The sequence below is a fragment of the Miscanthus floridulus genome, chromosome 8, assembly GCF_019320115.1.
Source record: "Miscanthus floridulus cultivar M001 chromosome 8, ASM1932011v1, whole genome shotgun sequence".
NCBI classification, from domain to species: domain Eukaryota; kingdom Viridiplantae; phylum Streptophyta; class Magnoliopsida; order Poales; family Poaceae; genus Miscanthus; species Miscanthus floridulus.
This window is the reverse complement of record NC_089587.1, coordinates 102,693,590-102,836,762: the sequence shown is the minus strand read 5'-3', so window position 1 is coordinate 102,836,762 and position 143,173 is coordinate 102,693,590. Positions and strand designations below refer to the sequence as shown.

Genomic DNA, 143,173 nt, shown 5'->3' with positions numbered 1-143,173 from the left:
TTGGCGTGCTAAGCAATTACTCTGCAAATTCGATGGGGTACTGGGAGGAAGTGTACAATGGGTGCACCGCATCTTATGTGCAATGCATTATTACAACCCTGGCTTGAAATGGTTTGGGACCCCAGAGGGATGTTTTTCTAGGACCCATTGAGGCATGTCCTCTATCGTGTGTTCTAGTCGTTCGCGCAAATGGAACATGCATTCTAGTTTTGTTGGCCAGTCGTACTTGCTGATGCACTTTCCTGATAGGAAAGTACAGGGGCACCTTGATGATGGGCTGCTGTTGATCCTGAGGACCAGATTGTACCCATGGCTTTTGCTTTGGTAGAGGGAGAGAACAATGAATCGTGGTCATGGTTCATGCGGCTTCTACATGTGCAAGTGCTTAGTTAAAACTCGCACTATATGTTTGATCTCCGACCGTCACACAGGGATTCTTAATGCTATAGCTAAGCATATAGATGGGTTCCCGCCTCTAGTACATGATGGTGCATGAGACACTTTGCCACTAATTTCTGGCGATGTTAGCGAAAGCAGGAGGTATGTGACAAGGTAAAGGCTCTATGTTGTGTACATACGAGCACCAATTCAAGAAGACAAAGAGAGAACTAGACAAGATGATAATACAATGGGAAATGCCTGGTTAGAGTCCCAGATGGAACAAAAGGCTCAGTGGGCGTTAGATATGACGAGGGGGGTTTCAGGTATGGCATCATAACCACTAACTCCTCGGAGTCCTTCAACCATGTATTCACCGGAGTTCGATCGTTGCCTGTGTCTGGAATTATTGAGTTCTCCTTTCATAAGTGCAACAAATTTTATGAAGAGGTGGGAACTTACGTAGAGAAATATAGCTGAGTAGGGGGCGTTTTGGAAAGGTTAGAGCTGAACATTTAAAGGAGGCCAAGGAATGGCCAAGCAGCACACACGCCGAGCCGTATGGACCCCGTTGCCATATCTTTGGTGTACGAGGCAAGGGTGGCACAAGCTTGGGCGTGCGAACGTTATGGTGGACAAAACTACCGAGTTGATCTTGAAAAGGTAGAGAGTATAGTTACAACGTCCTCAGATCATGCATGCCCCATGCTCTCATATGATCATGACCTGCAGGGTTCGAGGTTATAACTATGAGGATCTGCCATATATGTCACCCTTGTATCTCTGTTCGAACACCGTTAGTATTTGGGAGATGAGCTTCGAGCCATACCTTGACCCAACACAGTGGCCACCTTATAATGGTTATGACTACGTGCTGCATCTAGATCTAATGAAGGTAGGGAAGGGTAGGAGGAAGAAGAAGCGACTAAAGGGGGACATGGACGCTATGAGAGGGTACGACGAAGACATGTACGACGGGAGAGACTTCAACGAGACCCGTGGCAGAAATCTTTGCTCCGTTTGCAAACAATCTAGCCACAAGGCTAGCCAGCATAGAAGACAATAGGTGATTCATATTGTGTTCGTATTGCATAACAAGTAGTTCAAATTTTGCAATGCTACATAATGTTAATCTGAAAATTGTTAATTTAAATACCCTAACCCTTTGTTTATCATTTTATAACAGGATGGCCCCTCCCACGTCGCACTAGCTGTACCCCCTTCTGATGTGGAGTACGACGACCCCCTTATTCTACCGGATGATGAGGTTTCCAAGAGGCGTTCAAGGGATCCTTACATTCGTGGGACTTAGTTCATTACGTCGAACTTATGTCGAACGAATATTATCGTCGAAAACTTGTAGACTCATAAACCAATCAAAATGTTATGTGACAACTTGTAGTTTTGTCCATTTATTTTTGTCCATTTATTTGCTTCATGTTCGTTTTGTACAGCACTTGTAGTTTTGTATAGCACCGACAACAACTCAATTGTAGCTGGCCGTTGTCTGTCCACGTCACTACCGCGCCATGGTCTATGGCGCGTCACTGACGCGCCATGTACTATGGCGTGGCACAGACGCGCCGTGGGCTCTGGCGTGGCACAACCATGCCTATGGAGCACCAGAACCTAGGCTATGGCGCAGCAAATGATTATGTTCATTTTAGAAATTTTGAACGCGTGATACAAACAGATGTGATCACTTAAGATCGATCATGGGTAATTTGAGTACATGATACATTGGTACAATACATCAGTAGTTCAAATAGAATATAAGACAATACAATAGAATTTCTACTACATAGCTACATTGATCATTAATAAAGCATGAAACTAACAGACGGCGCAATCAAAAAACCCTCAGTCAGAAACATACTGAGTAAGCAACTCGTTGTTCGAGTACCAATCCTCAACCACAACCCTGTTGTTGTGGCTAGGGTCACCTGCATTGCCCTGATCTGCCTTTCGCCTGTAGTAAGCGGCTTTCGCTTCATCTGCGGCCTCTGCGGCCTGAGTGAAGAACACGTCGTCATTCTCCTCCACCTGCAAGCCCGCCTCTACTAGAGCGATGAGCTCGCTTAGTCTGGTAGTGTCGTCCTTAGCCTTCTCCGCTTGCAAGCCTGCCTCTGCTAGAGCGATGAGCTTGCTCAGTCTAATAGTGTCGTCTTTAGCCTCATCAGCCTGCAAGCCCGCCTCTGCTAGAGCGATGAGCTCGCTGAGTCTGGCAGTGTCATCCTCATCCTCATCCCCCTCATCAGACAACACAATTAGTGATTCAACGGTGCGAACAGCTCGCTTTCTGTGCTCATCTAGCTTCTTTTCCTCATACATTGCACGGGCCACCTCTGCAGCATGGTCCTCGCTACATCCAATCCCTTTATGTATAAAATGCAATCAGTTAGCAACGCGATTATATTATATTTAAAATCAGGCAACGAAAAAAGTCTTTCAAGCACTCACTGGCACATAATGAAACAACATGCTCGTTCAAGACCTGCATCTGTACTGTTGTCTCCTCCCTTGCCTCCTTCCTTGCCCTCTCCTCCTCTAACGCCACCTGTCTCTCCAATCCCTATTTGACAAGCCCAACGTCGACCGAGTTACAAATACCGTGCTGTCTAGCAAACTCATGCATCTTGTCTTTATGATGTTTAACGAAAAGGTTGACGTAGTCAGGTCCATATCCCCTCTTCCGTGCAATTACTTGCCTCCCCTTCCAGTTCATCCAAGAACCTTAGCTTGACCATCATAACATTCCCACCTGCATTTCCTTGTGCTCTGTTCAAACGATATATTATATCATATATGCCTTAGCAAATAAACAAAATACGATTTCATGGTTTACCACAAAAATAATCAACCCTCATCATAGTCAATCATATGGCCGCAATAATGGTCTATTCCAAGCTTTGAAGGGACACTAGACCATAGTTAGATTTAACACCACATTCGTACTTGACTGGTGGTGCTTTGTAAATTAACCTTCTTCTTTATTTGCTTTTGGAAGGTTCTTCGGGCCATTTGTTCTTAGGACCATACAACCCTCCTTGAAACGACATTTCGCCATTGAATATACCTAAAATAACGTGACATTAGTACATGACACATATAGCTCAATATTTCAACAAATACACTTTGCAATTACTTTATGCTTGTTTGGATACACAAATTCCAACGTATTTTTCAGGGTTTATCACGGCTCGGTCTCCACAATGGCACAGAGGAGGTTCCTCGAGTCGTCTAGCTGCGGCTAAGGGTTTCTCCTTAGCTGTCATTGGAGAGGGTTAGGGGGGAGGTTGGAACCACCGATCGAAAGTGCTCTCATAGATGTCGCCCTCTCCACCATCATCGAAAAGGAGGTACCTGGTCAAACTTGTCTACACCTCGATCCACTGAAAGAAAAAGCACCTTCCTGGTCGTACACAACAAAAATTCACAAAATATTAGTAATCTAGTAATACAAATGAAAAAGAAAAAGATAGTGAAAACAATTACTTACATTAAAACGACTACAAGTGTAGAAGCAACGAGCCGCTGTGTCCGGATGTCTCGATTGAAACACGTCGGGTGAAGGGTCGAGATGGCGACTAGAGGGGGGGAATAGTCTTTTCTAAAACTTAATCGCGTCGGCTAACCGATACAAATGCGGAATTTACACTACGGTCTAGCCAAGACTACACCCCACTATATATGTTCACTAGCACCTTGCAAAGTTAACAATTATGCAACAAAGGTGCTAGTGAACATATATAGTGGGGTGTAGTCTTGGCTAGACCGTTAGTTTAAATTCCGCATTTGTATCGGTTAGCCGACGCGATATAAGTTTTAGAAAAGACTATTCACCCCCCCTCTAGTCGCCATCTCGACCCTTCAAGTGGTATCAGAGCCCGGTCTCTCATTTGTGGTCTTCACCGACCCGAGAGGATGGCGTCTAATGGGCTAGATGACTGTCCATACATTTTGATGGCACACACTTTGCACGATGGAAAAATTGGATGATATGTAATTTTAAGTATGTATGCCCTCAAATGTGGTGGATGGTAGACGTAGGCTTTTCTCATGTGTTAGATGAAGATAATCTAACTCAAGCACAAGAGAAATGCCTAGATCTCAACATCCATGCTACTAACATCATGTATAGATCTTTGCATGATTGCATATTTGGAGAGATCATGGACATGAAGACCGCCATGAGATTTGGAGTTATCTCAATGAGAAGTATGGGACGGTCTCCCGATGATGATGCCACAAGTGTTGCAAGTGATGATGCTACCCCATGCACACTTGATGGTGATGATGGTTCATGCTCAAACCATGATGATGCTACTACAAGCCCATCCACTACACCACATTGTCTCATGTCATAAGGTGACACCAAGGTATCAAATGATAATGTGGTTGATCATGTTGATTCATATGATGAGCTTGTTAGTAGACTTGCTAGCATGACCATGTCTTAGAAAATGAGAAAGCTAAAACATTGAAATTAGAAAATGAAAACTCATTTCTAAAGAACTCTTGTGAAGAACATAAGAAATTAAATAATGCTTATAAATCTTCACTTGATGAGCTTAATTGAATCATGAGACACTACTTGCATCTCATGATGAATTATTAGAAAAACAAGCTTCTCTCATTAAAATATTTACAAAGAAACTTAAAAATAATGAGAGCTCATCACATGGGTCAAATGATCAATCACATGTTTTTGCTAAACCCTTGTGATGTAGGCAAGAAGCATGTATCCACCTCTTGTGATGATTTATTAGATATGCCTGCTCTTCACATATAGATGCTTGTTCTACTTCTATGTCTTGTGAGACTAACATTTTGAAGAAGAACAATGAGCTCAAAAATGAAGTGAAGAAATTGAGCAACAAGTTAGAGAGGTACTACAACTCAAAAGTCACCTTTGAGTATATGTTGAAAAACTCAAAGAAACTATGGTGACAAGTGTGGCCTTGGCTTCGAAAAGAAGATGACAAAGGGGCGAAAGAAAGAGAGAAAGAAAGATAAAGAAGCTACATCAAAGAAAGCTCTCTCACACCATGTGCTACCAGGTGTCATGAAGCGGGACACTTTGCAATGGTTGCCCTAACATCGAGAAGCTTCAAGTTGAAGAAAGAGGAAGAGAGGCTAAAGCATGTCAAGTGCTTCAAGTGCGGCACTTGGGGTCATCTTACCTCGATGTGCCCAACCAAGGAAATGGTGAAGCAACAAGTGAAAGCCTCAACCAAAGCCACAAGTTGAGCAAGAGAAGACACCCAAGAGTAAATCAAGATCAACCATGAAGATGGTGATGATTTGATGATCAAGAAGAAGAAAACAAGAAGGGGTGGAAAGGCAAGGCAATCCAATGAGAATTCAAGATGCCAAGATAATGAGCAAGAATGACAATGAGAAGAAAGTCTATGCTCACATCAAGTGCTTCAAGTGTGGAAGTACGGGACACTTTGCCTCTAAGTGTCCTAACAAGCTTGAGAAGAAGGCTCAAGCAATCCATGAGAGGCAAGGCAATGAGAAGCACCACATGAGCAAAGAAGAGAAGGCTCAAGCAAAGAGAAAGTGCTACTCATGCCGGGGAAGGGGACACATGGCACATTCATGTCCCCTAGGTAAAATTTCTAAGCCTATTTCAATTGATGATCATGATATGCTTAGAAAGGATGGCAATGGTACCTCATTGGTTGCAATTGCAAAACATCCCGCTATTCATACTAAGGCATTGCCTAAGTATGTTGCTCCTAACTGAGAGGATCCAAACTTGTTTGGGTACCATCAAAAAGTGGATGAATGTGTGTAGGTACCATTGGCATTGGAGGCTTGATTCAATTATCTTCATAGTAATCATCATATGTTTAATCAAGATATGAAGCTTAGTGCACATCCAATCCCAATGCCATGACAATTAAGTGAAGTCCAAATGTGCTACAACATACAAGTGTAAATTTCAAGTTGTGGTGATTTATTGGAATATTTGATGACTTGCAAATAATTGAGTTGAAGCTTGCTAGTTGGATGATCATGAGCTAACCAAGGTATATCTCTTGTTGATCATTTCATTTGGGTGCATATGAGTGATTGAATTGGATAAATATGCAATGTTGCTTGCTATGAGATGTTTGAATGGATAATTGCTTAGTAATCAAGTTTGGATTGATTTGTGTTGGATAAGTTCATAAAATGACATTTAGTAAGTGGTTGGAATGGATATATGTCTTATGGAAGTATTCAAACAAGTAGTATCAAGTTTGATTCATATGTGATGAAGAATAGCTCAATTGCTTGAAATCTGTCCTATATTCAAAAATCTGAGCTAGCTGTGATCATAGCCATGTTTGAGTATTGAAACTTATTGGATTGCATGAAAATTGGTGTACATGCTCTAGATTTATGGTATGAGATGCTGTAGAAATTTCATGGAAATTGGATAAGAAATGCTTCGGTTTTGGAGTGGTTCTTGTCAGCTATAGTGCAGCAGTTTTCAGCATGTAGCAGTGGTGGAAGAATTAAAAATTTAGCAGTCCATATGAGATCAAATGAAGCTAAAATTTTTATGGCTGCTAGATAACTTAGTGAAGCTCATCTCCACCAAATTTTATAGTATTTGGATTTGTACTTTGAGAAATATGCTTAGTTCTTTGGAGAGTACAGAATCTGCCATAAAAGTGACAAGTATTGGATTGATCTAGAGTCACTTTGATTAAAAGGTCCTCAAGTTGGAAACATGTTTACAAGTGATTGAGGTACCTAAGTTTGGTTTTAAGATGATCTAGTAACATGTTAAACAAAGAGTACAAGGTCATTTGATTGAGAAGTGTACTTTGCACACTTTTGGTACTCAAATTAGAAGGACAAGATCAAATTCAAGATGAAGATAAAGCTTAAGTTCTAGTTATGATTGGAGATCATTTGGTAGAAAGAAAAGAACTTAACAAGAAGAAAGAAAAGGACTTAAAGAAGGAACCAAGGTTACTCATCAAGTTAAGTCCATCACTTGGATCAATCAATCAAGTCATTTCAAGTGAGTATCAAGAATGGTTCTTGGAGAGAGGTCACTTCTCCCTAGTGTAGGGGCTTGCCGCCTATGTGTAGGTGAACCAAGTGTGGTACTTGGAAGGCTAACATGGAAGTGGTGATCCGAGGAACATTTGAGATGCTTAGTTGAAGCAATCAAAAGGATTGATCAAGAAAAGCAAGCAACACCCAAAAGAGAGATAGTTATTTCAAGTGGTATTCTCATATTGATGCTCTCATGCAAGCTAAGATCAAAAGATGAAGCAAGTCAACCACAACAAGAAAGTGCACTTGATCATAAGTGGTATTCATCTCATATGGGTGAAGAATGTAATTCAAATTGGTATCTATTGGTCTTCACTAAGCTTTTAATTGGACTTCACATTGCTATTGGAGTAATGAATTGGAATCTATGTGACTATCCTCTACTCCAACATAGCAAAGGTATCATTGTAATGTGCATGATCATTTCATCCCTTACTAGTATGTGGTTAGTGCATATAGTACATGCTTCATAGGATCATGCATTACAAATGAAATGTTTGAAATTCATAGCCTACCACTATTGCTTGAATGATTACTTGATCTAGTGGTTAGTATATGAATTGGTTCATGAGCTAGTAAACCCAAGTACTTGACTTAAATTGAATTGCTAACAAGTGACAAGTACAACATTGGCAAGATAACCCTTGCAAGAGGTGTGAAGAAGCTTGTCATTGGTTCAAACCGAACTTGGAAGCTTAGGCAAAACAATTTAGTTCAAGTCAATCATAGAAGCTCATGATAGTAATAAGAGTACAAGCATAAGACAACAATGCAAATGGATATCTAGTTTATATGTATCAACTCACAAGTGATATCCTATAAGTGGTACTCATGAAGATAGCAAATGTTCAAGAAATGGTCTTTATTGATAAATCAAATAAGTGGTTCCATACTAGAAGACTCTTTCAAATGGTATTCACTTCCTACAAGTGGTATCTATACATAATAGACGATGGTTCCACAAGTGATCCTCAACTTTAAGTGATCATCAAATGAAGAATGCATCCCTCACCTACAAGAGCTTAAGTGAAATAAAATGGATGACCCATGCATAAGAATAATAAGATACTAGTAGTACAAGTTGCAAATTCTAAATGGTATCTACTTGTGGTGTCATTCCAACAATCAAGTAATGTCCATCAAAAATGCAAGTCTCAACCATCTACCCCAAAGAGCATACCTTTGCATCAATAAGAAGCACACCTTTTATGGAATTTGATGACAAAGGGGGGAGAAGTTGTACAAAGATATAAAGCTTGATTGAATGGAGGAGAGATTGTACAATGGGGGAGAAATAAGATATGAAAGCTTAGGAGGTTGGACATGGACATGGACAAAGAGGGAGCAACATTGGAGAAAAGAGATTGATCAAAATTCTTGGACAAGAGAAGCACACAGTAGGGGGAGCAAGCTCATGAATTTTGATTGATTGCATTTGATATGTGCATAATCATGTGCTTGCTTGCATTACATAAGCTTTTAAAATTCAATATGCATGCTTGTGTGGTGTATGCTAGTTGTAGAACTTGGATGATGATTTGATAACTAGCATGCATAGGATGATAGCTAGACACTTGGTATGCTTTTCTAGTAATGCTAGTACCTTGCTTTTAATGTCGATCTCACAAGGTATCTAGTGTTTTATTATCAAGTGATATCTAGCTAACCATGGTGCTAAGGATGAACTTAAAGATACAACTCCGATTGGTACACGCTTCAAAGGTTTATTCTATACACCTTAGCATCATTTTGTAGTATTTACTCTCCCACAATTTCAATCTATGCATATGTGCAAGCTTCAAATTAAATACTCTAGCACATATGTAGGGGGAGCTAATACTACCATTTCGGGTTTGTGGTACTTGTCCAAAATCATTTTCACATGGTAAAATTGCTTGGGCAAGCAACATGAATCCAAAAGAGCTTAATTTCCATATCTTTGTAGAGTTGTCATCAATTACCAAAAGAGGGAGATTGAAAGGTCCTTGTTTGGTTTTGGTAATTGAGTGACAACTTAGGTGGACTAATTGTGTTTATGTGAGATACACAGGTGATTAGTCCACAGGTACATGTGTGTGAGCAACATATGCCATGAAGGTGAAAATGGCTTGGAGATGTTGCAAAGCTCACACATTTGATGATGAAGGAGCTTAAATGCACATGAGACATGACATTGAGTCATGTGATCAAGGTGGAGAAGATCAAGACAAGACTTGGCTTGATGGACCGGTTGTAAGCGTGAAGGGCAAGTCGAAGGCTTTGGAGTGATGGACCGCGTGGCGGTGAAGCTTGAGCAAGACTTGGCGCCGATGGACGATGGCAACGGTGAAGAGCAAGTAAAGTCAAGATCGATGAACCAATATGATCATGTGATGATATGAAGTGGATCATATCATTGTTGATCGTGTTGGTGCATGTGTTGCATCAACATTGAAGGAGATGGAATGGAATGTGCAAGGCAAAGGTATAACCTAGGGCATTTCATTTCACCGGTCATAGGTGTGTAGAGAAGTTTATGACCGGGTTTAGGATAGATGGCCGTACTATCAAGAGGGGCAAACTTGTTTGCATATCGGTCATCTAGTGCCACTCGAGTGATCTAACTTTGCATTGTCGCTAGGATCGAGTGGCGTGGCAAGTTGAGTGGCCAACATCCTTTGGGAAATGATTGTGAAAAGCTAACACACATACACATGGTGGTGTACACTTGGTGGTGTTGGCACATTTACAAAGGAGGTGGTGTTTGCAGGGGTGAGATGGGTTTTGGGTCCCTCTCTCCCTCCCGCCTCGCAAGCTCAGCGGGATTCGACGCTTTCAAAAAAATGGAATGCCTATTTTCTATTGCGCTGGATGCAAATTCTTGTGGTTGGCACATTGGAGCAAGGGTGAAGAAGTTAGAAGTGAAAACGAGTTGATCGCGAAGACGCTGGCGTCGGTCAACTGACCGGACGCTGGGTCTGAAAGCACCGGACCCTGGCAGTGTGTGTTCGGTCAAACTGACGGGTCTACACAGTACCGAGGGTATTGCACCGGACGCTGGTCTGTGTCCGGTCAAGGTGGACCGGACGCATCCGGTTGAAGAAATACGCCTCAGGGAGCTTACTGGAAATGACCGGACGCTGAGGTCCAGCGTCCGATCAGTTGAAGCTGTTGCGTCCGGTCAGGTCAAGTGACCGTTGGAATCGGGACACGTGGCCATCTACGGGCGACCGGACGCTGAGGTCCAGCGTCTGGTCAACACGACCAGAACATCCGGTCGGCCTGATTTTTGCCCAGTGAAGGGGTAACGGCTAGTTTAACCCTTGGGGCTATAAATAGAAGTGGCCTTCGGCCATGGCTGGCAGCTGAGCACCTAAGGGGACTTAGTGTCCACGCTTGTGAGTGCTTGGGAGCCCTCCATCACACATATACATGATAGTGATCATTCGATTGTGTGAGTGAGCGATTCTAGTGTGATTGCATCATGAGGTTGCATCGAGTGGCACTAGGTGATCGAGTTGCAAGCCGGTGGTGCTTGTTACTCTTGGAGGTTGCCACCTCCTAGACGGCTTGGTGGTGGTCTCCGTCGAAGCGCGCAAGAAGCTTGTGCGGCGCTCCGGAGAAGTGCTTGTGAGGGGCACTTGTGCTCGCCCCGCGGGAGTCGCGAAGAGCAACTTTAGTAAAGCGTGTCATTGAGCTACCCTCACTCAAGGGGTAGGTTCTTGTGGCGCCCGACATGCGTGCTTAGCGGGTGATGCTAATTAGCCGCCGAACCACCAAGTGAGCGGTCGACACAACGGGGACTAGCGTGTTGGCAAACACGTGAACCTCGGGAGAAAAATCATCGTGTCAACCTTATTCTTCCCGTTGGTTTGCATCCCTATTACACAAGCTTGCAATTACTTTTATACATATTAAGCTTGTGTAGTTGCTCTTGTAATTAGATAGCTTGTGTAGCTTACTAGTTACCTTCTTGCTTGTGTAGCATAGAAGTCGCTCCCATACGTGGCTAATTTGGTTTGTGTAACCTTGTTAGTCATATTGCTTAGTTTGTGTAGCTAAGTATTTGCGCTCTCTAGTTAGGCATTGGTTGCCTTGTTATTGAGCATTGCTAGTGAGGTTAGTTAGCTTTGTGCTTTTGCTTACTAGCATGTGAAGGAGCTCCCTCATTGCTTAAAGTACTAGTGGCATAGGTTTGTGTGACATTGCTCCTAGAATTGATTAAGAGAGCTCTAGCTAGTCCGGCACCTTTGTTGCATAATTGTTATCTTTGAAAGGTGCTAGTGAACATAGATAGAGGGATGTAGTCTTGGCTAGACCGATAGTTTTAATTTCGCACTTGTTTCGGTTAGCCAACGTGATTAAGTTTTAAAAAGGACTATTCACTCCCCCTCTAGTCGCCATCTCAACCCTTCAGGGCCCTACCCCCTTCCTTCTCTCCACGGCCCACTTGCCGCCCTCTAGGATCTCCCCGACTACACTAGTCCACAACCCCCTTCCTTACATCCTCTGCAGTGGCACGCTTGGCGTTGAGGTGCATCTGGTCAGCGCCGAGGCAAAGCACCCCCCCTCCTCAGCGACCCCCTTCTTCTTCTCCGCCGGTGCCCGCCCTCCTCACCTCCTCTACCGGAGCTACGCCCGTTCCCACCCCTCCGCGGTCGGGGTCTGGATCTAGAGTCGTTGGATGCAGTCAGGACAGGACATCAACTGGCGAGTGGGTGGGTGGTGCCTCCCTGGTCGGCGCTTTCGGGAAAATGGAATGCCTATTTTCTATTGCGCCGGATGCAAGTTCTTGGTGGTTAGCACATTGGAGCAAGGGTGAAGAAGTTAGAAGTGAAAGCGAGTTGGTCGCGAAGATGCCGGCGTCGGTCAACTGATCGGACGCTGGATCTGCATGCACCGGACGCTGGAAGGCTACGTCCGGTCAGGCTGACGTACGGTGATGCAGTAGCTGGAGAGTGACCGGACGCTGGCTGCGTCCGATCGCGTTCGACCAGACGCGTCCGGTCATGCTCAGGAGCTTACTGGAAACGACCGGACGCTAGGGGTTCAGCGTCCGGTCAGTTGAAGCTGGAGCGTCCGGTCAGGTCAAGTGACCGTTGGAACCGGGACACGTGGTCGTCTGTGGGCGACCGGACGCTGAGGTCCAGCGTCCGGTCAACTTGACCAGAGCGTCCGGTCGGCCCGACCGTTGCCCAGTGAAGGGGTAACGGCTAGTTTAGCCCTTGGGGCTATAAATAGAAGTGGCCTTCGGCCATGGCTGGTGTGGAGCACCTCAAGGGACTTAGTGTCCATGCTTGTGAGTGCTTGGGAGCCCTCCATCACACATATACTTGATAGTGATCATTCGATTGTGTGAGTGAGCGATTCTAGTGCGATTGCATCGTGAGGTTGCATCGAGTGGCACTAGGTGATCGAGTTGCAAGCCGGTGGTGCTTGTTACTCTTGGAGGTTGCCACCTCCTAGACGGCTTGGTGGTGGTCTCCGTCGAAGCGCGCAAGAAGCTTGTGCGGCGCTCCGGAGAAGTGCTTGTGAGGGGCATTGTGCTCGCCCCACGGGAGTCGCGAAGAGCAACTCTAGTAAAGCGTGTCATTGAGCTACCCTCACTCAAGGGGTAGGTTCTTGCGGCGCCCGACGTGCGGGCTTAGCGGGTGATGCTAATTAGCCACCGAACCACCAAGTGAGCGGTCGACACAATGGGGACTAGCGTGTTGGCAAACACGTGAACCTCGGGAGAAAAATCATCGTGTCAACCTAGTTCTTCCCATTGGTTTGCATCCCCATTACACAAGCTTGCAATTACTTTTATACATATTAAGCTTGTGTAGTTGCTCTTGTAATTAGATAGCTTGTGTAGCTTGCTAATTACCTTCTTGCTTGTGTAGCATAGAAGTAGCTCCCTTGCGTGGCTAATTTGGTTTTAGTAACCTTGTTAGTCACATTGCTTAGTTTGTGTAACTAAGTATTTGCGCTCTCTAATTAGGCATTGGTTGCCTTGTTATTGAGCATTGCTAGTGAGCTTAGTTAGCTTTGTGCTTTTGCTTACTAGCATGTGTAGGAGCTCCCTTGTTGTTTAAAGTACTAGTAGCATAGGTTTGTGTGACCTTGCTCCTAGAATTGTTTAGGAGAGCTCTAGCTAGCCCGGCACCTTTGTTGCATAATTGTTATCTTTGCAAGGTGCTAGTGAACATATAGTGGGGTGTAGTCTTGGATAGACCGTTAGTTTAAATTCCGCATTTGTATCGGTTAGCCGACGCAATTAAGTTTTAGAAAAGACTATTCACCCCCCCTCTAGTCGCCATCTCGACCCTTCAGTCGGCCGGACGACCACAATCACAATTAGGGATTGGGAGTTCAGGAGGGACGGGAGCATCTTTGCTAGACTCGTCAGGGTACATTTCTCGTGGACAACCCCGTTTTCGCCATAACTGCTCCCGAAACATGTCTTCCATCTAATAAAACGGTTCAAATTAAACATCAATCAAAACAAGATAAATTAATGTAAAATGTAATCATTTGCAATGCAACTAAAATTTTATAAACAACAATTATAGCAACAAAAATATACATGGCAAACATACTTCTAACTAAATCAAACTAATATCTTCACCATAGTTCTCAAACATAATTTTCCTACTAACCTTAACTCCCATTCATAATATCATATCCACCATTCAAACGAAATTAAAATGTGCGTCATTACCTTGAACTAGGACGAGGAGGGAGGGAGGCGGCCGGAGAATGGAAGGGAAGGGAGGGAGGCGACAATGGAGGGTCGGGCTGCCGCCGTTCGTGGCGTGACGGCCGGCGTGCTTGGCGACGGGCGAGCGCGGGAGCGACGCCTAGACGGCCTTGCTGCTCGGGCAGCGGCACTGGCCACGGGGTTATACCCGGCTCTGCCGCGCCACGGATCAGGGCGTGGCACTACCGCGCCAAGATCGGTGGCGCGGCAGAGCCCTGCCACGTTAGCGGTCAGCGCTTCTGCTCGCCGCCACGTCAGCCCTCTGCTGCGCCACCATGCATGGCATGACACAGACATTTGACCGCGCTAGGGCAATAGGCGCGGCCAAAAGTATTAGTTAAAAAAAACCGACAGTGTAAGATTTAAAATTAGCTTCGAAAAAGTGTTAAAATTAAAAAAAAATCACGGTAAGCGGTCGGCTCACCCGTGCTGGAGATCTGGGGACCGACGGATATTTCCTGTAACGTATAAAGTTTCCCTGCTGCTTGAATCGGTCCCATGCCTGAGGTTGTTGTTGCTGTATAGGTGGACATCGCCATTGATAGCTTGATAATTTTAACAGCAAAAAATGACAGCTTGTATGATTATGTTACAGATAGTGTAGACATATACTCAGCTACAGAGGAAGGATTACTACTGACCTGATTTGGTACTTTTTAACTTCATCTATATAAAAGTTAATGTATACTTTGGTTGCAGAGGTCGATGTTGCATGTGTAATACCTATATGTATGGCCGCGTGAAACTGAATGGGCACCACGATTGCTCAAAAAAATTTCAGCTTGACGGGGGCGTCCACGGCCGCGTGAGACTGAATCGGTTCCAGGATGTCTCGGAAAATTTTCAGCGTCATCCATCTTCGGGGAAAATCTACTTTAAAAAGCATAAATGTGTACATTGTATTCTTTGGTTAATCTGTAGTTAACATGCATGGAAACAAATAGACGTTGCTGTTGGTCATCTAATGTAAAAAAAAAAAAAAAAACAGGCATGGGCGTACAAAAATTCAGGCATGGGACCGGGAATGGAGCAGCAGAATTAACAGGGGGAAAAAAATACACTCATCCAACGTAAATGAGATGAGAGTCTACCTGTGGGAGCTGGGAGGTGGAAGAGACCAATGAAGCACAAACTCTGCAGATATTCCCTTTTTGGCAAATCGTCGAGTACCTTCGGAGCAATAGAGCAAAAGTGCATTCACGAAATCATGGCAAGCATCTCTGGAATCACGAAATCATGAAATCTGACAAATTGTAAACATTAACTTTTGGGAGATTAACCTTTGGGATAGGAGAAAGTAGGATACGACCACTTGCCTGGGCACTTGCTTAGGCGGAGGGTGATGGCCGAGATGAGAGCGGGATGATTTTAACGCGAAAGGTAGCGGTGGTAGATGAAGCAGTCTGTGGAGCATGTAGCGACTGGATCGAATAAATGCGATGGAGCAGTTTCTTGATGGAGCAGAAGGATGACGTGGCTTCCTGATAATGCAGAAAAATATGCTAATGGGTTCTTTTTTTTTTGTTCTCCTATCTAGGAGATAACAGACACTGCTGTTGTTCCTAAAGACAGAAAGGAAGCTCCAGCTGATGATGGTCCTCGCAGGTCGGGCCGCCGTGATCGGCCCAGCACACGCTACGGTGGTCCAGTCCAGAATGGAATAGTTAGCAGCTACGCATGAATAAGTTGCCGCTCTGATTCAGCACCCACGTGCTTCGGCCCAGGGCCCAAGGCCCAACGAGGATGACAGGTGGGCCTGGGTGGCAGCGAGCCTGAGGATTACAAATCTGGACGCGGTGAGTCTGTACTGGACAGCTCAAGCATGTTTCTTGGAGCAAATAAATCATTTTGCGACAGCCCTTGCTTTCATTAAAAGAGTTTTGCTTCTCTATTTCCTTTTTGCGAGGAAGTAAAAGAGTTTTTCTAGTAACATGAAAATCACAAACTATTTCTTGCATTGAAAAGCCATCGATAATGTGGTTTTGAGGGGGGAAAAGGGCATGAGCGTTGAATATAAGCAAAGTTATCGAGTATCGATGTTTGGGATAACCAAAGCAAGGGAGTTAATGTCCACGCTGATTTCCGCGGACAGAGCAAGACGTATTAACATGTCTCGTCCGATCCCTCGGGTACGGGCTTCGTCTCGCCCGACCCCAAGGACACAATTTCCGTCTCGCCCGACCCCGAGGCTGCGGGGGTCTCGCCCAAGGCTGCGGGCTCCATCTCGCCCGACCGTTGGGTGCGTGCTCCGTCTCGTCCGACCCCCCAAGGGTCGCGGGCTCCGTCTCGCCCAACGGGGACCCATATCGCCGCCAACCACTCCAGGTCCAGGCGTATGGGCCTGGGTCAAAACTGTGACACTAGGGAAGAGACATGCACGACTCGATGTAACCCGAGGCCATGACGGGCCATACTTGAGGATTCACATCAAGAACAGTGTCGGACGTACAGGTGTTATTCTGCCTAACCCTCGTACGAACGCCGACAGGCGTGTCAGTTCACCACGACGTCCGTCGGGACGGGATGGAACACCCGGCAGATGACGCCTGCGCATGGCATTAGTGACAGACAGTACCGCGACGTGGAGCCGTCCCTGTTGACATCTATAGGATCAGCGGGATCCGCATGAAGGAGAAAAAGGACCCAGCGATCCTAAAAGCCTTCCTCTCTCTCGTTCTTCTCCTTTTTCTCCACTGTAACCCGCGCTTTCCCGTTGTCCTATAAAAGGGAAAGCAGGGCGCCCCACGAAGAAGATCGATCCATATCGGCACAAGACCGAACCACGAGATAAAAACACAAGAGCACGACATGAGCACATGGCTGAGTAGCGATCGAGCTCTCAGCACCCGTTCATTCCTTTCACCAGAGACTTGGGATCATTTTCTTCTCTTGCCTGTTTATAACCCTACTACAAACCAAGTGCCGGTAACACGAGTAGCAGTAAATTGGACGTAGGGACGTTCCGCTCGAACCAGTATAAACTCTTGTATCCTCCGAGCACACCATCCGAGCCAGACGCCCAAATACAAATTTACTCATCGTTGTTCCGAAAACACCGATAGTTGACGCACCAGGTAGGGGCTTTTTGCGCGTCTCGACGTCCACATCAGGCCTCGGATGGCTAGTCACGGCGTTAGCTAGGTCCCGAGCGCGCACGTGCGCTTCGGGAACCTAGACTTCATTGTCACGATGGGGGAGAGTTAGTGCAGGCTCCTGTCGCCATCCAACCTCTCCACTCCACCGGCCTCGACGCAATTGTCAAGGCACTTAAGGAGCTGCGGCTGCACGCACTAGAGGCCCACACCCCCGGGAGCGACCAGCTCCTCGACTTCAATTATGGGAGGCTAGAATGCTAGCTCAGCGCCTTCCTAGGACCCCGACCATCCTGGGAGGACCTAGGCCGCCTCACCTTCTCATTCGCCAATGTCATGATGTAGCTTACCGGAGGAGAGCAGTTTTTCCTAGAATACCTCATCCAGAGCACCCCGATAGCGCTCCCGTTCATTCTACGCAATGCCACTGAGAGCGTTGGCTACCTTGTGGTGCAACGCACGCCCCCATCCCCCACGAATGACGAGTTCGTGGGGATGACCGAATATATCATAGAATCTTTCCACGACCTCTGTAACACCCCGGTGTTAAGCCTACATTTAGGCACTGCAAATCATGCATAGCATGCATCATAAAGCATATTAATCATACATGCCTAATCATGTAAATAACAACTGAAACACTGTTTCGAAACATATGAGACACGCTCGTGAAACATGAATGTTGCATATACTTGTTTAGAATTGTGTTTGCCCGAATTTCTTGCTAGATTAGTAAAACATGTTTGGCTACTATTGTAAATCATCTAGCAATGTTTAGTTCAATGTTTGGAGCAATGTTTGTATTCAAATTAATTCAAAATTTGACTTCAAAAATAAATTCCCAAAAATTAGGGTTTTGAGCTAAACATGGACTTTGATGTTATAATTCAAAATCTAGAAAGAATTTGGCTTTGGTCATAAAAGCAAAGTTGTAGAGAATTAAATTCTAAGCAACTTTCATTTTTGGTACATTTTCAAAAGAGGTCATTTTCTTGCTCAAAATAATATTTGAAAAATGGCATTTAAAAATTCCTTGAAAAATTTTATTTGGAAAAGGATTTTTCTTCTTCGCGGGCCGCCGCCTCGCTTCTGGCCCGTCTGCTGAAGCCGGCCCAGCGCGCCAGCAAAGCCGCCGCAGCAGCGCGCCTCCCGCGCCAGCCCATCGTGCCTCGGCCCAGCCCAGCCCCTCGCGCTGGCTCCTTCTCCCGCGCGCCGCGTCAGTCACCGCGCCACGCCACGACCGCGGCAGAGAACTTCTGCCGCGTGGCGACCATGTGCCGGCGTTGCCCGCCGCGCGGCAGCCGCGGCCTGGCCCCGCGCCCACACGCCCGCCTTCAACTGTCGGTGCTCGTGCGCTCGCTCACTCCCGCCCGCGCTGCCTTCCCTCTTCTCCCGAGCTGGGAGCCCCAAGCTCCGCCCTCGCCGCGCCCGCAGCTCCGCCGGCGTCGAGCTCCCGCACCACTGCGCCATTCTCCGATTCCTCACGCCAGCAACTCCGCCTCGTCTTCCTTCAAGTCGCGCTCGAGCTTGCGCCGCCTTCCAAGCACAGGTCGAGCCTCCCCGCGTCTCGCCACCGACGGCCATGGCGCCGCCGTGCTCGGCCGCCATAGAAGCCGTCTTCCTCCTCCCCTCCAGCCTCGCCTAGCTACCCTACCGTGCTCGCCTTCACCTCGCACATCCCGTGCGCTCGCCAGCTCGCACTGCCATGGCCGGAGATGGCCGCCGGCCGCTGGCCGAGCCGCGCCGCCGCGCCAACGCGCACACCGGTGAGGCACTCTGCCTCCGCCAGCCAGCCGGGCCGGCCAGGCAAAGCGGCCGTGGGCCGAAGCCCTGCCAGGCCGCCGCGCTCCCCCTTTCGCTCGGGCCGCGTAGGCCAAAAACGGCCGTGGGCCAGCTGATTCCAGTGGGCCGGCCCAGCATTGTTTAAGTGATTTGTTTTCATTTATTCTTTATTATTTGAAATCTGAAATGGTTTGAAAAATGTTTGGGTGCCCAAATTTGATCCAAATTTGTTGAAACAAATTTTGCCAGGTTCCTTATCATCAGATCTACTTGGGAAAATTATTGCATGTCATTTTTGGGATACTTTTCTGTAGGATTTTATTTAATCATGTATATTGCTGATAACTTGAAAAATGTGTAGAAAAATCTATAGGCTTCAGAAAAATATGATTCCAAGTTTGTTAATCTTTTTATGTCATGTACTTCCTAGGAAAAATATGTTTCATGCATGTGCTGTGGGAAAAATTTTAGGTGCAGTTCAAGTACCTTTAATGGCTGATTTTTGTTATTTTTGCTAGAGAGCAAACTTTGTATAAAACATGCATGTGATAATTTTTGGACAGTCATTATATGCTATGAAGAACCTAGGAAAAATATTAATTCTGTTGTTTGACACTTTTCATAGTACAAAGTAATTTCATGCTCATTTTTATGCTATAGCTTGTCATTTTTGTGTAGGATAGTTTACTTATCCAAATGCCATGAAATTTTTATGGTAGTTTGTTTAGGATAGTATTATGCTACTGTAATTTTCTCAGATTTTTAGAAGCATCAGAAATATATGTTGCTATTCAAACCTATTATTAATTAGGGTTTAAGCAAGTGTTGCTTTAAGTGTGATTAAGAAATTAGTAAAGCTTTGGTGTATCTTTGAAGCATTTCATAAGATATGTTGACTTAACATATTAGTAGTAGAAGAGAATACAGTAGATGACATGTGCTTGTAGTATAGTTTCTTGGATGATGTTGACTACCTTGCATTTAAACATATCCATTGCATTCATCTCCTTCGATGCACCGTGTGCATAATCACTTACGCGCATTGCATCATACAGGATCGCAAACCGAGAATCCAGTCGTCATACCCGAGGAGCCCGAGGAGCAGCTCGAGGTGCAGCAGCAGGAAGTGCCAGAAGCCGACGAGGAGGACGTTGAGGAACTCCCGGAGTGCCCCGATCACCGTCCAAGCTCTTTCGAGAGAGGCAAGCCCCGGAGCATTTTTCTCCTAGTTTGCGATTATTTAATTAAATGCTTTACTTTAATTGATGCATTATGTTCAGGAGTTGTTTGCAACCGTTGCTGCATTATACCTTGTTTACCTTTGTTATACTATATCCTTGTTACCCTGGTATCCGTAGTCGAGTCAATGCTTAGCTGGCTTAGACCGGTAGAAGTCGGGTGATTTCCTGTCACCTGCGAGCTATAGGTGGTTACCTGGATCTGCTTGGATGACTATAAAGTCATGGTATAACTAAGTGTTAAATGAAGTTGAGACCAGACGGAGACTTGCAGAGTTTTGGACTGTAGTGTTTTCCGTCTGTGTCGATTAAGGACCGACCGTTGTTGGGCCTCAAGTCATGTTGAACGCATGCCTTACATTTAGCTGGCCGGATAAAGTACCTTCCGACCGCGAAGCTGGGAGATTTTTCGGGCCGAGTAGATTGCCCGCAACGCACTGTGCCGGAGCAGGTGTGGTAGGACACGGGGGCGGGATGATAAGACCAAAGTGCAGTCGGTCGGCCCCCGGGTACATGTTCTTCCTGGCAAACTCGAGATTCCTGGAAAGTTGACTCGGTGATCAATATCTCACTTTAGCGGGTGAGTGAGGTTTGTGTAAGGAATAAATCACCAGCTGGTTAGGAATCGATTCGAATTGCCATCGCTCCTGGATAGTGAGCACTTGACTTGAGTTACTTCATCGTAGTAAATGTTTATGGAACACTTGGACAGTTATAATGAAAATGACAGTATGGAAGTTATTTAATGATCGTTGGTTATCATTATCTGCTTAATCACATGTTTACTCTAGTATAGGTGCAAATCTAGTCGACAGGTTAATAATAATTAACTTGGCAAAAATGCTTTTCTAAAGGTTCTCGAAATGCTAAAAATGCTTCTTTTTGCAAATGAGTCAGCTACCCTACTATAAAGCCCTTCATAATCCTTGGTGTCATTTATTTTTGGTTATGTCGGGTAAGTCTAGCTGAGTACCTTCTCGTACTCAGGGTTTCATTCCCACTTGTTGCAGATGGGCAGATGTATTACGGCTACTGTATCAACTACCTTTATCCTGCGATGGGTGATGCTTAGAACCATGGGCATGGTCATTCCTTATGTCTCATCTGATGCTTTTGTTGGAGATGATCATTCGCTGGCACTATATTTAAACTCCGCGTGAGTGTGTGTGTGGTTTGAACAAATGACTTCCGCTACTTTTATTCGAACTAGTTTGTAATAACTATGTTTAAACTCTGATGTATCTGTGATGCGAACTTTTATGTAAGTTGTGATGGTGACCGCTAAACTTATTACGATCATGGCTGGGACACGAGTTGGTTTGAAATCCTTCGTGATTTCACGGACTACCGGGTTATACGGGCTTAAGTTTGTTCAATCGTCTGCTCTGGTGGATGATTTTCTTACTTAATTTTGTATAATTGGTCGGTTCTGTCACAGCTGGTATCAGAGCATGGTTTAGCGTGTTACTGTTCACAAGTGTATTTAAAACAAAAAGGCATTTAGAAAATGTGATTTTAAAACTATAAAGTGTGCTAGTGATCATATCCTTTATGCCCAGTTAAGGACCTTAGGTGGCTTAATTAAGTACTGACTGGGGTTCTTGCATCATATTTCTCTTTCGTCGCTCATACGGCGTGCTATTGTATGAGTGCCACTTGTTTGAGTGGTAATGTGTGGATCATTTGCCTCTACGCCTCGGTAAGTGTGAGTTGTGAGAGCATGATCGGATACACCACCGATCTAGGGTGAATGCTTATATGATGCTGGAGTAATTACATGTTCTACGCATGTTCTACAAAGGTATCTCATGAATGGGTCTTCCGTCTACTGAGGCGATGCCGTCAGTAGGACGATGGTTCGGGTAGTTACTACCGTTGTACATGTATCTAGAGATTCATGTAGAGCGTGTAGATAAAACTTTACTGCTTTTATGCATTCATTGGGAATTGGGCTGAAATGAATCTTCTGCAGGTACATAACAACGCTATCGTGTAGAACGTATTAGCTACGTATTGAGAGATCGTTGTATGCCACCGAATTCGTCGTTAGAAATTATTTATTTCCTAAGTTTGTGAGAACGTACGACACGTGCATACATCATGTTACTTGTGCATCTCATTCATCTCATGCATTCCTCCCCTTATAAATTGATTATCTCATTTTGATAAAAGATGTATCACCAAAAATATGTTTCCCCGAGGTAATAAGAGAACTTTTGCTACAGATGGCCCACACGAAGCAGACCGCCCGTAAGTCCACCGGAGGAAGAGCACCCCGACGTCCGTTGGCCCTGAGGGAGCACCGCACCACGGACACCTTCTTGAGCGAGTTTGGCATGCCAACTTTGCTTTGGAGAGTGCTCCATGATGTGGGGTACCCAGAGGGTCAAGAGCCGGTGTACTCATGGAATGAGAGCGAGTTAGCAGAGGATGGACTTGCAGTGGTGGAGATCATGGTTCCTGCTCTTGGTGATGCTCTAGATTGGGATGGTTGGCATTTGGAGTTTGAGGGTTGCACTCCAGCCGAGGGTGCAGAGGGAGCAGCCTTCCGTGTCATCAGGGACATTATGAGCTGATTTCCTAGTGAGCTTGCAGCAGCTCTGGCTGGTACTTTTCCTAGGGATGATCCTCGTGATGCCATTTGGGTTCAGCCTCAAGGAAGTGCGTTAGTCAGAGGTCCAGCTGAAGGATGAGCTAGCGACAATCAGGCAATGAGTGCTATGTTCGCCGCCATCAGAGCGTATGAGGGTCTCGAGAGTACCTACTGGACTTTGACTGGCTTGCGTAGTGAGGATAAGCTCAAAAGGAAGAAGCAGAAGAAGAGACAGGCACGAGCTATAGCTAGCTTACAGGAGCAGTTGGCTGATATGAACTTACAGCGAGATCAAGCGGTTGAGAGAGGTGATAGAGCTATGCAGCGAGTGCATACGTTGACTCAAGCCAACAACAATGCAGACCGCATGATTGGACAGCTGGTTCAGGAAAGGAATGAAGCCTGGAACGCAAGAAACCTTCTGCTGCAGAGGGTCGATGAGCTAGAGGAATACAACGGCTACTTGCACGAGGAGTTTCACGCGCTCTATAATGGGGTTGGCCCATATGCTCCACCAAACGCCGCTGGCATGGACATCGACGACGACAACCAGGATGAGCCTGCAGTTTCACCTAGAGGCGATGGTGATGTCTCCGATCCTGATGATGGCCCCAAAGAGTAGGCTAGTTGCCTTGCGCTAGTATCTAGGTCTTGTCGCGATGACCTTTCTTTTGTTGGCATGTAATCTATCGTATGTTGCTTCGAACGGATGAGACTTGGCATGTGGTTGGAACTTGATTTTCAAATGCGATATCTGAACGCATAAAAAGTCCAGTGTATGTATGCTGGCAATGTGATTGTATGGACGTGATGTTTGCCGTTGAAGTAATTCGGTTAAGTGCTGTTGTTTTAATTGGGATACGATTGTTGTGCCTCTGTTTTATTGTATGAATTTATTCTCTCCAGTAAATTCAGTACGGCATAATTTTTCCTTCACTCGCAATTATTACAGCTTCACTCAATTGTTACTTGTTGCGGAAATATACAGATGACAAACACTCGCCAAACCACGTATGAGGCCACTGAGCCCGGTGCTAACGGTGCGAGGACCGGTGGTGGTGGTGGTGGTGGTGGTGGAAACCACGGCAATGACAATGAACCTCCCCACGAACTGCATTTGCCACCTCCTCCCCCGTTTACCCCCGAGATGTTCCTCGCACAGCTGCTCGGGAGTCAGCGCAACGCGGAACAATCCTAGAAGAACATGGAGGATCTTCTTCGAACCATCGCCAACAACGTTCAATGTGGTAACAATCAAGGTGGTGGCATGGGAGTGAACCAATATAGCAGCTTCAAAGATTTCATGGACACCAGGCCGCCAGTATTCAAGGAAGCAACAAAGCCACTCGATGCTGAGGAATGGATCAACACGATGGAAGATAAATTCCGTGTGTTGAGGATGACTGAGGTTCTAAAAACGGAGTATGCTGCACTTCAATTGCAAGGACCGGCGGGAATATGGTGGAAGCACCATCGCACCACCTTCCCTCCAAATGCTCAGATTTCTTGGAGAGAGTTTGCTGAGGCCTTCCATGGAGCCTATATTCCACCAGGGCTGACCGAGATGAAGTTGGGAGAGTTTCTGGCGTTGAACCAGGGCACCAAGACCGTGACGCAATACCTGCATGCCTTCAACAACTTGTGTCACTATGCTCCCGACATGGTTGACACAGATGCTAAAAGAATAGCCAGTTTTAAGAGGGGTCTCAATCCAAAAATGATGAAGCATGTTGGTACCAACAACCGCGTCAGATTCAATGACTTCATCAGCGACTGTCTGAAGCAGGAGAAGAATAACAACGCCAGCACAGCAACCAAGACACGCAAGAGAGCCTTTGAAGGTGGGCTGTCTCAAGCTAGAGCCCCTATGGGAGGTCGTCCTCCATATCGCCCATCGGCACCTGGCGCTAGGTTTCGGCCACCTCAGCCAAGAAGTCAGAATTTCCGTGGACCTCAAAAGCCGTACAAGATGGCAGTACAGCCCAACAAAGCAGCCGCAACTACGGTACAAGGCAGTTCCAAAGGAGCTATGGGATCTGCCGAGACAGTGAGAGGACCCTGTTATAACTGTGATCAGCCCGGTCATTTCTCGAGGTTTTGTCCATACTCGCCCAAAAAGAAGCAGCAGACTTATAATGCTAGAGTGCATAGTACGATAGTGGATGAAATTCCAGAGGGAGAGCCCGTCACTGCTGGTAAGTTTCCTATCAACGAAAACCCTACAGTTGTTCTATTTGATTCTGGATCATCGCATTCTTTTATGAGTCAAGCATTTGCACAGAAACATGGACAACGATGCACAGAATTGGGTTATGGGTACCGTATAAGCTCAGCAGGGGCTGATGTTTTGACCAACCAGATGGTTCGAGGGGCAACCCTTGAACTAGGTAGCAGGAAGTTCCGAGTGAACTTGATAGTTATGCCTGGGTTAGTCTTGGATGTCATTATAGGGATGAATTGGATGAAGGATTGGGGAGCAGTCATAGATACTAGAAGTCGAGTACTTACCCTTAAGGATCCCCTGGGTGAGGGTACCTTTCAAGTACCATTGCCTTAGAGAACAGATCTGATAAGTGTTACATGTGCTACGGCAGTCATTCCTATTCATCAGATTCTGGTAGTGTGTGAATTTCCGGATGTATTCTCGGATGAGCTACCTGGTCTTCCGCCAGATAGGGAGATTGAGTTTGGAATTGAGCTAGTCCCCGGAACAGCTCCGATTTCAAGGAAACCCTATCGGATGCCTCCAGATGAGTTAGCTGAGCTGAAGAAGCAATTAGAAGATTTGTCAAAAAGGGGTTTATTCGGCCAAGCAAGTCTAAATGGGGATGTCCCGCTTTGTTTGTGAAAAAGAAGAAAGAGGGCATGTTGAGAATGTGCGTAGATTACAGGCCACTCAATGCTGTGACCGTCAAGAATAAATATCCCTTGCCACATATTGATGTTCTGTTTGACCAATTATCCAAGGCCAAGGTGTTCTCAAAAATAGATTTGAGATCCGGTTATTATCAGATTAAGATTAGGCCACAGGATATACCGAAAACTGCATTTTCCACCAGATACGGGTTGTATGAGTATCTTGTCATGACTTTTGGCTTGACAAATGCTCCTGCATACTTTATGTTTTTGATGAATATATTTTTTATGCCAGAATTAGATAAGTTTGTGGTAGTATTCATCGATGACATTCTGGTATACTCCGAGAATGAGAAAGATCATGAAGAGCATCTGAGAACTGTCTTGACCAGACTTAGAGATCATCAATTGTATGCTAAGTTTGGCAAATGCGAATTCTGGTTGAAGGAAGTTCCCTTCCTTGGTCACATTCTATCAGAGAATGGAGTTTCAGTCGATCCAAGTAAGGTGCAAGAAGTTATGAATTGGAAAGCACCAACCACAGTTCTTGAGATTAGAAGTTTCTTAGGACTAGCCGGTTATTACCGTCGCTTTATACCAGATTTCTTGAAGATCGCTAAACCGATGACGAGTCTCCTACAGAAGGATCACAAGTTTGTGTGGACAGAGGAGTGTGAAGCAGCTTTGCACACTTTGCGGAAACTGTTGACCACTGCTCCTGTTCTAGCACAACTAGATATCGAGAAACCATTTGATGTGTTTTGCGCCGCATCGAAGTTTGGATTGGGTTGTGTTCTTATGTAAGAAAGGAGAGTCATAGCTTATGCATCACGTCAATTGAGAAAGCACGAGGTCAACTATCCAACACATGATCTTGAACTTGCTGCAGTTGTGCACGCCCTAAAAATTTGGAGACATTATCTACTTGGTAATGTGTGCAATATTTTCATGGATCACAAGAGTCTTAAGTATATCTTTACCCAACTAGAGCTAAACATGAGACAACGCAGATGGTTGGAATTGATAAAGGATTACAACTTGAATGTGCAATATCATCCTGGTAAAGCCAATGTAGTGGCAAATGCTTTGAGCAGAAAGTCACATTATTTAAATGTGCAGCCATTACTTGAAGATGGGTTCGATCTAATGCATCCTGCTGTGTTACATAGTATTCAGATTAGTTGCTCTTTGGAGGGTAAGATAATAGTAGGCCAGAAAACCGACAAGGGAATATTCCATATCAAAGAGAAAATAAAAGAAAAGTTGTCTCAACACTTTAAAGTGGATGAACAGGGCGTGTTGTGGTTTGACAATCGTCTTGTGGTTCCCAAGGATCGAGAGCTTAGGAATAAACTCATGGATGAAGCTCACCTTTCTAAGCTATCTATCCATCCCGGAAGTAGTAAGATGTATCAAGAACTAAGATCTCGCTATTGGTGGACCAAAATGAAGAAAGAAATTACAGCATATGTTGTCAGATGTGACACATGTTGTCGAGTGAAAGCGATTCACATGAAACCTGCCGGTATGTTGCAACCCTTATCAGTCTCTAGTTGGAAGTGGGACGATATAAGTATGGATTTTATCACGGGTTTGCCCACTACTCAAAAAGGACATGATTCGATTTGAGTAATTGTGGACCGTCTTACCAAGACCGCTCATTTCTTGCCTGTCAAAATAGATTATCGACCACCTCAATATGCCGAGAAGTATATCGCAGAAATTGTGAGGTTGCATGGTATACCAAAGACCATAGTATCTGATAGAGGCTCACAGTTCACGGCCCACTTTTGGGAACATTTACACAAAGGCTTGGGAACTAGTTTGATTCGTAGTACCGCTTATCATCCTCAGACAGATGGTCAGACTGAACGAGTAAATGCTGTTTTGGAGGATATGTTAAGAGCCTGTGTATTGTCTTCCAAGGGATCATGGGAGTCATGGTTACCGTTAGCTGAGTTCTCTTATAATAATAGTTATCAAGAAAGCATCAAGATGGCCCCATTCGAAGCTTTATATGGCAAAAAATGTAGAACACCATTGAATTGGATCGAGCCTGGTGATAGAAGGTATTATGGCATTGACTTTGTAGAAGAAGCCGAGAAGAAAGTTCATATTATTCAGCAGAATATGAAAGCTACTCAATCACGTCAGAAAAGCTATACAGACAAAAGAAGGAGACATCTTATGTTTGAAGTTGGTGACTATGTTTATCTGAAAGTCACGCCAATGAAGAAGAAAAGGTTTGGAATCTGAAGAAAGCTTGCCGCGAGATTCATAGGACCATACAAGATCTTAGAACGAAGAGGTCCGGTAGCCTACAAGTTAGAGTTACCTGAAACAATGAGTACCGTTTTCCCAGTTTTCCATGTATCACATCTCAAGAAATGTTTGCGTGTTCCGGAGGAAAGAATAGAACCTCGAGGTATTCGACTCAAATCAGATTTGGTGTATCGTGAACAACCAGTCCGAGTGTTAGACACGAAGGAACGTGCTACTCGGAATAGTGTGGTGAAAACATACAAGATATAGTGGGATCATCATGATGAGGGAGACGCAACTTGGGAAACAGGAGAGTATCTACAAAAAGCTTATGAAGAATTTTATAACAAATGGTTCGTAACCTAAATCTCGGGACGAGATTTTTATAAGGGGGGAGGGCTGTAACACCCCGATGTTGAGCCTACATTTAGGCACTGCAAATCATGCATAGCATGCATCATAAAGCATATTAATCATACATGCCTAATCATGTAAATAACAACTGAAACACTGTTTCGAAACATATGAGACACGCTCGTGAAACATGAATGTTGCATATACTTGTTTAGAATTGTGTTTGCCCGAATTTCTTGCTAGATTAGTAAAACATGTTTGGCTACTATTGTAAATCATCTAGCAATGTTTAGTTTAATTTTTGGAGCAATGTTTGTATTCAAATTAATTCAAAATTTGGCTTCAAAAATAAATTCCCAAAAATTAGGGTTTTGAGCTAAACATGGACTTTGATGTTATAATTCAAAATCTAGAAAGAATTTGGCTTTGGTCATAAAAGCAAAGTCGTAGAGAATTAAATTCTAAGCAACTTTCATTTTTGGTACATTTTCAAAAGAGGTCATTTTCTTGCTCAAAATAATATTTGAAAAATGGCATTTAAAAATTCCTTGAAAAATTTTATTTGGAAAAGGATTTTTCTTCTTCGCGGGCCGCCGCCTCGCTTCTGGCCCGTCTGCTGAAGCCGGCCCAGCGCACCAGCAAAGCCGCCGCAGCAGCGCGCCTCCCGCACCAGCCCATCACGCCTTGGCCCAACCCAGCCCCGCGCGTTGGCTCCTTCTCCCGCGCGCCGCGTCAGTCGCCGCGCCACGCCACGACCGCGGCAGAGAACTTCCGCCGCGTGGCGACCATGTGCCGGCGTTGCCCGCCGCGCGGTAGCCGCAGCCTGGCCCCGCGCCCACGCGCCCGCCTTCAACTGTCGGTGCCCGTGCGCTCGCTCACTCCCGCCCACGCTGCCTTCCCTCTTCTCCCGAGCCGGGAGCCCCAAGCTCCGCCCTCGCCGCGCCCGCAGCTCCGCCGGCGTCGAGCTCCCGCACCACTGCGCCATTCTCTGATTCCTCACGCCAGCAACTCCACCTCGCCTTCCTTCAAGTCACGCTCGAGCTTGCGCCGCCTTCCGAGCACAGGTCGGGCCTCCCCGCGTCTCGCCACCGACGGCCATGGCGCCGCCGTGCTCGGCCGCCATAGAAGCCGTCTTCCTCCTCCCCTCCAGCCTCGCCTAGCTACCCTACCGTGCTTGCCTTCACCTCGCACATCCCGTGCGCTCGCCAGCTCGCACTGCCATGGCCGGAGATGGCCGCCGGCCGCTGGCCGAGCCGCGTCGCCGCGCCAGCGCGCACACCGGTGAGGCACTCTGCCTCCGCCAGCCAGCCGGGCCGGCCAGGCAAAGCGGCCGTGGGCCGAAGCCCTGCCAGGCCGCCACGCTCCCCCTTTCGCTCGGGCCGCGCAGGCCGAAAACGGTCATGGGCCAGCTGATTCCAGCGGGCCGGCCCAGCATTGTTTAAGTGATTTGTTTTCATTTATTCTTTATTATTTGAAATCTGAAATGGTTTGAAAAATGTTTGGGTGCCCAAATTTGATCCAAATTTGTTGAAACAAATTTTGCCAGGTTCTTTATCATCAGATCTACTTGGGAAAATTATTGCATGTCATTTTTGGGATACTTTTCCGTAGGATTTTATTTAATCATGTATATTGCTGATAACTTGAAAAATATGTAGAAAAATCTATAGGCTTCAGAAAAATATGATTCCAAGTTTGTTAATCTTTTTATGTCATGTACTTCCTAGGAAAAATATGTTTCATGCATGTGCTGTGGGAAAATTTTTAGGTGTAGTTCAAGTACCTTTAATGGCTGATTTTTGTTATTTTCGCTAGAGAGCAAACTTTGTATAAAACATGCATGTGATAATTTTTGGACAGTCATTATATGCTATGAAGAACCTAGGAAAAATATTAATTCTATTGTTTGACACTTTTCATAGCACAAAGTAATTTCATGCTCATTTTTATGCTATAGCTTGTCATTTTTGTGTAGGATAGTTTACTTATCCAAATGCCATGAAATTTTTATGTTAGTTTGTTTAGGATAGTATTATGCTACTGTAATTTTCTCAGATTTTTAGGAGCATCAAAAATATATGTTGCTATTCAAACCTATTATTAATTAGGGTTTAAGCAAGTGTTGCTTTAAGTGTGATTAAGAAATTAGTAAAGCTTTGGTGTATCTTTGAAGCATTTCATAAGATATGTTGACTTAACATATTAGTAGTAGAAGAGAATGCAGTAGATGACATGTGCTTATAGTATAGTTTCTTGGATGATGTTGACTACCTTGCATTTAAACATATCCATTGCATTCATCTCCTTCGATGCACCGTGTGCATAATCACTTACGCGCATTGCATCATACAGGATCGCAAACCGAGAATCCAGTCGTCATACCCGAGGAGCCCGAGGAGCAGCTCGAGGTGCAGCAGCAGGAAGTGCCAGAAGCCAACGAGGAGGACGTTGAGGAACTCCCGAAGTGCCCCGATCACCGTCCAAGCTCTTTCGAGAGAGGCAAGCCCCAGAGCATTTTTCTCCCGGTTTGCAATTATTTAATTAAATGCTTTACTTTAATTGATGCATTACTAGAGCGATGAGCTCGCTTAGTCTGGTAGTGTCGTCCTTAGCCTTCTCCGCTTGCAAGCCCGCCTCTGCTAGAGCGATGAGCTCGCTTGGTCTGGTAGTGTCGTCCTTAGCCTTCTCCGCTTGCAAGCCTACCTCTGCTAGAGCGATGAGCTCGCTCAGTCTAATAGTGTCGTCTTTAGCCTCATCAGCCTGCAAGCCCGCCTCTGCTAGAGCGATGAGCTCGCTGAGTCTGGCAGTGTCATCCTCATCCCCCTCATCAGACAACACAATTAGTGATTCAACGGTGCGAACAGCTCGCTTTCTGTGCTCATCTAGCTTCTTTTCCTCGTACATTGCACGGGCCACCTCTGCAGCATGGTCCTCGCTACATCCAATCCCTTTATGTATAAAATACAATCAGTTAGCAACACGATTATATTATATTTAAAATCAGGCAACGAAAAAAGTCTTTCAAGCACTCACTGACACATAATGAAATAACATGCTCGTTCAAGACCTGCATCTGTACTATTGTCTCCTCCCTTGCCTCCTTCCTTGCCCTCTCCTCCTCTAACGCCACCTGTCTCTCCAATCCCTATTTGACAAGCCCAACGTCGATTGGGTTACAAATACCGTGCTGTCTAGCAAACTCATGCATCTTGTCTTTATGATGTTTAACGAAAAGGTTGACGTAGTCAGGTCCATATCCCCTCTTCCGTGCAATTACTTGCCTCCCCTTCAGTTCATCCAAGAACTTAGCTTGACCATCATAACATTCCCACCTGCATTTCCTTGTGCTCTGTTCAAACGATATATTATATCATATATGCCTTAGCAAAATAAACAAAATACGATTTCATGGTTACCACAAAAATAATCAACCTCATCATAGTCAATCATATGGCCGCAATAATGGTCTATTTCAAGCTTCGAAGGGACTAGACCGTAGTTAGATTTAACACCACATTCGTACTTGACTGGTGGTGCTTTGTAAATTAACCTTTCTTCTTTTGTTTTGCTTTTGGAGGTTCTTCGGGCCATTTGTTCTTAGGACCATACAACCACTTCTTGAAACGACATTTCGCCATTGAATACACCTAAATAACGTGACATTAGTACATGACAAATATAGCTCAACATTTCAACAAATACACTTTGCACTTACTTTATGCTTGTTTGGATACACAAATTCCAACGTATTTTCAGGGTTTATCACGGCTCGGTCTCCGCAATGGCACAGAGGAGGTTCCTCGAGTCGTCTAGCTGCGGCTAAGTGTTTCTCCTTAGCTGTCATTGGAGAGGGGTTAGGGGGAGGTGGAACCCACCGCTCGAAGTGCTCTCATAGATGTCGTCCTCTCCACCAATCGTCGAAAAGGAGGTACCTGGGTCAAACTTGTCTGCACCATCGATCCACTAAAAGAAAAAGCACCTTTCATGGTCGTACACAACAAAAATTCAACAAAATATTAGTAATCTAGTAATACAAATGAAAAAGAAAAAGATAGTGAAAACAATTACTTACATTAAAACGACTGCACGTGTAGAAGCAACGAGCCGCTGTGTCCGGATGTCTCGATTGAAACACGTCGGCCGGACGACCACAATCACAATTAGGGATAGGGAGTTCAGGAGGGACGGGAGCATCTTTGCTAGACTCGTCAGGGTACATTTCTCGAGGACGACCCCGTTTTCGCCATAACTGCTCTCGAAACATGTCTTCCATCTAATAAAACGGTTCAAATTAAACATCAATCAAAACAAGATAAATTAATGTAAAATGTAATCATTTGCAATGCAACTAAAATTTTATAAACAACAATTATAGCAACAAAAATATACATGGCAAACATACTTCTAACTAAATCAAACTAATATCTTCACCATAGTTCTCAAACATAATTTTCCTACTAACCTTAACTCCCATTCATAATATCATATCCACCATTCAAACGAAATTAAAATGTGCGTCATTACCTTGAACTAGGACGAGGAGGGAGGGAGGCGGCCGGAGAATGGAAGGGAAGGGAGGGAGGCGACAATGGAGGGTCGGGCTGCCGCCGTTCGTGGCGTGACGGCCGGCGTGCTTGGCGACGGGCGAGCGCGGGAGCGACGCCTAGACGGCCTTGCTGCTCGGGCAGCGGCACTGGCCACGGGGTTATACCCGGCTCTGCCGCGCCACGGATCAGGGCGCGGCACTACCGCGCCAAGATCGGTGGCGCGGCAGAGCCCTGCCACGTTAGCGGTCAGCGCTTCTGCTCGCCGCCACGTCAGCCCTCTGCTGCGCCACCATGCATGGCATGACACAGACATTTGACCGCGCTAGGGCAATAGGCGCGGCCAAAAGTATTAGTTAAAAAAAACCGACAATGTAAGATTTAAAATTAGTTTCGAAAAAGTGTTAAAATTAAAAAAAAAATCACGGTAAGCGGTCGGCTCACCCGTGCTGGAGATCTGGGGACCGACGGATATTTCCTGTAACGTATAAAGTTTCCCTGCTGCTTGAATCGGTCCCATGCCTGAGGTTGTTGTTGCTGTATAGGTGGACATCGCCATTGATAGCTTGATAATTTTAACAGCAAAAAATGACAGCTTGTATGATTATGTTACAGATAGTGTAGACATATACTCAGCTACAGAGGAAGGATTACTACTGACCTGATTTGGTACTTTTTAACTTCATCTATATAAAAGTTAATGTATACTTTGGTTGCAGAGGTCGATGTTGCATGTGTAATACCTATATGTATGGCCGCGTGAAACTGAATGGGCACCACGATTGCTCAAAAAAATTTCAGCTTGACGGGGGCGTCCACGGCCGCGTGAGACTGAATCGGTTCCAGGATGTCTCGGAAAATTTTCAGCGTCATCCATCTTCGGGGAAAATCTACTTTAAAAAGCATAAATGTGTACATTGTATTCTTTGGTTAATCTGTAGTTAACATGCATGGAAACAAATAGACGTTGCTGTTGGTCATCTAATGTAAAAAAAAAAAAAAAAACAGGCATGGGCGTACAAAAATTCAGGCATGGGACCGGGAATGGAGCAGCAGAATTAACAGGGGGAAAAAAATACACTCATCCAACGTAAATGAGATGAGAGTCTACCTGTGGGAGCTGGGAGGTGGAAGAGACCAATGAAGCACAAACTCTGCAGATATTCCCTTTTTGGCAAATCGTCGAGTACCTTCGGAGCAATAGAGCAAAAGTGCATTCACGAAATCATGGCAAGCATCTCTGGAATCACGAAATCATGAAATCTGACAAATTGTAAACATTAACTTTTGGGAGATTAACCTTTGGGATAGGAGAAAGTAGGATACGACCACTTGCCTGGGCACTTGCTTAGGCGGAGGGTGATGGCCGAGATGAGAGCGGGATGATTTTAACGCGAAAGGTAGCGGTGGTAGATGAAGCAGTCTGTGGAGCATGTAGCGACTGGATCGAATAAATGCGATGGAGCAGTTTCTTGATGGAGCAGAAGGATGACGTGGCTTCCTGATAATGCAGAAAAATATGCTAATGGGTTCTTTTTTTTTGTTCTCCTATCTAGGAGATAACAGACACTGCTGTTGTTCCTAAAGACAGAAAGGAAGCTCCAGCTGCTGATGGTCCTCGCAGGTCGGGCCGCCGTGATCGGCCCAGCACACGCTACGGTGGTCCAGTCCAGAATGGAATAGTTAGCAGCTACGCATGAATAAGTTGCCGCTCTGATTCAGCACCCACGTGCTTCGGCCCAGGGCCCAAGGCCCAACGAGGATGACAGGTGGGCCTGGGTGGCAGCGAGCCTGAGGATTACAAATCTGGACGCGGTGAGTCTGTACTGGACAGCTCAAGCATGTTTCTTGGAGCAAATAAATCATTTTGCGACAGCCCTTGCTTTCATTAAAAGAGTTTTGCTTCTCTATTTCCTTTTTGCGAGGAAGTAAAAGAGTTTTTCTAGTAAAAATGAAAATCACAAACTATTTCTTGCATTGAAAAGCCATCGATAATGTGGTTTTGAGGGGGGAAAAGGGCATGAGCGTTGAATATAAGCAAAGTTATCGAGTATCGATGTTTGGGATAACCAAAGCAAGGGAGTTAATGTCCACGCTGATTTCCGCGGACAGAGCAAGACGTATTAACATGTCTCGTCCGATCCCTCGGGTACGGGCTTCGTCTCGCCCGACCCCAAGGACACAATTTCCGTCTCGCCCGACCCCGAGGCTGCGGGGGTCTCGCCCAAGGCTGCGGGCTCCATCTCGCCCGACCGTTGGGTGCGTGCTCCGTCTCGTCCGACCCCCCAAGGGTCGCGGGCTCCGTCTCGCCCAACGGGGACCCATATCGCCGCCAACCACTCCAGGTCCAGGCGTATGGGCCTGGGTCAAAATTGTGACACTAGGGAAGAGACATGCACGACTCGATGTAACCCGAGGCCATGACGGGCCATACCTGAGGATTCACATCAAGAACGGTGTCGGACGTATAGGTGTTGTTCTGCCTAACCCTCGTACGAACGCCGACAGGCGTGTCAGTTCACCACGACGTCCGTCGGGACGGGATGGAACACCCGGCAGATGACGCCTGCGCATGGCATTAGTGACAGACAGTACCGCGGCGTGGAGCCATCCCTGTTGACATCTACAGGATCGGCGGGATCCGCATGAAGGAGAAAAAGGACCCAGCGATCCTGAAAGCCTTCCTCTCTTTCGTTCTTCTCCTTTTTCTCCACTGTAACCCGCGCTTTCCCGTTGTCCTATAAAAGGGAAAGCAGGGCGCCCCACGAAGAAGATCGATCCATATCGGCACAAGACCGAACCACGAGATAAAAACACAAGAGCACGACATGAGCACATGGCTGAGTAGCGATCGAGCTCTCAGCACCCGTTCATTCCTTTCACCAGAGACTTGGGATCATTTTCCTCTCTTGCCTGTTTATAACCCTACTACAAACCAAGTGCTGGTAACACGAGTAGCAGTAAATTGGACGTAGGGACGTTCCGCTCGAATCAGTATAAACTCTTGTATCCTTCGAGCACACCATCTGAGCCAGATGCCCAAATACAAATTTACTCATCGTTGTTCCGAAAACACCGATAGTTGACGCGCCAGGTAGGGGCTTTTTGCGCGTCTCGACGTCCACATCAGGCCTCGGATGGCTAGTCACGGCGTTAGCTAGGTCCCGAGCGCGCACGTGCGCTTCGGGAACCTAGACTTCATTGTCACGATGGGGGAGAGTTAGTGCAGGCTCCCGTCGCCATCCAACCTCTCCACTCCACCGGCCTCGACGCGATTGTCAAGGCGCTTAAGGAGCTGCGGCTGCACGCACTAGAGGCCCACGCCCCCGGGAGCGACCAGCTCCTCGACTTCAATTATGGGAGGCTAGAACGCTAGCTCAGTGCCTTCCTAGGACCCCGACCATCCTGGGAGGACCTAGGCCGCCTCACCTTCTCATTCACCAATGTCATGATGTAGCTTGCCAGAGGAGAGCCGTTTTTCCTAGAATACCTCATCCAGAGCGCCCTGATAGCGCTCCCGTTCGTTCTACGCAATGCCACTAAGAGCGTTGGCTACCTTGTGGTGCAACGCACGCCCCCATCCCCCACGAATGACGAGTTCATGGGGATGACCGAATATATCATAGAATCTTTCCACGACCTCCTCATAGGAGATTCGGAGTTGCCCTCCAACTCTGACTCCAACAGGAGGAGCCATCACCCCTCCCGTGAATGTTTCATGGTAGGTACCCTCGAGGGGTACATCGAAAGCAACCACGAGGGAGAGGCTACCCTGATGAATGGCTTCGATGACGAGGTCAAGGGAGATGTAGGGGCCCCACCTCACCTGTAGGTAGAGCAGCTGAAGGCCTGGCACCAAGAGCTCGAGGAAGCATGACTCTAGTTCAAGCAGGAACACGTGGTGCTCGAACGAGAGATCGAGCGCCATGGAGATGGTGGGCGTGCGCGTGTCGTGGCCCGCGACGTGTACCAGAGGATCATCGAGGACGACAAAGCCCTCCCACACTTCACCTAGGCAAGCCAGAACATCACTACTATGGTGGCCTTGCTCTGGTGGCTTTCAGGGCCTATGACACTCGAGGATTGTCGGGCCCATCACGAGATTCACACACTATTCGAGCATGTGGCGGTGCAACAGGCAGTAAGCTTGTTGTCCCAACAACACGAGCTTGACGCCAGCCAGCGCGCGCCCTCAGAGCAACCCAACAGGGATGTGTCTATCCACTAGGCATAGCCAGGCGGTAGGCCGTGCACCGCGGTCTCAATGCATGAGCATCTTGGCCTCCACCGTGATGCGCACAACTCCCTCGACGCATGCGGGCATACCTACGGTGATGCGAGGGAGGAGGCTTGCCATGGCTACCACCCTCGTCATGGCAGATGCTATGACAGCGGTGAGGACCAAAGCTCGAGCCCTGACTTGCTGGGACCTCCGACCTTTGGCCGACACATCCTCAATGTCATCTTTCCACTACGGTACCGACCGCCGACCAACATCCCGAAATACTCTAAGGAAACGAACTCCGGACTGTGGCTCGAGGATTATTGGCTTGCTTGCCAGCTAATGGAATGGATAATGACGATTTTATTATCCACAATCTTCCATTGTTCCTGGGTGATTCGACGCGAACATGGTTGAAACACCTTCCGCCCAACCGAATCCAAAGTTGGGCGGACCTAAAAGATATCTTCGTGGGAAACTTCTAGGGCACATACGCCATCCTAGGAACCTATGGGATCTCAAAAACTACCGATAGAAGTCTGAGGAGACTCTTCGTGGGTACATCCGGTGCTTCTCCTGGTAGTGCAACGAGCTGCCCAACGTCGCCGACGTTGACGTCATAGGAGCTTTCCTGTCTGGGACCACCTTATAAGGAAAATGGACCCTATGCCCATTTACTTTGAATTTTGGTGTTTGATGACCAACATAACCAAATTGGACTAATAAATTTACAAATGTTTATTTTGTAGTTCAATAGGGTGTAAGACGTGACTTGGATGAAGGCGACGTGATGATCCGATGATCAACACCACAAGCAAGACCTTAGGAGCACAAGAGAAGACCTAAGATATCAAGCAAAGTCCAAGCACGAAGATAAGAACCAAGCCGCACGCAAGATCATGAAGAAATGAGCTCATAGAGGTGACCGGACCCTGGACCGGACACTAGAGAAAAGTGACTAGATGCTTCGATCAGTGACTTGGCAATAGCAGGCGTCAACAGCAGCGACCGAACGCTGGACAAGCAAATTGACCAGACGCACAGATGTCACTATTCATTAGTCCGGTAATACATTCAGCATTGACCAGATGCTAGCGGCAAATCGATCGGACGTAGGACAACAGCGTCCGATTGAGTACAAAGAGGTTCTAGAGCGACGAACTTGCGACTGAACGTGTCCGGTGGCATATGACCGGACGCTGGCAGCGTTCGATCAGTTGATCGTAGCTCTAACGATCGAGATGATCGGACGTGTCCGGTTAGGATGTGATCAGCGTCCGGTCAGTAGCGGAAAAGCGAGACTTCGTCCCCAATGGCTACTTTCTCAGTGGGGCTTATAAATACAACCCCAACCGGCCATTTGGTAAGAGTGGAGCTAAGGAAACATATCAAGGGTGTTGATACACCATTTTAGTGATCTCCACTTGCATAGTGCTTAGTGTTTTATTAGGTGATTAGCGTAGGTGCTTTGCAAAGTGCTTAGGTTGATTTGACCATCGCTTATGTGCTTGCTCTAGGTTTAGGCCTAGTGTTTAGTGAGGTTTGCATACCTCTTATCACTCGGTGCTTACAAGCACCATTGTTGTACATTAAAGGGGCTTGTAGTCTTGCGAGATCACACCAACCACATTTGTGGTGTGGCCACCACCATGTACCAGAGGGAACAAGGCCCGCGGTGTTTTGGCCAGAAGCTTGATAGTGAAGACGGTGGGGAGCATCCGGGAGAGCCTTGCTAGAAGGCACATCGGAGACCCACTTGCGCATGGGGAAGGCTCAAGGCTATCCACAAAGTTATCCGACCGGGAGCTTGGCCCTTGCGGGGAATTCCTTGCAAGGGGCTCCAATGAGAACTAGGGGGAAGCTTGTGCGCTTCTCGATACCTCGATAAAAATATCAGAGTCGTCGATGGGAGTTTGTATATCTCTACGTTGCTCTTTAGCTTTCGCATTTACATTGATTTTATTACTCTTTTTGTGGTAGAGATAGCAACATACTAGTAAAACCATAGTTACATATTTAGATAGTTTATCTTTTGTATAGGTTTTGCTAGGGTTAGAAAAAGAGGCCATAGTTTAGAGTTAGATTTTTAAGTTGTCTAATTCACCCCCCTCTTAGGGATCATTATCCCTTTCACACCTATGAGTCCCTAGTTCACAAGCTAGGACATAAGGGCCCATGAACCACCAAAGAGCTGCTCGATATCGCCACCAGCCACGCCTCAGGCAAGGAGGTGATCGGGGTGATTTTCGACCGCCTCAAAGGCAAGGCTAAGTGGGATGAGGATGCCAATGAAGGCGCCTCCAACCATCCTAGCAAGAATAAGAACAAGCAACACCATGAGGGCTCGCTCATGGCCTCCACTGACCATAAGGTGGGTTAGAAGCCCACCGAGGGTACCCTAAACCACTTCGAGAAGCTGCTCGAAGGGCCATGCCTAAACCATGCTTTCATCGTCGAGCACCTATACAAGGACTGCATCCTCATAAAGTGGTTCCCATGGTGGTCTGGAGCCTGAGGATGACCCCTAGCTAGGCCACCGGCTACACGCCATTCTTTATGGTCTACGGTTTCGAGGCTATCCTCCCGACCGACCTCGATTATGGAGCACCGAGGGACAGGGCATATGATGAATAGGGAGCCAAGGCATCCCTCAAGGATGCCATAGACCAGCTAGATGAAGCATGTGATGTTGCCCTCCTCCGCTCGGCCAAGTACTAGTAAGCATTGCGCCGGTACCATAGCCGTCAAGTGCGGGGTCAGACCTTCAACGTCGAGGACTTGGTGCTTGGCCTTGCCTAGAGCAACAAGAACTACCATAAGCTCTCTCTGCCATGGGAGGGACCATATGTCATTATGGAGGTGCTCCGAGCAGGCACCTACAAGCTTAGGACTATCGACGGTGAAGTCTTCATCATCGCCTGGAACATCGAACAACTACGTCGCTTTTACCCTTAATTTACGCACACTTTCTCTTATCAGTTTTGCTATCAACTCCTCGATCTTTAGTGACACCCGACCCTAGTAGCGACAGGGGGTCGGGCCTCACTCGGGGGCTGATAAGAGCATATCTATCCGGTAGACATTGTCTATGCCCAACTCTTTCTCACCTTAAGACCTAGAAGCGAAGGTCGTGGAAACAAACACTAGGTAAAACTGGTCGGACTGCAAGAAATCTACGCCCCTGCGGCTATGATATTTTTGCTCACCGGCGTGATTAGAGTTTTTTCCGCACCTCGAGCTTTTTAGCCTTAACTACAAAAAGAGTCGATACGTATTTAAGAGTATATCCACCTAGCGAACATTCTCCGTGCCCAACCGTCTCTCACGTTAAGATCTAGAAGCTATAGTCGCAGAAACGAACGCTAAGGAAAACTGGTCGGATTGCAACAAACCTACGCCCAGCTGCTATGGCATTTTTTATCACCAGCATGATCAGAGTTTGTTCATCCGCACCCCGAGCTTTACAGCCTTAACAATGGAAAGGGTCAGAACGCATTAACCTTTTTATACAAAAAGGGGAGAGGCTAAAAATCTGTTTGTCCATAACAAAATTTAAGAGCTTGTCCACTTATTACGAGTTTGTCGCCTGGCTTATCTGCCTAACTAATTTCTTGGGGGGATGATCTCATCCTCTATCTCTGTAGGTAAGTCTTGTGCTAGTGGGTCACCTAAGTCAATCGGATGGCTCAGGTCACTGACAGGAGACCGGTAAGGAGCAGTGGAATGCCTCATGCGGGTTATGCCAACTCCATCATGAACGATGGACCCGGATTCCACTCAAACATATCCGGTAAAAGTTTCCCGAACCTACCACTCGAGCCATCAAGGAAGGGTTTGGAGGGGCCCACCGGTGAAATCTCTAGCGAGAAGAGGCCAACGGGTCACCCAAGTTGATCGGACGGCTCGGTGAAAGCTCTAGTTTGGTTTTGGTAAATTGATGAAACCCTAAGTGCTAACCTAGTTTTTCAAGTGATCATGAAATAGGTAGCACATTCCAAGTGGTGAAGCAAATGAAGATCATGATATGATGATGGTGATGCCATGGTGATGATCAAGTGCTTGGACTTGAAAAGAAGAAAGAGAAAAACAAAAGGCTCAAGGCAAATGTATAAGTGGTAAGAGCCATTTTTATTTTTGGTGATCGAGACACTTAGTGAGTGTGATCACATTTAGGATCGATAGCCATACTATTAAGAGGGGTGAAACTCATATCAAAATACGGTTATCAAAGTGCCACTAGATGCTCTAACTCATTGCATATGCATTTAGGATCTAGTGGAGTCCTAACACCCTTGAAAATGTTTGTGAAAATATGCTAACACACATGTGCACAAAGTGATACACTTAGTGGTTGGCACATTTGAGCAAGGGTAAGAAACTTCACCAGCGGAGTGTTTGCCCGTAGAGTGCGGACAGTCTGACGGTGCCACCGGTGCCCTATAGAAAATACAAGAATTCACAGAGTGATCGAACGCTGGGTCACTTTGTGACTGGACGCTGGATGAGTGCGTCTGGTCCTACTGTCATGGCAGCGCATAGAGGAGACATTGAATGACCATATGCTGGGTGAGTCCTATCGGGCATGACCGGACGCATTCGATCATGAGTGGAGGCTTACTGGAATTGACCGGACATAGGGGTCCTGTGTTCGGTCATGATCCAACTGACGCGTCTGATCGCCTCTGAATCCTTACTAGAAATGACCGGACACTGGTGTTGGAGCCTTCGGTCACTTCGAGCAGTGTGTCTGCTCATCACTTGACCATTGAGATCGGGCGAACATCGTTTGAAGCTGATGACACGTGGCAAGCAACGGGTGACCGGACGCTGGGGTCCTGTGTCCGATCGATCTGACCTTAGCGTCCGGTCACCCCGTGTTGTGCCCAGTGAAGGGTACAACGACTCTATTTCATGGGGGCTTCTATTTAAGCCCCATGACCGGCTCAAGCTCACTCTATTGGCCATTTGCATTGATATAGCAACCTTGTGAGCTTATCCAAAGCCCTCCCACTCATCTCCATCATAGATTCATCATCTTTGTGAGATTGGAAGTGAATCCAAGTGCATTGCTTGAGTGTTTGCATCTAGAGGCACTTGGTGTTCATGTTTCGCTGTAGGATTCGCTTGTTACTCTTGGTGGTTGCCGCCACCTAGAGGGCTTGGAGCAGTGAAGATCGTTGAGCGGAGGTTGGTGATTGTCTCCAGCTCCGATCATGGTGATTGTGACAGGTTCTTGACCTTTCCCCGGTGGAAAGCCAAAAGGTATTCTAGTGAATTGCTCGTGGCTTGTGTGATCCTCATCTTGTGTTCACTACAAGGTTTTACCCCTGATGCAATGGCCTAAAAGCGTTGCAATATACCAAAAATGGTTGCGAAAGACAAAATTGCGACGAAAATTTTTTGTTTGCTGGCGTTGCCATAGTAACCATGGGGAAAGGTTTGCCCAACGACTCTCTTTGGTGTTGCAATACATTTTCCCCTATTGCAACACCAGAAATACCTATTGCCACGAACCCAAAGTGTGGCAATAGGTGCACTAGCAACGATATTTGGTGTTGCAATAGATCGTATTGCCAGGCATCAATAGCATTGCAATAGATGGACCCTTTGTTGCCACGCTATCTCGGTGGTTGCTATAGGTGGAACCGTCTATTGCCACGATAAATATTTAGTTGCTAGAGGTAGCCTCTCTATTGCAACACTAAACATTGTGGTTTCTATAGGTGCATCCGTCTATTGCCACGATAAATGTTTGGTTGTTAGAGGTTGCCTCTCTATTGCAATGATCAATACTGGTTGCTATTGTTGGACCCTCTATTGCCACACTAACTATTGTGTTGCTACAGTTTGGAGACTCTATTGCAATACCCACTATTCCGTTGGTATGATGTTTTTTGCAACACCGTTTGTTTGTTGATATATCATATATTGCAATGCCAAATTATTTTGTCGATAGTCCATATTGCAACGCTTTGTTTGCTTCAAACAATAATTGCATGACAAACAATATATGATGAAAGAAGCATTTAGACATCCATTAATCCAAAATATGCTTTGTTCGTACAACTCATTAATGAAACCACATCCAATGTCAAACTTAGTTGATAACACATGCACATCAACTGAAACACATAAGGCATCTGACGCACAGTAGCTACTTTGAATAGTTCAAAATGTAATAAGCTATGTGTAGCAATGTAGCAAAGGTTGGCTTGACATTAACCGTCCATCAGTTGTGCACTCCACTCAAACTCTATCTTGCTCCTGGAAAGAATAATTAACATTGGTATATGCATCAGATAAATTGTAATTGTACTATTTTGGCAACATGGACTCAACAAAGTAAGCAATTTAGAATCTTAAACTAAAGACTAATAGGTTTGCAAATTTGTAGAATCATTGAAAAGTAAAATTCCTCATCAAAAGCTATATGATAAAAAAATGCTCTACAACATTGATCTTCATTTAAGAACATCCACAATGAGAACATCTACCATATGATTTTTATTTGATTTTATCAAGCCTAGAAGACAATCAGGTATATACAAAAAAAAACATTCACACTGACAACATATACGAAAACCATATACAATTTCAAAGCTGATACAGAAACATGCAGAGGTAGTAGAGTGGCAAAAAAAATTCACCTATGCATTACCGACTTGTTGATAAATACTACACTAATCCATATCTTCAGTTCATAGGCAGCTGCAAGTTTAATATGCAGCTCATGATGGCACTTGATTTCAGCAAACAACTTAAAAAATCGAGTTCCAATGAAAATTCTGTAATTAACAAGATGTTAAATTTACCTTTACTTTCGTCTGGACTGCTCCTTTCTATAGGTTCTTTAAAATCCCAGAGGCTCATAGTATTGGTTGCATCTCCTACAAAGGTCCAACTAAAACACTCGACAAGTTAAATTAGACTGTAACATTATAACAAGCTGGCATGATCATGATTGGTTAGCAGAAGCAGAAGCTTATAAAGGTTCTCATGTTTTCAGTTCATGGGCAGCATGATGTTAACTAAGCCGAGCAAGCAGGAAAACTTGTGTGTACTGCAGAACATATGCAATCCAAGGCCAAAGAAAGGTAATGAAAGTAACGACAACAGAGTTATTACATTACTTTGGCCTTTTGATTTGATTGCTTAATCAAGGAGACAGTGATCAATTATTTGCTTTGTCTTAAAACAAACTTGTCACTAACCTATCATTTGTATATGAAATTAAACAAAGTGATCATATGAGAACTGTAAAACAGACACCATTAGTTGGTAGCAGCAGTCCAGACTAGAGGGGCCTCTTTCGATCCCAGTAAAGAACAGAAAGATGAGGCATTAAGCATATGAATGAAAAGAAATAATCAGAGCAGTAATCATTGGATTGTGTAAAAGTTGAGAGAGATTCCCAACCCTTCAAATTTCAGACAAGACCCTAGCAAATCAATGAGGAACAAAGGAGATATATCAGATAAGCTCTGGACAGCTAGAAGGGAAACTGAGATTATGATTAATGCCTGCATAAACAAAAAAAACAAATTTATTTACCAATGAAAATAAGATAAAAAAAGAACAACTCTACTACATAATAGCTTCAGCAAAACATCTTGCACGTAAGGACATCCTAAGATAAAATTCATAAAACTCATGGGGTTGCTTCATTTAAACTGCTACTACTGCATCAATTTATACTTGCTTTTAAATTTTATAAGGGATCACAGGATCTCAATTGCAACACATAGATAGCACGTCCTAAAATGACATAAAGGGTACATGAGCAGAAATCATTAGACAGGTGCAATCATACTTGCTTTCAAATTGAAGCTCACTTCCATTCAGCATGCTTCTTACGTCACAACTACCGAACCTCAGTTATCTGTCAAGTCACAATACAAGCAAAGGTAAACTATAAACTTTCAGTACCTCATTCATTCCGCATTTCAGTCAATTAAATAAGCCTTCAAGCAACCAAGCCTTGAGCAAGGAGAGAGAGATTATTTTCTTAGAGTTATGATGTAGGGAGATATCAGATAGGCTGTTGATGCTACCAGCTAAAACAGAGACCGATTCTATTGCAAAACTAAGCAATATACTAAGACGAGAACTCTAAAAAAATCAACTTCATCCAATTCACTAACAAAGAAATTGCATATCATGGCTAGACAGGACTTGGGACACAATTTGTGCCATGGCAAGTGGTAACACTTGGCATTAGATTAATATGCAAGTCTAAGCATGTCTAGGTTTGCAAAATCCAAGTAGAGAGAAGCACATACAAGCAATTATCACAAGGAACTGCATGTCCATTAGTACAATCCTAAGCCCAAAGTACACTTCACTATATTCTACACTGATCTATGAATGGGAATACTGTTGTTCTTTGGAAACACATACTATAGAATTTTAACAAGACATGATAGTTATGATGTACAAGACATGATAGTTATGATGTATCCAAATGCAAATGTCTATTAAAATAAAAAAGGTACAAATTGATTATATTTTCACTAACAATGTAGCCGTCATGGCTGCACATATCATAGGGGAATGTTCATAAATCTGCAAGTTGCACATGCTCATTTTATCGAACGCCTTCCAGACAGACAAAACACAACCTACTAGGTCCTAATGAAAAGCATGGAACCCCAACCAAAAGTCATGGGGAAGAGTCGAAGAGATATGGGATCCAGGGGATTCTCACCGGCAGAGGAAGCCACGGATTGATGGCCAGATCGACTACCGAATGTGATGAAGTGGTGATTGGCACTCAACGTGGATGCCCCTGCCTGATGTTGAGCCACTATTGGTGTGTGGCGAACCTGGCACACGGTGACTCCATGAAGCTCTTCGTGGTGGCCGGGATGCGGCTGGTCTGAGGCAGAAATAGAAGGCCGCCATAGTGTGGATCTGGTCGGGAAGAGCAAAGGCGATGGCCACCAGGTGGTGAAGTCTTGATCTATCGGTCAGGGTAGGGAGAGGATCAGAGGAAGGGGTGAGGCCATGAGGGCGCCCATCGTCCAAAGAGGTTGGGATTTGGGGCGGCGGCCGTAGAGGAAGGGGATGAGGGGCTCCCGTCCACCCAAGAGGCAGAAGTGGGGGTGTGGGTGGTGGACTGGAAAGGAGCGAGTGGTGGACTGGAAAGGAGCGATTTTGATGGAGGGTAGAGAGGGAGTCAAATTTGGGGCGTGCGGTGCCGAGCTATGGACGGCGGGAAGTACCGGAGATTTGGCGATTCGAATCCTATGGTGTAGTGGCGTTGGCAGCAGCTAGGGTTTATCAGTCAGCCAATGATATTTTTCTCTAACAACAAATCAGTATTAATCGGACTTATCAGTCTAGAAACCAACTAGCGACCAGGCTCGAAGACGGGAGTTTGATTTTTGGCTAAAATTTTTAACAATCGAAGGCTGCAGTCGTGTAGTATTATGTATTCAGTTAAATCCTAGTCTGATATAGGTGTTAATTTAACTTTTTGCATGCCTTCTGAGAATTATTTGTTTGCCTCTCAAGATTTTAGAATGATTGGTGGGTTAGTGTATAGTAATTAGGTATGATGGAAATAATGTACTTTATTGTTCCAAACTAATATTATTTTAAAATCATGTTATGGAATTATTTCTTTATTTTTTTCAAAAATAGGAAATGTGTCCATACGTTGCTACATGTAGGATATAGTTGCTGTATATAACTAGGGCTACCTCAAGGTGAGAGAGCTAGCTGGTGAGTGCTATTATGATAGAAGTACGTCCTCGTCAATCGGCCCGTTCGTTGGTTGATTTTTAGGTTGATAAGCTTGACTGGTGCTGGTTTGTTATGAAAGGAAAACATTGTTGTCTGGCTGATAAGTCCTGACTAAAACCAACAAGTGAACATGCTGAATATGGTCCCTTCTATGAGGAGCGACGAGCGAGGAACCTGACGGTGATAAAATATATAAATATGTGCATTTTCAATAATATTTGTATATGATCTTCAAATGCATGTTAGAATAAATATTGTATTTGTTTTAAAAATAAACATATTTTTGCAAACCCTATCTATCCATTGGATTAATTTTCTTAGCGATTGGGTTGGGTTGGGTTTAATAAAAAATTGGGTTGGATGGGTTGGGATTGGATTATTTTTTTTGTGGGTTTGAATGGGTTGAACACATGTGTTGATGTTGAATTTTTAATATATCATAGTATACATATATTAACAAACTAGCTTAATGGCATTTTGAATCTTATTTAACAAATTTTAGTCAATTTTAACAAAAATTTATGGTGTGAATGCGAGCTTTTATTTTTGGGGTTCGGCTTCCGATGTGGGGCCGAGCGGACTCAGGCAGCACAGGGCTGAGTAGGGGTGGCGGCGTGGGATCAAGCAGAGGCCGAGCGGTGGCGGTGGCGAGCCGAGCATGAGCGACGACGCGTCTCTGAGCAAGCTTCCCGAGTGCAGCGGTGCGGGTCGAGCAAGCCGTGCGAGCGCAGGCGCGGGGTGTGGGGTGTGGGGCTAAGCATAGGTGTGGGGCGAGCGCAGGTGGCGTGGGGGCGGCAGCGTGGCTGCTAGGTACTGCCTGAGAGAGGAATAAGGAGGAGGGCATAGAGACTGACATGTGGGGCCATGTGGCAGGGATCTCAACCCACATCCCATATGTCTCCAACAAAAACAAGAAACTGGGACGGACCCGACCCACACAACCAAACAAGAAACGGTTCACTCCATTCGAGAAAATAAGGGATGGATCCAACCCATCCCAGCAAGTCCCACAACCAAACATATGCAGAAAATATGGGGTGGGTGGTTGGGTTGAATAAGGGAGTTAATTTGTTATGGTATGGGTTTGATTGAGTATGGGGTTTTAACCCATTAGCATGCCTAGCACCAGAATTCTAATCAGATCGAATTGGCTTTTGTAATCCGAACTCGATCTACAATATCATTGGCTTCACTATAGAACATAAGCCATTGATGGATAGAAATTGATTTTTTCTGAAATTTAAATAGTTCGAAAAGGATAAGTGACTTTGATGCTTCGAAAAAATAACCTTAGTGAATTATTATTAACTTTTTATTAAAAATAAAATCTGATTAAAATTCGTGTTCCCCTTATCATTCTTGCTAAATCCCCTAGTCATCGAGAACTGGGGATACACAATTCGGTGTTTTGGAATTATAGATAGAGAGGTTGTTTGACCATAGTCAAAACCCGGTATCATGCTAGATATAATGACTATTTTGGAGTTGTTGTTATATCACTTTGGCTACAAAAGCTCTTATATCACTTTGACTAGTTTGGTATGTTTGTTCATGATAGAATTATTTAGATATGTTTATAATACATATTTTCATTGGAAATTATAATTAAATTATTTTTATAGCCAAATAAATATATTATATTAATTTCCATGCTAAAATATAAATACGTCTGATTTTTAATAAGAACGTGGTTTGGTCCCTTTCCAAGTTTCAAAATTCTATGAGAAGAGTTGGATATATTATTAAAAATACAAAATACCACTAAGTGACTTAAAATAGAAATAAAATTTTAATCTTTATATGTATGCTTGGTCACATATATAGCCACAAATATATTTTAAAATAAACTAGTTCATGTATATATATACTAGAATCTCTGCTTCTCTCTTCTGGCGCGATATTAAATTTTGTAACCCATGGCCGCGCCAATCAACTTATCTTCTCCTTTATAAAATTTGGCTCCCTCCCCCTCTCATTTACTCGTGTGTGTTGGCGGCAACTGCTCGGAGATGGAGGAAAAATTTCACGAGAACCGGTGACGGCCCCTCGGTGGATCTTGGCTCGGGCGCTCGCCCGGCGTGCGACGTTGGGCGGCGGCGCTATCCCTGCGTCCTTGCCCAGCGCTCCTCATTCCGCTCTCGGTCGGGATCCCCAGTTGCCGCTCGGCCAGATCTGGCGGCATGAAAGGGCAGTAGCCGGTTGGCTGCTGGAGCAGCGTCGAGCCACCGACCAGCAATACGGTGGCGCTGGGCAGAAAATCGGAAAACCAGGCGGAGGCAGAATGTGTGCAGGTATGTGATCCGTTCCTCTACCCAGCATCATTACATCCTTGTGCCTCTACCATCAATTAGCTAGATCTAGTTGAAGGTGCTCCTGGCCTCCTAGGTCCCTAATTTTTGCCTGATTCCCTCGGCTTGTTTTTTTCTTCTTCTAATTTTGCATATCAGTGAGTGGATGTGTCGTAATTTTGGCCGCCTCGCACAAAGGACACTGTAGCTACGGGAGCATTGCAGAAAGCAGCTAACTAGATGTGGTTGTCTGACGCCTACACGTATCGACCCAGAAACAGGGGGAATGGTGAGCATGTACACAGATAATCTATTTATCATGTATATCATTGACTCTTGCATTGTTAGGTGGATACTGCGGTATAATATTACTACAGAATCGAACCAAGTTCAGATAATCCATTTTATCGTGTATGTATGCTTTTTAGTTTATGCATTTTCCCTGTTTAATTGGTGCTTAGAATTCATAAACACAAGCCCATTATATGATTCCATTCAATATGGTTTCAAGATGATGCATTAACTTTTAATCTTATGCAACTTTTATGTTAGGTCTGTTAGGGAGCTGTAATTATGTATATGTTGATAAGTTCTGTCACTGCTCATACGTGCCTTCACGTATTCTCCTATTTGTAATGTTAATTTGGTTTCTAGGATAACTAAGTTTATGCATATTAACCTGACTTTCTGCTGTTGATGTGATAATGTTAAATGCCACAATGTTCCCTTCTGTTATTGCTCACCAACTGCACAATTTTTTTAAGGAGTCCAACTGCATAATTTTTGTATGGATATCAATCGGCTTTGTATTGTTGTGTTTGAATGACACATTTATGTCCTGCTATCTGATAGAATTTTATGTTCTTTTTGTTGGTCTCTTAAATTCGGAAGATGACAAACCACCAAGGCTGTGGAGAATATTAACCTTACTTAATAGTTCTGTATTCTCTAGTATTCCTTTCTTGTTTTTTTGCTAGGTACCAGGTTTTCTTTTCTACTATAATTTATTTCAATGTTAACTTGTTACAATAATTTTCACAAAAAAGAGCAACATATTTTATTGTCTCTCTCCTTGGTGGGGTGAGGTCATAGCTATGTGATTTAATATATTATTTCCCTTACCATTACTTCCAGCCACCTGAAAGAGATGTCATTTGCTCTGTTACATCTTTGAGAAGTCTAAATTTTTTATCAGGTATTCCTTTTTTGCCTCCATTGTTTTAGTACAAGTGAAAATTAGACCTTTACTTGCAGAATGATAGTTATTCATTAAGAAGAGGACCATGGACACTATTATGGATCTACTACTTGCTTGAACTATCTCCTATCGACAATAATTTAACTGCTTACAGCCTATACTCTATCAATTATGCAACTTATGATTTTTCTAGAAAATTCTGTAACTTGTAGGATTCATAAATCAGCCAGCCACATAGATGTTCAGATATCTTGACACTTTAGGAGATCAGGAGTGATATATATGAATGCCACACTTACAAAACTGTGGTGTTGTTTCTATGCAGGAATGAGTGATGAAATGAACAAAGATTGCCAAGATCCTTTAATAAGAGTTCTATCTGAAGATTTGGAAACATGGGTTTCTAGTACTACTTTAGACATGATTGGAGCTTTTCTATTTTCAAGACGGTGTAGAATGGAAAGTGACCATATTTGGACCCTTGCAACGTTGATATAGGCTTTTAGCAACACATATATGGGTTGCAAAAGGGAGTTTCATCTTGTAGTGGTAATGTAGGATAATACCTTCGACTTGGCTTTTAGCAACACTTTAGAGGATCGCCCAAGGTATGTTTGGCAGATACGACAATGGAAGTCGAAGTGGTAGAGGAAGCTCGTCTCCTAGTTGGGACTTTTGTCCCACAATTTGAAGCTAGTTTTTTGGACCTCACCTAGTAGTTTAAAAGATGAGTTTAGATTGGAACACCTGATATGGTTTTTTGTTAGAAGTATTTTGTGACGCCAACAAAAAAATTATCTCATGTACTAGGAGATATGCAATCATGAGCAAGCAACACAGTTATGATATTTTGTGACTATACTACTATGGATTGCTTTGATGAATTATATGGCATGTACATGGCATTGATGACTTTCGCCGAAGCTTCCTGATGATGGGCGTTGGCCTCTCCTGATGATGGTTGCCAGCCTAGCCTCCCACGATGACACCTAGGGCGCCGGGCGAAGGCTGATGGCTGCGTGCTCACCCTCCAAATGATAATGAGCGATGGTGTTTCACATGATCGTCTTGGGTGTGGCGTTTCTTGTGAGATCAATGTAGCCTGAACTACGATCGAGCAAACAAACGATGCTCACGTAATGCTGTTGTCACTGAAAGGCTCACCAAATATATTATCTATAGCAACACAAAAACTGTGGCAACAGTAACATGATATTGCGTCCATTTAGAGTTGCAAAAGTACCTAACAATTGCAATGCCACTGAAGATGATTACAACCCCAAAAAACCATGGCACTAGGAACATGCTATTGCATCCATTCAGAAATCTTGTCGAACACACCTCAGTAGCCCAGTGGTAGATGAGTGTTTGCTTGTACTTTAGTTCCTGGGTTCAAATCTTCTGTGGAACATTTTTTTGTCAATAGAATACATTATTCAGAAATGCGTGGAGTATTTTGTCTATTGCAACCATTTTTGGTATATTGCAACACTTTTAGGCCGTTGCATCAGCGGTAGCCTATAGCAACACAAAAAAACTATGGTAATATTAACATGATATTGCGACCATTTAGGATTGTAGTTGCAATAAGTACTTAACAATTGCAACGCCACAAAAAATTATTACAACCCTAGAAAACCATGGCAATAGGAACATGCTATTGCATCCATTCGGAAATCTTGTTGCAATAACCACCCTAGCAATTGCAACACCATGGAACATTATTGCAACCCATAATAACCGTGGCAATAGTTACAAGTAAAAGCAACCAAATCCAATATAGTTGCAATAACACCAAGTAATTGCAACGAAAACCAATACTATTGCAACTCAAAAATGCCATTGCAATAATGCCAACTAATTGCAACACCTTTCTTAAATGGTTGCAGTAGCATAAAACTGTTGCAACGACAAACCACACATATTGCAACAAATTTAGTCCGTTGCATTATAGGCACATATTGCAACCATTTTTTGAAAAGGTTGCAATACGACCCACCTATGGCAACAAAATTAGTGGTGTTGCAATCATGTGGCATGGCATTAGAGGTAGAACCTTGTAGTGGTTGGTTATGCGGCATCCTATTGAGGGTTTGGCATGTGAACCTCCAAGTGAGTGAATCACCATAACGAGGACTAGCTTGCCGGCAAGCAAGTGAACCTCGGTAAAAAATCATTGTGTCATCATTTGATTCTGAGGTGATTGGTATTCATCCTTGTGATTGATTGGTTCACTCCTCGACATGGCGATATAACTATCTTGCTCTCTCTCTCTCTCTACATTACCGCAAACTAGTTGTCAAGCTCTTTAGTGTAGCTAGTTGTGAGAGCTTGTTAGTGTGGCTCTTTAGTTAGCTTTTGAGAGCACTATAAGGAAAATGGACTCTTGGCCTATTTACTTTGGATTTTGGTGTTTGATGACCAACACAACCAAATTGGACTAATGAATTTGCAAGTGTTTATTTTGTAGTTCAATAGGGTGCAGGACATGACTTGGACGTAGGTGACGTGATGATCCAATGATCAACACCTTAAGAAAGACCTTAGGAGCACAAGAAAAGACCCAAGATATCAAGCAAAGTCCAAGCATGAAGATAGGAACCAAGCCGTACGCAAGATCACGAAGAAACGAGCTCGCAGAGGCGACCGGACGCTGGACCGGACGCTGCGCGACCGGACGCTGGACCGGTGGCTCGGCAGACAGGTGACCGGACGCGAGGACCGGACGCTGGCGGCAATCGACTGGACGCAGAAACGCAGCGTCCGATCGAGTACAGAGAGGTTCCAGGCGCGTGAAACTGCAACCGGACGCGTCCGGTGGCAGGCGACCGGACGCTGGCAACGTCCGATCGGCAGTTCGTGGCTGCAACGGTCGGGACGACCGGACGCGTCCGGTCAGGACGATCTCAGCGTCTGGTCAGTAGCAGAATTGCGGGAGTTCGACCCCAACGGCTATTTTCTCAGTGGGGCTTATAAATACAACCCCCAACCGGCCATTTGAGAGTGTGGAGCTGAGGAAACATACCAAGGGTGTTGATACACCATTTTAGTGATCTCCACATGCATAGTGCTTAGTGTTTTATTAGGTGATTAGTATAAGTGCTTTGCGAAGTGCTTAGGTTGATTAGACCACCGCTCATGCGCTTGCTCTAGGTGTTTGCCTAGTGTTTAGTGAGGTTTACATACCTCTTGCCACCCCGTGCTTGCGAGCACAAGTGTTGTACATCGGAGGGGCTTGAAGTCTTGCGAGATCACACCAACCGCGTTTATGGTGTGGCCGCCACCGTGTACCGGAGGGAACAAGGCCCGCGGCGTTTCGGCTAGAAGCTTGATAGTGAAAACAGCGGGGAGCATCCGGGAGAGGCTTGCCGAGAGGCACATCGGAGACCCACTTGCATGTGGGGAAGGCTCGAGGCTATCCACGGAGTTACCCGACCGGGAGCTTGGCCCTTGCGAGGGATTCCTTGCGAGGGGCTCCAACGAGGACTAGGGGGAAGCTTGCGCGCTTCTTGATACCTCGGTAAAAATACCAGAGTCATCGATGGGAGTTTGCATATCTCTACCTTACTCTTTAAGCTTCCGCATTTACATTGATCATATTATCATCATTTGCGGTAGAGATAGCAACACACTAGCAAAACCGTAGTTGCACATCTAGAAAGATTATCTTTTGCATAGGTTTTGCTAGAGGTTGAAAAAGAGGCCATAGTTTAGAGTTAGAATTTTAAGTTGCCTAATTCACCCCCCCTCTTAGGCATCACGGTCCCTTCAATTGGTATCAGAGCCGGTTGGCTCATATTTGGACCTTTGGCTTAACCACCGTTGAGTCGACGCTATTGTAGAGTGGTTGGGATGGATACCGCTAGGCCTCCACAATTTAACGGCACTAACTTCCCTTACTATAAAGCTAGAATGGCTTGCCACCTTGAGGCGGTTGATTTGGGTGTATGGAGAGTCACTTGTGATGGGATGAAACCCATCAAGAATCCTGAAAAACCCACAAAGAGTGACGAAAAAGAAATGCATTTCAATGCTAGAGCTAAGAATTGCTTGTTTGAATCCTTTAGCATGGATGTATTTAACCAAGTGTTCACCTTAAATACGGCACATGAAATTTGGTTAAAACTCCAAGAGCTTCATGACGGCACAAGTAATGTCCATGAGCAAAAACATTGTATAGCCAAGCAAAATTATGATTCCTTTGCTATGAATGATGATGAGCTTGTTCGTGATATGTACTCTTGATTGAATCTAATTATCAATGAGCTCTATTCAATAGGATTATTAAAGCTAGATGATGCGGACATCGTAAGGAAGATCATCTCTGTTCTACCACAAAAGAAATATGCAAGCATCATCACCATCCTTCACAACATGGAGAACTTGAGCACCATGACCCCGGGCATTGTCATTGGCAAGCTAGTGGCATTTGAAATGTCACGTAAGATGGGTCAAGGAGAAGCATCTTCATCAAGCAAAGGCAAAGCTCTCGCTTGTAGTGAGAAGAAAAAGATAAAGGGCAAGAAAGTTGAGTCAAGCTCAAGCTCAAGCTCCTCAAGTGAAGAAGAAGATGAGGATGATGATGAAGATTCAAGTGATGATGATCAATCTTCCTCCTCCACCTCCGACCTTGATGAAGAATCAATCAAATTAATCAACAAGGTGGAGAAGATGATCCAAAGGCTCAATGTTAAGGGTGTGCCCATCCAAATTCAAGACCTCGTTTTCACTAATCAAAGAAACAAGCAAAGAAAGAGGGGATGCTATGTGATGAGGACATCGCCACGCTGGACACACCGACGCCATGGTCTTTCCCAAGTTACAATTCGTTTCCAACTCAGCTGCCACGTCGTCCTCGGATTCAGCAGACACGTCGTCACTGTTTCGGTCATAACTTCCTCATACGACATCAAAACGGGCCGTTCTTGGATGCGTTGGAAAGGGGATGACGATGCCGTCGTTTTGGATCTGGTCCCAGCTCTAGAAGGTCCGTGGATCATTCTGTGTGACCACGGCAAGGTGCTGCGTCACCTATTTGGGCCAACTTGGCCATGTATCGTGTCGGGCCTTAAGCCCAAGTTGTGGGCGCCCAACCCCTGGCCGTCCCCAACCCTAGGTCGAGTCTTAGACTATAAACACAGCCGCCGCTGCTGCTACACAATTGGGTTTTGTTTAGAGTTTAGTTTTCCATCGAGAAACTGAATCGTTCATTGTAACTGTGGTGACAAATCCTTTTACAGTGATCCAGGGCCCCCGTTCTTGATCTCCTCCACTGTGTCGATTAGTCCTTTGGAACCGAGTTCTTGAACCCTCTATTCATATTCGCGTCATTCATATTTGCAATTTCAGATTGCGTGTTTTACCTTCTTGCTTGTGCTCTTCGATTCGCTTGCAGGAAAAGCCTTCTTGGCGAGGTCAATCAAGTTGTGCTTGGTTGATAACCAACAGAGCAGTGGTGTAACGGTTGCGGGGTTCGAATCGTGTCTGATTTGAAGCCGGATTGCCAACGTCGAGATCTCCACAAATCGAACTTACCGGCTACCTCTCGGAAGATCGGGCCTGTACTCATCACTATGGATGCGGCGAGTTGGGGCACTTTGTGGAAGTTTGTCCAAACAAGTCCACACCCAAGACAAAGAAGAAGGCGTGCAAGAACAAAGCCCTCACATCAATAAGGTCATGGGATGATTCTTCAAGTGAAGAAGATCATCACAAGAGGCAAGGGCGCAAGCACTCATCATCAAGCTCTTCTCGTGTGTGCCTTATGGCACGAGGTAATGAAAGCTCATCCTCTAGTGAGAGCGATAGTGATGATGATTTGCCTTCTTATAATACAATTGTGCAACAAAATCTTAAATATGCTAAAGTTTGCACTAGTCAACAAAAGAAGCTTAAATCTTTAAAAGAAGAGCTAGGTAGTTCACAAGAAGCATACAAGAATTTGCTTGAACAATATGAAAACTTTGCAAATCTCAATGTTGAACTATCTACTAAAATTGAGCAACTTGAGGCTAGTGCAACAACAAGTGCATGCACAATTAATGATAAGCAACTTGAAAAGAAAAATGAGAAATTAAAAGAAAAGTTAGCTAGCTCACAAAATGATTATCAAAGTTTGCTTGCTAAAATGGAAATCATGTACAAACATTGTGATGAGCTAACAAATAAAGTCGCCAATCTTGAGGCCGTCAAAAATACCCCCACCAAGGCATCTAAAAGAAATGACATAATTAAAAAGGATGCATCTACCTCTTGCAATAATTTATGTTTAGACTCACCTTTGTGCAACCAAGCTTGTGTTGAGAAAGTGATTGTAGATACATGCACACAGGAGGTTGCAAAAGAGAATGAGCAACTCAAGCAAGAAGTAGCTCGCCTCACCAAGGACTTGACTCAAGTGAAAGGCAAGGCGAAGCAAACCCAACTTCATCAAGATAACACCGTCAAGGGAGTGAAGAAGCTTGATGAAGGACAAACCGTGGTTTGCTACGTGTGCCACAAAGAAGGCCACAAGTCCTATGAGTGCAAGGTGAAGAATGGGGGAGGAGCAAAGAAGAAGGAGAAAAAGCAAACAAGCAAGCTCTCCAACACCTACACCAACAAGGTGGACAAGAAGGCCTCCACACCTTATCTCTTGAAGAAGAAGAAAAATGACAAGGTGGTGGCCATCAAGGTGAACAAGCAAGCCAACAATGGGGTCAAACGCTTTTGGGTGCCAAAGGAAATCATTTCAAACATGAAGAGCACCAAGAAGGTTTGGATCCCGAAAGGGAAGTGAGAAGTCCATCGGACCATGGGGAATTTGGAGACTTAGCAAAGTAAGGTTGCATTTCATGGGGTGCATCTTGATGGACATAGTCATTGCCAAGTAGGTTAGTGAATACTATGGACCCAAATTCCCCTTCCCATGTTAGGTAACTAGATGTCATTACTTTCAATTAGTATTCATTTCAATTGGTTTTGTCCTTCAATTGATATACTCTTAAAGCATCTAGTTATCTTTCATACCTATGTTTGCATCTACTTGCTTAAATCTTTTGTCATGCATTCAATAGGAACATCATATGGTAGGCTTACTCGGTTTCATTATCAACCCTTGGAGCAAACCTACATGGTTTAAAAATTGTTTAGAAGCACGGCACATAGCTTGTTTTACAATTATTTATCTAATATGTGCCAAAGTCCAAATTGTAGATAATCTCTCCCAAATATCATCTTTCAAGTGGTATTTTGATACTTAAATCAATGTGCACAAATTTCATAAGTATTCAACACTTGTGTGCACAAATTTAGGGGGAGCTCAATCTACAAGTTGGATGCTTTGAGACTAACACCTTTTTCAAGCTTATCTTGTGTGTTGTAGTTTCATTGCATGGAAAATGGAGTCCCCGGAGTTAAGCATCATTCTTCAATTGGCATCATCATGTTGTTTACTTTTCTTTCTTATATGCTTTCTCCATGTATATAATGTGAGAGTCAAATTCTGTGATCCATTTCACTCTATACACAAAGGATCACAAAATTTGACCCTCCCTTGTGCTACTAATGTCTTCCTTTTCGGTGTTTGATGCCAAAAGGGGAGAATTTGAAGGACCAAAGGCAAGCATCAAGTTGATGTCTACAAGTGGTAATGGTCCGAGAAAGGGAGGAAAGTGAATTATGGATTAGTCTAAGTAATGGGTAAATTTTTTTTAGAAAGATAGGCTTTAATCCATAATATCACATGGGGACATTTGCGAGGGCAAGACATGCTTTTAAGTAAAGTTTTAATTGGTATCTGTCAATTAGTATCATATAACCTTGCTCTTTGCATTGCAACCTAGCAAGTAGGTAGTTTTTTAACTTCCAAATTCTAATTATTTATTTGCTTTGGTCGTGTTGGCATCAATCACCAAAAAGGGGGAGATTGTAAGGAAAATGGACCCTTGGCCCATTTACTTTGGATTTTGGTGTTTGATGACCAACACAACCAAATTGGACTAATGAATTTGCAAGTGTTTATTTTGTAGTTCAATAGGGTGCAGGACATGACTTGGACGTAGGTGACGTGATGATCCAATGATCAACACCTTAAGAAAGACCTTAGGAGCACAAGAAAAGACCTAAGATATCAAGCAAAGTCCAAGCATGAAGATAGGAACCAAGCCGTACACAAGATCGTGAAGAAACGAGCTCGTAGAGGCGACCGGACGCTGGACCAGACGCTGGAAGCGCGACCGGACGCTGGACCGGTGGCTCGGCAGACAGGCGACCGGACGCGAGGACCGGACGATGGCGGCAACCGACCGGACGCAGAAACGCAGCATCCGATCGAGTACAGAGAGGTTCCAGGCGCGTGAAACTGCAACCGGACGCATCCGGTGGCAGGCGCCCGGACGCTGGCAATGTCCGATCGGCAGTTCGTGGCTGCAACGGTCGGGACGACCGGACACGTCCGGTCAGGACGATCTCAGTGTCTGGTCAGTAGCAGAATTGCGGGAGTTCGACCCCAACGGCTATTTTCTCAGTGGGGCTTATAAATACAACCCCCAACCGGCCATTTGAGAGTGTGGAGCTGAGGAAACATACCAAGGGTGTTGATACACCATTTTAGTGATCTCCACATGCATAGTGCTTAGTGTTTTATTAGGTGATTAGCATAAGTGCTTTGCGAAGTGCTTAGGTTGATTAGACCACCGCTCATGCGCTTGCTCTAGGTGTTTGCCTAGTGTTTAGTGAGGTTTGCATACCTCTTGCCACCCCGTGCTTGCGAGCACAAGTGTTGTACATCGGAGAGGCTTGAAGTCTTGCGAGATCACACCAACCGCGTTTGTGGTGTGGCCGCCACCGTGTACCAGAGGGAACAAGGCCCACGGCGTTTCGGCTGGAAGCTTGATAGTGAAGACGGCGGGGAGCATCCGGGAGAGGCTTGCCGAGAGGCACATCGGAGACCCACTTGCATGTGGGGAAGGCCCGAGGCTATCCACGGAGTTACCCGACCGGGAGCTTGGCCCTTGCGAGGGATTCCTTGCAAGGGGCTCCAACGAGGACTAGGGGGAAGCTTGCGCGCTTCTTGATACCTCGGTAAAAATACCGGAGTCGTCGATGGGAGTTTGCATATCTCTACCTTGCTCTTTAAGCTTCTGCATTTACATTGATCATATTATCATCATTTGCGGTAGAGATAGCAACACACTAGCAAAACCGTAGTTGCACATCTAGAAAGATTATCTTTTGCATAGGTTTTGCTAGAGGTTGAAAAAGAGGCCATAGTTTAGAGTTAGAATTTTAAGTTGCCTAATTCACCCCCCTCTTAGGCATCACGGTCCCTTCAAGCACGCTAACTTAGTGTAGTGCCATAGCCATTGTGTGGTTAGAGATGATAGAAACTAGAATTGTGGTAGGTGGCTTGCATTTTTGGTAGGCTAGCGCAATACTTGCTTCGCCTCACATTTGTCTAACCAGTTTGCTAAGTGTTGTTGTAGAAATTTTTTAATAGGCTATTCACCCCCCTCTAGCCATTAGGACCTTTCAAGTGGTATCGAAGCTGAGGTCACCATGATTTTGTGGCTTAACAACCTTTGGTGTAAAAATGGCTCAAATCAACAACACCAATAAGTCACCCCAATTTGATGGCACAAATTATCCATATTGGAAATCAAAGATGACCACACATATCAAGTCAATCAATAGAAGAGTGTGGAAGGTGGTAGAAACCAAAATTGAGATTGATGATCCAGAGAATCCCACCGCGGCCGAAGAAGTGCTTCTCCAAAACAATGGCATTGCTCTAAGTGCCATTCATGATGCAATCGATGAGAGAACATTTGAGCAAATCAAGAATATTGAGATGGCTCATGAGGCTTGGAAGATGTTGGAAGAATCATTTGAGGGCACTCAAGCCGTGAAGGGTGCAAAGGCATACATTCTCAAAAAGAAGTTTGCAAGCTTCAAGATGAAGGAGGATGAGAGTGTGCCGGAGATGTTCCATAGGCTTCAAGTGCTTGTCAATGATCTCAAAGCACTTGGAGAAGAGGTGAAGGACAAGGACTTCTCCCACAAGTTCTTGAGAGGCTTGCCTTCAAGATTTGGCACATTGGTCACTATTCTAGTGAGGAGTGGTTTGGACACCATGACACCAAACCAAGTGTTGGGAGATATAATGACCGACGATACATATAGAGATGACGATGATAAGGAAGAAAAGAAGGAAAGGAAAGATGAGAAGAAGAAGAGCGTGGCATTGAAGGCCACATCATCCAAGGGCAAGTCAAAGCAAGATATATCAAGTGAAGATGATGGCTCATGGGATGATGATGATGATGAGAAGATGGCTCTCTTTGTCAAGTGATTTGGGAAGTTCATGATGAAGAAAGGCTACCATGCTAGAAGGAAGAAGTCTTCATCCAAGAACAAGGAAGAGTCAAGAAGGTGCTTCAATTGTGGAAGCAAAGATCATCTTGTTGCTCAATGTCAATACAATAGTGACAAAGATGATGACAAGAAGAAGGACAAGAAGGAAAAGAAAGAGAAGAAGGACAAGATGACCTTCAAGAAATATGTGGTCACTTGGGATAGTGATGCTTCCTCAAGTGATGATGATGATAGTGATGATGACAAGACCACCAAGAAGAAGGCACTTGCAAGCATTGCTATCAATGAGAAGTCTTCTCTCTTTGACACTCCATCATGCTTTATGGCTAAGGCCACTAAGGTACAAATTTGTGATGATGAAAGTGATGAGGAACACGATAATGAAAATAAAAATGAAAGTGATAGTGATAGTGATGATGATGAACCTACTAAGGGTGAACTATTTAACATGCTAGAAGATGCTAAAGAGCACTTTGGCATTAAGAGAAAGGAATGCAAAAGCTTGCATAAGGAACTAAAAGCCCTTAAGCAAGCCTTTGATGAGCTCAATGCATCTCATGAGAGGCTAGAGGAAGCCTATGAGAAGCTTGGCAAGGCTCACAAAAAGCTTGAAAAGACTCATTCCTCTTTGCTTGATGAGCAAAATAAGAAGAAGCATGTTGAGACATGTAATGTAGGCTTAACTTATGATATAATTGATGAATCATTATCTATGCCTATCATTGTTCCTCCTGCTAACCCTTCTTGTAGTGCTTCTACTTCCACCTCATCTAGTAGTGATGGTCTCACTTGTGATGCCTCACTAATGGTTGGGAATGAGAACCTCAAGAAGGAGGTCAATAAGCTCACTCACACATTGGCTAAGGCCTATGGTGGTGAGGACCGCTTGCTTATGTGCTTGGGTAGCCAAAGAGCTTCTCCCTACAAAGAGGGATTGGGCTATATCCCCAAGAATGGCAAGGTGGCCTTTGCTCCTCACAAGACTAGTTTGTGAAGAACAATGGTCGGTTTTGCACTAGTTGCAAGCAAGTTGGTCATAAAAGAGCTTGAGTGCAAGAACAAGAGCAAAAATACTAATGTATCCTCAATTAAGATTAATTCTTTCTATGTGCTTACTAAGGGTACAAATGGTGTGAAGGCTAAGTTTATTGGTAAACTATGGATGGGCTTAAAGAAGAATGCCATTTGGGTACCAAAGAGCTTAGGGACTAACCTTCGAGGATCCAAGTAAATTTGGGTACCTAAAAATAATTGATCTTCTTTTGTAGGTTAATTACAAAGCCGGAGGAAGGCATTGGGTTCTTGATAGTGGGTGCACTCAACACATGACTGGTGATGCAAGAATGTTCAACTCGATCAACACCAATAGTAATGATTGTTATGATAGTATCGCATTTGGTGACAATGGCAAAGGCAAGGTCAAATGGCTTGGTAAGATTGCAATATACAATGACATGAGTATATCCAATGTATTGCTAGTAGAGAGCTTGAACTTAAATTTGCTATCCGTGGCTCAATTGTGTGATCTTGGATTCAAATGCATATTTGGGGTAGATGATGTAGAGATCATAAGTGTAGATGGATCTAATTTGATCTTCAAAGGCTTTAGATATGAGAATCTATACTTGGTTGATTTCAATGCTAGTGAAGCTAAATTACCTACATGCTTGTTTACTAAGTCTAGCATGGGTTGGTTATGGCATAGAAGGCTTAGTCATGTTGGAATGAAACAATTAAATAGATTGGTTAAACATGATTTGGTTAGAGGCTTGAAAGATGTTGTGTTTGAAAAGGATAAGCTTTGTAGCTCTTGTCAAGCCAGAAAACAAGTTGGAAACACCCATCCTAAGAAAAACATGATGAGCACTAGTAAAGCTTTTGAGTTATTGCATATGGACTTGTTTGGGCCAACACAATACACTAGCATTGGTGGTAACAAATATGGCTTTGTGGTAGTGGATGATTATACTAGATACACATGGGTATTCTTTCTAGTGGACAAAAGTGATGTGTTTGCAATATTCAAATCATTTATCAAGGGCATTCATAATGAGTTTGAAACAACCATCAAGAGAGTTATAAGTGACAATGGTAGTGAGTTCAAGAATACTAGAATTAATGAGTTGTGTGATGAATTTGGAATTAGACATCAATTCTCGGCCAAGTACACTCCACAATCAAATGGGCATATTGAGAGGAAGAATAGAACACTCATTGATATGGCAAGGTCTATGCTTAGTGAGTACAATGTGAGTCAATCTTTTTGGGCTAAAGCTATCAACACAGCTTGCTATTATAGCAACCGTCTCTATTGTCACCCGTTGAAAGAGAAGACACCATATGAGCTCTTGAATGGTAGAAAGCCCAACATTGCATATTTTTGGGTCTTTGGTTGCAAATGCTATATCTTGAAGAAAGGCACTAGATTGGACAAGTTTGACAAGAAATATGATGAAGGATTCCTACTTGGATACTCCACTACAAGCAATGCATATAGAGTTTGGAATTTGGATAGTGGTACTCTTGAGGAAGTTCATGATGTTGAATTTGATGAAACCAAGGGTTCACAAGAAGAGAATGAGAACTTAGAAGATGTTAGAGGCATTCAATTTTCAAATGCCATGAAGAACATAGATGTTGGTGAATTGAGGCCTAGGCAAGTGAATGATGATGAAGATGACCAAGTGCAAGTGCTCTCTAACTCAAATGTGCAAGATGATACAAATCAAGCTAGTACAAGTGGCTCTCATAACAATGAACTAGATCAAGTGGCTAGTACATCATCTCAACCAAATGATTAAGCAAGTGCAAGCAATCAAGTTCAAATCCTCCAATCAACCAATATTGCAAGGGATCATCTATTGGACACTATCATTGGTGATATTTCAAGAGGTGTATAAACTAGATCAAGATTGGCTTCATTTTGTGAGCACTTCTCATTTGTGTCATCCATTGAATCAAAGAAGATAGATGAAGCATTGAAGGATGTTGATTGGGTGAATGATATGCATGAAGAATTGAATAACTTCACAAGAAATCAAGTATGGAAATTAGTAGAGAGACCAAAGGGACACAATGTGATTGGAACCAAATGGGTCTTTAGAAACAAGCAAGATCAAGATGGGATAATAGTAAGGAACAAAGCAAGATTGGTAGCATAAAGATATACACAAGTTGAAGGTCTTGACTTTGGAGAAACATATACCTCGGTTGCTAGATTGGAAGCAATTAGAATCTTGCTAGCCTATGCTTGTGCCCATAATATCAAACTCTATTAAATGGATGTTAAGAGTGCATTTCTCAATGGTTACATCAATGAAGAAGTATATGTTGAGCATCCTCCCAGTTTTGAAGATAACAAGAAGCCCAACCATGTGCACAAGTTGAAGAAGGCATTGGATGGCTTGAAGTAAGCACCTAGAGCATGGTATGAGAGATTGAGGGACTTCCTACTCTCTAAAGGGTTTATGATGGGCAAGGTTGACACCACTCTTTTCATCAAGAAGATTGGAAAAGATTTATTTGTGTTGCAAATCTATGTTCATGACATCATATTTGGATCAACCAATCAAGACTTTTATGATGAGTTTGGAAAGATGATGGCTAATGAGTTTGAGATGTCCATGATTGGAGAGTTAAGTTACTTCCTTGGTCTTCAAATCAAGCAATTGAAGCATGGTACATTTGTGAGTCAAGGCAAGTATATCAAGGACATGGTTGTGGGGTGTACGACCCCAGACACCCACGGTAGACCACATGGGCTGCGCCCCTAGGGGTGGCCCAGCCCACAAGAAGAAGCCTTACGAGGCACGACTCTGCTCGGCGCCTTCCGCAAGACATTGGGAAGATATCCTAAAGATATTATGAGATCTGTTAGGATATGTATGATCCCAAGATTTCTGTAATCAATTATTACTTTCCGGTTATCTCTTAGATCTAACCAACTTGTAACCCTGCCTCTCGAACTATATAAGGTAGGCAGGGACCCCCTCTAAATCACGACATATCATACGATAGCTAATACAAACCAACAGACCACATGAGTAGGGTATTACATCATACTAACGGCCTAAACCTATCTAACTCGTGTGTCTCTATTGCCTTCTTGTTCTTGATCTCACGCTCCTCTGCCGATCAATCTACCTTCATACCATTAAGTCACAGGCGCTCGCTGACTTTGTCGCTGAATGGACCAAGATCCAAGAGCCCATCACCGCTTCTTGCCCTAAACACTGGGTGATGTACTTCGACGGTGCCCTTAACATCAACGGTGCCGGTGCGGGCATTCTGTTCATTACGCCGACCAAGGATAAGCTACGTTATGTTCTTCAGATACACTTCCTAGCCTCCAACAATGCCACGGAATACGAAGCATGTCTCCATGGTCTTCGTATAGCCATTGCGCTCGGCGTCAAATGCCTCATGATGTACGGGGACTCCGCACTGGTTATCAACCAGCTCAACAAAGACTGGTCCTGTTCTAGCGAGGAGATGGATGCTTACTGCGCTGAAATTAGAAAGCTTGAAGGAAAATTATATGGCATCGAGTATCACCACGTGGTACGTGACCAAAATCAACTTGTCAATCAACTATCCAAGCTTAGTTCTTCTCGCACCGCGATCCCACCGAGGGTTTTTGTTCAAGATCTCCTGGCGCCATCCATCAAAGAAGATAAGGAAGTTGAAGAAGTTCCCCCTGCTGAGTAGTTGGTACTTGCGGTACCTTCGCCAGTCACCGATTGGAGGGAGCAATTCATCAAGTACCTCACCAGCGCCGAGGTACCCATGGACAAGACTGAAACTGAGTGCCTAGTTCATCGGAGCAAGCTTTACATGTTGGTGGACGGCAGCTTGATGAGGAAAAGTGCCAAGGAAGGGATACTGTAGAAATGCATCACCCAAGTGGAAGGAGTGAAGCTGCTTCTTGAAATTCACTCTAGTTCCTGTGGCAACCATGCAGCGTTGAGAACATTGGTTGGCAAGGCCTTTCGAGCTAGTTTTTATTGGCCCACAGCCATCACTGATGCAGAAGATCTCGTCCGACATTGTGAAGGATGCCAATTCTTCGCTAAGCAAATACACGTGCCGGCGCAAGAGCTACAAACCATCCCAGCTTCCTAGCCCTTTGCATGCTAGGGACTGGACATGATTGGGCCTTTTAAGCTAGCACTAGGTGGTTTTCGGTATGTATATGTCACCATTGACAAGTTCTCCAAGTGGATTGAATATAAACCGCTCGCCTCGGCTACTGCAAAGAAGGCAGTTGAGCTCTTTGAAGATATCATCCATAGATTTGCCCTACCAAACAGCATCATCACCGATCTTGGAACTACATTTACTGAACATCATTTCTAGGATTTCTATGAAGACCATTGCATCTCTGTCAAATATGTTTTCGTTGCCCATCCAAGAGCCAACGGTCAGGTCGAACGGGCGAACGACATGATCCTTGATGCCCTAAAAAAGCGATTGTATTAGAAAGAAGAAAAGCACTCGGGCAGATGGCTCAAGGAGCTTCTAGCTATAGTCTGGGGACTGTGTACTCAAGCTAGTCACAGCACTGGCGTAACTCCATACTTTCTGGTCTACAGCTCAGAAGCCATACTACCATCGGACGTTACTTTCCGAGCACCTAGAGTGGAAAACTATGATGAAGAGCAGGCCAAGGCTGTTCGGTCTGAGGACGTTGATAGAACCGAAGAAGAGCGTCTAATCACCTATGTCCATATAGCTAAATATCTGGAAGGCTTGCAAAGGTACTACAACCAAAATGTCAAAGGTCGTTCATTTTCTGTCGGCGACCTCGTTCTCCACAGGAAACAAAGGACTGAAGGTTTGCACAAGCTCTCTTCCCCTTGGGAAGGGCCTTATGTCGTCAAGGAGGTTACTCGACCAGGTTCTTATCGCCTAAGTGACTTAGAAGGAGTCGATGTTCCCAACTCGTGGCACATCGAGCACCTTATACGTTTCTATCCTTGAAACACTACAGATATATACTCTACAAATTTATATTCAGTAATGTTTTTTGGTATCCATAACTTGTCTCTGTTTTGTCTCTATTGTGGATTAACAACCACTTGTGGTCATCGAGCTATATGCTACTTCATAATGAACTCCAGTACGTAATCGCCGTAACTGCGCCGAACACGTTTTCTCCAAATCGCCGAACACGTTTTCTCCAAATCGCCGAACATGTTTTCTCCAAATCGACGAACACGATCGCCGAACACGATTTCCCCAAATCGCTAAACATTTTTTGACCAAAGAGCAACATGCTTTCTTTTTTCTGATCTCTTCAGAGATGACGCAGTCTCTGATTTCTCCCTACACGTGCTACGGGCTTCGCACTCTGCATTATGGGTGGTCGGCTATGGTCCCTTGGTCACACCTGTTTTTCCTACATGTCTACGGGCTCCGCGCTCGACGTTAAGGACTATGGGTCAGCCAAGGCTGAGAGTTCAACTCAGGACTACTTGCTCATACTCCGCCTATACGATCTATATCTCCAAGTTATTTCGATAACCGCTGAGCAGTACACGTTCCGCTTTTTTCTTTCTATGGAGAAGACCCAGTCTCTGATCCCTCCCTACACGTGCTACGGGCTCCGCGCTCTACGTTATGGGTGGTTGGCTGCAGTTCTTTGGTCATGCCTGTTCTTCCTACACATGCACGGGCTCCACGCTTAACGTCATAGACTATGGGTTAGCTGAGGCCATGGGGGTCAATAGCGGACTAACTGCTTGGACTCTACTTACACTATGTATAAATACCTTATGGTCGTGATTACGAAGATTTTTTTGCCAAAATACAATCTGACTGCATACACATGCACTTTAGAACAGTTCTCATCTGTACAAGTATTTTCCATGCTTTCACGCATTCTAACTATACTGTCCAGAAATTACAGATGACATCTACCAAGGAGATCATTATGCTTTGCCACTGTCGTTAGTGTCTCCGAATAGGTCTATATCGCTGGCCAACTTTTTCACCGCATCTTCCATCTCATCCTCCAGCCACTGGGTCTCCGCTTCGCTCAGCCCCTCAGCGTACCCACCCCCTATCGCCTCAAGGTCAGTGGCTGGATAGTGGGACCGAACAACAGCAAGGGCGTGGGTAGCGGCGGTAATAATGGCGTCGTGGTTGAAGCTCTTGAAGCTTTCCCATGCCGTCTTGCATCTTTCGATGATGATGTCTGGGCACGGCGGCCTGCTGTCAGGCTAAGGAGCAGTTTTTGGTTCGACACAGTCGAGCACTGAGTTGATTCCGGCAACTATGGCGTCAAATTTGTTCCTCTAGGACCGGGCTTGTTGCTCCAGCACATCGAACTATGCCTTGACCCTTTGACGATAGTCTGCATGCATTTTGAAGTTCCATTAGGCAAGACAATCGCTACAGCAGAAAACCTGACCAGGGGGTACTTACCGTTAAGCTCCTCGGTCAGTTTGTTCGCTCGCCCTATCTCCTTCATTTTCTCCTCTCAGAGTTGCTCGAGGGCCTAGCGTAGTTGGCCCAGCACCGTGTCTTGTTCTACAAGTACATCATTCATCACCAAAAGTAATCGTATCCAACTATGTGAGGCTTTTTTATGGATTATGCCTACCTTTCTTCTTCTCAGAAATTTTCTGCAGCTTTTCCAACTGCTCGAAAGCATATTTAAGTTGTGTAGAGGCAGTGGTCAGCTGCTCGGACTTGCTCCAAAGTTGTTCTTTCACAGTCGCTAGGTGCTCAGACAGGACCTCCTTCTGGTATTCTAGGTCCCGCATGTTGGACTTAGCAAGGTCTCGCTCGCGCTGGGCCCTTTGAATGTTCTTCTCTGAACGGTTCATCGCCTCCTTGAGTTTTTTGTTCTCCTCGGCGAGGGGCTCCATCCTCTTAATCAGCTGGTAATGGTGCTCGGCAGTGCGAGTTATCCCCTAGAAATGAATAATGACAATGGCAGAAGGACATCACCAATATCAACAAAGAATATTCAGGATTCAGTATTAACCTCGATTTGTTTTACAACTCCGCCGAGGGCGGATTTCAGTCTCCTCATTTCTCTAGGGGTGTCCTCTTCCTCGACAACTACCACTTCATCACCACGCTTGCAAAGGATTCGGATGGATTGGGTTTGAGGCTCATCACGAATGATCTCCTCCACCTTGTCCTCCTCTTCCGCAGCAGTAGGGGTCACCGTAGGGGGGCTCTGTAGCTGGACAGTGGGTCTAAGCATGACCTATGACCCCTCAGGGGGCACCGTTAGCTCTTCGGGCACCCCTGGTCTCGCCGACCTAGATTCTATCACTTTGCTGGCAACTCCAATTTTAGCTCTCAAGGGTCCGACGCTACCCGTTGTTGCTTCAGGCCTTGTCGCCGAGCCGGCCTCTGCTGATGTTGGCCCCTCGCCGTCTCTAGCTCCACCCGCAGCGGTTGTTGATTTTTTCGCCGGCTGCTGAGCACTAGGGGATTTTGACACAGGGGGCGGTAGGTGTTACCTCTGCCTTAGGGTAAGCTCGAGGTGGCTCATTAGTATGGGCGGGTGATTTTGGATCCTCCATGTGCCTTGCGCTGCATCAGAACACTTGGTCGATCGCCCAAATAGCTATGGTCAAATAGCAGAACAACACCAACGCGAGGATACTTACCGTTTGGTTTGTCGATGTGCTTTTTTGAATCAGCGAGGTCTGTTTGAGCCCCTAGGTGCGGCCATGGGGTCGACCTCCATACTCTCGGGTGGAGGTCTGTCCTCCGCTATAGTCAGCCTCTGCTCCGCCTATTGTTTCGGTGTTTGCTCCACCTGTACCACTGGGTTTAACTCCGCTTGATGCTCGGGGACTCCCATTGCTTGCTCTGAAGGGATTTTTGTTGCCTGCTGCTCGGGGACTTCATCGCTTCCCCTTGGTTGCTCCTCCATGCGATGCTGCGTGAAGTTGTTTGCACACTCAGGGGAGGAGGAACTGTATTTTCATCATCATCAGACCACTCCATCACCATGGTTCTCTGTGGACAAGTGGTCTGGTCGCCACCCAGTGAAATGCCGCCCAGTTTGCGGGGAGCGGCCGTCGCCATTTTTCTCTTTTTCTGGGCCGGCTCGTCTGTCGCTGCCCGTTTCCCCTGAGATTTCTCTAATAATGGTGGGGGACGCGCCGTGTGATCAACATCCAAATCTCTAGATTCTGATGAGATAATAATGAAACTTTCTTTAGGGTGATCTGTTGGTCGGACGTCCACCGCTGGCGGCCATTCAGCTCTCGGCACATCAGAAAAATATACTGCTCTGTCTTGCGAATGGATCTTTGCATAAGTAAGTCAGTTCCCTGCTCGGCAAATCGATAGTTTAACAATGCAGGTTAAGATGATTACCTGAGGAGGCGGGTTCGTATAGTTGAAGGCCTTTGTTTCTTTTGGCCAGCTAAATAAGGCGCTGGAGGTGAATAGTTCTATGGCACGGGCTATTACTTCTTTCCTTGACAGCCGCTCAGGTCTCTCCCGGGTTCCGTCGTCGTCCCCCTTGTAGTTAAAAGTAGGGTAGGCCGTCTCTTTGCAAGGCTAGACACGGCGCACTATGAAGCTTGCTGCCACAAGTTCACCTCTCAATTCCACACTTTGAATCAAGTCAAGGAGTTCCTTCACTTGCTCCATGTTAATACTTCTTGGTCTCTCCGACCAGCTTCTTTGGTTCTCTGGGATATGGTGGACGTCGCAGCGGACGGCTATGTGGTTCTGTTTCATGTAAAACCACTTGGAATTCCACCCTTTTAGGGAAGTGTTCAGTGGTACGCTGATATAGTCGTTGGCCATTCCGTCTTGGAGCTACAGATATACCCTACCGACCACCTTGGAGCTAGCGCCACCTTTCTTCTTTAACTAGAATAAGTGTCTAAACAGGTTGAAGTGTGGGAGAATCCCAATAAACGCCTCATAGAAGTGAATAAAGATCAAAATGTGCAGTATAGTGTGAGGATGGAGATTACACAGACTAATCAACCAAAATACCAACAGATCTCATAGGAAAGGATGAACAGGGAACCCCAATCCACGCCAGAAATAATTTTCAAAGACTACAACTTCATCGGTGTTAGGCATTGGAAAGGGCTCACCACTGGCTGGCCGCCATCCAGCAGTGACGCGGTCAGGAAGCACGCCCGCCATCACCATCCTTTCGAGCTCTGCTTCTCTAGTGCACGATGGCGTCCACTCTTTGTCACAACTGGCTCCGCTTCTTGCCTTCTTTGGGCTTGTTTTATTTGGGTTCACGGCTCTCCTCTTCGGTGCCATCACTCAGATCTGGATGAGGTATGGCGTTGGCTATGTATGTGGCTGCGAATCTGGAGATGTGGTGGCTAAGGTGGAAGATGAAATGACGAAGTGGCAAAGGTAGGAGAATGGGGGACGGTGGTACTGTTATAAAGTACTTTCCCCACCTTTACGACTGAAGGGTTTTTGGGAAACCATTCCCGCGATCTACGCCGCTCTGGATTCTCCGATGTGGCTTAATGGGCCGTTACCAAGATTTTCAGGTAACTTCAGCCCACGTCACTCGTTTGTTGCTACTGTCACTTGCTCCTCATTGAAATTTTGCCAATTACTCCGCCATTTATTAAGGCTAATTAACTGACACCGTACAACTTTTACTATAGTTTTTTCTCAAAGATTTGATTTTTCTGATAACTTCGCCTACAGCATGGGGGCTGGTGTCCTGCTCCGATTGGTCTTTATTTGTTTTTCTGTTTCTGACCCTGGCACCACGTGACTACATCACCTACTGTCAGGCTCAGGGACTAAGTGGGCACACTTCACCTTGCGGTGAATGTGCTTTGTCTTTTTCTGGGACATGCCCGGGGACTGGCTTCCTATAAGGCTGGTTTTCTACTATTCTTCAATTCTATGACCCTGGCACCACATGACTACATCATCTGCTGTCAGGATCGGGGACTAAGTGGGCACACTTCACCTCATGGTGAGTGTGCGGGGTTTTTTCTCGAAGATTACATGCCTATGGAGGAAGATTGACTCCAACAAATTTGTTCGGATTCTAAGTGGGCACACTTGGTCCACTATGGGTAAATTTTCAATTCTAAACTTGAGCTCCTTACACCCTTATGGCAAGCCGTATTTTGGTCACTCTGCTCGATGATGATTCATGGTGCTCGGCAACATGTCGCCCTGCTCGGCGATAGATTGTGCTGCTCAGCAATGGTTCACACTGCTCGGCGATGGCTCACGTAGCTCGGCAATTTAGCATGGTGGTGAGACCATAAGCGTGACTGCTTGGTGTTGTTCGCACATGCTCAGACAAGCTTAAGACGACGTTGCACAACGAGTACAAGGTGCTCGAGGACTAGTTGTGGGGTGTACGACCTCGGATACCCACGGCAGACCACATGGGCTGCGCCCCTAGGGGTGGCCCAGCCCACAAGAAGAAGCCTTACGAGGCACGACTCTGCTCGACGCCTTCCGCAAGACATTGTGAAGATATCCTGAAGATATTACGAGATCTATTAGGATATGTATGATCCCAAGATTCCTGTAATCAGTTATTACTTTCTGGTTATCTCTTAGATCTAATCGACTTGTAACCCTACCTCCCGGACTATATAAGGCGGGTAGGGACCCCCTCTAAAATCTTGGCATATCATACGATAGCTAATACAAACCAATAGACCACAGGAGTAGGGTATTATGTCATACTGACGGCCTGAACCTGTCTAACTCGTGTGTCTCTGTTGCCTTCTTGTTCTTGATCTCACGCTCCTCTGCCGATCAATCTACCTTCGTGGGATACACCTCGGAGGACCGTCGACGATATTCTGTCGACAATGGTCAAGAAATTTGGCATGAGTGATAGCAAAGTCGTTAGTACACCAATGGGAACAAATGGTAACTTGGATAGTGATGCAAGTGAAAATATGGTGGATCAAAAATTGTATCAGTCTATGATTGGAAGCCTACTCTATGTAACCGCATCAAGGCCAGATGTCATGTTTAGTGTATGCATGTGTGCAAGATTTAAAGCCTCACCAAGAGAAAGTCATTTCAAGGCTACAAAGAGAATATTGAGGTACTTGAAGCATACACAAAATGTTGGTTTGTGGTTTCCCAAAGGAGCAAAGTTTGAGCTAGTTGGTTACTCCGACTCGGATTATGTGGGATGCAAGATTAAAAGGAAGAGCACCTTAGGCACATGTCAATTGTTGGGAAGATCACTTATTTCATAGTCATCAAAGAAGCAAAATAGTGTTGCATTATCAACCACTGAAGCCGAATACATATCCGCCGGTAGTTGTTGTGCATAAGTACTTTGGATGAAGGCCACTTTGAGTGACTTTGGAATCAAGTTCAAGAAAGTGCCATTGCCATGTGACAATGAGAGTGCAATCAAGTTGACCAACAATCTAGTTCAACATACAAGAACAAAGCACATTGATGTTCACAACCATTTCATAATAGATCACCAACAAAAAGGGAACATTTGCATTGATAGTGTAGGCATCGAAGATCAACTTGCCGATATATTCACCAAGCCATTGGATGAGAAAAGGTTTTGCAAGCTAAGGAATGAGTTGAACATATTGGATTTCTCAAATATGTGTTGATGCACCCCACCTATATGACATGCCTCTCCTTCGAGCAATCCAAGGTAAAAGTTGATTGGCATGGCATACATCCTTGCTAAGGACATGTTTAGCGCATCTAGACATCTTTCACATTTAATAGGCTCATTCATGAAAATCAAATGAATTTGATGATTGTATGGTATCACTATTGCTTCTATGCTTGACTTGATCTAGTGGTAGCATATGACATGTTTGTAGGCTTGTAAACCTAGTGTTTGATCTAGAAAATAAGCTCTAAGTGTTTAACTCAACATGGTACAAGATAACACTTATTTGGAGGTGTGAAGAAGCTTATTCTTGGATCAAACCGAGTTAAATATCTTTGGCAAGTATTCTAGATTGGACTAAATTTGAGAATATGATCCTCACCCCATTGATTGACATTGATAATCTCAACCTATCTATTTTTTAAACCTTTATGGTCATTGATGACAAAGGGGGAGAAAAACAAAGATATTAGTGATATTAGTACTATGGGGAGAAAAACAAAGATATTAGTGCACTAAGATAGTGAAAAGACAACAAAGGGGGAAAATAAAGATATAAGTGATAGGGGAAGAGATATGACAAAGGAACAAGTGATAGGGGGAGAGATATGACAAAGGAAGGGGATCAATTAAAATTTTGAGCACACAAGTAGGGGGAGCAAGATCATGAACTTGTATGGTGCATTTGAATGTGCATTTCATATGTTTGCTTGCATGGCACAAGTTTTAAATTTCAATATCCATGCTTGTGTGGTGTATGCTAGTTGTAGGTTTGAATGATGAAATAAAAAACTAGCATGCATAGGTTATCTAGTGATTTCATTTCTAAGTGGTATCGAGCTAACCATGGTGCTAAGGATAGGTATATTGGTGCACTCCGATTGGTATTATGCTTCAAAGATCCATCTCTTATACCTTAGCATCATTTGGTAGACATTGTCTCCTATATTTCCTATCTAAGCATATGTGCAAGCTACTATCCAAACTCTTAGCACATATGTAGGGGGAGCAATTGCTACCATTTGGAGTTCATGAAACTTGTCCATATCCTTTACACATGGTAAATATGCTTGGGCAAGCAACATGGATTCAATTGAATTTCAATTCATATCTTTGTGTAAGGGTTGTCATCAATTACCAAAAAGGGGGAGATTGAAAGCTCTAGTTTGGTTTTGGTAAATTGATGAAACCCTAAGTGCTAACCTAGTTTATCAAGTGATCATGAAATAGGTAGCACATTCCAAGTGGTGAAGCAAATGAAGATCATGACATGATGATGGTGATGCCATGGTGATGATCAAGTGCTTGGACTTGAAAAGAAGAAAGAGAAAAAACAAAAGGCTCAAGGCAAAGGTATAAGTGGTAGGAGCCATTTATGTTTTTGGTGATTGAGACACTTAGTGAGTGTGATCACATTTAGGATCAATAGCCATACTATTAAGAGGGGTGAAACTCATATCGAAATGCGGTTAACAAAGTGTCACTAGATGCTCTAACTCATTGCATATGCATTTAGGATCTAGTGGAGTGCTAACACCCTTGAAAATGTTTTTGTGAAAAATATGCTAACACACATGTGCACAAGGTGATACACTTGGTGGTTGGCACATTTAAGCAAGGGTAAGAAACTTCACCGGCGGAGTGTCCGCCCATACAATGCGGACAGTTCAATGGTGCCACCGGCGCCCTACAGAAAAAACAAGATTTCATAGAGTGATCGGACGCTGGGTCACTTTGTGACCAGACGCTGGATGAGTGCGTCCAGTCCTACTAATGTGGCAGCACACAGAGGAGATGTTGAGTGACCGGATGCGTCTGGTCATGAGTGGAGGCTTACTAGAATTGATCGAACGCTAGGGTCCTAGGTTCGGTCATGATCCAACTAACGCGTCCGGTCGCCTCTAGAACCTTACTGGAAACGACCGAACGCTGGTGTTGGAGCGTTCGGTCACTTTGAGCAGCGCGTCCGATCATCACTTGATCATTGAGATCAGGCGAACAATGTTTGAAGCCAATGACATGTGGCAAGCATTGGGTGACCAGACGCTGGGGTCCTGCGTCCGGTCGATTTGACCGGAGCATCCGGTCACCCCATGTTGTGCCCAGTGAAGGGGTACAATGGCTCTATTTCATGGGACCTTCTATTTAAGCCCCATGACCGGCTCAAGCTCACTCTCTTGGCCATTTGCATTGATATAGCAACCTTGTGAGCTTAGCCAAAGCCCTCCCACTCATCTCCATCGTAGATTCATCATCTTTGTGAGATTGAGAGTGAATCCAAGTGCATTGCTTGAGTGTTTGCATCTAGAGGCACTTGGTGTTCATGTTTCCCTGTGGGATTCACTTGTTACTCTTGGTGGTTGCTGCCACCTAGATGGCTTGGAGCAGCGAGGGTCGTCGAGCGGAGGTTGGTGATTGTCTCCGGCTCCGATCGTGGTGATTGTGAGGGGTTCTTGACCTTTCCCCGGTAAAGAGCCAAAAGGTACTCTAGTGAATTGCTCATGGCTTGTGTGATCCTCATCTTGTGTTGGTTGTGCAGCACCCTATTGAGAGTTTGGCGTGTGATGCCAATTAGCGCGTGAACCTCCAAGTGGGTGAATTGCCACAACAAGGACTAGCTTGCCGGCAAGCAAGTGAACCTCGGTAAAAAATCATTATGTCATCATTTGATTCTGAGGTGATTGGTTTTCATTGGTATTCATCCTTTTGATTGATTGGTTCGCTCCTCGACACGGCGGTATAACTATCTTGCTCTCTCTCTCTCTTTACATTACCACAAACTAGTTGTCAAGCTCTTTAGTGTAGCTAGTTGTGAGAGCTTGTTAGTGTGGTTAGTGTGACTCTTTAGTTAGGTTTTGAGAGCACACTAACTTAGTGTAGTGCCATAGCCATTGTGTGGTTAGAGATGATAGAAACTAGAATTGTGGTAGGTGGCTTGCATTTTTGGTAGGCTAGCGCAATACTTGCTTTGCCTCATAATTGTCTAACCGGTTTGCTAAGTGTTGTTGTAGAAATTTTTTAATAGGCTATGTAGGGGACCGTGATGCCTAAGAGGGGGGGGGGGTGAATTAGGCAACTTAAAATTCTAACTCTAAACTATGGCCTCTTTTTCTAACCCTAGCAAAACCTATGCAATAGATAAACTATCTAAATGTGAACTATGGTTTTGCTAGTGTGTTGCTATCTCTACCACAAAAGGTGTAATACAATCAATGTAAATGCGAAAGCTAAAGTGCAAGGTAGAGATATGCAAACTCCCATCAACAACTCTGATATTTTTATCAAGGTATCGAGAAGCGCACAAGCTTCCTCCTAGTCCTCGTTGGAGCCCCTCACAAGGGCCAAGCTCCTGATCGGGTAACTCCATAGATAGCCTTAGGCCTTCCCCACGCGCAAGTGGGTCTCTGACATACCTTTCAGCAAGCCTCTCCCTGATCCTCCCTGCCGTCTTCACTATCAAGCTTTCGGCCGAAACACCACGGGCCTTGTTCCCTCCGGTACACAGTGGCAGCCACACCACAAACGTGGTTGGTGTGATCTTGCAAGACTACAAGCCCCTCCGATGTACAACAATGGTGCGCGCAAGCACCGAGTGGTAAGAGGTATGCAAACCTCACTAAACACTAGGCCTAAACCTAGAGCAAGCACATAAGCGGTGGTCTAATCAACCTAAGCACTTCGCAAAGCACCTACGCTAATCACCTAATAAAACACTAAGCACTATGCAAGTGGAGATCACTGAAATGGTGTATCAACACCCTTGATATGTTTCCTTAGCTCCACTCATCTCATTTGGCTGGTTGGGGGTTGCATTTATAAGCCCCACTGAGAAAGTAGCCGTTGGGGATGAAATCCCACTTTTCTGCTACTGACCGAATGCTGATCATGTCCTGACCGGATGCGTCCAGTTGTCCCGACCATTAGAGCCACGATCAACTAATTCGATGCTGCCAGCGTCCAGTCACATGCCACCGGACGCGTTTGGTCACAAATTCGCCACTCTGGAACATCTCTGTACTCGATCGGACACTGCTGTTCTGCATTTGGTCGATTTGTCGTCAGCGTCCGGTCAATGTTGAATGTGTTGCCGAAATGATGAGCAGTGCCATCGATGCATCCGGTCAATTTTAGTACTCAGCGTCCGGTCGCTGCTGCTGATGCCTGCTGTTGCTGAGACTCTTGATCAGAGCGTCTGGTCACTTTCCTCCAGCGTCCGGTCCAGCGTTTGGTCACCTCTGTGAGCTCATTTCTTCACGATCTTGCATACGGCTTGGTTCCTATCTTCGTGCTTGGACTTTGCTTGATATCTTGGGTCTTCTCTTGTGCTCCTAGGGTCTTGCTTATGGTGTTGACCATTGGATCATCACGTCGCCTTCGTCTAAGTCACGTCTTGCACCCTATTGAACTACAAAACAATCACTTGAAAATTCATTAGTCCAACTTGGTTGTGTTGGTCATCAAACACCAAAATCCAAAGTAAATGGGCTTAGGGTCCATTTTCCTTACAATCTCCCCCTTTTTGGTAATTGATGACAACACGACCAAAGCAAGCAAATAATAGAATTTTGAAATTTGAAAACTACCTACTTGCTAGGATGCAATGCAAGGGGCAAGGTTATATGATGCTAAAAGATACTACTTGTAAAACTAAAGAATACCACATAAAAAACTTATCTTGCCCTTGCAATTTTCCCCTTGTGGCATTATGGATTTAAGCCTTGCTTCCTATAAATTCTTCCCATTATATAGGCTAATCCATAATCCACTATCCTCCCTTTCTCAGACCATTACCACTTGTACATTATTATGATCTAGCTTTTGGCCCTACAAAGTCATGCTTGCTTTTGGTCCTCTAAATTCTCTCCCTTTGGAATCAAACACCAAAAAGGAAGACATTAGTAGCACAAGGGAGGGTCAAACTTTGTGATCCTTTGTGTCTAGAGTGGAATAGGTCACAAAATTTGACTCTCACATTATATAGATTAAGCTCCCCCTCAATATATGCATACATATGGTAGAAGGCAAAGCATATGCATAATTGGCAAATTTTTGCACAAGGGAATTTAATCTATATAATGCATGGAGAAAGCATATAAATATCAAAATGAGATCAACATGATGATATTGGTTTAGAAATACCACATGTGGAAACCAATTTGATTTCTACCACTTGCAATAGGTGGTGGATATTTGAAGTATGGTGCTTAACTCTAGGGACTCTATTTTCCTTACAATGAGACTACTACACACATGATAATCTTGAAAAGGTGTCAGTCTCAAAGTATCCAACTTGTAGAGTAACCTCCCCCTAAATTTGTGCACACAAGTATGGAATACTTGTAGTAAACATGCATATTGGTTTTAGAATAAAAAATACCATTTGAAAGATGACATCGCATGAATGTGAGAGTCATTTTCAAAGGCGATATCTAGGAGAAATTATCTACAATTTGGACTTTGGCACATATTAGATGAATAATCGAAAGACAAGTTATATGTTGTGCTCCTAAATAATTTTAAACCATGTAGGATTGCTCCAAGGAATAAGGATGAAACTGAGCAAGCCTACCATAAGATATACCTAGTGTATGCATGACAAAAGATTTAAGCATGTGAATGCAAACCTAGGCATGAAGGGTAACTAGATGCTTAAAGATACCAATTTGTAAGAAATACCACTTGTAGGAAATGCAAATTGATACTACTTGAAGGAAATTGAATCTAGTTACCTAACATGGGAAGGGGAATTTGGGTCCATAGTATTCATTAACCCACTTGACAATGATTTTGTCCATCATGATGCACCCCATGAAATGCATCCATACTTTACCAAGTCTCCAAATTCCCCGAAGTCCATTGGACTTCTCACTTTCCTTTTGGGATCCAAACCTTCTTGGTGCTCTTCACGTTGGAAATGATTTCCTTTGGCACCCAAAAGCGTTTGACCCCATTGTTGGCTTGCTTGTTCACCTTGATGGCCACCACCTTGTCATTTTTCTTCTTCTTTAACAAATATGGTGTGGAGGCCTTTTTGTTCACTTTGTTGGTGTAGGTGTTGGAGAGCTTGCTTGTTTGCTTCTTCTCTTTCTTCTTTGCTCCTCCCCCATTCTTCACCTTGCACTCATAGGACTTGTGACCTTCCTTATGGCACACGTAGCAAACCACGGTTTGTCCTTCATCAAGCTTCTTCACTTCCTTGATGGTGTTATCTTGATGAAGTTGGGCTTGCTTCGCCTTGCCTTTCACTTGAGTCAAGTCCTTGGTGAGGCGAGCTACTTCTTGCTTGAGTTGCTCATTCTTCTTTGCAACCTCTTGTGTGCATGTATCTACAACAACTTTCTTAATACAAACTTGGTTGCACAAAGATGAGTTTAAACATAAATCATTACAAGAAGTAGACATGTTAAAGATAGAACTTTTCTTTTTAGATGCCTTGGTGGGGGTTGTACTAATGGCTTCAAGATTAGCAACTTTATTAGTTAGCTCATCACAATGTTTGCACATGGTTTCCATTTTAGCAAGCAACCCTTTATAAGCATCTTGTGAGCTAGCTAACTTTTCTTTTAATTTTTCATTTTTCTTTACAAGTTGCTCATCATTTATTGTGCATGCATTTATTGTTGCACTAGCCTCAAGTTGCTCAATTTTAGTAGATAGTTCAGCATTGAGATTAACAAAGTTATCATATTGTTCAAGCAAAGTTTTATATGCTTCTTGTGAACTATCTAGCTTTACTTTTAATTTTTCGAGCTTCTTTTGTTGACTAGTGAAAACTTTAGCAAAATTAAGATTTTGTTGCACAATTTTATCATAAGAAGGCATTTCATCATCACTATCACTCTCACTAGAGGATGAGCTTTCGTTACCTCATGCCATAAGGCACACACACGAGAAGAGCTTGATGATGAGTGCTTGCGCCCTCACCTCTTGTGATGGTCTTCTTATTCACTTGAAGAATCATCCCATGTCCTTATTGATGTGAGGGCTTGGTTCTTGCATGCATTCTTCTTTGTCTTAGGTGTGGGCTTATTTGGACAAACTTCCACAAAGTGCCCTAACTCACGGCATCCATAGCATCCTCTCTTTCTTTGCTCATTTCTTTGATTGGTGAAAATAAGATCTTGGATTTGGATGGGCACACCCTTGACATTGAGCTTTTGGATCATCTTCTCCACCTTGTTGATTAGTTTGATTGATTTTTCATCAAGGTCGGAGGTGGAGGAAGATTGATCATCATCACTTGAATCATCATTATCATTATCCTCATCTTCTTCTTCACCTTCACTTGAGGAGCTTGAGCTTGAGCTTGTCTCAACTTGCTTGCCCTTCATCTTCTTTTTCTCGCTACATGCGAGAGCTTTGCCTTTGCTTGATGAAGAGGCTTCTTCTTGACCCATCTTGCGTGACATTTCAAATGCCACTATCTTGCCAATGACTATAGCTGGGGTCATGGTTCTCAAGTCTTCCATGTTATGAAGGATGGTGATGATGCTTGCATATTTATTTTGTGGTAGCACAAAGATGATCTTCCTCAGGATGTCCTCATCATCTAGCTTTGTTAGTCCTATTGAATGGAGCTCATTGATAAATAGATTCAAACGAGAATACATATCACGAACAAGCTCATCATCATTCATTGTAAAGGAATCATAATTTTGTTTCGCTAGACAATGTTTTTGCTCATGTACATTAGATATGCCGTCATGGAGCTCTTGGAGTTTTAACCAAATTTCATGTGTCGTATTTAAAGTGAACACTTAGTTAAACACATCCATGCTAAAGGATTCAAACAAGCAATTCTTAGCTCTAGCATTGAAATGTATTTCCTTTTCTTCACTCTTTGTGGGTTTATCGGGATTCTTAATGGGTTTCACCCCGTCACGAGTGACTCTCCAAACTCCCAAATCAACTGCCCCAAGGTAGCAAACCATTCTAGCTTTATAATAAGGGAAGTTAGTGTTGTTAAAGTGCGGAGACCTAGAGGTATCCATTCCAACCACTCTAAATAGCGTCGACTCAATAGCGGTTAAGCCAAAGGTCCAAATTGAGCCAACCAGCTCTAATACCACTTGTAGGGGACCGTGACGCCTAAGAGGGGGGGGGTGAATTAGGCAACTTAAAATTCTAACTCTAAACTATGGCCTCTTTTTCTAACCCTAGCAAAACCTATGCAATAGATAAACTATCTAAATGTGCAACTACAGTTTTGCTAGTGTGTTGCTATCTCTACCACAAAAGGAATAATATAATCAATGTAAATGCGAAAGCTAAAGAGCAAGGTAGAGATATGCAAACTCCCATCAATGACTCTGGTATTTTTACTGAGGTATCGAGAAGTGCACAAGCTTCCTCCTAGTCCTCATTGGAGCCCCTCATAAGGAATCCCTCGCAAGGGCCAAGCTCCTGGTCGGGTAACTCCATGGATATCCTCGGGCCTTCCCCATGCATAAGTGGGTCTCCGATGTGCCTTCCAGTAAGCCTCTCTCGGATGCTCCCTGCCGTCTTCACTATCAAGCTTCCAGCCAAAATGCTACGGTCCTTGTTCCCTCTGGTACATGATGGCGGCCACACCATAAACGCGGTTGGTGTGATCTCGTAAGACTACAAGCCCCTCCGATGTACAACAATGGTGCACGCAAGCACCGAGTGGTAAGAGGTATGCAAACCTCACTAAACACTAGGCCTAAACCTAGAGCAAGCGCATAAGCGGTGGTCTAATCAACCTAAGCACTTCACAAAGCACCTACGCTAATCACCTAATAAAACACTAAGCACTATGCAAGGGGTATCAACACCCTTGATATGTTTTCTTAGCTCCTCTTAGCTCATTTGGCTGATTGGGGGTTGTATTTATAAGTCCCACTGAGAAAGTAGCCGTTGGGGATGAAATCCCGCTTTTCTGCTACTGACCGAACGCTGATCACGTCCTGACCGGACGCGTCCGGTCGTCCCGACCATTAGAGCCGCGATCAACTGATCAGATGTTGCCAGCGTCCGGTCACATGCCACCGGACACATCTGGTCACAAATTCGCTGCTCTAGAACCTCTTTGTACTCGATCGGACGCTGCTGTTCTGCATCCAGTCGATTTGCCGCTAGCGTCCGATCAATGCTGAATGTGTTGCCAAAATGATGAACAGTGCCATCGATGCATCTGGTCGATTTCAGTACTCAACATTCGGTCGCTGCTGCTGATGCCTGTTGTTGCCGAGCCTCTTGATCAGAGTGTCCAGTCACTTTCCTCCAGCGTCTGGTCTAGCATTCGGTCACCTCTGTGAGCTCGTTTCTTCATGATCTTGTGTACGGCTTGGTTTCTATCTTCATGCTTAGACTTTGCTTGATATCTTGGGTCTTCTCTTGTGCTCCTAGGGTCTTGCTTATGGTGTTGATCATCAGATCATCATGTTGCCTTCGTCCATGTCATGTCTTGCACCCTATTAAACTACAAAACAATCACTTGCAAATTCATTAGTCCAACTTGGTTGTGTTGGTCATCAAACACCAAAATCCAAAGTAAATGGGCCTAGGGTCCATTTTTCTTATAGTCTATTCACCCCCTCTAGCCATTAGGACCTTTTATTCCGACTGCTACTAAGAGATGGGTAAGGAGTAGTAGAATGCCCATGTGGGTTATGCTGAGTCCGTCATGAACGACAGAGCCGGATTGCACTTGGACATAGCCGGTAAGAGCTCCCCAAACTTTACCAACCCCCACTTTACTTTTCTAGTGCATGAGCATTCATTCATCCATTCTCATACATCCAAGCATCGCATATGCAATTATTGCATCACAATGCTTCGCGTCGTGACATGAAGCGATAGTCATCTCATTCAACATGAGCGACAACTAATCAGGGTTCGAAGGCCGGCCCATGAAGGGCTCGAGGCCGCCTCGCATCAACATGAGCGACAACCAACCGGGGTTCGAAGGCCAGCTCGCGAAGGGCTCGAGGATGCCTCACATCAAATAGAGCTAGGGGAGAAAACACAGATGAGCTCCAGTGGCCTTCGCTTGACCCACTCAGAAGTAGATAGGGTCATCTCGACCTTCTTGTTCAATCCTAACCTCGATCCATGCCCATAGAATCTCCATCGAGGAGAGGCCAATGGTCCACCTAAATCGGTCTCCAGAACGACTCAGGCATCTATCAGGAGGCGGGTTATGGAGAAGTGGAATGCCATATGAGGGCTATGTCGACCCCGTTACGAACGACAGACCTAGATTCCACTCGGACATGCCCGTTAGTGAGCTCACTGAGCGCGACACTCGAGCCATCGAGGCAAGTGATATTAGCTCAACCCTTCTGGTTGTGGAAACCGAGGACGGGGTGACGATCACAAAGATGAGCTAGCCCTCAACCGGACCCCCGCTACGGGTGAGGGCTCAAGGAAAGTTGGACTCGCAAGGAGACCGAACGCATGGTCGTAGAACAATAGACCTCCGTAGGGGTCGAAATCAGGAAAGACCTTTTCTAACCCACCAAATCTCATGGCTATACCCCTGAGGGGTCCAATCACAATGAAAGGGAACCGCTATCCTATCGGGACACGTCGTGAGCTACAAAAAGAAGGCCAAGGCCTTCAGAGTCCTCCCGTCTGGAAAAGCCTCCAAAGGAGTATTCTACTCCTCCGTAGGCTCGGGGGCTACTGTCGGGTATCGATATTAGGGATACCCAAAGTAAGGGAGTTAGCGCCCACACTGACTTCCCTAGACAGAGCAAGACATATTAACATGTCTCGCCTGACCCCTCGGGTATGGGCTCTGTCTCGCCTAACCCCAAGGCAGCAATTTCTGTCTCGCCCGACCCCAAGGCTGCGGGGGTCTTGCCTAAGACTACGGTCTCTATCTAGCCCGACCCCAAGGCTACGGGCTCCATCTCGCCCGACCCTTGGGTGCGTGCTTCGTCTCGTCCGACCCCCAAGGGTCGCGGGCTCCGTCTCGCCCAATAGGGACCCATATCGCCGCCAACCACTCTAGGTCTAGGCATATGGGCCTGGGTCAAAACTCTGACACCAGGGAAGAGATGGGCACGACTCAATGTAACCCGAGGCCATGATAGGCCATACCTGAGGATTCACATCAAGAACAGCGTCGGGCATACTGGTGTTGTTCTGCCTAACCCTCGTACGAACGCTGATAGGCGTGTTAGTTCACCACAACGTCCGCTAGGACGGGATGGAACGCCATGACCAGCAGATGACGCCTGCGCATGGCGCTAGTGACGGACAGGACCATGACGTGGAGCCGTCCCTGTTGACATCTACAGGATCGGCGGGACCCACATGAAGGAGAAAAAGATCCGGCGATCCTAGAAGCCTTCCTCTTTCTCGTTCTTCTCCTTTTCCTCTGCTGTAACTCGTGCTTTCCTTGGCCTATAAAAGGGAAAGCAGGGCACCCCATGAAGGGGATCGATCCATATCAGCACAAGACCGAACTACGAGATAAAAACACAAGAGCACGACACGAGCACACGACTGAGCAGCGATCGAGCTCTCAGCACCTGTTCATTCCTTTCACCAGAGACTTGGGATCCTTTTCCTCTCTCGCCTGTTTATAACCCCTACTACAAACCAAGTGCCGATAACACGAGCAGCAGCAAACTGGACGTATGGACGTTCCGCTTGAATCAGTATAAACCCTTGTGTCCTCCGAGCACACCATCCGAGCTAGACGCCCAAATAAAAATTTACTCGTCGGTGGTCCGAAAACACTGACAAAAGTGTTGCTGTGTTGGCTTGTAACAGACTAAGGAACAACAGACACAAATATCCTAAGAACCGGTCATCGTGGTTCTCCTACCTCTCTCTGTGTTCGCTCTTCTTCAATACGATTCCTTCCTATCCCTACTCTAACACTAAACCCTTGATTTTTCTTAAACTCACAATTGTTTTAGAATAATGGATCACTCAATAAACTGGACTGCAAATTTGGAAGTGACGACAAACTCACCTCACTTGCAATGACTAAACCCTTGATTTTCTTATAGACAATTGCTCATAACAATGAATCACACAATAAACTGTTTTGCAAACTTGAAAATGAGGCCAAAATCAAATCAGCTGAGACCAGGCAAACCATACTGTGGGTACTCGAAAGAAATACCATCTTAATATAATAGCCACCAAAAGAACATGCTTTGGATACAAAAAAAACCTTTTTAGTTAGTTTCAGGTACAACCTAAGGCCATGGATAGTTTTATTCTTTGGTTTCATGGACATTTAATTTCATGACTCATCTAGAGTTGGAAACTAAGCAAAGAGAGTTTCATCCCCATGAAACCCACTTCTTCTCTCTCTTCTTAAAAAAGTTGTCATATCTTCAAAAATATTTATGTGGCAACCTATTAAATGCAGATAAAACTCAAATGAAACTCCCACTAAGATTATTTGATAGTATAGTTGATTACAAATCAAATAGTATTAAGTTTGTATTATAATAATTAAAAAAATGTTGGCCAAATTATTAGTCAAAGTTTATAAAGTTTGATTATTGACATAGACAAAATGCCTTATAAACTAGATCAGAGGGAGTACCTCATAGACTTCAGTGATGATTCTTACCTGATATTTTCCTTTTGTCCTTGGAGTGTCCCGACCAAGCCCTTGTAGCCCAGAACTCTCACCAGCCTCTCCCAGAACAGTGACTCGAGTACTCGATGTATCTCACTATATGTCTAAATCACGAACTTGGTCAACCATGGCACTAATAAGCCCCAACTCTAGTTAGCTCTTCTCCGGCAATGGACAACCTCATAGACACAAAGTTAACTTTTGGATCAAACTCTTGAAGGACAAGGACCCCAAATTCAACTCTCAAACCCTTAATCTCCTTTAAGTCGAATTTGGAACGAATGTGACAATTTTGTAAAGTCGTGCTAACTTCACCTAAATTGGAGTCATCGGTTTTAGTCGCCGAAGGGGCCAATTTAACTTGACTAGCAAATGCATACAAGTTCTGAGGTTGTTTAGCAACCGGGGTTGATCCACTAGTAGATGCATCAATATGGTCAACCTTTTGACCTTCTAATCTATCAAAGCGAGCTATTATCATATTTACCATAGCTAGAAGGCTGCTATCATTGATAATTCTATGATCATTAGCAAAACCATCATGAGTAGGATGAGGGTCATCAATCTTTGCGTTGTTCTTTACGATTCGCAGAAGACAAGTTCTTTATATTGAGTTACAACACCCCGCCCATCGACAATGTAGCTATTGAGCTGAGAGCAGATTTTAGATCGGCTGCGTATCTTGCCTGCAACATCTTGCGAAGGTCCTCTAGGAGTTGATCGAAGTTTGAGGGAAAGATGATGTTGTCCTGATTCTGTTAGCAGATGAGTGCTAGCTCACATGTGCCGTGCAAACACGGTGATAGCTGGCAGTGCTGCGAAACATGACCTAGCCAGCTTCTGAACCAAGCCTAGCTAGTTTTTGTAGAGAACGCACAGAAACCCACGGACGCCTCCCGGGAAGACCTGTTAGGGAGGCACGCTTGGGGATGATCTAAGGTTGGCAAGACCACTTAGATCGCCCACTGTAACCCCGCTGAAACGCTATGAGTGTTGTGACTTCAATTTCTAGTTTACGAAACCAGTTGACACCGCTGTAACCCCTGGTTGAACAAGCCTAGTGACCAGGTGAGTTGGCCAACTATGAGTGCTGTGACTTAGGGCCTATTTGGCTCCTGCAGCATGTCATTCTGCCACGAGTCTTAGCGCGCCACAAGTGCAGCGAACAAAACAAGCGTCGTACGTTTGGTCAAAATTGGCGTAGAATTACACAGCGAATGGTTAACACTTTTAGCACGTCCAAGACGTGGCAATAACTAAACATAGATACGGCGCGCCGCCATTCAGCGTGCTATGGCTGTGAGCCATACCCTTAACTTGTAGAGAAGATTTGCGGTTTTATTAAATATATACATGGTGTGCCGCATCGCTAGATTCATGCTTAACCTACCAGTAATTCTTAGCACGGTAGCAAAGCGCCAATGTTTGGGGATTTTAGACACTACATGTGCCGCTAGCTGGTGAAGAGATTTAGTATTTTTTTTTCCGCATCATTAAACATACCCACATAGAGCAAAGGTACGCCCTCTGAGGTTTTCAGCTCAGTGCTGTTGTCAAAGCTGAAAGGCCCTTGGGCCGAAAATACGTGCCACAGAGGCGGCGTATATCACAAAACGTGTCCACCGTCCCAATGTCACAAAACGTGTCCACCGTCCCATACGGAGAACAGGAAAAGAGATCTGTGCAGTTCAGTTTCTTTATATAGAAACGAATGTGAAACTGCAAAAATCCTCCGATTTGATTGAGTTTGATCATCTCACTATCTCAGTGAACAAACAGTAGGCGCAACTGAACCCCGGGAAAAGGTGAGAGTAAAAATAACCCCCACACCGCGACTCTGTCTTCTAACGCCGGATCCTAATCCGCCATTAACGTCCTCCGCTCGAGAGCTCGACTCCTATCGCAGAGGCGCGAGTTCCCCGTTATGTTATAAACCTGCGCCGCGCCCTCCCGTCCTCTCTCCGCCCCCATCCCCCCCCTCTTCGTCGCGGGATCCGAGGGGCGCGCGCTTGCGTCAGGTCCGCGAGACGCGATGCTCACGTGCATCGCGTGCTCCAAGCACCTCCCGGGCGGCGCGCCGCCGCTGCGCGAGCCGCCGGAGGAGGAGGACGACCACGAAGACCACGCCATCGCCGGAGGCGGCGGTGAATCGGCGACGACGCCCGGCACGAGGCACGCCGTCAAGTCGCTCACCGCTCAGGTTGGTCGCCGTGCTTGAGTTCTTGAAATGTTCCCCCTTTGGGCCTTTGGTGGCGATAATTGAAATCCAGTGGTTGTTCTCGGTGCCTTTGTGATTTTCTGATCATGAAATGGACCAGGGTTCCAATTGTTGTTGGTTTAGACTGAGTGGAAAATTTGTTTTTTTTTATGTGTGTATCTGATCAAATGTACCTTGCCTTGGCCTGGGAGAAGCGCAAACTGGTACCAATTCGGCCTGCTTTGAGGGTTTTGAGGCGTTGGAATGGTTCATTTTCTCCAAAATCTCAATGTTTTTTGAAATGTTTGGTACAAAATTTGTTTGGACGGTGTGAAGTGCGAGCTGGGCACTACGATTGATGGATGATGGGAGATTTTCGTGGGTTTCAGATCAAGGACATGGCGCTGAAGGCATCAGGCGCGTACCGGCACTGCAAGCCGTGCGCCGGCTCGTCCTCCTCGGCGGCGTCGCGGCCGCAGCAACCGTACTACCACGGCGCGTACGCGGAGTCCGGGTCTGACCGCTTCCACTATTCGTACCAGCGCGCCGGCAGCTCCGCAGCATCGACGCCGTGGTTGCGCACGGGGGGCGCGATGTCCAGCGGTGACATCACGCCGTCGGTCAGCGCGCGCACCGACTTCCTCGCCGGCGATGAGGACGGGGACGATGAAGAGAAAACGGCGGCTGGCAGCAGCGAGGAGGATGAGGCGAAGGAGTGGGTCGCCCAGGTAGAGCCCGGGGTGCTCATCACCTTCCTCTCGCTGCCGCGGGGCGGCAATGGTCTGAAGCGCATCCGATTCAGGTGAGATCTTGCTCTCATTTGTGCCAAACATTTGCTCATTGGTAGAACAACTTGGTTGATACTTGCAACAGATATTAGTGCTTAAAATTCAATAAATTTGGTTTAGATTTTTAGTTTACTTTCGTTGGATGCTGTGGGCATCACCTTGTCCATTGCCCAAGCAACCGGAAAACATAGGTTTGCATCTCTGCGATGCCGAATTTTGTGCATACTGGTTTGTTATTTAAGGAAACTTGTACAATTCATTTGGTTTGTTCCTTCTGTTCCTGAATGATTGTTCTTGAGCTCTAGGATTATTTCATAAGTTTCCATGTGGTAACAGAGGAAGCAAAATGAGTAAGAAAGTTATTGGTCCGGAAAAAATTGAAGCGTCTAATCCTGGAAAAATTTAAACTTTGATCTTGTTAGCTAAATTTGGAGTTCCAATGATCCTTCGATTGAGTATTGGTTTCATATTTTTAGGTAAACGAGACAAGTATATGCTTTATCTTGCTTTTCGCCTTTGTTGTTTTGTTCCTTTTGATCTTTTCCACCTTTGCTTTCATGAGAAGTTCAGAATTTGAAAGAGGAAAAGAAAAGGAGATTGTACACTAAGAATAAAATGGAGAAGGAAGGGATAAAGACATATCTACCATTCGAAGAGTCAAATAGAAACACTGATTCATCACTGTTCTGAACAAGCATAAAAGACATCGCTTTGGGTACTCATATGATTACATGAGTTCGAATTAGAAGGAATTTTTTGAACAATGCACAATAGATTTCTAAATCAACACCTGCAACTTCTGTGCATGAGCTGCAGTCCTTCTGCAATTCCAATATCTCTCTTTTTTAGACATAAGTTATTTGTGTACTTTTTATTCCAAATAAAAAAATATTCTACTTGTCCCAGCCACCAAGAAAAGGGACATTTAAGATGTTTTGCCATCAGCTTAGTGTTTAATCAGCGCAGGCAGTTATAAACGTGTGTGTACAATATGGCTTGAACAGATGACTAAAAAGCACACGGAAATTTGTTATGTAATCTCTTATTTCTCAAAGCATCATGTGTTGATTTCTGACAAAATTTCCATTCTTCAAATGGTACACTGTGCATTTGAACTACATGGGTCTAAGGGCATGATTCCTACAAAGAGCATCTAGTTAGTCACTCACATGCTGCAACAGGACAATATCTGGATCTGTCTGCCAGAAAGCTAATAAATTTGTACTTCTAAATTATTCATCAGAGCATCAATTAAATGTCACTTACATTTGAAACTCTACCAGGTAGAATAGCTCTGAAGCCAAGCTTGCACATTCGTGCTTCTATGAGTCCATGCCATACATTTCAGACTCAGCTTTTTTCTTCCTGCTCTATGATGAGATTATTAGGTTAATACAATCTGTCTTAACCTAATAATCTCATCATAGAGCAGGAAGAAAAAAGTGAGTCTGAAATGTAGAGGACCACCATCTAGTAGTCTTAATGGAACAAAATTAAAGGACAAAAACTGCAAGTGGTTGTGTTCGTTCGTTGTCCTTCTGTAATAAAGAAAGGGTAGCCTTGCTTTGGTATCTCATTATTCTAATGGGGTCCCCCCCCCCCCCCCCCCCCCCCCCCTGCTTACACGGGGAGCCAACCAACCTAGATAATTGGATTGGTGGCACTTCTTTGGCTATTTTATTTGAAGTAGTGCTGGCTTTCATGTAGATCTTGTAAATGACTCCTAGAAACTTGACTCATACACTGTCAAGGAAAAAAGATACTTGTGAAATTTATTACAATGTTCTGAACTTTTGAAATGGTTAAGTAATTTTTTTTTTAGATTGGAATGTATTTCTGTATTAAGAATGTTATGAGAGAAGTTCCTCGTGGTACGCTTCTTTGATTACCTACCACCAGTAATGTTACATGGGATGAGGGCGTAATAAAAGATTGTTATTCTATATGGGAAGATGAACTGAATTTGGAACGCTAATATGGTTCACTTGTAGCTTATTTTCGTGGTCTAAAAAACAAATCATGAGATTTTCTGAGTGTTGGTGCTTTGTCTATAAACATGAACTGTAAGAACAATCATTCTTGTCACATGTGTGGATTAGCTCAGCAGAACTCAGCCAATCATATTCTAAATGAAATGCCCACCAATCATCCATTGATAGTTTGTGCAAAGCTGAACACTGGTAGAGAGAACAATCTTTAGCTTTTTGCCAACAGGAGATTCTAATTCGTAGCTGGGAGAGCAAGTTGGCTAGTAATTTAGTTCTTTTTGTAGTTCATATAATTTGTAGGAATGGATGGGTATATCTGTTTATGAGCATTCTAGCATGGTTCAATATAAACAAAATTGCTCACTTGCTCAGTATGGTTTAATATAAACAAAAATATGTTGCTGCACTAAGTAAGAATTAGCTTGCATAAGTTTAATGATGTTGGGACAAAATAAGGAGACGGACAAGTTTGTCTTCTGTTGGTCCAGTATGGTCCTTCCTCTTCTTCGCTATTTACTTTACAATATGCTTGCTTCTTGTTTCAGGTGACAAAAGTACAAAACTTAGTGTTTTCTGTATGATAATGACAACTTACCAGTTTCTGTTGTGTTCCTTCATGCATGGACTAACGCACAATAGCCGTGAAATGTTCAACAAATGGCAAGCACAAAGATGGTGGACTGAAAATTACGAGAAGGTCATGGAGCTTTACAACGTTCTGAAGTTCAACAGTCAAGCTGCTCCTCTGCCAAGCATTCCAAGGTCTGAAAATGAGGTAAGAGCCCCTTTGAATCACCTTTCAAGATGTGATTATTTGAAGCATGCCTTCTTATGTTGTCCCCTGCTGTGTCATGGCTTGCACTTCATGCAGAGCTCCAAAGATGATAACCCAGCTACAGCTCCCCTTAACAAGGGGCAGCCAGTGCATACTTTGCACAGACCACTAAAAGCTAGTGGAGCCATAGGATATTCGTCTTCAGATTGTCTTCAGCACCAACCCAATCATCTTGGCAACATTTACCGCCAAGACCGCTACCTTGGGCACCAATGCTATGATTCAGTTGGACTGGCATCAACGCCTAAGTTATCAAGCATTAGTGGAGCAAAGACAGAAACTTCTATTGATGCATCAGTCAGGACAAGCTCATCTCCTGAAGAGATCGATCGATCAGGTGAACTTTCAGCCTCTATTAGCAACACAAGTGACCAAGAGAGGGAATGGGTAGAAGAGGACGAGTCTGGTGTGTATATTACTATTCGAGCTTTGCCTGGTGGCATCAGAGAGCTACGTCGCGTCAGATTCAGGTTTGCTGTTTTCTGCTTATGATCATGGTTTTTGGATGGATTACCTTAGTGGGTGTGTGAATAGAACTATTATCTCCCTGCAATTATTATGTGCTCATTGAGAGCCTGGACTTTTGCAAAGATATTGCTACTCAATTTGCAAACTAAACTTGTATCAACAATATATAGTATGAATGAGATTACTTTTAAGAACACATTGGTTGACTATAAAATCGAGAACCTCTGTCCTTTTTTTGATATGGTTAGAGAACTTACTCTTTTCTGTCTGTTCTTTGTGCAGCCGGCAGAGATTCAGTGAGATGCATGCCAGGTTGTGGTGGGAAGAAAACCGAGCGAGGATACATGAGCAATATCTCTGAGAGAAGACGTGTCAATTACATTTTACCATTCGCTACTTCTACCATCATAGAAACATCTCTGTACATCGGGCACTAACATCGTGTCATCAGGTTTGCTCCTTGCTGGCGCAACAATGACCCTGGGCAGCTAGGACTGTTTGCACTGCATGTGTAGTGTGACAGAACTGACAGTGGGCTTCGAGGCTTATTTTTTTTTCTTTTCTTTTTGTGTCTAACATTTGCTCGACGGTTTATGTGAGAAAAAAATTGAGAAATTGTACCTTTTTATATCAACCATAAGTTACTGTTTTGGAAAACAAAACTGGACTGATGGCTTCATGATAATCACTGAATTGACGCATGATAATCACTGATGGCTAGTCCAAGCATGAGCACTAGTGATTCTCCGCATGTAAAGTCATTTCCGTGCATCAAAGAACAGAAGCTTTGAGAGATTGTTTATTTGCATTAGTCTTAATTTGTATTGGATTTTATACGGTACTCTCTGTCCTAAAATAACCACGAATTTTGCTTCTCATCCGCTTCCTGAGGAGTGACTTTTTATTTAAAAAATAACTAGGTACATAGAAAATAATATTAATATTTATATCTCTAAACAAGTTTATTATGAACGTATATTTAGCGATCAATCTAACGATAGTTATAATAAATATAGTATCTTTTTTATATATTTGGTCAAATATTAAAATGGTTGACTCCTTAGAAAACAAGATAGTCGATTATTTTGTGATGGAGTATATCTAAGCTAGCATAAGTGTATGCGATGTCTTTTGTTTGGTTATTCGCACAAACAAACTATAGTTGGTAAGATTATGTTTGGTTCCTTATATTATGTTGCACGTGGTCACGCCAATATGTGCTAGAAGTCTCATGTTCTAAATTTCTAATCCAGGTGGAGGAGGTGAAGAGCCTGCATTTTTTGTGTTGCCCCGTTGATTTGTGCAAATCTGTATTGACTAATATGATTAAATTTGGCATACTAGTAGCTAGTGTTGTGTTGAACTTTAAGCGGCATGCAAGCCTCTATAAAGAGTCTTTTCGGGGAATCAAACATGGATAAATTACACTACACAAGTCTGAATATAAGCTAATGCATCTAATCAATCAGACCCTTAAATCATGTGCATATCTAGGTTAGTAAATAAAAGGGTTAGTAGTGACTAAAATTATGTGTGAAAATAGTTCAAGAAGAGAGAAACTGAAAAGATATATAAACGTTCGCTGATAATGTTTGAGCTATCAGACTGCGAATGTTCTGAACACATTAAAAAACAGAAAGAATGCAATGTTTTAATAAAGGAGTATTTTTGAAGGCAGCATCCACAAACTATTGATGGCTTGATGAAAAGAAAAACCCCTGGAGCCAATCATCTTCAATTTGTGTGCTACCTGCCTACCTCGATACTCTTAAGCCTTCTCACTACCGGCTGCTATACCAGAACTGGAAAAACCGATGAAGCGAAAAAGGGCGAAACCAGTGTGCCCGTCCCAATCAGGGGGCGTAGGAGAATTTACTTTGGGCAGATTAATCATACTTTAGACCAGCGGATTTCCATCTCTTTGTCAGTGTCATGCACCAGGAAACAAAGATTGTAACCATATGATTGCATTTTCTGTTTCTGAGTCATGAAAAGTTTCCAGTGTGGCACCTTTCCGTTCAGCAAGTAGTATAATAATGTTCTCAAGACAATTCAGAAACCAGAGGCCATATGTAAAGATAAGCATTAAGAAATTTTGCATTGCCAGAGTTCATCATCAACAAGATCGTAAATGAGGGACAGCCAAAGATCAAATCAAAATTCTAGTCAAGATATAAGCAGCTGACATGAACAAGACCAAATTTGCAATAGCTATTAGACTATTACTCCTGTTTTCTAAGTACAAACTCTCCTCCAATCACAGCATATGGTAATTCAAACCTTATCAGTATGCATACAGTGAGGACTGATGACCAAACAAAGAACCACGCCCTAAGCTACAATTTACCTCCAAGTCTATTTGCGCACAAAATTACATTTTACACAAACGTTCCCACGCTGAAAATCATTTTCCTTTATGCCCTCTTATGGCCGTGATATCTCCATCGGCCTCGCTTCGCCGAGCACACGCCCTGAGCCGCCTTTCGCTGCCTCGACGACGTTTTCTTCGCCGTCACCATCATCACCATCTTCTCCATGGTCGTTTCCCCTAACCAGCGGCACGTACCGCGGCTCCTCCTTGTAGAGGCTGCACATCCGGAGGTAGAGCGCGACCACGAGCACGACGGTGGCGGACAGGTACCAGCTGAACTGCAGGTTGACGAGCGATTTGGCGCGGGCGAGCGCGCCGCCTTCGTCGCGGCACCGCGCGACGTCGTGCCCGTCCTCGTGGCTCAGGACGCATCCCTTGGGCAGGAGCGCGGGCGTCCACAGCATGACACCCATGGCCACGAACCAGACGCCCTGGAGCACCAGGCTCGCTGACCGCACCAGGCTCACCGCGAAGCTCCGGGGCGCCGCGACGCCGAGGACCGTCGTGGCGAGCGTGACGGCGACGACGCCCTGCAGGAGGAGGTGGTACTGGCCCTCCACGCCCACGTGGTCCGCCGAGTGGAGGTGGAATAGCATCAGCTCCTGCGCGAACCCCGCGGCGGCGGCAAGCTGGGACACCGCGTCCCGGCACGGCGCCGCCCGGCCGGCGCGGTCGAGGAGGATGGCGGACGCGGCGTAGACGAGCAGCGCGAGCGAGATGGACGCGTGCTCGAAGTTGTGGAGGTGGTCCGAGGGCACCGTGCCGTCGTCGTCGAACGGCTGGTGCCTCGCTGGGCCGACGATGAGCTCCATGAGGATGGACGCAACGGCGCCGGCGATGACGAGAATGAGCTCCAGGTGGCGCGCGCCGCGCACGGGGAACCAGACGGGCGCGACGTAGGAGCCGGGACGCAGCAGGAAGAGCCTGATGTGGTTGTAGAGGTGCCATAGGCCGACGACGATGAAGCCCACGCCCGGTGCGGCGTGGCCGACTAGCGTGCCCATGACGCGCCGGCGTTGATCGAGTTGGGTTGGGTCTTTGCTTATTCTCCGGTGTGGGCGTGTAGGAGAGCAAGGCAGCAAGCGATGGTGTGGCCGTTTTGGGTTTGAGGTCTCCAGGTTTTAAGATGGTTCGACTACGGCTTGGAAGGTTTTACGAGCTTCTTGCGTTGAGTTGGACTTTGCATTTTGTGCACGTGCCACACTCTTCTCTCTAGAACATTTTTTTTTACCAAATTTTGTTTAGGCGTTCTTGTGTGGTATTATTTACTGGTATATAACGCTAATCTAAAAATTTGTCACGTACCTCGTACCATTAATAAAAACATGTACTTTGCTGGTGGACATTGTAAGTAATATGAACCCGGGCAAGGGTTTAGTGATTTTGATAGTTAATTATCAACAATAATAATATGGACTAACAACGGGTGCTAGTATATAAGGTACATTAGCCCGTAGGATATAAAGATGAACTTGAGCTAGACTAAAGTGAAGATCTCAAGCAATCAACATATCTAGATGATAGAACTTATTTAGCAACTCAGTATAGGTGCTCACGCATTTCGGCTAGTTAAGTGCCGATAGACAAGTAATATAACCTTATATATTTGTTAGAATCTTAAGATTTTCAGCTCAATTTCTCGGAGATGTTTATAAAGATGAGTGTGAATATGTATAAGCTCAAACCTCCTGCTGTTTTTCCTACGTACGGAAAGTCAAATGCAACTCTTTCTCTCTCCCTCACCCCCCCCCCCCCCCCCCCCCCCCCCCCCCCACACGTTCGTCTGACTTGACAAATAGAGCTTTCGGACGAACCGAATGGCTCGCTGGAATCATGTTAGCTAGTATAGCAAAGTCAGATTAAATTCCACCTAGATAGAGGCAGCGCCCATAGAATCTCTCTCTCTCTCTCTCTCTCTAGCCTATATCTATTGGCGGCGTGTCCGGACTCTGGCGCCTGCACTCATTTCGCACGCCTCACACGAGGCCCGCACCGCCCCGAACGTCACTGCATCGAGAAGAGGGGGAGCGGGCAGTGCCCGCCTGTGCCTCTGGTTCGGATGCCCAGCCGACACTAGGAGGAGGCGGAGACACCGAGGCAAAGCAGCAGAAGGTGAGGAGTAAGATGCAACATCTGATCTATTTTTGAAACATCCAGATACAACACTTGCAACATACGTCTGAAGACAGATGAAACACTTGAAACATGCACCTGAAACACTTGCAAAAACACCTGAAAAAGCACTTGAAACAATTGTAAAATATACGCAACATCCAGATAAAACACTTATAACATATGTGTGAAACATATGCAACATCCAAATAAACGCACTTGCAACATACGTCTGAAAAAACAGATAAAACATGGGGAACAAAAGCTTGCAACATATGTGTACGACCATTTCAACATATGCAACATCCCGATTTTACTTTTGCAATATCCATATGAAACACTTGCAACATACCTATAAAACGTATAAAACACTTGAAACATAAGCTTGCAACATGCTCTTTCATCATAACATCTCCTTGCTGCTTGCAAATAGAGACTCGTCGGCGCATGGATTTTACCGATGGCATGGAGCTCGCCACTCCAGTGGAGAAGGCCGCAGAGGTCTGGTGGAAAAGGTGTAACACCCTTGGTGTTACACTGTACAGTCTTTTGCTAAAACACTGCATGAGCATCATACTTATGTGTAAATGTGTGTAATATAGTATGTAAAGCAATATACGTAACTTGAAATGTTCATCGGAAACGCGAAACGAATGTTATATTTCATGTCGCGTTGTGTCACTTAGGGTTCTAGACGAATTTTTATTGAACGAAAATACTATAGAACGCATACCCAGCACTTTAATAAAGTTTATAGTATAAACTTCGTAGGTGGCGATGAAATACTTGCGGTCGAGAACTGGATTTGCTAGATAGCTTACTCAATAGCTTGGAAATCGAAGTTGACGCGAATCCGAATAAAAACTTAGTCATTTTTTAAGTTGGAAAATGGATCGACGAAGCGAAGTTTGGGAATTTTTATAGGAGAATCAATTTAAGTAGCAGCATGGTTTTAGGGTTTGTTTTAGTAGGTTGACATCCCATCTCGAGCGTTAAATAGTTAGTTTAGCTACTAGGTCATCGATTTGGATTTTTGGGTAGCTTTAAAAAGCATGCATGACACGGTTGCAGTGTCTAGGCACGATCACCGTGCCGACACTCGGCGTCGCCGTGCCTGCTGCCCAACGTGCATGCTGCACGTGGGCCACCGCGCTGGCTGGTCCTATCGCTGGCTCCGCGCTGCAGGCCGCGCCGCCGTTGCTGCGCCCTGGCACGCCACGCACGCACACGCACGCGCTTTCCACGCCCGACGACCTAGCCGGTTGGCCACCACCGCCGGCATCGCGGTCCCACTGCTCTGGCTCGGCCACTGCCGCCGCTTTGCCGTGTTGCTAACCCCGCGCGTTGCATCACTGCGCTGCTGCAGGCCGTGGTCGCTTGTGCGAAGTCACCACGTGTGCCCTGCCACCGCCGTCACATCCGCCTGGCCGCTCTGCCGCCTCACGCCCGCCTAGCGGTACCATGTGCGCGTGGCCACATTTGGCATTACAGGCATGTCGCCTTGCCTCGCCTGCCTTGCCATCACGTCGGCGCTCGGCGATGCTGCCTCCTTAGACCAGTGCCATCCGCTGCGGCGCGTAGGGCCAAGCCGCCGTCATTGGCTTATGGTTTATGGCCGCTTCCCCATCGCCCTATAGCCATACGCGTTTGTGCATCGATGAACAGCCATGTCCTACCACGACAACGTCACGCCAAGCCATGCCGGTCGTCCCCTGTTCCTCTGCTACCTTGGTCGCCAGTCGTGCGCTTGCAATTCAACTTGGTGGAGCCGCCTTGGCCAAATTAACTTCGTGCATAGCTTCACGGTGTAGTTAGCCAGCCGCCCGACCCCATCGCGTCATGATCCATACTGTGCCATGCACCAATTTGGAGCTTTCCTCCCGCCATGGCACGCGTCGACGGCAAAGCCCCACTCCAGTGCTGCTCGTGTCCAATTCATTGTACCGCCAGCTTCACCTCCACCTGCTCATCACCCTACGCACCTTTGCCTAATCTCTACCACCGCCTAGCCACCCTTGACGTAGGCTTGCCACCGCCGTGCGCCACCGCACCGTCCGTGCGTACACGGCCAGCTTGACTCGAGCCACCTTCGGTCAAACCACCACCTCTTCTGGGTCCGTGGTGAGTGCCTGAAGCTCACTCATTATACTAATTGCCTCGGCGTTGTTGTAGGTCACTGGAACATCATCGTTGCAGTGTAGGAGCTCCGCCACCATGGTTCGGCCTTGCTGCGGTGTCCTAGCTTGCACTTCCTTCGCCCAGTGCTTCGTGTTCAAGCCTAGTAAGGTATCGGCTCCATAAATAGGGTGGGGAGGGACGGGTGTGGCCGGCGTTACCGCCCGGTGCCAGCGCTGCCGCGCCGGTGCACGCGTGGGAGGCCGAGGGTATGGCCATGGTAAAGAAGAAAGGGGGAGGGGTGGAATTGTAAGTTAGCTGACTGTTAGAATAGTACGCTTAGTGCTCACGCTATTACTGGGTAGTCCGAGGGCATTTTTGCAAGATGACCGGCGCGCGTGGGCCGTTGTCACTCGGCTGGGCTGCGCCCGCATTGGGCCACGCCGGTGCGTCATGTGAGCGCACGCGTTGCGCCGGACTGGGCCGAGCCGCTCGCTCGTGGGCCACGTAGGTAGGAATCGGTTTTTCATTTTCCAGTGACTTAACAAATATTTATTCAATTTAGTTTTGAGCTGAACTTTGAAAAATGATAGTAAATGTTGTAGGTATCCAAAAATAGTGAGACAAATTTTACTAGGTTCACAAAAATGTCATCTATCTATTAGTGTAGTTAGTTTACAGTTAGCTGTGATGATGATAGGTTCATAAATTCGATTTAGAAATCTTAGTATTACTTAGCTTAATATTTGTAGGAATTTTTGTGGCAAATTGATGATAGCTTTAGCCATGAAATTTTTATAGTAAGATCATTAGATTATTATGTACTCACTATAATTTTTGTAGCACTAGAGTAGGTTGATAAATAGAATAGCTAGTACACATGTTTTATCATATATAGAGTAAATCGGTATTAAGAGTACAAATACCTTTAGTTGCTAAGATAATATATGTCATGCTTCATACTTGTTAGTGGTAACAGTAGGTAACTTTGCCCTTAGTCGATAGGACTGGCTTAGTAGCTTGATAGATGTATTTTATTTTAAGAGCTGCTATTGCCATATTACTAAGTGTTGCATCATTATTTTTTGCATGTAGATCATGAGTTGGTAGAGTTCGTGCCCATGGACGAATAGGACTACGAGGAGGTCATTGAGGGGTACAAGGAGGAGATCCTCATGCAGGAGGGAGCCTCCGAGCCTTTTGGTGCTGACTTTGTTGACCCACCGCCTGCCCAAAACAAGCCTCGGTGCATAACCCATATTTTTATTGATCACTGAATATATATATGATGTGCATTTATGTTATAGGTATTTTATGGAAACTACATGCATAAATATATCTACCTATGAGTCCTACTAGTATAGGCCGAGTAGCCGCTATGCTCAGGATTTTGGTAGCGTGAGTAACCTGCCGTTACTCACAGTAGGTGAAAATTATGATCACTCATGATAAAATGGTGACTGGGCAGGGATATGGTTTGGGTATTGGTGGGTGTAATAGATTGTGTCCTACAGCCAATAGGGCATAGCTTGGTTACACTTTTTCTCTGTCTGTGTCGGTTAAGGACCGGCCGTTGCATTAGGCTCTAGGCAAGTCATATATCTATTATCCTGAGCATATACTTGTTGGGTATGGGTGCAGGGAAGACTTGTTGCTCTCTTGTCATAGGTTCTGGCTCTTTCTGGACTGACTGATTGGATGTAGGGATGGTGGAAGTCCTTGCATCGCACTAAGTCTAGGACTTAGGAGCGGGGGCTTAGAGTCCAAGTTTGGATGGGGACCTGGACCCCATGATAGGAGGGTGATGGGTTGGTCCTGCTTGTGCCTGGGGTATAAGCAGGGCATGTGTTTTCAGGGTACCCAGTTGGGGGCATTGATTCGTGAATCACCGGTGTTCCAGTATGGCTTGTCTACGGTCAAGCACCGTAGTAAGAACTGAAAGATGGAAGGTGATGAAATGGAACTGATTGCTCAACTCTTGCTTGAAAGTAGAACAGGTGCTTACATAGAATGGCTAGATAATAAATTAATCATGGCTACTAATAATAACATAAATAAGGACTCACTATTAGTATTGATTTATGCAAAAAGGAAACCAGCAAACCATAAAGCTTATCATATTCCTTGGAGTCAGGAAATTATTCCCACTATTTGGATACGTCTTGCAAGTACATTGTGTACTCAGGGTTTATGTCGACAGAATATTGTCGGCAGTCCTCCGAGAGGTATCCCACGAAGGTAGATTGATCGGTAGAGAAGCATGTGATCGAGAACAAGAAGGCAACAGAGACACACGAGTTAGACAGGTTCAGGCCGTCAGTATGACATAATACCCTACTCATATGGTCTGTTGGTTTGTATTAACTATCATATGATATCACGTGTATGCATATGTATGTATCTTGTTTGCTAGGGGACCTCTACACGCCTTATAGAGTCCGAGGGTAGGGTTACAAGTCGGTTAGATCTGAGAGATAACCAGAAAGTAATAATAGATTATAGGAATCTTGGGATCATACGTATCCTAACAGATCTCGTAGTATCTTCAGGATATCTTTTTGGTGTCTTGTGGGAGGCGCCGAGCAGAGTCGTGCCCCACAAGGCTTCATCTTATGGGTTGAGCCACCCCTGGGGGCGCAGCCCACATGGTATGCTGTGGATACCTAGGGCCATACCCCCACAACTAGTCCCCGAGCCTGATAGTAGGTGACGTAGTCACATGGTGCTAGGGTCAGAAAGTAAAGGAAAGGCAGAAAACCGGTCGAGCAGGCAACCGGTCCATAGGCATAGCTAGCGATATTCGAGCATCGAGGAGTCCCCAGCATAGTTGGTGATGTCCGAGCACTGAGGAGTCCCCAGTGTAGCTGGCGACGTCCGAGAACTGAGGAAATCCCCAGCATAGCTGGTGATGTTCGAGCACCGAGGGATCCTGGAGTAGCTGGCGATGTCTGAGCACCGAGGAGCCCCCGGCATAGCTGGTGATGTCCGAGCACTGAGGAGTCCCCGATGTAGCTGGCGATGTCCGAGCACCGAGGAGTCCCCGGCATAGCTGGTGACGTCCGAGCACCGAGGAGTCCTCGGTGTAGCTGGCGATGTTCGAGCACCGAGGAGTCCCCGACGTCGCTGGTGATGTCTGAGCACCGAGGAATCCCTAGCATCGCTGGTGACGTTCGAGCACCAAGGATCCCCCAATGTAGCTGGCGATGTGCGCAAGGTGAAGTGTGCCCACTTAGTCCTCGAGCACGAAGAAATAGAGCACCGAGGAGTAACCGGCATAGCTGGCGATGAAGCATGAATGAACAGTCTGGTCAACTAGTCGGCGGTGAAATGAGCATTGAGTAGAAGCGACCGGTGAACAGTCTGTTCAACTGATCGACGACGAAGTCCATAAACCTAGCGGTTTGACCAGTTGATCGGTGGAGAAGTCTGAAGGCCAGGTGGTCCGACCACCTAGACAATGATCCTGCAATATAAATATATAGAACAGGTAGTACATGATGTAAAAATATATGAACTCTGGAGAAAAATCAGCAATGGCGATGAAATAGCGTAAGTAGCTTGGCAATCAGTTGGTGTGAAGATGTATTTAATATAAATTGCTCGAACAGTTAGTGTGTAGCTGAGTCTCCAGCCCTAACTAGCCCATTAACCATAACATCAAGTGTGGAGCCCATGCACATGTAGGAGAAATAGGTGTTGCTAAGGAGCCACTATCGACCACCCATAACATAGAGCACGGAGCCCATAGCACTTGTAGGGAGAAGCCAGAGATAGGGCCATCTCTAGAGGCGTCTGAGCATCAACATGACTGTTCAGGGGTTCAAAAAATTGTTTGGAGAACAAACATGGAGAAAACAGCTCAGAGAAACATTATGATGATATACGGAGACTTAGCTTTAGACAGAATGTCTGGTCGGCGAATCTACCCCTTAGGGCATCTTGGTAAGCGGCAGCGACGTTGGTGAACCCAAAGGGTAGGGCCATAACCCTTGGAGTCTTCTGAGCAGCCTCTGATAGATCTAGATCAGAGGGTGGTCGGCGCTGAACCAGAGTGTCCAGAGCCGATTCGACGATGGAGAGGCAATCGGCGAGCTTTAGACCAACCTGATCGATAGATGCGATCATATTATCATTACTGATTTGCCTCCTCTGGTAGCGAGGAAGCGGGCGGTGAGTTGTCGATGAAGGCAACCTTGGAGGTGGCTCTAAGATCAGATCTATAGTCATAGGTATGTGGGTGATTGGTGCAGAATTGATCTACACCGGCTCGAGGAGCTCTCCGACTCCATCAGCATTGATGACCCACGAGATGGATCTGACCGTGAAGACCTAGCTAGGCTACAGGAGGGACGAAGAGCCTATGGAAAAATCTATCTTGTTTAACATGGAAATAGGGTATGGCCCCCGGTATCCACAAGACAAGACATGGGTCACACCATCAGAGGTGGCCCAGCCCATAAGATCAAGGCATGCACGGCGCTACTCGGCGTGCACCATAAGATATTGTATAGTACCAAATAGGATACTTTCCTTGTAACCCTATCTCTCCAGAGTATATAAGGAGAGGCAGGGGTCCCCTAGCAGAGAAGATACATCAAGATACATACATATGCATACACATGATATTATTCAATAGCTAATACAAACCAACAGACCACAGGAGTAGGGTATTACGTCATACTAACGAACTGAACCTGTCTAACTTATGTGTCTCTATTGCCTTCTTGTTCTTGATCACATGCTTCTCTGCCGATCAATCTACCTTTGTGGGATATCCCTTGTCGGTGTTCCGGTTTGGCTTGTCTATGGTCTAGCACCATAGTAAGAACTGAAAGATGAAAGGTGATGAAACAGAACTGCTTGCTCAACTCTTGCTTGAATATAGAACAGGTGCTTACATAGAATGGCTAGACACTCAATTAATCATGGCTACTAATAATAACATAAATAAGGACTCACTATTAGTATTGCTTTCTGCAAAAGAAACCCAGCAAACCATAAAGCTTTGCATATCCCTTGGAGTCAGAAAATTATTCCCACTAGTCAGATAAGTCTTGCGAGTATATTGTGTACTCAGGGTTTATTTACCCCTGTTGTAGGTAATGCTTGAGGAGTACCATTGTGTGAAGGATTCTTCTAGTGGGCACAGACGGATCCTTGTTCTTTATCGCTAGATGTTTATTTTTATTCTGCTGTTTAATATTCTACACTCTGACTTTGGAAATGTAATAATGTACTTTTTACAAACTCTGGACGTATGAAATGGATTAAGAATTGTAACTCGTTCTCATTATTGGATCCTTGGGAAAAAATGTGGATCTTTTGGGCTCTCCCTTGGGGTGTGCCCGATGGATATCACCCATTGTAGCTTGCTTTCGGGGTGCTTAGTGTCTGGTGGAAGACAAGTGCCTCCATAAGTGCATTATTTTGGGCAGTTCTATCATAGTTGGTACCAGAGCCAATAATGAGTTTACGAGTTCATCGCTCTTTTCCAAAACTTAAACATTTGACCAACAAAAGTTTTGTGAAAAGTAGGAAGCGCTAAAGTTATGTAAATAAGTATAAGCCCTAGCAATATGGTCTATCTAGGATAGCGGCACTAGTTTTATCTAATCAGTTTTCTACAGGTACACTGACTTACATTGCGTAAGAAATCGCTTAGCATACGAAAATTGAGTGTGTGATGTGCCGAAATTTTACGAATGCCGCTATATTATGGCTTGAGTGAACATATAGGCCGATGCATGCATCCTGATAATAGAATCTTGCTTAAACTAAAGTCCCCCTACACGTATAATTTGGATTAGTAAATTGATAGGATAACTAAAAGAATGCTTTAATAAATGTCTTGTCATTTCTCTAATCCCTTGCTTCTGATCTAGAAGGTTGTCCTAAGTGGTTGGTCCCTGTCTCTTTAGATGAACCTGAGGTCCGAACACGGGAGCACCAGTGCTAGGGCGGGCCACGGTCTTGGCGAGGGCCATGGTGAAAGTGGTCGGGCCAATGAGCACGGTGGGAGAGCCATGAGGCTCCACTTCTAGCTCCTCCTCCTCCTTTGCCGCCTCCGATGACTCACGTAGAGATGATGGCGGAGCTATTGGTTGCTTGTCGTGAGTCAGCCTATGCCATGGAGCTGCTGGCGCAGGCTGTCGGTGGCTTCGCTCGTAGAGGCCCCGGGGGCAATGGTGGTAATGGGGGTGGTGCCTGCAGTCCTAAGGGACCCTGCTCGTATCAGGATTTCCTGAAGACACACCCACCCATATTCACACTGTCAGCTGAGCCCCTAGATGCAGAGCATTGGCTTCGCATTCTAGAGTAGAAGTTCCTATTGCTCAACGTGACTGATGAGCAGAAGTTGCGCTTTGCAGTGCAACAGTTGTTGGGGTCCGCAAGTGCATGGTGGGATACCTTCAATGCCTTGTAGCAGCCATATCATCGGGTGACCTGGCAGGAGTTCACCGCAGCATTCAGGGAATTTTATATTCCTGTTGGTGTCCTTAATAGGAAGCTGACTGAGTTCCTAGACCTATGGCAAGGTAGTTTGTCAGTGATGGACTACGTCAATAAGTTCAATCACTTGTCCCAGTATGCTGGAACTCATGTGGATACAGATGAGAAGAAGAGGGACCGCTTCTATCGTGGCCTCTCTTGTAGCCTTTAGGAGAAATTGTATACTAGGAACTATCAGACCTTTGGGGCAATAATGAATGCTGTCGTCGCAATGGAGGGCTTGCAACGAGATTCCTAGGCGGAATGGAAGCATAAGTGGGTGGCTACGGGGTCTTCTAGCCACCCTCATACTCAGAAAGTATAGGTTGTCCGATAGGTGCCCTATCAATCATTAGGCGGGCATTTGTTTTGATAGCCCCAGCATACTTCTCAAGCTTCTTCCACACAGTACCGTGTACCTACTCAGCAGGTGCCACATTAGCAGCCCCATGGACAGTAGGCCCCACCTCATTTGGGATGGGGAAACAAGCTGGGTGCTTGTTTCAAATGTGGCAAGGATGGCCACTATGCTTGAGAGTGTCCCCAAAACTAGTCAGCCTAGTCTACTCAACCATCAGCTAACTCTAGGCTAGTCAAGGGAACAGTGATCAAGAAGAAAGTGCCAGTCAGCCGATCTGGATAGGTGAATTTCACGGATGCTGAGCATATATTGTAGCAAGAACCGGTGATGGCTGGTATGTTCACCATTGATTCCCATCCAGCTTATGTGTTGTTTGATTCTGGTGCATCACATTCATTCATGAGTATGGGATTTATAGACTAGCACAATATACCTCTTATGGCTATATCGTATGCCTATAGAATTCGTACTCTAGGTGTGTAGATGTGCATCAATACTTGGATGGACATAGTGAGCTTGGTATTAGCCACTCACACCTAACGTCTCTAGTTCATAGTGTTGCCTGGGTGAGGCATTGATGCAATTCTTGGGATGATCTGGTTGTGGGTGTATGAGGTAGTCTTGGATCTAAAGTAGAGAATTGTTGAGTTATGACTTCCTTCTTCTGAGGATAGGATGTCTCTTCTTGTACCCTCAGATTTAGTCTTACCTATTGCTGCTCATGCTAAAGGCTCTCCTGATCTTACCTCTATTCCTATGGTATGTGAATTCCTGGATGTTTTTCCTGAAGATCTACCTAGGTTGCCACCGAACAGAGAGGTGGAATTCTCCATTGAGTTAGAGCCTGGTACTGCTCCTATCTCCCGATGCCCGTATGACATGGCTCCAAAGGAGTTGGCTAAAATGAAGAAGCAGTTGGAAGAATTGTTGGAAAAAGGCTTCATCTATCCTAGCTCTTCACTATGGGGTTGTCCAGCCATTTTTGTGAAGAAGAAGGATGGCACTCTTTAGATGTGTGTGGATTACTGCCCTCTTAATGTGGTAACCATTAAGAACAAGTATTCTTTGCCCCGCATAGATACTTTGTTCGATTAGCTAGCTAGTGCCAAGGTGTTCTCCAAGATTGACCTTCATTCAGGCTATCATCATATCAAGATTAGACCACAAGATATACCAAAGACAACTTTTCAACTAGGTATGGGCTATATGAGTACCTAGTAATGTCTTTTGGTCTCACCAATGCTCCTGCATTCTTTATGTACCTGATGAATTTAGTTTTTATGCCAGAGCTGGACAAGTTTGTTATGGTATTCATTGATGATATCCTAATATATTCCAAGAACGATGAAGAGCATGCCCAACACCTTTGGGTAGTACTGGCTCGATTGAGGGAATACAAGCTGTATGCTAAATTCAGCAAGTGTGAATTCTGGTTAGATCGAGTGCGGTTTTTGGGGCATGTTTTGATGCCTGATGGTATCTTTGTTGACCCCAGCAAGGTGCAAGATGTACTTAATTGGAAGTCTCATAAGTTAGTGCACCAGATTCGTTAGTTCCTTGGTCTAGCTAGGTACTATTGATGTTTCATTTCAGATTTCTCCAAGATAGCTCAACCGATGACCAAGTTGCTCCAAAAAGAAGCCAAGTTTGGTTAGAGCCCAGCCTATGAAGAAGGCTTCCAAGCTTTAAAGACATTTCTGACCACTGCTCCTATCTTGGCCCAACTAGATATTGACTAACCCTTTGATGTATATTGTGATGCTTCAAAGATAGGGTTGGGATGTGTGCTGATGCAGGATGGGCATGTGATAGCTTATGCTTCACGCCAACTAAAAAAGCAGAAAGTAAATTACCCCACCCATGATTTAGAGCTGGCTGCTATGGTCCATGCTCTAAAGATTTGGAGGCACTATCTGTTGGGCAACAAAGTACATATTTTTATAGATCATAAGAGCCTCAAATGTATTTTCACTCAGTCTGAGCTAAATATGAGGCAAAGAAGGTGGTTGGAATTGATCAAGGATTATAACTTGGAGGTACATTACCACCTAGGAAAGGCCAATGTGGTAGCTATTGCTTTGAGCCAAAAGTCACATTAGGTTGAAGAAACTCCTTTGTCTCTCAACCATGTAGAGGTGTTGGCTCACATTGCCTTGACCTCATAATTGCTGGAGCAGATTATTCTAGAGCAAAGGCAAGACACTAAAGAAATTCCTCACATCAAGAAGTTGATTGTCGATGGGCGTGGCCCTCACTTTAGTATTGATGACCAAGATGTAGTGAGGTACAAGGACAGATTGTTGGTTCCATCAAATGATGAGCTGAAAAGGAAGATTTTGAATGAAGCTCACCATTCAAAGTTGTCTATCCATCCTAGTAGCAACAAGATGTATCATGATTTGAGACACTTGTACCGATGGTCCAACATGAAGCAGGACATCACCCAGTACATCGCAGAGTGCGACACTTGTGGGAGAGTTAAAGAAGATCATACGCATACTCTGAGATATTTGCAGCCCTTGCCCATTCCTATTTGGAAGTGAGAAGATACCTCCATGGACTTTATGGTGGGTTTGCCCCACACATCCAAGGGCTATGATTGTATTTGGGTCATTGTGGACTGTCTAACTAATTCTGCTCATTTTATTCTGGTGGACACTAGATATGCAGCCAGGAAGTATGCTCAGATATATTTTGACCAGATTGTGACCCTACACAGAGTTCCCTTACTATCATCTCTGATAGAGGGTTAGTTTTTGTCTCCCGTTTCTAGGACCAGCTGTAGCAATGTCTTGGTACTCATGTCCTTAGAAGCTCAGCATATCATCCATAAACTGATCAAACAGAAAGGGTGAACCAGGTGCTCGAGGACATGTTGAGAGCTTGTGCAATTTATTTCCCTAAAAAGTGGGATGAATGCCTAAAGTTCGCTGAGTTTTCTTACAACAACAACTATCAAAAGAGCATTCGTATGGCACCATTTGAAGCTCTATATGGAAAGAAATGTAGGACGCCACTCAATTGGGTTGAAGTGGGAGACAATGGGTACTTTGGGCCTGATTTCATCAAGGAGGCTTGAGAGCAAGTAAGCATTATTCAGAGTCACTTGAAGGCAGCTCAGAGCTGGTAGAAAGCTTATACAGACAAGCAAAGAAGGCCCTTGCTGTTTGTAGTTGGGGATTATGTGTACCTTAAGGTGTCTTCTATGAGAGGGGTGCATTGGTTTGGTGTCCATGGCAAGCTAGCCCCTCGATATGTGGGTCCTTACAAGGTGTTGGAGCAGTGTGGCTTAGTTGCTTATCGTCTCTAGCTCCTTGATATTTTATCTATGGTACACAATGTATTTCATGTATCGCAATTGAAGAAATGTTTGTGGGTTCCTAATGAAGCCGTGGAAATTGAAGGGCTTCCCCTCTAGCCTGATTTGACTTATGTTGAGCACCTGGTAAAAATCTTGGATGAAAAGGAAAGAGTGACCAAAAACAATGTGGTGAAGTTCTACAAGGTGCAGTGGCAAAACCACTCAGAGGATGAGGCCATGTGGGAACAAGAGAGCTATATATTGAAGCATTACCTCCACCTTCTCTCTAGTTCTGATGAGTAGTTGTTACATTGAAATGTATTTCCTATCTCCTTCCCACACTAGGCACATGAAATCTCTGGTCGAGATTTTGTTTTAGGGGGTAGATTTGTAACACCCTCAGTGTTACACTGTACAGTCTTTTGCTAAAACACTATATAAGCATCATACTTATGTGTAAATGTGTGTAATATAGTGTGTAAAGCAATATACGTAACTTGAAATGTTCATCAGAAATGCGAAACGAATGTTATATTTCATGTTGCATTGTGTCACTTAGGGTTCTAGACGAATTTTTATTGAACAAAAATGCTATAGAACGCATACCCAGCACTTTAATAAAGTTTGTAGTACAAACTTCATAGGTGGCAATGAAATACTTGCAGTCGAGAATGGGATTTGCTAGATAGCTTACTCAATAGCTTGGAAATCAAAGTGGACGCAAATCCGAATAAAAACTTAGTCATTTTTTAAGTTCGAAAATGGATCGACAAAGCGAAGTTTGGGAATTTTTATAGGAAAATCGGTTTAAGTAGCAGCATGGTTTTAGGGTTTATTTTAGTAGCTTGACATCCCATCTCAAGCATTAAATAGTTAGTTTAGCTACTGGGTCATCGAGTTAGATTTTTGGGTAGCTTTAAAATGCGTGCATGACACGGTTGCAGTGTCTGGGCACGATCACCGTGCCGGCACTCAGCGTCGCCGTGCCTGCTACCCAACATGCATGCCACACATGGGCCACCACGCTGGCCGGTCCTATCGTTAGCTCCGCACTGTAGGCCATGCCACTGTTGCTACGCCCTGGCATGCCACGCATGCACACGCACGCGCTTGCCACGCCCGACGACCTAGCCGTTTGGCCACCACCATCGGCATCGCGGGCCCACTACTCTGGCTTGGCCACTACCGCTGCTTCGCCATGTTGATGACCCTGCACGTCACATCACTACGCTACTGCTGGCCGTGGTCGCTTGTGCGAAGTCACCGCATGTGCCCTACCACCACCGTCATGTCCGCCTAGCCGCTCTACCGCCTCACGCCTGCCTAGCAGTACCGTGTGCGCGTGGCCACATTTGGCATTACAGGCACATCGCCTTGCCTCGCTTGCCTTGCCATCATGTTGGCACTTGGCAATGCTACCACCTTAGACTGGTGCCCTCCGCTGTGGCGTGTAGGGCCAAGCCGCCGTCGTTGGCTTGCGGTTTATGGCCATGCGGCCCACTATCCTAAGAACGTTGGCCGCTTCCCCATCACCCTATAGCCATACACATTTGTGCATCGATGGATAGCTGCATCTCATGACGACAACGTCATGCCAAGCCATGCTGGCCGTCACCCTATTCCTCTACCACCTTGGTCACCGGTCCTACGCTTACAATTCAACCTGGTGGAGGCACCTCGGCCAAATTAACTCCTTGCACAGCTTCACGATGTAGTCAGCTAGTCGCTCGACCCCATCGCACTATGATCTGAACTATGCCATGCGCCAATTTTGAGTTTTCCTCCCGCTGGGTCGTTAAGACTGCCGTGTCACACGTCGATTGTAAAGCCCCACTCTAGTGCTGCTCGCGTCCAATTCATTGTACCGCCAGCTTTGCCTCCACCTGCTCATCACCCTGTGCACCTTTGCCTAATCTCTACCACCGCCTAGCCATCCCTGACATAGCCTTGCCACCGCCATGCGCTACCGCACTGTCCGTGCGCACATGGCCAGCTTGAGTCAGGCCACCTCCGGTCGAACCGCCCCCTCTTCTAGGTCCATGGTGAGTTCCTAAAGCTCACTCACTGTCCTAATTGCCTCTGCATTGTTGTAGCTCACCAGAACGTCATCATTGTAGTGCAAGAGCTCTACCACCATAGTCCAGCCTTGCTGCGGAATCCCAGCTAGCGCTTCCTTTGCCCAGTGCTTCGTGTTCAAGCCTAGTAAGGTATCGGCTCTATAGATAGGGTGGGGAGGGACGGGTGTGGCCGGCGTAACCGCCCGGTGCCAGCACTGCCGTGTTGGTGCACGTGCGGGAGGCTGAGGGTATGGCCATGGTAAAGAAGAAAGGGGGAGGGGTGGAATTGTAAGTTAGCTGACTGTTAGAATAGTGCGCTTAGTGCACCACACTAAGTCTGGGACATAGGAGCGGGGGCTTGGAGTCAAAGTTTGGATGGAGACCTAGACCCCATGATAGGAGGGTGATGGGTTGGTCCTACTTGTGCCTAAGGTATAAGCAGGGTGTGTGTTTTCGGGGTACCCAGCTAGGGGAATTGATTCACAAATCGTCGGTGTTCTGGTACGGCTTGTCTATGGTCTAGCACCGTAGTAAGAACTAAAAGATGGATGGTGATAAAATAGAACTGATTGCTCAACTCTTGCTTAAAAGTGGAACAGGTGCTTACATAGAATGGCTAGATAATAAATTAATCATGGCTGCTAATAATAACATAAATAAGGACTCACTATTAGTATTGCTTTCTGCAAAAAGGAAACCATCAAACCATAAAGCTTATCATATTCCTTGGAGTCGGGAAATTATTTCCACTGGTCAGATAAGTCTTGCGAGTACATTATGTACTCAGGGTTTATTGACCCTTATTGCAGGTAATGCTTGAGGAGTACCATTGTGTGAAGGATTCTTCTGGTAGGCACAGACAGATCCTTGTTCATTATCGCTAGATGTTTATTTTTATTCCACTGTTTAATATTCTGTACTCTGACTTTGGAAATGTAATAATGTACTTTTTATGAACTCTAGATGTATGAAATGGATTAAGAATTGTAACTCATTCTCATTATTGGATCCTTGGGAAAAAATATGGATCTTTCTAGCTCTCCCTTGGGGTGTGCCCGACGGATACCGCCCGCTATAGCTTGCTTTGGGGTGCTTAGGGTCTGGTGGAAGATGAGCGCCTCCATAAGTGCATTATTTTGGGTGATTCTGCCACAAAAGGCCATGATGGGTCCATGCACTGGGGAAGGCCATGGTAGCAGGAGGCATAGTGGAGAGGGAGGAAGACCGGTTGTCGTGCTTGGGCATGGTGGAGATGTTGGCTGGTGGAGCAGAGGCACGATGGAGAGAGAAAGAGGCACAGAGGAGAGCATGGTCACCGAGGTAGTGCGACGGAGCATGGTCACAGCGCTACGGCGAGGTGAGTTTTTTAGAATGGCTACGGGGCGACCAAACGATCAGATAAGAGGCTATGGTTGGGCTAGAGTGTTCTAATGATTGCATATTGTACCGTGGAGACGAATACAAAGACTTGGATGCGTGCCCTAAGTGTGAAGCTTCATGGTACAAGGAAGGGCCTAAAAGCATCTAGGCCCCTAGTTGGGTTTTGGTGATTAATGACAATACAAGATTACTATGACTAACATGTATTTTGCAGAGGCAATTTAAGTTTGGTCATGGTAATGGCAATTGATTGGGCAATCATGGTTGTCATGCCCCTATGATGGAAATCATTTTGGTTTTCAAAGGATGGACGACAAGGTTAAGGATGGACTAGTTCTAAGTGTCGTTTGGGGTTGAAGAGACACTTAGAGTAGTTTAGGACTTTGTTTTACCTTTGGCCATACTATTAAGGGGGGTATGGACTAGTAGCTTGACCTAGGTGAGTCTAGTGGGTTAGGTGTGGTGCACACTTATCAAATCTAGCACTAGGTAGCTCAGGAGTAGCCCTAAGATCAATTGGATCAAACTTCATTCACATATGATTTCGAGTTGGAAGTGAATGGAGGGTCAAATAATTGACCGGACGCTAGTCTGGTTGTGACCGGATGTTGAAGACTGAGTTCGGTCACTTCATTTGATCAACATGAGCTATCTAGTTGTGACCGAACACTGAGTGAAAAGTGACCAGATGCTGGGCACCTACATCTGTTCAATTCCAAAGAAGTTCTAGAGAGGGAGTTTCCTAATCAGACGCATCCGGTCAGTATTGATCGAACGCTGGTCAAGATCTAGTAACTGACCGGATGCTGAACAGCAAAGTGATCGGACTCTGGGTGCCAGCATCTGGTCAACATTAGTAAAGTTCTAAAGAGCATTTTTTGTGACCAGATGTGTCCGGTCAGTGCTGATCGACGCTGGTCAGAGTCTGGTCAGAACTTAATGGCTCTTTCTGACACATTGGTGGGGATAACTGACCGGAGCGTTTGGTCACCCTGACCAGAGCGTCCAGTCACCCCATAGAGTGATGACTCGGCCTCCAAACGTTATGCTTTGAATGAGGGAGTATAAATACTTACTCCACTCATCCAAGGGAGCCCTCTTGCCCATTTGTTTAGCTGAGAAACACCCTTGAGAGTGCAAAGGAGAGCAAGAGCCTAGTGAGGTGATTGAGATTTGAGAATCTAAGATTAAGGTCTCATTAGTGCAAGGAGAGTAGCAAATGTGCATCCACCCTTCTCATTAGGCTTGTCGTGGTCAAGTGAGAGTTTGTGCCTGTTACTCTTGGTGATCGCATCACCTAGACAGCTCGGTGGTGATTGGGAGTTTGGTGATCATCCGGCGGAGCTTATGGATGACCCAACTCAAGTTGTGAGCAGTTATGGATGATTCACCATGATGGAGTGTCGAAGAATTAGCCTATAGAGAGTACTTGATCCTTGTGCGGATCAAGGGAGAGCTACACCCTTGCACGGGTGCTCCAATGAGGACTAGTGGGGAGTGGCGACTCTCCGATATCTTGGCAAAACATCACCATGTTCTTTTTCCCTCTCTTTACTTTGAGCATTTATATTTGAGCAATTCATTTCTTATCTTTACATTCCTAGAATTGCCATGCTAGATTAGGATTGGAACTTAGGGTGCTAAACTTTTGTGTGGTAGATCAATAGAATTATATTCTAGACACAAGGGGTGAAGTGGGCTAAATGTAGGACTTAATTATTGCAAAGAATTTAGAATTAGCCTAATTCACCCCCATCTTGGGCATCTTGATCCTTTCAATTGGTATTAGAGCCTCGTGCTCACTAAATTAGGCTTAACCGCCTAGAGAAAGATGTCACATGGGGATGGACCTCCCCCTATCTTTGAGGGAGATGATTTTCCTTATTGGAAAATCTACATGAAGGCTTATTTAGAAGCTCTAGATGTTAGAATTCTTAGAGCCACCTCTTAAGGTTTCCCAAAATCTAAGGATCCCACACACCTTCAAGGCAATGAAGTTAATTATGAGAAATGGAATGCAAAGGCTAGAAACACTATCTTTAGAGGCCTTTGCAAAGATGTTTTTAACCGTGTGCGGAACCACAAGGACACCCATGCACTGTGGTCAGACATTTGTGCGCTCCATAAGGGAACAAAGAGTGAGCATGAGAAATGCTATCATCTTGTTATGAAAAAGCTTAATTCATTTGAGATGCTTCCTAAAGAAAGTGCTAATGAGATGTACTCACGCTTAAATGTTCTTGTAGTGGAAGTCAATGGGCTAGGACTTACACAAACACAACCCTTTGATGTTATAAGAAAAATCTTGAGTGTCCTCCCCATTGACAAATATGGGCATATTGTGACTGTGCTTCATCAAGGTGATCTTTCCACCGCTACACCAACTCAAATATTGGGAAAGATCAATGCACATGAGATGTATATGCACATCACACCACAAGATGGCTCTTCTTCCACCAAGAAGAAAGACTTGGCATTTAAGTCTAGCCAAGAGAATAAGGGCAAAGTAAGAGTTGAACATGAGAGCTTAAGTGATGATAAAATTGATGATGCAAGTCTTGCTCTCATAGTGATAAGAACCACCAAGATGCTTAAGAAGTTCAACAAGAACGGTGTCAAGTTTGATGGCAAGAAGAAGAAGTTCTCCACTAGCAATAGAAGGAAGCCAATCTCTGAGATGGATTGCTATAATTGTGGAGAACTTGGCCATCTAGCTCATCAATGCCCCAAGCCCAAGAAAGACAAGTACAAGATGAAGTACAAGGGCAAGAAAGATGACTCAAGTGATGAAGATAATGATGAGAAGAAGAAAAACAAGCCATACAAGAAGAAGGATGGCAAGAAGAAGGATTTCCACAAGAAGAAGAATGGCAAGGCCTACATCATCGGTGATTGGCTCACGGATATTGATTCATCAAGTTGCTCATCCAATGATGATAGTGAGAACAAGAAGGTGGCTGCTATTGTGATTGACTCTTCATTATCTTCACTAACACCACCGCCATCATCCTCTACACATCTATGCCTTATGGCCAAGGGTGAACGAAAGGTACAAACTGATGATGATAGTGGTGGTGATGAAAATGCTAGCAATGATGATAGTGATAGTGATGATGAATTTGAATCACCTTCCTATGATAATCCTATCAAGTTGCTAAACCAATATACTAAAATCATTAGAAAGACAAGAGCTAAAAATGAAAAGCTAGAACTTGAGAAGGACTCACTCTTAGCTAAATGTGACATAGCCAAAAAAAGGTAGTGTTGAGCTTAGAGAAGAAAATAAAACTATGTCATCCAAACTCAAGGAGCTCAAATCTTCTAAAAAGGAGCTTAAAGAAAAACATGTTAAACTTGAGGGGATACATAATGAGCTCATCACTAGCTACAATATGCTAAAAGAAGAATATACAAATCTCAAGATCATTCATGATAATCTTGTTGTTTCTCATGAGCTATTATCTAATGAGCCACATGAAGCTACTAACCATGTTGTTAAGATTGATATAGCTACATCATGTGATGATTTGATTATTGAGAGCACTGAGCAAGGTTCTAGTAGCAAAGGCAAGCAAGTGGTTGAGACCAACAACTATGAAAAGCATCAAGAAAGATCTTGAAAAGTTATTAACCACCAACACTATTGTGATAGAGAACCTTGATCATGATTGTGATATAGCTCTTGAAAATGAGAAGCTCAAAGAAGAGAACAAGAGACTCAAAATGGAGAAAAATCATGATGAACTTAAAGAAGAGAACAAGAAGCTTAAGTTAGAGAAAGAACATCTCAAGACCAGCTTGAGCAAGTTCACAAGAGGTTAATATCTTCAAAGTGAGCCACTCATGAACACCATAATGAAGATGGATAGAAGTGGCATTGGGTATTTGGCAAATCAAGAGAAGAAGGCTCAAGCTCAACATCAACAACAACACAAGTCAAAGCCAAAGCCAAAGAGGTGTTTTGAGTGAGGACAACAAGGTCACTTTGCCCATGAGTGTCAAACTCCACCACCACAACCCTTGCCTAAGCATGCTAGACCCTTTGCTTTCAATGCTCATTACATGCTTAGAAAGGATTCTAGTGGAAAAATAAAAGTCATGTTCTTAAGACCTCCCAACAAGAATATGCCTAAGAAAATTTGGGTTGCAAAGTCACTTGTTGAGAAAGTCAAGGGCCCTCAACAAGTTTGGGTCCCAAAACAAGCTTGATCTCTTGTGTGTAGGTGAACTACAAGATCGGTGGAAGTCATTGGGTAATTGATAGTGGTTGCACTCAACATATGACCAATGAACCTCGTATGTTCACCTCACTAGATGAAGAAGTGGATGGTCAAGAAAGGATAACATTTGGTGATAATTCAAAGGGCAAGTTTCAAGGATTGGGCAAAGTGGCAATACTAAATGATCATTCAATATCAAATGTCCTATATGTTGCTTCATTGAGCTTCAACTTGCTATCCGTTGGTCAATTGTGTGATCTTGGCTTTCAATGCTTGTTTACCGAGAAGGAAGTCGTTGTATCTAAGAAAGATGATGATCAAGTTATATTCAAGGGATTTAGATACAACAACCTATATCTAGTGGATTTCACCTCTGAAGATGTCAACTTGAAGACATGCCTATTCACCAAAACATCACTTGGGTGGCTATGGCATTGAAGACTTGCTCATATTGGGATGAGCTCACTCAAGAAGCTTATTAAGAATGAATTGGTGAGAGGGTTGAAGGATGTGAAATTTGAGAAGGACAAGCTTTGTAGTGCATGTCAAGCTGACAAGCAAGTTGCAAACACTCATCCTACAAAAGCTTTTATGTCAACAACAAGAGTGCTAGAGCTCCTTCACATGGACTTATTTGGACCAATAACTTACAAGAGTTTGGGAGAAAATCTTTATTGTCTTATGATTGTTGATGACTACTCTAGATATACATGGGTGTTCTTCCTTCATGACAAGACCAAGGTTGCTTCATGTTTCAAGAAATTTGTCAAGAGAGCATAAAATGAGTTTGAAGTGAAGCTCAAAAAGATAAGAAGTGATAATGGAAAAGAGTTTGACAACACAAACATTGAAGCTTATTGTGGTGAAGTTGGAATCAAGCATGAGGTCTCCGCAACATACACTCCTCAATAAAATGGTGTAGTTGAGAGAAAGAACCAGACACTTATCACACTTGCAAGAACAATGCTTGATGAGTACAATACACCTGAAGCTCTATGGGCAGAAGCTATCAATACCGCATGTTATGCATCCAACCGCCTATTCCTTCAAAAGTTTCTTGGTAAGACCCCTTATGAGTTGCTCAATGAGAAGAAGCCGGATGTGTCATTCTTCTGGGTGTTTGGTTGCAAATGCTACATCTACAAGAAGTGGCAACACCTAGGGAAGTTTGAAAGACGTTGTGATATTGGCTTTCTTGTTGGTTACTCATCAAAGTCCAAAGCATATCGAGTATTTAATCATGCCACCAGCTTGGTTGAAGAAACATATGATGTGGAATTTGATGAATCTAATGGCTCCCAAGGAGCACATGAGAATCTTGATGATGTAGGTGATGAACCATTGAGGGAGGCTATGAAGAACATTCCGATTGGAGACATCAAGCCTAAAGATGATGAATATGATGTACAAGTGATTGATCCATATTCTTCATCAAATGTGCCACAAGATGGTGATAAATATGGGAGAGTTGAAAATGAAGATACTCATATCTCTCATGATCAAATGGTGGCACAAGCTCAAGATGTTGATGCTCCACAACCTCCCCCTCAAGTGGTTGATAGAAGAAATTCACCCCTACTACAAGCACATCCACAAGATCTCATCATAGGGAGTCCTTCAAAGGGTATAATGACTCGCTCTTAAAAACTTGCTTCATTTATTGAACATCACTCTTTTGTCTCTTGTGTTGAACCTAAGAATGTAGAAGAAGCTCTTCAAGAATTGGATTGGATAAATGCCATGCATGAAGAGTTGAACAACTTTACTCGCAATGAAGTTTGGACTCTTGAAGAGCGACTACAAGGTGCAAGAGTCATTGGAACAAAGTGGGTGTTTCACAACAAGCAAGATGATCAAGGCATTGTAGTGACGAACAAGGCAAGACTAGTTATAAAGGGGTTCTCTCAAGTTGAAGGGTTGGATTTTGGAGAGACCTTTGCACCAGTTGCAAGACTTGAAGCCATTCGTATCCTCCTTGCATATGCATCACATCATGAAATGAAATTATATCAAATGGATGTTTAAAGTGCATTTTTAAATGGCTTCATAAATGAACTAGTTTATGTTGATCAACCTCCTAGGTTTAAAGACCCTAGATATCCTAATCATGTTTATAGGTTGTCCAAGGCACTATATGGGCTTAAACAAGCCCCAAGAGCTTGGTATGAGCACCTTTGGGATTTCCTCATTGAGAAGGGCTTCACAATTGGGAAGGTCGACACCACACTATTCACCAAGAAGCTTGATAGAGAAATCTTCATTTGTCAAGTATATGTTGATCATATCATATTTGTATCATCAAATGAAGATTATTGCAAAGAGTTTGATGAATTGATGTCGAAGGATTTTGAGATGTCAATGGTTGGAGAGCTTACATTCTTTCTTGGTTTTCAAGTCAAGCAAATGAGAGAGGGGATTTTCATCTCTCAAGAGAAATATACCAAGGACCTTCTCAAGAGGTTTAACATGGATGAATGTAAGCCAATCAAGACACCAATGCCATCTAATGGGCATCTCGACCTAGATGAGGGAGGTAAATCGGTTGATCATACTCTCTACCGTTCTATGATTGGTAGCTTGTTATATTTGACCGCATCTAGGCCCGACATCATGTTTAGTGTGTGTATGTGTACTAGATTTCAAGCTAATCCTAAGGAAGCTCATTTGGTTGCCATTAAAAGAATCCTTAGGTACCTTAAGCACACACCAAGCATTGGTCTTTGGTATCTCAAAGGAGCTAGATTTCAACTAGTTGGCTATTCTGATTCGGATTATGCCGGTTGCAAAATTGATAAAAAAGCACATCTGGTGGGTGCCATTTGCTTGGTAGATCACTAGTGTCTTGGTCTTCCAAGAAGTAAAATAGTGTGGCTTTGTCCATCACCGAAGCGGAATATATTGCCATGGGTGCTTGTTGTGCACAAATTCTTTACATGAAGCAAACCTTGCTAGACTATGGTGTAGTTCTAGAAAAGGTACCTCTTTTGTGTGACAATGCGAGAGTGGTAAAGCTTGCTAATAATCTGGTTCAACACTCTCGCACCAAGCACATAGATATTCGCCATCACTAGAATGTGTAAGGACCGAGGATCAATTGGCAGATATCTTCACTAAACTGCTAGATGAGGCTATATTTTGTTGGTTGAGGAATGAGCTCAATGTGCTTGATTTTAGTAACTTCACTAGAAAATGAGCTTGTGTTGTCCCTTGCATTGCATTGCAATATACAACATGTTTAAATTTTTTGGTAATGCACTTAGGACTTGTCTAACATGGTTAAGATAACCGCCGAAAAGCATGTGAAGAAGCTTAACTTTGGATCAAACTTGACAAGCAACTAGAATTACTTTCAAGTATTGCATTGCATATGCATGAGCGTTGCTTTGTCATTTCCTTTTGATTACCCTTTTATTGCCTATTTTCTTAAAAAAGAATTATAGCCTAAGGCAAAATATTTTGAAAATTTTGAGGGTTTGAGAGAGGTCACTCACATCAGTTCCAATTGGTGTTTATTTGGGTCTTATTGAGGTTGGAACTTGATTGGGAACTGGCAGCGCGAAGGAACATTACAGATTCGCTGAAAAATGGCGACCGAACGTTGCACCAGACTTTGGTTTCTAGCATCCGGTCAGTTCATAGGAGGTGAATAGAAGCACACATGAGTGACCAGATGCTGAAACAGTGATCTTCCTACGTCCAGTGTGAAGGTGTCCCTACGTCCGGGCAATTGAAGAAGAAGCTGTCTGAACTGACCGAACTCTGTGTGCATCCAATCACGTGGGACCGAACACATCCTATCGTGACTTGAGGGGTTTTGGACCTCTCTGTTGTCGACCAAACTCCGGGTGGCAGCGTCCGGTCGTTGCCACTAGAGCGTTCAGTTAGTGGAAATCGTGTGGATCTCAAACTCTATTTCCGTTTCCTTTTCTTATCCAACACAAGGGGCCACCATATAACTCCATGCACCACACCGCCATTTGACCTAATCCTACAGCCATTGATCCACCATGCCTGTGCCATCACCTTCTTCATGCCGTCGTGCTATGCCCTAGCCTCGCCTCCACCATCGCGCATCGCTCCACGCTCTCATGCCCACGTGCCCATGCCCTAGCCGCGCAGCCGCTCCATCACGCCCGCCTCCATAGCCATGCTGCCATGCCTGTGCTAACCGCATCTACCCCGCATTGCTCTACCACACCCATGTGCATCCAAGCCGCCTACCTGCACCACTGCGGTCCCTGCCATGACGCATCCTGAGCCTCACCTGCGCCACCGATTGCCCTAGCCACCATCCACCGCCCCTACATTGCTTTGCTTGGCCACCACATCACATCACATCGGAACCCTAACCCTAGCCATTGCTGACCCAGTGGTGCCCTGTGATTCTCTCCTTTGCTTGTCGGTCGCCGGTTCATTAGGTAGCAAGCCAACACTTTCAATTTCGTATCTATTGCTTGCTTCTAAGGGTTTCGCACCTCTAAATGAATATTGAGATTATTTATATATCTGATCTATTCTATCGTGCAGTGAGTCGGTGCTCATGTGGTTGTCTTTGTAGTTGTCAGTAAACTCGAGGCCAAGCCCATGAGTATGGATTGAAGTTAAGCCTCGCAAGTGTTAGTTGATAGTTGGCTTTTGTTCATGGCAGTAATTCTCTTAAGCTCCAGCAATGGCATGAGTCAAGAATGCCAGAGGTGATCCTAGTGATGAGGATCCAAGGCCTCCACCTTACCTAACTGCTCAAGAAAAGGGGAAGGCAAAAAAGACCACAACAAAGAAGTGGAAGCTCGTTGATGTGGAGATAGAGAGAGCAGCAGTAGTGGTAGCCGCCACTGAGCGAGCGGAGAAAGGTGGAGCTAGGAGTGGTGTCCATATTGCAGATCAACTATCACCAGCTTAGAGGGCTGGCGTCAAGAGGGTTGAGAGTCTTCATAGTAGTCCAACTGGTACTATCATTCTTGGAGGATGGCATGCCACTTTAGAGGAGGGTCAGCCTCAGGGGGAGGCTATTGAGTAGTAGACATAGCCAGCAGAGTAGTCAGAGGATACTCAGCAGGCAGGGCAGACCGAGGAGATAGAGCAGGCAGCACAGCCACAACTTTGATGCTCTGGTCATACACATGCTCAGGTGTCACCGAGGCCTAAGACATAGAGGAGGGGTTCTCATCCACCTCCCAGACCATAGGGTCTACCTTCGGTGGTTCACCTTGACTTGAGGGCAGCCACAGCAAAATAGGTGCACCAGCTTCGCTTCATGCAGTTTGAGGACTGGTTTCCGCCGATGCGGGATGAGCGTGCTTTAGAGCACTTCTATACCACAGGAGGATTTCTATAATGCTTATCTGAATAGTGGAGTTGCCTTCAAATCCTAGAGAGTTTGCTCCATTGAGTCACTTGTTACAACTGTAGGTGAGCAGATATGCCCACACCTCTCATATCTACCAGGCTTGATAGATCTTCTTGGATGGACTGGCTGCTATGTTCAATCATGGGTCCGTGAGTTCTACTCTTCACTTTGGATTGACCCAAAGCATAGATTCATACACTTTGCATTTAGAGGCTATGACTAAATGCTCTAGAGCTCGAGGGTCAGAGATATTCTTAGGATTCTAGAGTCACCCATTCGCCTTCATGAGGTTTGCTATGGTCAGACAGAGCCTTCAAGACGCCCTCACAGTAGACTTGTGCCACCCATAGATCTTGTCCACCCAAGCTTCACAAAGCCATATTCAGTTGAGGAGGACACCACATGACCTTACTCCTACAGCTCAACTTCTTGATGCTATCATGAGGAGGCCTCTGCTCCCGAGGATGGGTTACCACGAGGGTTTGACTCATATTTAGTTGTGGTTAGTGAACTCTCTGGTGCAACAAACCATATTCGATATTTGGGATGTCATACTTTTAGAGATGGAGGACACACTTGCAGAGGGTTTTAGAGGTCATAGACTGGATTCGAAAGGCGGTTACATAGAAGTGTCTAGAGATGATGGCTGAGTACATAGGTGCTACTACTGAGTTTCCTCCATATAACATGACTCGGATGCTATGTCACTATAGTATGAGGACACCTCGCTAGCAGAGTCATCACCTAGAGGTCCTAGAGATAGCAGCCTAGCAGGACGAGATCATCAAGGGCATTACAGTGACAGGGGAGGAGCAGCTAGATGCTCAGCAGGAGGGTGTGGTTGAGAGTGACCCGAGTGATAGCTCTGATGATGATTATCAGCCTATTCCTCAGATGCCTCCTCGACCACATGATAGAGAGGCCAGTGGCTCTAGCTCAGCTCCACCATAGCCATCGCAGACAGATCCAGCACTGTGGTAGAACTACCCAAAATAACACACTTACGAAGGTGCTCGTCTTCCACCAGACACTAAGCACCCCGAAAGTAGGCTACAACAGGCGGTATTCGTCAGGCACACCCCAAGGGAGAGCCCAAAAGATCCACAGTTTTCCTCAAGGATCCAATAATGAGAACAAGTTACAATACTTAATCCATTTCATACAACCAGAGTTCATAAAAAGTACATTATTACATTTCCAAAGTCAGAGTGTGGAATATTAAACAGCAGAATAAAAATAAACATCTAGCGATAAAGAACAAGGATCTATTTGTGACCACCAAAAGAATCCTTCACATAATGGTACTCCTCAAGCATTACCTGCAACAGGGGTAAATAAACCTTGAGTACACAATGTACTCATAAGACTTATTCGACTAGTGGGAATAATTTCTCGACTCCAAGGGATATGCAAAGCTTTATGGTTTGCTGGGTTTCTTTTGCAGAAAGCAATACTAATAGTGAGTCCTTATTTATGTTATTATTAGTAGCCATGATTAATTGATTATCTAGTCATTCTATGTAAGCACCTGTTCTACATTCAAGCAAGAGTTGAGCAAGCAGTTCCATTTCATCACCTTTCATCTTTTAGTTCTTACTACGGTGCTAGATGTAGACAAGCCATATCAGAACACCGGTGATTCATGAATCAATGCCCCCAGCTGGGTACCCCAAAAACACATACCCCGCTTGTACCCCAGGCACAAGCAGGACCACCCCATCACCCTCCTGTAATGGGGTCTAGGTCCCCGTCCAAACTTGGACTCCAAGCTCCCGCTCCTAAGTCCCGAACTTAGCGCGGTGCAAAGACCTCCACCATCCCTGCCTCCAATCAGTTAGTCTAGAAAGAGCCGGAACCCACGACAAGAGAGCAACAAGTCTTTCCTACGCTCATACCCAAACCATATCCCTGCCCAGTCACCATTTTATCATGAGTGATCATAATTATCACCTATTGTGAGTAACGGTAGGTTGCTCATGCTACCAAAATCCTAAGCATAGTAGCTACTCAGCCTATACTAGTAGGACTCATAGGTAGATATATTTATGCATGTAGTTTCCATAAAATGCCTATAACGTAAATGAACATCATATCTATATCTAGTGATCATTAAAAATATGGGTTATGCACCCAGGCTTGCCTTGGGCAGGTGGTGGGTCAACAAAGTCAGCACCAAAAGGCTTTGGGGCTCCATCCTACATGAGGATCTCCTCCTTGTACTCCTTGATGACCTCTTCATAGTCATGTTCGTCCATGGGCACGAATTCTACCAACTCGTGATCTACATGCATGAAATGATGAAGCAACACTTAGTAATACGGCAACATCAGCTCTTAAAACAAAATACATCTATCAAGCTACTAAGCTGGTCCTACCAACTAAGGTGCTAAGTTACCTACTGTTGCCACTAACAAGTATGAAGCATGACATTTATTATCTTTGCAACTAAAGATATTCTTACTCTTAATACTGATTTACTCTATATATGATAAAACAAGGGGTACTAGCTATTCTATTTATCAACCTACTCTAGTGCTACAAAATTTACAGTGAGTGCATAATAATCTAATGAACCTACTATAAAAATTTTATGACTAAAGCCATCATCAATTTGCCACAAAAATTCCTACAAATATTAATCTACATAATACTAAGCTCTCTAATTTGAAATTATGAACCTATCATTATCATAGCTAACTATAAACTAACAACACTAACAGATAGATGGCATTTTTGTGAACCTAACAAATTTTATTTCACTATTTTTGGACATCTATAAGATTTACTACAAATTATCAAAGTTTAGCTCAAAACTAAATTGAATAAGCATTTGCTAATTCATTAGAAAAGAAAGAACTAAACTTCACCGCGTGGCCCACTACACGCGGCTTGGCCCACTCCCGCAACACACAAACATGAGCCACAAGCGTGGCCCACGCAACGTGGCGCGCGGACATGGCCCACGCAACGCGGCCCATGGCGGAACCCGCGCATGAACTGGTGGTTTTGCTAAGAGTCCCCATTCTCTTTCCTATTCGTGAAGCTATCTCGAACACTATTTAATTGAGTCACAGCCTTTGCATCTAGTACCCTATTCTTACCTAAATTTTTGTTTTACAAGGTCCCTGGCCAGAACTAAATAAGGCCGCGGCATCGCTGGCCAATACCAGCGAGCATGGACCTCCTCGGCCTCAACCATCACCTCCCTAGCACTCTACGAGCGAAGCGCAGTCGATCGAGGTATCATACATAAAAAACGGTGCAGCACATAGATGTGGCTATGCATCGCAGCGTGGTTGGGTCGCGACAACATCGACGCTGGCAAGTTTACCTAGCCCAATGCCTCTACCGCTACTCTTTAACCATCTACAGACTGTGGACAACAATGTAGAAGTCCTATTTGAATCACTACTACACTCCAAGACATCAGCCATGGGAACGGCCTCCAACATAGCTTGCCATCGGCAGCGAACGTGTCCTGGGCAAACTAGCCCCCAAACGGTTCAACCACCTACCCTAGGAGCAAGAGGGCCTCTCTAGAGACACGTAGGGCAGATAGGATGAAGTCATGGAGCTTGGCAAGGTGGTTGGCAATGAGCATGGGATGACTCTAGTTCATGTCAAGCATGACGACGATGTCCCCAGCAACCTACTGCTCCACCAGGGAAATTGCTACATGGGCGAGGTAACCAAGTCAAGGAGATGCAAAAGCACTACTCAATTGAGACAAGGGAGCAATGAGCGACACCCTGGCTGAGCACCCGCCTCGACGACCATGGTGGACCACCACGAGGAGAATGCGCCGCATTACCTCACTATAGGATGGAAGCTCACTGGAACGACTCTAATTGCTGGCTAACTAACAGGTCTAGTTGGGTGCATGGTGAATTAGAAGGAGGTGGACTACGCAAGGCTAATTTGATGGATGACGGCGTTCGGACTTAAGGGGGTCAACGGTAGGGGAAAACTCCAATTGAAGCCCCAACACCGTATGGCCGCCACAGTGGCAAGCTTGGCGCGAAGCTAGACTCCAACTCGACCTCCAGTCATGCACAATTATGAAGATGGGGCTAGCGCTGCGGGTTGCCTTGGCGTGGCTCGGTCGGCCGGCGCAGCGACATTGAAGATGATGTGATGGAGGGCTTGGTGTGGCATAATTTCTAATTGGGGAAGGATGATAGTGTGACGGTGAAGGCTCCATGTGCGCATATGAGTCTGGCACGACAACGTGCGACCATAGCGCCATGGCCCGCAAGACAATGGCGGCACGGCACAATGCGCCACAGAGGCTGACACCGGTTCAGGGAGGCAGTAACGTGGTGACACAGCGCGCGTGGACATGATGGTGAGGGCAAGCGAGCAGGCCCACATGCATGCAGCCATGAAGGTTCAATGGTAGTAGTGACCACACGGCAGCGACGGTCGGAGCATAGCGCGCCCGTGGACGCAGTTCGACGCGATGGTGTTGTCGATGGCGAGAAAAAAGCTCAGGCGGACGTGACCATGGCAGAGCAGCTAGACTCGCTGGACCCCAGCGCGTGCGCATCATGTGCTCGAGCATAGTAGCTGGAGGCCATGGCCAGTAGCATGGAGCCAGGCAGGGTGACCACGCCTAGGCGCTGGCACCGTTCAAAAATATGACTTGCACGCTTTTTAAAGCTGCTTGAAAATCCAACACGATGATCCAATTGCTAAACCAACTATTTAACGCCTGAGATGGGATGTCAAGCTACTAAGACGAACCCTAAAACCATGCTACTACTTCAACCGATTCTCCTATAAAAATTCTCAAACTTAGTTTCGTCGAACCATTTTCCGACTTACAAAAATTGACTAAGTTTTTGTTCGGATTTGTGTCAACTTCAATTTCCAAGCTACCCACTATGATAGCTAGTGATTCCCATTCTCGACTGGAAGTATTTCATCACCACCTACGAAGTTTTTACTACAAACTTTATTAAAGTGCTAGGTATGCGTTCTATAGGATTTTCATTCAATAAAAATTTGTCTAGAACCCAAAGTGACACAACGCGACATGAAATATAACATTCATTTTGCATTTCCGATGAACGTTTCGAGCGATAGGAATTTATTTACACTCTATAATTCATACAATATCACATAAACATGATGCACATATAGTGTTTTAGCAAAAGATTGTACAGTATAACACCGAGGGTGTTACAAATTCTTGTCATACTTGAGCGGATGAGGTAGGACCAGGCGTGCTAGGCACATGAGACTACAGCTGCACTTGCATAGGTTCAGGCTCGTTAGGACAAGTTCTAGAGGCAACAATGGGCCATGTAGCAGCAGCAGCTTATGATCTAGTAGCAGTTACTTGGCTTCATGTAGCATGTCTTTACTACTATCGGGGTGGCTCCTCCACAGACTACACCTTAGATAGGCCAGCCTGCCACCACTTCAGTGACTCTAGCTATACAGCCTAGTTGGGTTCAGAGTCAGGGACAACCAACTACTCAGTTTGCTTCACCTATAGAGCAGGTGTCCCAGTGGTTTGCTTCACCAGTGATAGCCTAGGGTCCTCACTTCACTCATATTGTTATGGGCTTCACTCCGCCTTAGAGTTCCTCAGTGCTAGTGTCTAACACCCTAATCTCTAGGAGCCTTAGTGCTACTTTTAGTGAGCTTACAGGGCAACCTACACCACCAGAGTTGCGAGTCCTTGTCCCTATCATAGTTGCTCTAGTTACTGGGACTACTAAGATGCTCCTGTCATCTGTTGCATCATTAGAACCACCTCCTGCAGTGATACTTCTAGAGTCATAGGCCATGCCAGTTCCTGAGCAGACCTAGACCGCTTCACCTCCACTTCTAGTGACAGAGTGTTAGACTGCTCAGATTTCAAGGTCCAAGGATGCTGTTGCTTAGTTCTAGATATCACACCACACCTCAGTGCCTAACTCGACTGCTCCTGTCCCACCATCCTACCCTAAGGTTTTGGTGCTTGACGCCAAAGGGGGAGAGGGATCGAGTATGTTAGATCTAGGGGGAGCGGTACATCTAGGGGGAGCATATGATTTATTTCTTTTGGCTCTTCATGTGTGATACATTATGCATTCATGTTTACCTTCATGCACTACATTACATACTTGTGATTGTGATACTTATGTGACATGTGTGCTCTCTACTTTGATTTATATATGTCATGTCACTTGGTTATGCTCATTTGCTTTGCTTTCATGTTTTACTCCGATTCTAATGAGCTTTACTTCTTGTACTCATGCTTAATTCATATCTATTAAGTAAACCATGTTAGCTTAGGTCATATAAGCATGTCTAACTCCTTTGCTCTTATTGTCAAAAGCTTATATGAACCAAGCATGTTGAAAACCTCATCTCTTTTACATACTCGAGGTTGTGTTGTCATCAATCACCAAAAGGGGGAGATTGAAAGCATCTAGGCCCCTAGACTCTTGGTGCCAGTGTTGGGTCAACATCAGTAATGTTCTAGAGAGCATTTTTTATGACCAGACGCTGGTTAGAGTCTGGTCAGAACTTAACGGCTCTTTCTAACATAGTGGTGGGGATAACTGACCGAAGCGTCCGGTCACCCCGTAGAGTGATGACTCAGCCTCCAAACATTATGTTTTGAATGAGGGGGTATAAATACTTACTCCACTTGTCCAAGTGAGCCCTCTTGCCCATTTGTTTAGCTGAGAAACACCCTTGAGAGTGCAAAGGAGAGCAAGAGCCTAGTGAGGTGATTAAGATTTGAGAATCCAAGATTAAGGCCTCATTAGTGCAAGGAGAGTAGCAAGTGTGCATCCACCCTTCTCATTAGGCTTGTCATGGTCAAGTGATAGTTTGTGCTTGTTACTCTTGGTGATCACCATCACTTAGATGGCTTGGTGGTGATTGGAAGTTTGGTGATCATCCAATGGAGCTTATGGATGACCCAACTCAAGTTATGAGCGGTTGTGGATGATTCACCGTGGTGGAGTATCGAAGAATCAGCCCGTAGAGAGCACTTGATCCTTGCATGGATCAAGGGGGTGCTACACCCTTGTGTGGGTGCTCCAACAAGGACTAGTGGGGAGTGGTGACTCTCCGATACCTCAGCAAAACATCATCACATTCTTTTTCCCTCTCTTTACTTTGAGCATTTACATTCGAGCAATTCATTTCTTGTCTTTACATTCCTAGAATAGCCATGCTAGAGTAGGATGGGAACTTAGGGTGCTAAACTTTTGTGTGGTAGATCAATAGAATCACATTCTAGTCACAAGGGGTGAAGTGACCCAAGTGTAGGACTTAATTATTGCAAAGAATTTAGAATTAGCCCAATTCACCCCCATCTTGGGCATCTTGATCCTTTCAGGGCCATCAGATAAGGGTACCAAGACCAGAGGAGGTCCTGTGAAGATCATTTGGTATTTCCCTATAGCTCCTCGGGTGCATAGGTTGCTTGTGTGTGCAAAGTCAGCCAAGCTGTTATGCAGGCATGGCGAAGAGCATAAGAAAGATACAATGATGAGGCACCCCACCAATGGGAAGGACTGGAGGACAGTCAATACTATGTTCTATAAGAACATCAGTGGAGAGGTAAGGCACCTTTGGTTTGGTTTGAGCATAGATGGGATGAATCCTTTTGACTAGGTTAGAAGTAATCATAGCACGTGGCCAGTGACACTCTGTATATACAACCTTCCACCTTGGCTCTATATGAAGCGGTCATACCTCTAGATACCACTACTGATCCAAGGGCCAAGACAACCTAGGAATGGCATCAATGTGTTTCTAGAACCAGTGATTGATAAACTAGTGGAGATGTTTGAAAAGGGTGTGGAGGATGTTTGGGATGAGTACAAAAAGGAACATGTCACGATCAAGGTAGTACTTATCACTACAATCACCGACCTGCTAGGTTGAGGTTGCTTGTTTGGAGAGAAGACAAAAGGCTATACTGGATGTGTCAAGTGCTTGGATGACACTGATATGGTACATCTACCAAAGAACTCAAAGATAGTTTATATGGGACACCATAGGTTCCTACCTAAGGATCACCCTTACCGCAGGAACAGAAAAGATTTTGATGGGACTATTGAGAAACACTTACCTACAAAAAATCGAGACGGGCCTGCGATACTTCGAGAAGCCAACAAACTAGAGGTTGTCATTGGGAAGGGTGACAATGTAGTAGTAGCGCCTGATGGGAGCATTTGGAAGAAAAAATTGGTTTTCTGGAAACTATCTTACTAGCCAGTGTGAGTGTATGCCACTGTCTTGATTCCATGCACATTACTAAAAATGTGTGCGGTAATATGCTTAACACCTTGATGGACACCGGGGGACATCGAAGGATTCACTAGCCACATGCCTAGACATGCAACACTTGGGAATTAGGAAGGTGCTACATCCCATGGCGCTAGAGGATGGCTAGTTCGAACTACCGGTTGCGTTGTAGACCTTGAAGAAGGAAGAAAAGCATGCGCTTATTTCTTTCTTCAATGAACTTAGTTTCGATGGGCTACTGTGTGAACCCAAAGAGGCTAGTGAACATGAGAGAACTTAAGTTCAACTATGGCTATATGAAGGCCCATGACTGTCATGTCATTATGACTCAGCTGCTCCCTATTACCCTATGTGGTATCCTCCCCCCAAAAGGTCGGCACCCCAGTCATAAACCTATGCTCGTTCTTCAACTCGATCTCAAAAAGGTCATTGATGTGTCCACATTGGACCAAGTGTAGCGGGACATAGCCAAAACTCTCGTTAGACTTGAGATGCATTTCTAGCCAACTTACTTTGATATCTCAATGCATCTGCTCGTTCATCTTGTTGACCAAATTAGAGCCCTTCACCCAATGTACCTGCATCAGATGTTCCCTTTCGAAAGGTTGATGAAAGTTTTCAGGAGGTATGTTAGGAATAGATTTAGGCCAAAAGGGGGCATGGTTGAAGGATGGTCAACGAAGGAGGCCATTGAGTTCTGCACATATTATCTGGACATCAATAGGATCAGAATTCTAGAATCTCATCATGAGAGAAGGCTAGGTGGCAAAGGAACGATCGGAGAGAAATCTATCATAGTAGATGACCCCATTTCTTTTAGACAGGCATAGTTCATTGTTCTCTAGCAAGCAGAGGATGTGATGCCATACATTGATGAGCATAGGCAATCGCTGCAAACTTTGTATTCAAGCAGGTCGCAGACTTGGCTTGATAAAAAACATAAGGAGGAATTTATCAGCTAGTTGCGATGTCGCTTGATTGGAACAACATTGGGTAATCAGCTAGATATCTTAGCTAAGGGACCTTTGAGTACATTGCTTAAGTACCAAGGGTATGAGATCAATGGATTTACATTTTACACAAAAAAGCAAGATGGAAAGAGCACATACCAAAACAGTGGTGTTCGTTTCGATGCTCACGACGAAAACGGCAACGTGCAGGCGACGTACTATGGTTTCATAGAGGAGATATGGGAGCTAGACTGTGGTCGGTTGAAGGTAGCTCTTTTTTGTTGCCAGGGGGTTCGGCTTGAGAAAATTACCACCGTCCGAGATGGGTTCACTACCATTGATCTCACCAAGACCGCATACAGAGACGATCCCTTCATCCTTGTAAAACATGTTATGCAAATCTTCTATGCAGGAGACAACAAGACAAAAGGAAAGCTAAAAGTAGTCCTAGAAGGAAAAAAGAAGATTGTCGGTGTTGATAGAGTGATGGATGAAGAAGACTACAGGGGCTATCAGGAAATGCTTGCATTCGGGGCAAACGTACCCCTACCGATCCTTGAAGAGGGTGACGAACCTGCTTACGTCCAACGTGATCACGCTGAGGCCCTCATTGTTGGACCCGATGAAGATAGTTAGATTATTATTAACTATGTAATCATTATTCAAATGTTGTATCCATAATTCGTACTGAATATCTAATTTATATTTTATGTGCATCTCTATAATTAAATTATTGACTATGTAATCAAATATTGAGATGATGTTCACAAACACTATTATTTGATAATTATAGAGCATTAATTGATTATCATAGAATTAAATAATTAAGACACAAATTTTTGTCTAATTCTAGAATATAAACTAACTGCATTATTTCTATTAATAAATAAAAAAGAAAAGCAAACTAACCGAACTCCATATCCTAGCTCAACGGTTAAGGCCGTGCACTCTGTACTCTGAGACCCACGCTCGAATCCCAGGTAGGCCAAACTTTTTTTTATTTTTAATTTATTATTTAGTAGTGCGTTATGATGGGATAAAAGGAAAAATAAAACAAATCTAACTGAACTACCTATCCTAGCTCAGCGGTTAAGGCCATGCACTCTCGACCCCACGACTTGCGCTCGAATCCCAGGCAGGCCAAACTTTTTTGATTTTTCATTTATTATGTAGTAGTAGTGCTTTACTACAGGATAAAAGAAAATGTACAACTAATTCTAACGTAATCCCTATTCTAGCGTAGTGGTTAAGGCTCCAAACTAAGAACCCCAAGACCTAGGTTCGAATCCTAGGCGTGGGAATTTTTTTATATATTTTATAAAATGGATGCGACGGCAGGCAGCCCAACTACTGGGTGTCAATATGGTAGGGCCCATCACTGTCGGTTTTGGTTTTAAAACTGACAGTGATACAAGCTATCACTATCGGTTCCCAGAGCCGGCACAGAAGGCCACCTTCATTGTCGGTTTTTAAAACAAAATCGACAATGATGTCTTGATGCTCCTCATAGGCCAATAGTGCTTCCGCTGACCACCACAGCAGGAGCACTGCTACCTGCACCGATAGCTTTAGTTCAAAAAAATATACCACGACTGCTAGCCCCTATAAAATGACCCTCGGTTGGGAGTCTCTCAACAGCCAAGTCTTGCCACCCTCTTGCTGCTTATTTCTCACTTTGTTCTCTCTAGCTAGTATACACATCTATGGCCACACTATGGGAGAAAGCCCTCCACATACAAATTTCAATAAGTGTGGTCATCCACAAGGATGGTGCACACAAAAGGTACAAGAAGAATGCTTCTGAAGATAGAACAACGTCGAAGCTTGGAAATGCTGAAAGCGGACCGTGACGCCTAAGAGGGGGGTGAATTAGGCAACTTAAAACTCTAACTCTAAACTATGACCACTTTTTCTATCCTTAGCAAAACCTATGCAAAAAGATAAACTATCTAAATGTGAGACTACGGTTTTGCTAGTGTGTTGCTTTCTCTACCGCAAAAATGAGTTATGCAAACAATGTAAATACGGAAGCTAAAGAGTAAGGTAGAGATATGCAAACTCCCATGGACAACTCTGGTATTTTTATCGAGGTATCAACAAGCGCACAAGCTTCCCTCTAGTCCTCGTTGGAGCCCCTCCCAAGGAATCACTCGCAAGGGCTAAGCTCCTGGTTGGGTAACTCCATGGATAGCCCCAAGCCTTCTCCATGCGCAAGTGGGTCTCTAGTGTGCCTTCTAACAAGCCTCTCCTGGACCGCTCTCCACCGTCTTCACTATCAAGCTTTCGGTCGAACCACCGTGGGCCTTGTTCCCTTTGGTATACGGTGGCGGCCACACCACAAACACGGTTGGTGTGATATCACAAGATTACAAGCCCCTCCGATGTACAATAATAGTGCACCCAAGCACCGAGTGGTAAGAGTATGCAAACCTCACTAAACACTAGGCCTAAACCTAGAGCAAGCGCAGAAGCAATGGTCTAATCAACCTAAGCACTTCGCAAAGCAACTACGCTAATCACCTAATGAATCACTAAGCATTATGCAAGTGGAGATCACTAAAATGGTGTATTAACACCCTTGGTATGTGTCCTTAGCTTCACCCACCTTAAATAGTCAGTTGGGGGTCTATTTATAAGCCCATTGAGAAAGTAGCCATTGGGGATGAAACCCAACTTTCTACTACTGGCCGGACGCTGATCACGTCCTAACCAGACGTGTTTAGTCACTCACAATAGTCACTTGGTCTTAGGTGTGACAACTGATCAGACACTGATGGCATTTGGCCATGTGCCACCGGACGCGTTCGGTCGCAACTACGCCACTCTAGAACCTCTTTGGACTTGATCAGATGCTACACTTCGTGTGTCCGGTCATCTAGTCTGCTACGTCCGATCATGCTAAAAACTCTATCGTGATCATGAACAATGTCCCTGGTGCATCCGGTCGCTACTTTGCTCAGTGTTCAATCATAGTTGCCGATGCCTGCTGTTGCCTGGCACTTGATCAGAGTGCCTAGTCACTTATAGGGCCATGTCCGGTCACCACTGCCGCCCTTGTTACTTCGTGATCTTGTGTTTGGCTTGGTTCCAATCTTCATGCTTGGACTTTGCTTGACCTTGTATGTCTTCTATGCATCTTCACATGTCTTTCTTAAGGTGTTGATCATCGGATCATCATGTCACCTTCATCCAAGTCACGTTTTGCATCCTATTGAACTACAAAACAATTACTTGCAAATCCATTAGTCCAATTTGGTTGTGTTGGTCATCAAACACCAAAATCCAAAGTAAATGGGCCTAGGGTCCATTTTCCTTACAATCTCCCCCTTTGGTGATTGATGACAACACGACCAAAACAAGCAAATAATAAAATTTTTGGAATTTAAAAACTATTTACTTACTAGAATGCAATGCAAAGGGCAAGGCTATATGATGCTAAAAGATACCACATGTAAACATCTTTGGAAACTTATATTGTCCTTGCAAATGTCCCCATGTGGCATTATGGATTTAAGTCTCCCCATAACTCCATAATCCATTATCCTCCCTTTCTCGGACCATTACCAATTGAAAACTATTACTATTACAACTTGTAAATTATAATGATCGAGCTTGCTTTTGGTCCTACAAATTCTCCCCCTTTGGAATCAAACACCGAAAAGGAAGACATTAGTAGCACAAAGGAGGGTCAAACTTTGTGATCCTTTGTATGTGGAGTGGAATAGATCACAAAATTTGACTCTCACATTACATAGACTAAGCTCCCCCTAAATATATGCATACATATGATGGAGAATGTAGTTTATGCATAATTGGCAAATTAATGCTCAAGGGAGTTTAATCTATATAATGCATGGAGAAAGCATATAAATACCAAAGTGAAATCAACATGATGATATTGGTTTAGAAATACCACATATGGAAACCAATTTGATTTATACCACTTGCAATAGGTAGTAGATATTTGAAGTATGATGCTTAACTCCAGGGACTCCATTTTCCTTGCAATGATACTACTACACGCATGATAAGCTTGAAAAGGTGTTAGTCTCAAAGCATCCAACTTGTACAGTAACTCCCCTAAATTTGTGCACACAAGTATTGAATACTTATAGGAGACATGCATATTGATTTTAGAATAAAAAATACCACTTGAATGATGACATCACATGAATGTGAGAATCATTTTTGAAGGTGATATTCAGGAGAAATTATCTATAATTTGGACTTTGGTACATATTAGATGAACAATTATAAAATAAGCTATGTGCCGTACTCCGAAACAATTTAAACCATGTAGGTTTGCTCCAAGGGTTAAGAGTGAGACTGAGCAAGCCTACCATAAGATATACCTAGTGTATGCATCACAAAAGATATAAGCATGCAAATGCAAACCTAGGTATGAAAAGGAACTAGATGCTAATTGAAATTGCAAGAAATTAAATCTAGTTACCTAACAAGGGAAGGGGAATTTGGGTCCATAGTATTCACTAACCCAGTTGGCAATTGACATGATCCAATGTGATGCACCCCATGAAATACACCCATAATTTGCCAAGTCTCCAAATTCCCGTAGTCCAACGGACGTCTCACTTCCCTTTCGGGATCCAAACCTTCTTGGTGCTCTTCATGTTGGAAATGATCTCCTTTGGCACCTAAATGTGTTTGGCCCCATTGTTGACTTGCTTGTTCACCTTGATGGCCACCACCTTGTCATTTTTCTTCTTCTTTAATAAATATGGTGTGGACACCTTCTTGTCCACCTTGTTGGTGTAGGTGTTGGAGAGCTTGCTTGTTTCCTTTTTGTTTTTCTCTTTCTTCTTAGCTCCTCCCCATTCTTCACCTTGCACTCATAGGACTTGTGTCCTTCCTTATGGCACACGTAGCAAACCATGGTTTGTCCTTCATCAAGCTTCTTCACTCCCTTGACGGTGTTATCTTGATGAAGTTGGGCTTGCTCCATTTTGCCTTTTACTTGAGTCAAGTCCTTGGTAAGGCGAGCCACTTCTTGCTTGAGTTGCTCATTCTCCATTGCAACCTCTTGTGTGCATGTATCTACAACAATTTTCTCAACACAAACTTGGTTGCACAAGGGCGAGTCTAAATATAAATCATTGCAAGAAGTTGAGACATCCTTTTTAGGCTTATCAAAGATAGAACTTTTCTTTTTAGGTGCCTCGATGGGGGTTGTACTGATGGCTTCAAGATTAGTAACTTTATTAGTTAGCTCATCACAATGTTTGTACATGGTTTCCATTTTAGCGAGCAAACTTTTATAATTATCTTATGAGCTAGCTAATTTTTTCTATAATTTTTCATTTTTCTTTACAAGTTGCTCATTGATTGTGCAATTATTTGTGTTTGCACAAGTCTCAAGTTGCTCAATTTTAGTAGATAGCTCCATATTAAGATTGGCAAAAGTTTCATATTGTTCAAGCAAAGTAGCATAAGCTTGTTGTGAGCTATCTAGTTTTTCTTTTAATTTTTCAAGCTTCTTTTATTGACTAGTGCAAACTTTAGCAAAGTTAAGATTTTCTTGCACAATTTCATCATAAGAAGGTAGGTCATCATTACTATCACTATTATTGTCACTATCACTAGGGATAGACTTTTTGTTACCTCGTGCCATAAGGCACACTCATGAAGTGCTTGATGATGGGTGCTTGTACCCTCACCTCTTGTGATGGTCTTCTTCTTCACTTGAAGAATCATCCCATGACCTTATTGATGTGAGGGCTTTGTCCTTGCACGCCTTCTTCTTTGTCTTGGGTGTGAGCTTGTTTGGACAAACTTCCATGAAGTGCCCCAACTCACCGCATCCATAGCACCCTTTCTGCCTTTGCTCATTTCTTTGATTGGTGAAAATGAAATCTTGAATTTGGATGGGCACACCCTTGACATTGAGCCTTTGGATTATCTTCTCCACCTTGTTGATAAGTTTGATTGATTCTTCATCAAGGTTGAAGGTGGAGGAGGAAGATTGATCATCATCACTTGAATCTTCATCATCATCATCATCCTCATCTTCTTCTTCATCTTCACTTGAGGAGCTTGAGCTTGAGATTGTGTCAACTTGTTTGCCCTTCATCTTATTTTTCTCACTACATGTGAGAGCTTTGCCTTTGCTTGATGAAAAGTCTTCTTCTTGACCCATCTTGCATGACATTTCAAATGCCACTATCTTGCCAATGACTATGGTAGGGGTCATGGTGCTCAAGTCCTCCATGTTGTGAAGAATGGTGATGATGCTTGCATATTTCTTTTGTGGTAACTCAGATATGATCTTCCTCACGATGTCTACATCATCTAGCTTTGTTAATCCTATTGGATGGAGCTCATTGATAATTAGATTCAAACAAGAATACATATCATGAACAAGCTCATCATCATTCATTTTAAAGGAATCATAATTTTGTTTAGCTAGACAATGTTTTTGCTCATGGACATTAGTTGTGCCGTCATGGAGCTCTTGGAGTTTTAACCAAATTTCATGTGTCGTATTTAAAGTGAACACTTGGTTAAACACATCCATGCTAAAAGATTCAAATAAGCAATTTTTAGCTCTAGCATTGAAATGCATTTCTTTTCTTCACTCTTTGTGGGTTTATTGGCATTCTTAATGGGTTATTCCCATCATGAGTGACTCTTTAAACACCCAAATCAACCGCCTCAAGGTGACAAGCCATTCTAGCTTTATAGTAGGGGAAGTTAGTGCCATCAAAGTGTGGAGGCCTTGAGGTATCCATCCCAACCACTCTAAATAGCGTTGGCTCAATGGCGATGAAGCCAAAGGTCCAAATTGAGCCAACCGGCTCTGATACCAATTGAAAGCGGGCCATGACGCCTAAGAGGAGGGTGAATTAGTCAACTTAAAACTCTAACTCTAAACTATGGCCGCTTTTCTATCCTTAGCAAAACCTATGCACAAAGATAAACTATCTAAATGTGCAACTACGGTTTTGCTAGTGTGTTGATATCTCTACCACAAAAAGGAGTTATGCAAACAATGTAAATGCAGAAGCTAAAGAGTAAGGTAGAGATATGCAAACTCCTATCGATGACTCCGGTATTTTTACCGAGGTATCAAGAAGCACGCAAGCTTCCCCCTAGTCCTTGTTGGAGCCCCTCGCAAGGAATCTCTCGCAAGGGCCATGCTCCCGGTTGAGAAACTCTATGGATAGCCTCGGGCCTTCCCCACGCACAAATGGGTCTCTAGTGTGCCTTCTAGCAAGCCTCTCCTAGACCGCTCCTTTTTCACTATCAAGCTTTCGGCTGAACTGCCGTGGGCCTTATTCCCTTCAGTACATGGTGGCGGCCACACCTAGTACAACAATGGTGCGCACAAGACTACAAGCCCCTCCTATGTACAACAATGGTTCGCGCAAGGACTGAGTGGTAAGAGGTATGCAAACCTCACTAAACACTAGGCCTAAACCTAGAGCAAGCGCATAAGCGGTGGTCTAATCAGCCTAAGCACTTCGCAAAGCACCTACACTAATCACCTAATGAATCACTAAGCACTATGCAAGTGGAGATCACTAAAATGGTGTACTAACACCCTTGATATGTTTCCTCAGCTCCACCCATGTCAAATGGTCGGTTGGGGGTCTATTTATAAGCCCCATTGAGAAAGTAGCCATTGGGGATGAAACCCAAGTTTCTGCTACTGATCGGACACTGATGACGTCCTGACCGGACGCGTCCGGTTACTCACAACGGTCACTTGGTCTTCGGCATGATCAACTGATCGGATGTTGATGGCATCCGCTCATGTGCCACTGGACGCGTCCGGTCGCAACTGCGCTGCTCTAGAACCTCTCTGGACTCGATCGGACGCTGCACTTTGTCCGTCCAGTCGTCTAGTCTACTGCGTCCGGTCACATTGAAAACTCTATCATGACGATGAACAGTGTCACCGGTGCGTCCGGTCGTTGCTTTGCTCAACGTTCGGTCACAGCTGCCGATGCCTGCTATTGCCTAGCACTTGATCAGAGCATCCAGTCACCATTGCCGGGCTCGTTTCTTCGTGATCTTGCATCCAGCTTGGTTCCAATCTTCGTGCTTGGACTTTGCTTGACCTTGTATGTCTTCTATGAATCTTCACATGTCTTTCTTGAGGTGTTGATCATCGGATCATCACATCACCTTTGTCTAAGTCATGTTTTGCATCCTATTGAACTACAAAACAATTACTTGCAAATCTATTAGTCTAATTTAGTTGTGTTGGTCATCAAACACCAAAATCCAAAGTAAATGGGCCTAGGGTCCATTTTCCTTACAAACGCCATAAGGTTGACTGAGTCATCCTATGCGGTGTGCTCTAGACTGTCTGACTAGAGCGGCATGGATTCATCGGTGCTCGGCAACCATTGGTGGTGCTCTGGATTGTCTATCTGGAGAGGCATTCAACAGTGCACGGCAACCTCTATGTTCGTCTCCTGAAGGCGTAGCTCGTCAGCCATCTCTAGCATTCTCTAGCGGCTATTCGACCCTACTTGGGTGCTAGAAGAATGCTTCTGAGATGGTTATCTTATAATGTGTTTGTACACTTCTATTGTAACATTAACCTAGACAGAAATATGTTTTTATTATCATATATTTAATTTTAGTGTCATGCCTTTGATATCATATATGTAATTTTATTTAAAGATTTCTGTTATTTTATATTGTATTCCTGTAACCAATATATATATATATATATATATATATATATATATATATATATATATATATATATATATATATATATATATATATCGATGTTTGTCTCTTCAAATGGCAATGCATGTATGGATATTTTGCATATATATGGTGCCCTAATAATTATTTATCAAGCGTTTTTTGGGTGGACGACGGTGTTTTTGTACCCATATATGAAATTATGCAATTGATACAAAAATTTTAGACATTATTTGAGCATTAAATAAAGATCACAGGATTACTATTTTTTCATAAGTAATGACCTTTATTGCAACTTGCATGTGCATGCATGCATGCATGGAAGTACGTGCAGTCAGCCACATCACTATCGGTTTTTAGTGATAGGGTTACATCACTATCAGTTTCATTACAAAACCGGCAGTGATGGACAACATCAGTGTCGGTTTTGTTTTAAAATCGGCAGTGATATGTTAGCCCCCTATAAAAAAGAACCAGGAACATACCCACGCATGCACCCTCACTTCACTCTCATTTCTCAGTTTCACGTACTCTCACTTCTCACTCCTTTCACTCTACGTGATTTGATCATGGCTCCTGGATATTTCATTGTAGGTATATATGTTCTCCTCTCTCACATTGTAGCTATGTATATATGCATCATCGATCTATATTTATTTAGTTTGTGATATTTTACTTGGCATATTTTATATAATGCAATATATATTTCTATTCATATTTCTTGAATTTTATTAGGTACAATGCAATATATATATTCTCCTCTTCCATATTCTAGCTATGTATATATATGCATCGATCTATAGTTATTTAGTTTGCTACATTTTACTTGGCACATTTTATATAATGAAATATACATTTATAGTCATATTTCTTGAATTTTATTAGGTGGGATGAATGGACCTCCCCCACCACAAGAACCAGGTTTCCACCCTGGCGACAATCCATTTGATCCTGATGTGGCCATTCCAAACCACCCTATCTCAGCTATCGTATGAAATATTTTCCAACATCTTATTTTTGGATGCTAATTATTTAATAATTGTAGTTTAAATTCCGTAATAAGTGTTGTTTCATAATATGTATGGACTCATTCAAATAATATCATTGTTGCATATGTCGTAGATGATAGCCCCGATAGAGTGGCTGCAAGCAGCACTTAGCTTGCTCATGGTGTCGGACAACGTTGAGAACACGACATCTGCTAATGATGTTCAAACTTGGACGTGTGACCTAAGCTTCTACATCCCTTCGAGGCTACCATCAGGGCATCAGGAATTTATCCAGCAGACGGGATCACGGATGCCTAGCATGAGAAGCGCCCAATTCTCTGTCATGCGCAACTGTTTGGTGGCACTTCAGCACATTTGCTATTAGGTGCCTGATTTCTCGCACTCCAAGATAGAAACTTTGCATGCTGGTAATGTTCCCGTTCCGTAAGTAAGTGAATACTGGGTGAGCTACAACCAAATAGATGTGGTAAAGTCGACGTCACTTATACCAGAGTTATGGTTATTTATTGTATTGTTATTGTAATAACGATCTCTCATTTTTGTTTTGCTCGCTTGCAGGTGGTGCTCCATGACAGTACCTATGTTGCATTAGGCTTGTCGGCCATTCTAGACCAAGCTACGGAGAGACTCGGGTATGACTGGGAGTACTGTACTGGGAACCTCGGCCAGCACACTACTATAGGACGCCAGTTCTACATAAGATTTACTAATGGGGCCAATGGTCGTTCAGTAGGATACATCTATGGACGACCATGTCACTAGTCTTTTGAGGCATGAGAGAGTGTAATCGTACGGGCATTGGCCTTCGTTGATAGCTGTGGTTACAGAATCAGTGACATCAATTACCATGCTTGGATATAAATGTATGGTGCTGCGCATCCACCCCCTCATTAATGTTTGTTTAGGTTTAATTTGCAAGGTTTAAGTTTAATTCGGTTTGTGTTTGTCATGTAATTCATGTGCTGTGGAACAAGAACTCTAAATTCTGGTGCCATATTGGTCTCAAACTTTTTCTTAGGCTTGCATGTGCCACAGGTGAATGAAACACCAAGTTTGGGATTTTTCTGAGATGGTTTGGTTCTTTCTCCGATTTAATTGAATTTTCGCTACATGTCACTGATTAATTAGAGGTTGAAATGAGCCTACCCCCGAAATGATCTATAATGGTGCCAAACTTTTCCATGGGATTTTATGTGTCGTAGAGACCAATTTTTGGTCGAGGTGGATGCAAAATTCTAGTGTGCCCAACATGTAATTGGGCCTCTTTTGTCCCATTTAGCATAAAGAAAAATATAATAATAAACAAAATAATCAAAAAAATCTAAGATCTTGTGTGGGGCCATAATTTGGGTGCACATGCTTGCAAAAAAATTTAAAGCCATTTGGACATAGGCGGTACATACCTGCTTCACAAACATATAGAAGTCATCTCATGTTACAATGACTAAACACCTAGATTCCCAAGATTTATGTGGTTCATATACATTCTGGTGTCGTATTGGTCTCAAACTTTTCTTAGGCTTGCACGTGCCACAGGTGAAGGAACCACCAAGTTTGAGATTTTTCTGAGATGGTTTGGTACTTTCTGCTATTTAATTGAATTTCCACGCGACGTCATCGATTAATTAGAGGTTGAACTGAGCCTACCCACGAAATGATCCGAAATGGTGCCAAACTTTTCCACGGGGTCTTATGTGCCATAGGGACCGATTTTTGGTCGAGGTGGATGCAAAATTCTAGTATGCCCAACATGTAATTGGGCCTCTTTTGTCCCTTTTAGCACAAAGAAAAATATAATCATAAAGAAAATGATCAGAAAAACCTAAGATCTTGTGTGGGGCCATAATTTAGGTGTACATGCTTGCAATAAAAAGTTAAATTCATTTGGACATAGGTGGTACATACCTGCTTCACAAACATATAGAAGTTGTCTCATGTTACAATGACTAAACACCTAGGTTCCCAAGGTTTCTATGGTTCATATGCATTCTGGTGTCGTATTGGTCTCAAAGTTTTTCTCAGGCTTGCACATGCCATGGGTGAAGGAACCTCCAAGTTTAGGATTTTTCTGAGATGATTTGGTACTTTATGTAGTTTAATTGAATTTCCACACGACGCCACCAATTAATTAGAGGTTGAACTGAACCTACCCCTGAAACGATCTGGAATAGTGCCAAATTTTTCCACAGGGTATCATGTGCCCTAGGGACCAATTTTGGTCGAGGTGGATTCAAAATTTTATTGTGTCCAACATGTAATTGGGCCTCTTTTGTCTCGTCTAGCAGAAAGAAAAATATAATAATAAAGAAATTGATCAGAAAAACTTAACATCTTGTGTGGGGCCATAATTTGGATGTACATGCTTGCAAAAACAATTCAAGCCATTTGGACATCGGTGCAATAGG

At 44.5% G+C, this 143,173-nt stretch overlaps 3 protein-coding genes and 4 long non-coding RNA genes across 11 annotated transcripts; 2 read left to right on the top strand and 5 right to left on the bottom strand.

The window, feature by feature from the left end:
* Positions 1 to 14,128: 14,128 nt before the first annotated feature.
* On the bottom strand, positions 14,129 to 15,532 carry LOC136473123 (uncharacterized). 2 transcript variants are annotated; one of them, XR_010762504.1, is made up of 4 exons: positions 15,253 to 15,532; positions 14,885 to 15,034; positions 14,586 to 14,706; positions 14,129 to 14,467 (listed from the first exon to the last, which is right to left on the bottom strand). It is a non-coding gene; the product is annotated as an uncharacterized lncRNA (long non-coding RNA). The 2 variants fall into 2 exon arrangements; XR_010762505.1 differs by having other exon boundaries at positions 14,885 to 15,031.
* A 15,901-nt stretch (positions 15,533 to 31,433) lies between these two features.
* On the bottom strand, positions 31,434 to 32,603 carry LOC136473122 (uncharacterized). Its single transcript, XR_010762503.1, has 3 exons — positions 32,411 to 32,603; positions 32,054 to 32,317; positions 31,434 to 31,985 (listed from the first exon to the last, which is right to left on the bottom strand). It is a non-coding gene; the product is annotated as an uncharacterized lncRNA (long non-coding RNA).
* A 265-nt stretch (positions 32,604 to 32,868) lies between these two features.
* Positions 32,869 to 34,274, bottom strand: LOC136473121 (uncharacterized). 3 transcript variants are annotated; one of them, XR_010762501.1, is made up of 4 exons: positions 33,994 to 34,274; positions 33,626 to 33,775; positions 33,327 to 33,447; positions 32,869 to 33,207 (listed from the first exon to the last, which is right to left on the bottom strand). It is a non-coding gene; the product is annotated as an uncharacterized lncRNA (long non-coding RNA). The 3 variants fall into 3 exon arrangements; XR_010762500.1 differs by lacking the exon at positions 32,869 to 33,207 and having other exon boundaries at positions 33,315 to 33,447; XR_010762502.1 differs by lacking the exon at positions 32,869 to 33,207 and having other exon boundaries at positions 33,315 to 33,447; positions 33,626 to 33,772.
* An 8,841-nt stretch (positions 34,275 to 43,115) lies between these two features.
* LOC136473120 (uncharacterized) lies at positions 43,116 to 46,214 on the bottom strand. 2 transcript variants are annotated; one of them, XR_010762498.1, is made up of 5 exons: positions 45,809 to 46,214; positions 44,915 to 44,983; positions 43,917 to 44,624; positions 43,752 to 43,812; positions 43,116 to 43,368 (listed from the first exon to the last, which is right to left on the bottom strand). It is a non-coding gene; the product is annotated as an uncharacterized lncRNA (long non-coding RNA). The 2 variants fall into 2 exon arrangements; XR_010762499.1 differs by lacking the exon at positions 43,752 to 43,812.
* An 18,712-nt stretch (positions 46,215 to 64,926) lies between these two features.
* On the top strand, positions 64,927 to 65,394 carry LOC136469658 (uncharacterized). Its single transcript, XM_066467761.1, has one exon. It carries the CDS (start codon positions 64,927 to 64,929, stop codon positions 65,392 to 65,394), a length of 468 nt encoding a protein of 155 aa, XP_066323858.1.
* A 22,318-nt stretch (positions 65,395 to 87,712) lies between these two features.
* Positions 87,713 to 92,916, top strand: LOC136473119 (protein Brevis radix-like 1). The gene is made up of 5 exons (XM_066470812.1): positions 87,713 to 88,044; positions 88,431 to 88,843; positions 91,457 to 91,592; positions 91,689 to 92,122; positions 92,403 to 92,916. Exons 1-5 carry the CDS (start codon positions 87,877 to 87,879, stop codon positions 92,479 to 92,481), a joined length of 1,230 nt encoding a protein of 409 aa, XP_066326909.1. The 5' UTR covers positions 87,713 to 87,876; the 3' UTR covers positions 92,482 to 92,916.
* A 1,564-nt stretch (positions 92,917 to 94,480) lies between these two features.
* LOC136473118 (uncharacterized) lies at positions 94,481 to 95,495 on the bottom strand. The gene has a single exon (XM_066470811.1). The coding sequence runs from the start codon at positions 95,493 to 95,495 to the stop codon at positions 94,545 to 94,547; it is 951 nt and encodes a 316-aa protein (XP_066326908.1). The 3' UTR covers positions 94,481 to 94,544.
* Between the last annotated feature and the right edge of the window lie 47,678 nt (positions 95,496 to 143,173).

Excerpts from the sequence above, each read along its gene's own strand:
- LOC136469658 (XM_066467761.1), top strand. The coding sequence starts at position 64,927 with ATGTACTTCGACGGTGCCCTTAACATCAACGGTGCCGGTGCGGGCATT.
- LOC136473118 (XM_066470811.1), bottom strand. The coding sequence starts at position 95,495 with ATGGGCACGCTAGTCGGCCACGCCGCACCGGGCGTGGGCTTCATCGTC.
- LOC136473119 (XM_066470812.1), top strand. The coding sequence starts at position 87,877 with ATGCTCACGTGCATCGCGTGCTCCAAGCACCTCCCGGGCGGCGCGCCG. Across the intron at positions 91,593-91,688 it reads TTCCAAGGTCTGAAAATGAG|AGCTCCAAAGATGATAACCC; the intron begins GTAAGAGCCCCT and ends CACTTCATGCAG. Across the intron at positions 92,123-92,402 it reads CTACGTCGCGTCAGATTCAG|CCGGCAGAGATTCAGTGAGA; the intron begins GTTTGCTGTTTT and ends TTCTTTGTGCAG.